A 144179-nucleotide genomic window follows, 5' to 3' on the forward strand; every position below is an offset into this window, starting at 1 on the left:
CTGTTATGAACTGAGGCAGCTCGGGAACATTGTCTCTCAACTGTGTTATAGAGTGTAGTACTACATTTCTGTGAAGTGTAAGGCTTTCCAAAGCTGCCGAACGTGTTTCTTTCTCTATTTCAATGGTATTCTGCCTTGTATAACACACATTTACCACTCTAGTCTCCTTTAAGGAAAGAATATAGGATTCATACAGTGTTTCATGTCATCTTAACTCGAATTAAGGATTTCCCGGATCTTAGCTACCTTTTCTACACTAAGAACTGACTTGGAGAATTTCTTTGAGCTGTTCTAAACAAGTTCTCATCTGTTTACAGTCATTTTCTCTGAATTATCCATGTTTTCATGTAGTTTCCTATATTCTGCCTTCTGGTACAAGTATAAGCTTTGCCCACTTTATCAAACAATTTCCTACACACTGTTATGAACTGAGGCAGCTCGGGAACATTGTCTCTCAACTGTGTTATAGAGTGTAGTACTACATTTCAGTGAAGTGTATGGCTTTCCAAAGCTGCCCAACGTGTTTCTTTCTCTATTTTAATGGTATTCTGCATTGTATAACACACATTTACTACTCTAGTATCCTTTAAGTAAAGAATATAGGATTCATACAGTGTTCCATGTGATCTTAACTCGAATTAAGGATTTCCCAGATCTTAGCTACCTTTTCTACACTAACAACTGAATTGGAGAATCTCTTTCAGCTGTTCTAAACAAGCTCTCATCTGTTTACAGTAATTTTCACTGAATTATTCATGTTTTCATGCAGTTTCCTATATTCTGCCTTCTGGTCCAAGTATAAGCTTTTCCCACTTTATCAAAAAACTTCCTACACACTGTTATGAACTGAGGCAGGTCGGGAACATTGTCTCTCAACTGTGTTATAGAGTGTAGTACTACATTTCTGTGAAGTGTAAGGCTTTCCAAAGCTGCCGAACGTGTTTCTTTCTATATTTCAATGGTATTCTGCCTTGTATAACACACATTTACCACTCTAGTCTCCTTTAAGGAAAGAATATAGGATTCATACAGTGTTTCATGTCATCTTAACTCGAATTAAGGATTTCCCGGATCTTAGCTACCTTTTCTACACTAAGAACTGACTTGGAGAATGTCTTTGAGCTGTTCTAAACAAGTTCTCATCTGTTTACAGTCATTTTCTCTGAATTATCCATGTTTTCATGTAGTTTCCTATATTCTGCCTTCTGGTCCAAGTATAAGCTTTGCCCACTTTATCAAACAACTTCCTACACACTGTTATGAACTGAGGCAGCTTGGGAACATTGTCTCTCAACTGTGTTATAGAGTGTAGTACTACATTTCAGTGAAGTGTAAGGCTTTCCAAAGCTGCCGAACGTGTTTCTTTCTCTATTTCAATGGTATTCTGCCTTGTATAACACACATTTACCACTCTAGTCTCCTTTAAGTAAAGAATATAGGATTCATACAGTGTTTCATGTCATCTTAACTCGAATTAAGGATTTCCCATATCTTAGCTACCTTTTCTACACTAAGAACTGACTTGGAGAATCTCTTTCAGCTGTTCTAAACAAGCTCTCATCTGTTTACAGTCATTTTCACTGAATTATTCATGTTTTCACGTAGTTTTTTATATTCTGCCTTCTGGTCCAAGTATAAGCTTTGCCCACTTTATCAAACAACTTCCTACACACTGTTATGAACTGAGGCAGCTCGGGAACATTGTCTCTCAACTGTGTTATAGAGTGTAGTACTACATTTCAGGGAAGTGTCAGGCTTTCCAAAGCTGCCGAACGTGTTTCTTTCTCTATTTCAATGGTATTCTGCCTTGTATAACACACATTTACCACTCTAGTCTCCTTTAAGGAAAAAATATTGGATTTATACAGTGTTTCATGTCATCTTAACTCGAATTAAGGATTTCCCTGATCTTAGCTACATTTTCTACACTAAGAACTGACTTGGAGAATCTCTTTCAGCTGTTCTAAACAAGCTCTCATCTGTTTACAGTCATTTTCACTGAATTATTCATGTTTTCATGTAGTTTCCTATATTCTGCCTTCTGGTCCAAGTATAAGCTTTGCCCACTTTATCAAACAACTTCCTACACACTGTTATGAACTGAGGCAGCTCGGGAACATTGTCTCTCAACTGTGTTATAGAGTGTAGTACTACATTTCAGTGAAGTGTAAGGCTTTCCAAAGCTGCCGAACGTGTTTCTTTCTCTATTTCAATGGTATTCTGCCTTGTATAACACACATTTACCACTCTAGTCTCCTTTAAGGAAAGAATATAGGAATCATACAGTGTTTCATGTCATCTTAACTCGAATTAAGGATTTCCCGGATCTTAGCTACCTTTTCTACACTAAGAACTGACTTGGAGAATCTCTTTCAGCTGTTCTAAACAAGTTCTCCTCTGTTTAGAGTCATTTTCTCTGAATTATCCATGTTTTCATGTAGTTTCCTATATTCTGCCTTCTGGTCCAAGTATAACCTTTGCCCACTTTATCAAACAACTTCCTACACACTGTTATGAACTGAGGCAGCTCGGGAACATTGTCTCTCAACTGTGTTATAGAGTGTAGTACTACATTTCAGTGAAGTGTAAGGCTTTCCAAAGCTGCCGAACGTGTTTCTTTCTCTATTTCAATGGTATTCTGCCCTCTATAACACACATTTACCACTCTAGTCTCCTTTAAGTAAAGAATATAGGATTCATACAGTGTTTCATGTCATCTTAACTTGAATAAGGATTTCACGTATCTTAGCTATCTTTTCTACAATAAGAACTGACTTGGAGAATCTCTTTGAACAGTTCTAAACAAGTTCTCATCTGTTTACAGTCATTTTCTCTGAGTTATCCATGTTTTCATGTAGTTTCCTATATTCTGCCTTCTGGTACAAGTATAAGCTTTGCCCACTTTATCAAACAATTTCCTACACACTGTTATGAACTGAGGCAGCTCGGGAACATTGTCTCTCAACTGTGTTATAGAGTGTAGTACTACATTTCAGTGAAGTGTATGGCTTTCCAAAGCTGCCGAACGTGTTTCTTTCTCTATTTCAATGGTATTCTGCATTGTATAACACACATTTACTACTCTAGTCTCCTTTAAGTAAAGAATATAGGATTCATACAGTGTTCCATGTGATCTTAACTCGAATTAAGGATTTCCCAGATCTTAGCTACCTTTTCTACACTAACAACTGAATTGGAGAATCTCTTTCAGCTGTTCTAGACAAGCTCTCATCTGTTTACAGTAATTTTCACTGAATTATTCATGTTTTCATGCAGTTTCCTATATTCTGCCTTCTGGTCCAAGTATAAGCTTTGCCACTTTATCAAACAACTTCCTACACACTGTTATGAACTGAGGCAGCTCGGGAACATTGTCTCTCAACTGTGTTATAGAGTGTAGTACTACATTTCAGTGAAGTGTAAGGCTTTCCAAAGCTGCCGAACGTGTTTCTTTCTCTATTTCAATGGTATTCTGCCCTCTATAACACACATTTACCACTCTAGTCTCCTTTAAGGAAAGAATATAGGATTCATACAGTGTTTCATGTCATCTTAACTCGAATTAAGGATTTCCCGGATCTTAGCTACCTTTTCTACACTAAGAACTGACTTGGAGAATGTTTTTGAGCTGTTCTAAACAAGTTCTCATCTGTTTACAGTCATTTTCTCTGAATTATCCATGTTTTCATGTAGTTTCCTATATTCTGCCTTCTGGTCCAAGTATAAGCTTTGCCCACTTTATCAAACAACTTCCTACACACTGTTATGAACTGAGGCAGCTCGGGAACATTGTCTCTCAACTGTGTTATAGAGTGTAGTACTACATTTCAGTGAAGTGTAAGGCTTTCCAAAGCTGCCGAACGTGTTTCTTTCTCTATTTCAATGGTATTCTGCCTTGTATAACACACATTTACCACTCTAGTCTCCTTTAAGGAAAGAATATAGGATTCATACAGTGTTTCATGTCATCTTAACTCAAATTAAGGATTTCCCATATCTTAGCTACCTTTTCTACACTAAGAACTGACTTGGAAAATCTCTTTCAGCTGTTCTAAACAAGCTCTCATCTGTTTACAGTCATTTTCACTGAATTATTCATGTTTTCATGCAGTTTCCTATATTCTGCCTTCTGGTCCAAGTATAAGCTTTTCCCACTTTATCAAACAACTTCCTACACACTGTTATGAACTGAGGCAGCTCGGGAACATTGTCTCTCAACTGTGTTATAGAGTGTAGTACTACATTTCTGTGAAGTGTAAGGCTTTCCAAAGCTGCCGAACGTGTTTCTTTCTCTATTTCAATGGTATTCTGCCTTGTATAACACACATTTACCACTCTAGTCTCCTTTAAGGAAAGAATATAGGATTCATACAGTGTTTCATGTCATCTTAACTCGAATTAAGGATTTCCCTGATCTTAGCTACCTTTTCTACACTAAGAACTGACTTGGAGAATGTCTTTGAGCTGTTCTAATCAAGTTCTCATCTGTTTACAGTCATTTTCACTGAATTATTCATGTTTTCATGTAGTTTCCTATATTCTGCCTTCTGGTCCAAGTATAAGCTTTGCCCACTTTATCAAACAACTTCCTACACACTGTTATGAACTCAGGCAGCTCGGGAACATTGTCTCTCAACTGTGTTATAGAGTGTAGTACTACATTTCAGGGAAGTGTCAGGCTTTCCAAAGCTGCCGAACGTGTTTCTTTCTCTATTTCAATGGTATTCTGCCTTGTATAACACACATTTACCACTCTAGTCTCCTTTAAGTAAAGAATATAGGATTCATACAGTGTTTCATGTCATCTTAACTCGAATTAAGGATTTCCCAGATCTTAGCTACCTTTTCTACACTAAGAACTGACTTGGAGAATCTCTTTTAGCTGTTCTAAACAAGTTCTCATCTGTTTACAGTCATTTTCTCTGAATTATCCATGTTTTCATGTAGTTTCCTATATTCTGCCTTCTGGTACAAGTATAAGCTTTGCCCACTTTATCAAACAATTTCCTACACACTGTTATGAACTGAGGCAGCTCGGGAACATTGTCTCTCAACTGTGTTATAGAGTGTAGTACTACATTTCAGTGAAGTGTATGGCTTTCCAAAGCTGCCCAACGTGTTTCTTTCTCTATTTCAATGGTATTCTGCATTGTATAACACACATTTACTACTCTAGTCTCCTTTAAGTAAAGAATATAGGATTCATACAGTGTTCCATGTGATCTTAACTCGAATTAAGGATTTCCCAGATCTTAGCTACCTTTTCTACACTAACAACTGACTTGGAGAATGTCTTTCAGCTGTTCTAAACAAGCTCTCATCTGTTTACAGTCATTTTCACTGAATTATTCATGTTTTCATGCAGTTTCCTATATTCTGCCTTCTGGTCCAAGTATAAGCTTTTCCCACTTTATCAAACAACTTCCTACACACTGTTATGAACTGAGGCAGCTCGGGAACATTGTCTCTCAACTGTGTTATAGAGTGTAGTACTACATTTCAGTGAAGTGTAAGGCTTTCCAAAGCTGCCGAACGTGTTTCTTTCTCTATTTCAATGGTATTCTGCCTTGTATAACACACATTTACCACTCTAGTCTCCTTTAAGTAAAGAATATAGGATTCATACAGTGTTTCATGTCATCTTAACTCGAATTAAGGATTTCCCATATCTTAGCTACCTTTTCTACACTAAGAACTGACTTGGAGAATCTCTTTCAGCTGTTCTAAACAAGCTCTCATCTGTTTACAGTCATTTTCACTGAATTATTCATGTTTTCATGTAGTTTCCTATATTCTGTCTTCTGGTCCAAGTATAAGCTTTGCCCACTTTATCAAACAACTTCCTACACACTGTTATGAACTGAGGCAGCTCGGGAACATTGTCTCTCAACTGTGTTATTGTGTGTAGTACTACATTTCAGTGAAGTGTAAGGCTTTCCAAAGCTGCCGAACGTGTTTCTTTCTCTATTTCAATGGTATTCTGCCTTGTATAACACACATTTACCACTCTAGTCTCCTTTAAGTAAAGAATATAGGATTCATACAGTGTTTCATGTCATCTTAACTCGAATTAAGGATTTCCCATATCTTAGCTACCTTTTCTACACTAAGAACTGACTTGGAGAATCTCTTTCAGCTGTTCTAAACAAGCTCTAATCTGTTTACAGTAATTTTCACTGAATTATTCATGTTTTCATGTAGTTTCCTATATTCTGCCTTCTGGTCCAAGTATAAGCTTTGCCCACTTTATCAAACAACTTCCTACACACTGTTATGAACTGAGGCAGCTCGGGAACATTGTCTCTCAACTGTGTTATAGAGTGTAGTACTACATTTCTGTGAAGTGTAAGGCTTTCCAAAGCTGCCGAACGTGTTTCTTTCTCTATTTCAATGGTATTCTGCCTTGTATAACACACATTTACCACTCTAGTCTCCTTTAAGGAAAGAATATAGGATTCATACAGTGTTTCATGTCATCTTAACTCGAATTAAGGATTTCCCGGATCTTAGCTACCTTTTCTACACTAAGAACTGACTTGGAGAATGTCTTTGAGCTGTTCTAAACAAGTTCTCATCTGTTTACAGTCATTTTCTCTGAATTATCCATGTTTTCATGTAGTTTCCTATATTCTGCCTTCTGGTCCAAGTATAAGCTTTGCCCACTTTATCAAACAACTTCCTACACACTGTTATGAACTGAGGCATTGTCTCTCAACTGTGTTATAGAGTGTAGTACTACATTTCAGTGAAGTGTAAAGCTTTCCAAAGCTGCCGAACGTGTTTCTTTCTCTATTTCAATGGTATTCTGCCTTGTATAACACACATTTAACACTCTAGTCTCCTTTAAGTAAAGAATATAGGATTCATACAGTGTTTCATGTCATCTTAACTCGAATTAAGGATTTCCCGGATCTTAGCTACCTTTTCTACACTAAGAACTGACTTGGAGAATCTCTTTCAGCTGTTCTAAACAAGTTCTCCTCTGTTTAGAGTCATTTTCTCTGAATTATCCATGTTTTCATGTAGTTTCCTATATTCTGCCTTCTGGTCCAAGTATAAGCTTTGCCCACTTTATCAAACAACTTCCTACACACTGTTATGAACTGAGGCAGCTCGGGAACATTGTCTCTCAACTGTGTTATAGAGTGTAGTACTACATTTCAGTGAAGTGTAAGGCTTTCCAAAGCTGCCGAACGTGTTTCTTTCTCTATTTCAATGGTATTCTGCCTTGTATAACACACATTTACCACTCTAGTCTCCTTTAAGGAAAGAATATAGGATTCATACAGTGTTTCATGTCATCTTAACTCAAATTAAGGATTTCCCATATCTTAGCTACCTTTTCTACACTAAGAACTGACTTGGAAAATCTCTTTCAGCTGTTCTAAACAAGCTCTCATCTGTTTACAGTCATTTTCACTGAATTATTCATGTTTTCATGCAGTTTCCTATATTCTGCCTTCTGGTCCAAGTATAAGCTTTTCCCACTTTATCAAACAACTTCCTACACACTGTTATGAACTGAGGCAGCTCGGGAACATTGTCTCTCAACTGTGTTATAGAGTGTAGTACTACATTTCTGTGAAGTGTAAGGCTTTCCAAAGCTGCCGAACGTGTTTCTTTCTCTATTTCAATGGTATTCTGCCTTGTATAACACACATTTACCACTCTAGTCTCCTTTAAGGAAAGAATATAGGATTCATACAGTGTTTCATGTCATCTTAACTCGAATTAAGGATTTCCCTGATCTTAGCTACCTTTTCTACACTAAGAACTGACTTGGAGAATGTCTTTGAGCTGTTCTAATCAAGTTCTCATCTGTTTACAGTCATTTTCACTGAATTATTCATGTTTTCATGTAGTTTCCTATATTCTGCCTTCTGGTCCAAGTATAAGCTTTGCCCACTTTATCAAACAACTTCCTACACACTGTTATGAACTCAGGCAGCTCGGGAACATTGTCTCTCAACTGTGTTATAGAGTGTAGTACTACATTTCAGGGAAGTGTCAGGCTTTCCAAAGCTGCCGAACGTGTTTCTTTCTCTATTTCAATGGTATTCTGCCTTGTATAACACACATTTACCACTCTAGTCTCCTTTAAGTAAAGAATATAGGATTCATACAGTGTTTCATGTCATCTTAACTCGAATTAAGGATTTCCCAGATCTTAGCTACCTTTTCTACACTAAGAACTGACTTGGAGAATCTCTTTTAGCTGTTCTAAACAAGTTCTCATCTGTTTACAGTCATTTTCTCTGAATTATCCATGTTTTCATGTAGTTTCCTATATTCTGCCTTCTGGTACAAGTATAAGCTTTGCCCACTTTATCAAACAATTTCCTACACACTGTTATGAACTGAGGCAGCTCGGGAACATTGTCTCTCAACTGTGTTATAGAGTGTAGTACTACATTTCTGTGAAGTGTAAGGCTTTCCAAAGCTGCCGAACGTGTTTCTTTCTCTATTTCAATGGTATTCTGCCTTGTATAACACACATTTACCACTCTAGTCTCCTTTAAGGAAAGAATATAGGATTCATACAGTGTTTCATGTCATCTTAACTCGAATTAAGGATTTCCCGGATCTTAGCTACCTTTTCTACACTAAGAACTGACTTGGAGAATGTCTTTGAGCTGTTCTAAACAAGTTCTCATCTGTTTACAGTCATTTTCTCTGAATTATCCATGTTTTCATGTAGTTTCCTATATTCTGCCTTCTGGTCCAAGTATAAGCTTTGCCCACTTTATCAAACAACTTCCTACACACTGTTATGAACTGAGGCATTGTCTCTCAACTGTGTTATAGAGTGTAGTACTACATTTCAGTGAAGTGTAAAGCTTTCCAAAGCTGCCGAACGTGTTTCTTTCTCTATTTCAATGGTATTCTGCCTTGTATAACACACATTTAACACTCTAGTCTCCTTTAAGTAAAGAATATAGGATTCATACAGTGTTTCATGTCATCTTAACTCGAATTAAGGATTTCCCGGATCTTAGCTACCTTTTCTACACTAAGAACTGACTTGGAGAATCTCTTTCAGCTGTTCTAAACAAGTTCTCCTCTGTTTAGAGTCATTTTCTCTGAATTATCCATGTTTTCATGTAGTTTCCTATATTCTGCCTTCTGGTCCAAGTATAAGCTTTGCCCACTTTATCAAACAACTTCCTACACACTGTTATGAACTGAGGCAGCTCGGGAACATTGTCTCTCAACTGTGTTATAGAGTGTAGTACTACATTTCAGTGAAGTGTAAGGCTTTCCAAAGCTGCCGAACGTGTTTCTTTCTCTATTTCAATGGTATTCTGCCTTGTATAACACACATTTACCACTCTAGTCTCCTTTAAGGAAAGAATATAGGATTCATACAGTGTTTCATGTCATCTTAACTCAAATTAAGGATTTCCCATATCTTAGCTACCTTTTCTACACTAAGAACTGACTTGGAAAATCTCTTTCAGCTGTTCTAAACAAGCTCTCATCTGTTTACAGTCATTTTCACTGAATTATTCATGTTTTCATGCAGTTTCCTATATTCTGCCTTCTGGTCCAAGTATAAGCTTTTCCCACTTTATCAAACAACTTCCTACACACTGTTATGAACTGAGGCAGCTCGGGAACATTGTCTCTCAACTGTGTTATAGAGTGTAGTACTACATTTCTGTGAAGTGTAAGGCTTTCCAAAGCTGCCGAACGTGTTTCTTTCTCTATTTCAATGGTATTCTGCCTTGTATAACACACATTTACCACTCTAGTCTCCTTTAAGGAAAGAATATAGGATTCATACAGTGTTTCATGTCATCTTAACTCGAATTAAGGATTTCCCTGATCTTAGCTACCTTTTCTACACTAAGAACTGACTTGGAGAATGTCTTTGAGCTGTTCTAATCAAGTTCTCATCTGTTTACAGTCATTTTCACTGAATTATTCATGTTTTCATGTAGTTTCCTATATTCTGCCTTCTGGTCCAAGTATAAGCTTTGCCCACTTTATCAAACAACTTCCTACACACTGTTATGAACTCAGGCAGCTCGGGAACATTGTCTCTCAACTGTGTTATAGAGTGTAGTACTACATTTCAGGGAAGTGTCAGGCTTTCCAAAGCTGCCGAACGTGTTTCTTTCTCTATTTCAATGGTATTCTGCCTTGTATAACACACATTTACCACTCTAGTCTCCTTTAAGTAAAGAATATAGGATTCATACAGTGTTTCATGTCATCTTAACTCGAATTAAGGATTTCCCAGATCTTAGCTACCTTTTCTACACTAAGAACTGACTTGGAGAATCTCTTTTAGCTGTTCTAAACAAGTTCTCATCTGTTTACAGTCATTTTCTCTGAATTATCCATGTTTTCATGTAGTTTCCTATATTCTGCCTTCTGGTACAAGTATAAGCTTTGCCCACTTTATCAAACAATTTCCTACACACTGTTATGAACTGAGGCAGCTCGGGAACATTGTCTCTCAACTGTGTTATAGAGTGTAGTACTACATTTCAGTGAAGTGTATGGCTTTCCAAAGCTGCCCAACGTGTTTCTTTCTCTATTTCAATGGTATTCTGCATTGTATAACACACATTTACTACTCTAGTCTCCTTTAAGTAAAGAATATAGGATTCATACAGTGTTCCATGTGATCTTAACTCGAATTAAGGATTTCCCAGATCTTAGCTACCTTTTCTACACTAACAACTGACTTGGAGAATGTCTTTCAGCTGTTCTAAACAAGCTCTCATCTGTTTACAGTCATTTTCACTGAATTATTCATGTTTTCATGCAGTTTCCTATATTCTGCCTTCTGGTCCAAGTATAAGCTTTTCCCACTTTATCAAACAACTTCCTACACACTGTTATGAACTGAGGCAGCTCGGGAACATTGTCTCTCAACTGTGTTATAGAGTGTAGTACTACATTTCAGTGAAGTGTAAGGCTTTCCAAAGCTGCCGAACGTGTTTCTTTCTCTATTTCAATGGTATTCTGCCTTGTATAACACACATTTACCACTCTAGTCTCCTTTAAGTAAAGAATATAGGATTCATACAGTGTTTCATGTCATCTTAACTCGAATTAAGGATTTCCCATATCTTAGCTACCTTTTCTACACTAAGAACTGACTTGGAGAATCTCTTTCAGCTGTTCTAAACAAGCTCTCATCTGTTTACAGTCATTTTCACTGAATTATTCATGTTTTCATGTAGTTTCCTATATTCTGTCTTCTGGTCCAAGTATAAGCTTTGCCCACTTTATCAAACAACTTCCTACACACTGTTATGAACTGAGGCAGCTCGGGAACATTGTCTCTCAACTGTGTTATTGTGTGTAGTACTACATTTCAGTGAAGTGTAAGGCTTTCCAAAGCTGCCGAACGTGTTTCTTTCTCTATTTCAATGGTATTCTGCCTTGTATAACACACATTTACCACTCTAGTCTCCTTTAAGTAAAGAATATAGGATTCATACAGTGTTTCATGTCATCTTAACTCGAATTAAGGATTTCCCATATCTTAGCTACCTTTTCTACACTAAGAACTGACTTGGAGAATCTCTTTCAGCTGTTCTAAACAAGCTCTAATCTGTTTACAGTAATTTTCACTGAATTATTCATGTTTTCATGTAGTTTCCTATATTCTGCCTTCTGGTCCAAGTATAAGCTTTGCCCACTTTATCAAACAACTTCCTACACACTGTTATGAACTGAGGCAGCTCGGGAACATTGTCTCTCAACTGTGTTATAGAGTGTAGTACTACATTTCTGTGAAGTGTAAGGCTTTCCAAAGCTGCCGAACGTGTTTCTTTCTCTATTTCAATGGTATTCTGCCTTGTATAACACACATTTACCACTCTAGTCTCCTTTAAGGAAAGAATATAGGATTCATACAGTGTTTCATGTCATCTTAACTCGAATTAAGGATTTCCCGGATCTTAGCTACCTTTTCTACACTAAGAACTGACTTGGAGAATGTCTTTGAGCTGTTCTAAACAAGTTCTCATCTGTTTACAGTCATTTTCTCTGAATTATCCATGTTTTCATGTAGTTTCCTATATTCTGCCTTCTGGTCCAAGTATAAGCTTTGCCCACTTTATCAAACAACTTCCTACACACTGTTATGAACTGAGGCATTGTCTCTCAACTGTGTTATAGAGTGTAGTACTACATTTCAGTGAAGTGTAAAGCTTTCCAAAGCTGCCGAACGTGTTTCTTTCTCTATTTCAATGGTATTCTGCCTTGTATAACACACATTTAACACTCTAGTCTCCTTTAAGTAAAGAATATAGGATTCATACAGTGTTTCATGTCATCTTAACTCGAATTAAGGATTTCCCGGATCTTAGCTACCTTTTCTACACTAAGAACTGACTTGGAGAATCTCTTTCAGCTGTTCTAAACAAGTTCTCCTCTGTTTAGAGTCATTTTCTCTGAATTATCCATGTTTTCATGTAGTTTCCTATATTCTGCCTTCTGGTCCAAGTATAAGCTTTGCCCACTTTATCAAACAACTTCCTACACACTGTTATGAACTGAGGCAGCTCGGGAACATTGTCTCTCAACTGTGTTATAGAGTGTAGTACTATATTTCAGTGAAGTGTAAGGCTTTCCAAAGCTGCCGAACGTGTTTCTTTCTCTCTTTCAATGGTATTCTGCCCTCTATAACACACATTTACCACTCTAGTCTCCTTTAAGTAAAGAATATAGGATTCATACAGTGTTTCATGTCATCTTAACTTGAATAAGGATTTCACGTATCTTAGCTACCTTTTCTACAATAAGAACTGACTTGGAGAATCTCTTTGAGCAGTTCTAAACAAGTTCTCATCTGTTTACAGTCATTTTCTCTGAATTATCCATGTTTTCATGTAGTTTCCTATATTCTGCCTTCTGGTACAAGTATAAGCTTTGCCCACTTTATCAAACAATTTCCTACACACTGTTATGAACTGAGGCAGCTCGGGAACATTGTCTCTCAACTGTGTTATAGAGTGTAGTACTACATTTCAGTGAAGTGTATGGCTTTCCAAAGCTGCCGAACGTGTTTCTTTCTCTATTTCAATGGTATTCTGCCTTGTATAACACACATTTACCACTCTAGTCTCCTTTAAGTAAAGAATATAGGATTCATACAGTGTTTCATGTCATCTTAACTCGAATTAAGGATTTCCCATATCTTAGCTACCTTTTCTACACTAAGAACTGACTTGGAGAATCTCTTTCAGCTGTTCTAAACAAGCTCTCATCTGTTTACAGTCATTTTCACTGAATTATTCATGTTTTCATGTAGTTTCCTATATTCTGTCTTCTGGTCCAAGTATAAGCTTTGCCCACTTTATCAAACAACTTCCTACACACTGTTATGAACTGAGGCAGCTCGGGAACATTGTCTCTCAACTGTGTTATTGTGTGTAGTACTACATTTCAGTGAAGTGTAAGGCTTTCCAAAGCTGCCGAACGTGTTTCTTTCTCTATTTCAATGGTATTCTGCCTTGTATAACACACATTTACCACTCTAGTCTCCTTTAAGTAAAGAATATAGGATTCATACAGTGTTTCATGTCATCTTAACTCGAATTAAGGATTTCCCATATCTTAGCTACCTTTTCTACACTAAGAACTGACTTGGAGAATCTCTTTCAGCTGTTCTAAACAAGCTCTAATCTGTTTACAGTAATTTTCACTGAATTATTCATGTTTTCATGTAGTTTCCTATATTCTGCCTTCTGGTCCAAGTATAAGCTTTGCCCACTTTATCAAACAACTTCCTACACACTGTTATGAACTGAGGCAGCTCGGGAACATTGTCTCTCAACTGTGTTATAGAGTGTAGTACTACATTTCAGGGAAGTGTCAGGCTTTCCAAAGCTGCCGAACGTGTTTCTTTCTCTATTTCAATGGTATTCTGCCTTGTATAACACACATTTACCACTCTAGTCTCCTTTAAGGAAAAAATATTGGATTTATACAGTGTTTCATGTCATCTTAACTCGAATTAAGGATTTCCCTGATCTTAGCTACATTTTCTACACTAAGAACTGACTTGGAGAATCTCTTTCAGCTGTTCTAAACAAGCTCTCATCTGTTTACAGTCATTTTCACTGAATTATTCATGTTTTCATGTAGTTTCCTATATTCTGCCTTCTGGTCCAAGTATAAGCTTTGCCCACTTTATCAAACAACTTCCTACACACTGTTATGAACTGAGGCAGCTCGGGAACATTGTCTCTCAACTGTGTTATAGAGTGTAGTACTACATTTCAGTGAAGTGTAAGGCTTTCCAAAGCTGCCGAACGTGTTTCTTTCTCTATTTCAATGGTATTCTGCCTTGTATAACACACATTTACCACTCTAGTCTCCTTTAAGGAAAGAATATAGGAATCATACAGTGTTTCATGTCATCTTAACTCGAATTAAGGATTTCCCGGATCTTAGCTACCTTTTCTACACTAAGAACTGACTTGGAGAATCTCTTTCAGCTGTTCTAAACAAGTTCTCCTCTGTTTAGAGTCATTTTCTCTGAATTATCCATGTTTTCATGTAGTTTCCTATATTCTGCCTTCTGGTCCAAGTATAACCTTTGCCCACTTTATCAAACAACTTCCTACACACTGTTATGAACTGAGGCAGCTCGGGAACATTGTCTCTCAACTGTGTTATAGAGTGTAGTACTACATTTCAGTGAAGTGTAAGGCTTTCCAAAGCTGCCGAACGTGTTTCTTTCTCTATTTCAATGGTATTCTGCCCTCTATAACACACATTTACCACTCTAGTCTCCTTTAAGTAAAGAATATAGGATTCATACAGTGTTTCATGTCATCTTAACTTGAATAAGGATTTCACGTATCTTAGCTACCTTTTCTACAATAAGAACTGACTTGGAGAATCTCTTTGAACAGTTCTAAACAAGTTCTCATCTGTTTACAGTCATTTTCTCTGAGTTATCCATGTTTTCATGTAGTTTCCTATATTCTGCCTTCTGGTCCAAGTATAAGCTTTGCCCACTTTATCAAACAATTTCCTACACACTGTTATGAACTGAGGCAGCTCGGGAACATTGTCTCTCAACTGTGTTATAGAGTGTAGTACTACATTTCAGTGAAGTGTATGGCTTTCCAAAGCTGCCGAACGTGTTTCTTTCTCTATTTCAATGGTATTCTGCATTGTATAACACACATTTACTACTCTAGTCTCCTTTAAGTAAAGAATATAGGATTCATACAGTGTTCCATGTGATCTTAACTCGAATTAAGGATTTCCCAGATCTTAGCTACCTTTTCTACACTAACAACTGAATTGGAGAATCTCTTTCAGCTGTTCTAAACAAGCTCTCATCTGTTTACAGTAATTTTCACTGAATTATTCATGTTTTCATGCAGTTTCCTATATTCTGCCTTCTGGTCCAAGTATAAGCTTTGCCACTTTATCAAACAACTTCCTACACACTGTTATGAACTGAGGCAGCTCGGGAACATTGTCTCTCAACTGTGTTATAGAGTGTAGTACTACATTTCAGTGAAGTGTAAGGCTTTCCAAAGCTGCCGAACGTGTTTCTTTCTCTATTTCAATGGTATTCTGCCCTCTATAACACACATTTACCACTCTAGTCTCCTTTAAGGAAAGAATATAGGATTCATACAGTGTTTCATGTCATCTTAACTCGAATTAAGGATTTCCCGGATCTTAGCTACCTTTTCTACACTAAGAACTGACTTGGAGAATGTTTTTGAGCTGTTCTAAACAAGTTCTCATCTGTTTACAGTCATTTTCTCTGAATTATCCATGTTTTCATGTAGTTTCCTATATTCTGCCTTCTGGTCCAAGTATAAGCTTTGCCCACTTTATCAAACAACTTCCTACACACTGTTATGAACTGAGGCAGCTCGGGAACATTGTCTCTCAACTGTGTTATAGAGTGTAGTACTACATTTCAGTGAAGTGTAAGGCTTTCCAAAGCTGCCGAACGTGTTTCTTTCTCTATTTCAATGGTATTCTGCCTTGTATAACACACATTTACCACTCTAGTCTCCTTTAAGGAAAGAATATAGGATTCATACAGTGTTTCATGTCATCTTAACTCAAATTAAGGATTTCCCATATCTTAGCTACCTTTTCTACACTAAGAACTGACTTGGAAAATCTCTTTCAGCTGTTCTAAACAAGCTCTCATCTGTTTACAGTCATTTTCACTGAATTATTCATGTTTTCATGCAGTTTCCTATATTCTGCCTTCTGGTCCAAGTATAAGCTTTTCCCACTTTATCAAACAACTTCCTACACACTGTTATGAACTGAGGCAGCTCGGGAACATTGTCTCTCAACTGTGTTATAGAGTGTAGTACTACATTTCTGTGAAGTGTAAGGCTTTCCAAAGCTGCCGAACGTGTTTCTTTCTCTATTTCAATGGTATTCTGCCTTGTATAACACACATTTACCACTCTAGTCTCCTTTAAGGAAAGAATATAGGATTCATACAGTGTTTCATGTCATCTTAACTCGAATTAAGGATTTCCCTGATCTTAGCTACCTTTTCTACACTAAGAACTGACTTGGAGAATGTCTTTGAGCTGTTCTAATCAAGTTCTCATCTGTTTACAGTCATTTTCACTGAATTATTCATGTTTTCATGTAGTTTCCTATATTCTGCCTTCTGGTCCAAGTATAAGCTTTGCCCACTTTATCAAACAACTTCCTACACACTGTTATGAACTCAGGCAGCTCGGGAACATTGTCTCTCAACTGTGTTATAGAGTGTAGTACTACATTTCAGGGAAGTGTCAGGCTTTCCAAAGCTGCCGAACGTGTTTCTTTCTCTATTTCAATGGTATTCTGCCTTGTATAACACACATTTACCACTCTAGTCTCCTTTAAGTAAAGAATATAGGATTCATACAGTGTTTCATGTCATCTTAACTCGAATTAAGGATTTCCCAGATCTTAGCTACCTTTTCTACACTAAGAACTGACTTGGAGAATCTCTTTTAGCTGTTCTAAACAAGTTCTCATCTGTTTACAGTCATTTTCTCTGAATTATCCATGTTTTCATGTAGTTTCCTATATTCTGCCTTCTGGTACAAGTATAAGCTTTGCCCACTTTATCAAACAATTTCCTACACACTGTTATGAACTGAGGCAGCTCGGGAACATTGTCTCTCAACTGTGTTATAGAGTGTAGTACTACATTTCAGTGAAGTGTATGGCTTTCCAAAGCTGCCCAACGTGTTTCTTTCTCTATTTCAATGGTATTCTGCATTGTATAACACACATTTACTACTCTAGTCTCCTTTAAGTAAAGAATATAGGATTCATACAGTGTTCCATGTGATCTTAACTCGAATTAAGGATTTCCCAGATCTTAGCTACCTTTTCTACACTAACAACTGACTTGGAGAATGTCTTTCAGCTGTTCTAAACAAGCTCTCATCTGTTTACAGTCATTTTCACTGAATTATTCATGTTTTCATGCAGTTTCCTATATTCTGCCTTCTGGTCCAAGTATAAGCTTTTCCCACTTTATCAAACAACTTCCTACACACTGTTATGAACTGAGGCAGCTCGGGAACATTGTCTCTCAACTGTGTTATAGAGTGTAGTACTACATTTCAGTGAAGTGTAAGGCTTTCCAAAGCTGCCGAACGTGTTTCTTTCTCTATTTCAATGGTATTCTGCCTTGTATAACACACATTTACCACTCTAGTCTCCTTTAAGTAAAGAATATAGGATTCATACAGTGTTTCATGTCATCTTAACTCGAATTAAGGATTTCCCATATCTTAGCTACCTTTTCTACACTAAGAACTGACTTGGAGAATGTTTTTGAGCTGTTCTAAACAAGTTCTCATCTGTTTACAGTCATTTTCTCTGAATTATCCATGTTTTCATGTAGTTTCCTATATTCTGCCTTCTGGTCCAAGTATAAGCTTTGCCCACTTTATCAAACAACTTCCTACACACTGTTATGAACTGAGGCAGCTCGGGAACATTGTCTCTCAACTGTGTTATAGAGTGTAGTACTACATTTCAGTGAAGTGTAAGGCTTTCCAAAGCTGCCGAACGTGTTTCTTTCTCTATTTCAATGGTATTCTGCCTTGTATAACACACATTTACCACTCTAGTCTCCTTTAAGGAAAGAATATAGGATTCATACAGTGTTTCATGTCATCTTAACTCAAATTAAGGATTTCCCATATCTTAGCTACCTTTTCTACACTAAGAACTGACTTGGAAAATCTCTTTCAGCTGTTCTAAACAAGCTCTCATCTGTTTACAGTCATTTTCACTGAATTATTCATGTTTTCATGCAGTTTCCTATATTCTGCCTTCTGGTCCAAGTATAAGCTTTTCCCACTTTATCAAACAACTTCCTACACACTGTTATGAACTGAGGCAGCTCGGGAACATTGTCTCTCAACTGTGTTATAGAGTGTAGTACTACATTTCTGTGAAGTGTAAGGCTTTCCAAAGCTGCCGAACGTGTTTCTTTCTCTATTTCAATGGTATTCTGCCTTGTATAACACACATTTACCACTCTAGTCTCCTTTAAGGAAAGAATATAGGATTCATACAGTGTTTCATGTCATCTTAACTCGAATTAAGGATTTCCCTGATCTTAGCTACCTTTTCTACACTAAGAACTGACTTGGAGAATGTCTTTGAGCTGTTCTAATCAAGTTCTCATCTGTTTACAGTCATTTTCACTGAATTATTCATGTTTTCATGTAGTTTCCTATATTCTGCCTTCTGGTCCAAGTATAAGCTTTGCCCACTTTATCAAACAACTTCCTACACACTGTTATGAACTCAGGCAGCTCGGGAACATTGTCTCTCAACTGTGTTATAGAGTGTAGTACTACATTTCAGGGAAGTGTCAGGCTTTCCAAAGCTGCCGAACGTGTTTCTTTCTCTATTTCAATGGTATTCTGCCTTGTATAACACACATTTACCACTCTAGTCTCCTTTAAGTAAAGAATATAGGATTCATACAGTGTTTCATGTCATCTTAACTCGAATTAAGGATTTCCCAGATCTTAGCTACCTTTTCTACACTAAGAACTGACTTGGAGAATCTCTTTTAGCTGTTCTAAACAAGTTCTCATCTGTTTACAGTCATTTTCTCTGAATTATCCATGTTTTCATGTAGTTTCCTATATTCTGCCTTCTGGTACAAGTATAAGCTTTGCCCACTTTATCAAACAATTTCCTACACACTGTTATGAACTGAGGCAGCTCGGGAACATTGTCTCTCAACTGTGTTATAGAGTGTAGTACTACATTTCAGTGAAGTGTATGGCTTTCCAAAGCTGCCCAACGTGTTTCTTTCTCTATTTCAATGGTATTCTGCATTGTATAACACACATTTACTACTCTAGTCTCCTTTAAGTAAAGAATATAGGATTCATACAGTGTTCCATGTGATCTTAACTCGAATTAAGGATTTCCCAGATCTTAGCTACCTTTTCTACACTAACAACTGACTTGGAGAATGTCTTTCAGCTGTTCTAAACAAGCTCTCATCTGTTTACAGTCATTTTCACTGAATTATTCATGTTTTCATGCAGTTTCCTATATTCTGCCTTCTGGTCCAAGTATAAGCTTTTCCCACTTTATCAAACAACTTCCTACACACTGTTATGAACTGAGGCAGCTCGGGAACATTGTCTCTCAACTGTGTTATAGAGTGTAGTACTACATTTCAGTGAAGTGTAAGGCTTTCCAAAGCTGCCGAACGTGTTTCTTTCTCTATTTCAATGGTATTCTGCCTTGTATAACACACATTTACCACTCTAGTCTCCTTTAAGTAAAGAATATAGGATTCATACAGTGTTTCATGTCATCTTAACTGGAATTAAGGATTTCCCATATCTTAGCTACCTTTTCTACACTAAGAACTGACTTGGAGAATCTCTTTCAGCTGTTCTAAACAAGCTCTCATCTGTTTACAGTCATTTTCACTGAATTATTCATGTTTTCATGTAGTTTCCTATATTCTGTCTTCTGGTCCAAGTATAAGCTTTGCCCACTTTATCAAACAACTTCCTACACACTGTTATGAACTGAGGCAGCTCGGGAACATTGTCTCTCAACTGTGTTATTGTGTGTAGTACTACATTTCAGTGAAGTGTAAGGCTTTCCAAAGCTGCCGAACGTGTTTCTTTCTCTATTTCAATGGTATTCTGCCTTGTATAACACACATTTACCACTCTAGTCTCCTTTAAGTAAAGAATATAGGATTCATACAGTGTTTCATGTCATCTTAACTCGAATTAAGGATTTCCCATATCTTAGCTACCTTTTCTACACTAAGAACTGACTTGGAGAATCTCTTTCAGCTGTTCTAAACAAGCTCTAATCTGTTTACAGTAATTTTCACTGAATTATTCATGTTTTCATGTAGTTTCCTATATTCTGCCTTCTGGTCCAAGTATAAGCTTTGCCCACTTTATCAAACAACTTCCTACACACTGTTATGAACTGAGGCAGCTCGGGAACATTGTCTCTCAACTGTGTTATAGAGTGTAGTACTATATTTCTGTGAATTGTAAGGCTTTCCAAAGCTGCCGAACGTGTTTCTTTCTCTATTTCAATGGTATTCTGCCTTGTATAACACACATTTACCACTCTAGTCTCCTTTAAGGAAAGAATATAGGATTCATACAGTGTTTCATGTCATCTTAACTCGAATTAAGGATTTCCCGGATCTTAGCTACCTTTTCTACACTAAGAACTGACTTGGAGAATGTCTTTGAGCTGTTCTAAACAAGTTCTCATCTGTTTACAGTCATTTTCTCTGAATTATCCATGTTTTCATGTAGTTTCCTATATTCTGCCTTCTGGTCCAAGTATAAGCTTTGCCCACTTTATCAAACAACTTCCTACACACTGTTATGAACTGAGGCATTGTCTCTCAACTGTGTTATAGAGTGTAGTACTACATTTCAGTGAAGTGTAAAGCTTTCCAAAGCTGCCGAACGTGTTTCTTTCTCTATTTCAATGGTATTCTGCCTTGTATAACACACATTTAACACTCTAGTCTCCTTTAAGTAAAGAATATAGGATTCATACAGTGTTTCATGTCATCTTAACTCGAATTAAGGATTTCCCGGATCTTAGCTACCTTTTCTACACTAAGAACTGACTTGGAGAATCTCTTTCAGCTGTTCTAAACAAGTTCTCCTCTGTTTAGAGTCATTTTCTCTGAATTATCCATGTTTTCATGTAGTTTCCTATATTCTGCCTTCTGGTCCAAGTATAACCTTTGCCCACTTTATCAAACAACTTCCTACACACTGTTATGAACTGAGGCAGCTCGGGAACATTGTCTCTCAACTGTGTTATAGAGTGTAGTACTACATTTCAGTGAAGTGTAAGGCTTTCCAAAGCTGCCGAACGTGTTTCTTTCTCTATTTCAATGGTATTCTGCCCTCTATAACACACATTTACCACTCTAGTCTCCTTTAAGTAAAGAATATAGGATTCATACAGTGTTTCATGTCATCTTAACTTGAATAAGGATTTCACGTATCTTAGCTACCTTTTCTACAATAAGAACTGACTTGGAGAATCTCTTTGAGCAGTTCTAAACAAGTTCTCATCTGTTTACAGTCATTTTCTCTGAATTATCCATGTTTTCATGTAGTTTCCTATATTCTGCCTTCTGGTACAAGTATAAGCTTTGCCCACTTTATCAAACAATTTCCTACACACTGTTATGAACTGAGGCAGCTCGGGAACATTGTCTCTCAACTGTGTTATAGAGTGTAGTACTACATTTCAGTGAAGTGTATGGCTTTCCAAAGCTGCCGAACGTGTTTCTTTCTCTATTTCAATGGTATTCTGCCTTGTATAACACACATTTACCACTCTAGTCTCCTTTAAGTAAAGAATATAGGATTCATACAGTGTTTCATGTCATCTTAACTCGAATTAAGGATTTCCCATATCTTAGCTACCTTTTCTACACTAAGAACTGACTTGGAGAATCTCTTTCAGCTGTTCTAAACAAGCTCTCATCTGTTTACAGTCATTTTCACTGAATTATTCATGTTTTCATGTAGTTTCCTATATTCTGTCTTCTGGTCCAAGTATAAGCTTTGCCCACTTTATCAAACAACTTCCTACACACTGTTATGAACTGAGGCAGCTCGGGAACATTGTCTCTCAACTGTGTTATTGTGTGTAGTACTACATTTCAGTGAAGTGTAAGGCTTTCCAAAGCTGCCGAACGTGTTTCTTTCTCTATTTCAATGGTATTCTGCCTTGTATAACACACATTTACCACTCTAGTCTCCTTTAAGTAAAGAATATAGGATTCATACAGTGTTTCATGTCATCTTAACTCGAATTAAGGATTTCCCATATCTTAGCTACCTTTTCTACACTAAGAACTGACTTGGAGAATCTCTTTCAGCTGTTCTAAACAAGCTCTAATCTGTTTACAGTAATTTTCACTGAATTATTCATGTTTTCATGTAGTTTCCTATATTCTGCCTTCTGGTCCAAGTATAAGCTTTGCCCACTTTATCAAACAACTTCCTACACACTGTTATGAACTGAGGCAGCTCGGGAACATTGTCTCTCAACTGTGTTATAGAGTGTAGTACTATATTTCTGTGAATTGTAAGGCTTTCCAAAGCTGCCGAACGTGTTTCTTTCTCTATTTCAATGGTATTCTGCCTTGTATAACACACATTTACCACTCTTGTCTCCTTTAAGGAAAGAATATAGGATTCATACAGTGTTTCATGTCATCTTAACTCGAATTAAGGATTTCCCGGATCTTAGCTACCTTTTCTACACTAAGAACTGACTTGGAGAATGTCTTTGAGCTGTTCTAAACAAGTTCTCATCTGTTTACAGTCATTTTCTCTGAATTATCCATGTTTTCATGTAGTTTCCTATATTCTGCCTTCTGGTCCAAGTATAAGCTTTGCCCACTTTATCAAACAACTTCCTACACACTGTTATGAACTGAGGCATTGTCTCTCAACTGTGTTATAGAGTGTAGTACTACATTTCAGTGAAGTGTAAAGCTTTCCAAAGCTGCCGAACGTGTTTCTTTCTCTATTTCAATGGTATTCTGCCTTGTATAACACACATTTAACACTCTAGTCTCCTTTAAGTAAAGAATATAGGATTCATACAGTGTTTCATGTCATCTTAACTCGAATTAAGGATTTCCCGGATCTTAGCTACCTTTTCTACACTAAGAACTGACTTGGAGAATCTCTTTCAGCTGTTCTAAACAAGTTCTCCTCTGTTTAGAGTCATTTTCTCTGAATTATCCATGTTTTCATGTAGTTTCCTATATTCTGCCTTCTGGTCCAAGTATAACCTTTGCCCACTTTATCAAACAACTTCCTACACACTGTTATGAACTGAGGCAGCTCGGGAACATTGTCTCTCAACTGTGTTATAGAGTGTAGTACTACATTTCAGTGAAGTGTAAGGCTTTCCAAAGCTGCCGAACGTGTTTCTTTCTCTATTTCAATGGTATTCTGCCCTCTATAACACACATTTACCACTCTAGTCTCCTTTAAGTAAAGAATATAGGATTCATACAGTGTTTCATGTCATCTTAACTTGAATAAGGATTTCACGTATCTTAGCTACCTTTTCTACAATAAGAACTGACTTGGAGAATCTCTTTGAGCAGTTCTAAACAAGTTCTCATCTGTTTACAGTCATTTTCTCTGAATTATCCATGTTTTCATGTAGTTTCCTATATTCTGCCTTCTGGTACAAGTATAAGCTTTGCCCACTTTATCAAACAATTTCCTACACACTGTTATGAACTGAGGCAGCTCGGGAACATTGTCTCTCAACTGTGTTATAGAGTGTAGTACTACATTTCAGTGAAGTGTATGGCTTTCCAAAGCTGCCGAACGTGTTTCTTTCTCTATTTCAATGGTATTCTGCCTTGTATAACACACATTTACCACTCTAGTCTCCTTTAAGTAAAGAATATAGGATTCATACAGTGTTTCATGTCATCTTAACTCGAATTAAGGATTTCCCATATCTTAGCTACCTTTTCTACACTAAGAACTGACTTGGAGAATCTCTTTCAGCTGTTCTAAACAAGCTCTCATCTGTTTACAGTCATTTTCACTGAATTATTCATGTTTTCATGTAGTTTCCTATATTCTGTCTTCTGGTCCAAGTATAAGCTTTGCCCACTTTATCAAACAACTTCCTACACACTGTTATGAACTGAGGCAGCTCGGGAACATTGTCTCTCAACTGTGTTATTGTGTGTAGTACTACATTTCAGTGAAGTGTAAGGCTTTCCAAAGCTGCCGAACGTGTTTCTTTCTCTATTTCAATGGTATTCTGCCTTGTATAACACACATTTACCACTCTAGTCTCCTTTAAGTAAAGAATATAGGATTCATACAGTGTTTCATGTCATCTTAACTCGAATTAAGGATTTCCCATATCTTAGCTACCTTTTCTACACTAAGAACTGACTTGGAGAATCTCTTTCAGCTGTTCTAAACAAGCTCTAATCTGTTTACAGTAATTTTCACTGAATTATTCATGTTTTCATGTAGTTTCCTATATTCTGCCTTCTGGTCCAAGTATAAGCTTTGCCCACTTTATCAAACAACTTCCTACACACTGTTATGAACTGAGGCAGCTCGGGAACATTGTCTCTCAACTGTGTTATAGAGTGTAGTACTACATTTCTGTGAAGTGTAAGGCTTTCCAAAGCTGCCGAACGTGTTTCTTTCTCTATTTCAATGGTATTCTGCCTTGTATAACACACATTTACCACTCTAGTCTCCTTTAAGGAAAGAATATAGGATTCATACAGTGTTTCATGTCATCTTAACTCGAATTAAGGATTTCCCGGATCTTAGCTACCTTTTCTACACTAAGAACTGACTTGGAGAATGTCTTTGAGCTGTTCTAAACAAGTTCTCATCTGTTTACAGTCATTTTCTCTGAATTATCCATGTTTTCATGTAGTTTCCTATATTCTGCCTTCTGGTCCAAGTATAAGCTTTGCCCACTTTATCAAACAACATCCTACACACTGTTATGAACTGAGGCATTGTCTCTCAACTGTGTTATAGAGTGTAGTACTACATTTCAGTGAAGTGTAAAGCTTTCCAAAGCTGCCGAACGTGTTTCTTTCTCTATTTCAATGGTATTCTGCCTTGTATAACACACATTTAAAACTCTAGTCTCCTTTAAGTAAAGAATATAGGATTCATACAGTGTTTCATGTCATCTTAACTCGAATTAAGGATTTCCCGGATCTTAGCTACCTTTTCTACACTAAGAACTGACTTGGAGAATCTCTTTCAGCTGTTCTAAACAAGTTCTCCTCTGTTTAGAGTCATTTTCTCTGAATTATCCATGTTTTCATATAGTTTCCTATATTCTGCCTTCTGGTCCAAGTATAACCTTTGCCCACTTTATCAAACAACTTCCTACACACTGTTATGAACTGAGGCAGCTCGGGAACATTGTCTCTCAACTGTGTTATAGAGTGTAGTACTACATTTCAGTGAAGTGTAAGGCTTTCCAAAGCTGCCGAACGTGTTTCTTTCTCTATTTCAATGGTATTCTGCCCTCTATAACACACATTTACCACTCTAGTCTCCTTTAAGTAAAGAATATAGGATTCATACAGTGTTTCATGTCATCTTAACTTGAATAAGGATTTCACGTATCTTAGCTACCTTTTCTACAATAAGAACTGACTTGGAGAATCTCTTTGAGCAGTTCTAAACAAGTTCTCATCTGTTTAAAGTCATTTTCTCTGAATTATCCATGTTTTCATGTAGTTTCCTATATTCTGCCTTCTGGTACAAGTATAAGCTTTGCCCACTTTATCAAACAATTTCCTACACACTGTTATGAACTGAGGCAGCTCGGGAACATTGTCTCTCAACTGTGTTATAGAGTGTAGTACTACATTTCAGTGAAGTGTATGGCTTTCCAAAGCTGCCGAACGTGTTTCTTTCTCTATTTCAATGGTATTCTGCCTTGTATAACACACATTTACCACTCTAGTCTCCTTTAAGTAAAGAATATAGGATTCATACAGTGTTTCATGTCATCTTAACTCGAATTAAGGATTTCCCATATCTTAGCTACCTTTTCTACACTAAGAACTGACTTGGAGAATCTCTTTCAGCTGTTCTAAACAAGCTCTCATCTGTTTACAGTCATTTTCACTGAATTATTCATGTTTTCATGTAGTTTCCTATATTCTGTCTTCTGGTCCAAGTATAAGCTTTGCCCACTTTATCAAACAACTTCCTACACACTGTTATGAACTGAGGCAGCTCGGGAACATTGTCTCTCAACTGTGTTATAGAGTGTAGTACTACATTTCTGTGAAGTGTAAGGCTTTCCAAAGCTGCCGAACGTGTTTCTTTCTCTATTTCAATGGTATTCTGCCTTGTATAACACACATTTACCACTCTAGTCTCCTTTAAGGAAAGAATATAGGATTCATACAGTGTTTCATGTCATCTTAACTCGAATTAAGGATTTCCCGGATCTTAGCTACCTTTTCTACACTAAGAACTGACTTGGAGAATTTCTTTGAGCTGTTCTAAACAAGTTCTCATCTGTTTACAGTCATTTTCTCTGAATTATCCATGTTTTCATGTAGTTTCCTATATTCTGCCTTCTGGTACAAGTATAAGCTTTGCCCACTTTATCAAACAATTTCCTACACACTGTTATGAACTGAGGCAGCTCGGGAACATTGTCTCTCAACTGTGTTATAGAGTGTAGTACTACATTTCAGTGAAGTGTATGGCTTTCCAAAGCTGCCCAACGTGTTTCTTTCTCTATTTTAATGGTATTCTGCATTGTATAACACACATTTACTACTCTAGTATCCTTTAAGTAAAGAATATAGGATTCATACAGTGTTCCATGTGATCTTAACTCGAATTAAGGATTTCCCAGATCTTAGCTACCTTTTCTACACTAACAACTGAATTGGAGAATCTCTTTCAGCTGTTCTAAACAAGCTCTCATCTGTTTACAGTAATTTTCACTGAATTATTCATGTTTTCATGCAGTTTCCTATATTCTGCCTTCTGGTCCAAGTATAAGCTTTTCCCACTTTATCAAAAAACTTCCTACACACTGTTATGAACTGAGGCAGGTCGGGAACATTGTCTCTCAACTGTGTTATAGAGTGTAGTACTACATTTCTGTGAAGTGTAAGGCTTTCCAAAGCTGCCGAACGTGTTTCTTTCTATATTTCAATGGTATTCTGCCTTGTATAACACACATTTACCACTCTAGTCTCCTTTAAGGAAAGAATATAGGATTCATACAGTGTTTCATGTCATCTTAACTCGAATTAAGGATTTCCCGGATCTTAGCTACCTTTTCTACACTAAGAACTGACTTGGAGAATGTCTTTGAGCTGTTCTAAACAAGTTCTCATCTGTTTACAGTCATTTTCTCTGAATTATCCATGTTTTCATGTAGTTTCCTATATTCTGCCTTCTGGTCCAAGTATAAGCTTTGCCCACTTTATCAAACAACTTCCTACACACTGTTATGAACTGAGGCAGCTTGGGAACATTGTCTCTCAACTGTGTTATAGAGTGTAGTACTACATTTCAGTGAAGTGTAAGGCTTTCCAAAGCTGCCGAACGTGTTTCTTTCTCTATTTCAATGGTATTCTGCCTTGTATAACACACATTTACCACTCTAGTCTCCTTTAAGTAAAGAATATAGGATTCATACAGTGTTTCATGTCATCTTAACTCGAATTAAGGATTTCCCATATCTTAGCTACCTTTTCTACACTAAGAACTGACTTGGAGAATCTCTTTCAGCTGTTCTAAACAAGCTCTCATCTGTTTACAGTCATTTTCACTGAATTATTCATGTTTTCACGTAGTTTTTTATATTCTGCCTTCTGGTCCAAGTATAAGCTTTGCCCACTTTATCAAACAACTTCCTACACACTGTTATGAACTGAGGCAGCTCGGGAACATTGTCTCTCAACTGTGTTATAGAGTGTAGTACTACATTTCAGGGAAGTGTCAGGCTTTCCAAAGCTGCCGAACGTGTTTCTTTCTCTATTTCAATGGTATTCTGCCTTGTATAACACACATTTACCACTCTAGTCTCCTTTAAGGAAAAAATATTGGATTTATACAGTGTTTCATGTCATCTTAACTCGAATTAAGGATTTCCCTGATCTTAGCTACATTTTCTACACTAAGAACTGACTTGGAGAATCTCTTTCAGCTGTTCTAAACAAGCTCTCATCTGTTTACAGTCATTTTCACTGAATTATTCATGTTTTCATGTAGTTTCCTATATTCTGCCTTCTGGTCCAAGTATAAGCTTTGCCCACTTTATCAAACAACTTCCTACACACTGTTATGAACTGAGGCAGCTCGGGAACATTGTCTCTCAACTGTGTTATAGAGTGTAGTACTACATTTCAGTGAAGTGTAAGGCTTTCCAAAGCTGCCGAACGTGTTTCTTTCTCTATTTCAATGGTATTCTGCCTTGTATAACACACATTTACCACTCTAGTCTCCTTTAAGGAAAGAATATAGGAATCATACAGTGTTTCATGTCATCTTAACTCGAATTAAGGATTTCCCGGATCTTAGCTACCTTTTCTACACTAAGAACTGACTTGGAGAATCTCTTTCAGCTGTTCTAAACAAGTTCTCCTCTGTTTAGAGTCATTTTCTCTGAATTATCCATGTTTTCATGTAGTTTCCTATATTCTGCCTTCTGGTCCAAGTATAACCTTTGCCCACTTTATCAAACAACTTCCTACACACTGTTATGAACTGAGGCAGCTCGGGAACATTGTCTCTCAACTGTGTTATAGAGTGTAGTACTACATTTCAGTGAAGTGTAAGGCTTTCCAAAGCTGCCGAACGTGTTTCTTTCTCTATTTCAATGGTATTCTGCCCTCTATAACACACATTTACCACTCTAGTCTCCTTTAAGGAAAGAATATAGGATTCATACAGTGTTTCATGTCATCTTAACTCGAATTAAGGATTTCCCGGATCTTAGCTACCTTTTCTACACTAAGAACTGACTTGGAGAATGTTTTTGAGCTGTTCTAAACAAGTTCTCATCTGTTTACAGTCATTTTCTCTGAATTATCCATGTTTTCATGTAGTTTCCTATATTCTGCCTTCTGGTCCAAGTATAAGCTTTGCCCACTTTATCAAACAACTTCCTACACACTGTTATGAACTGAGGCAGCTCGGGAACATTGTCTCTCAACTGTGTTATAGAGTGTAGTACTACATTTCAGTGAAGTGTAAGGCTTTCCAAAGCTGCCGAACGTGTTTCTTTCTCTATTTCAATGGTATTCTGCCTTGTATAACACACATTTACCACTCTAGTCTCCTTTAAGGAAAGAATATAGGATTCATACAGTGTTTCATGTCATCTTAACTCAAATTAAGGATTTCCCATATCTTAGCTACCTTTTCTACACTAAGAACTGACTTGGAAAATCTCTTTCAGCTGTTCTAAACAAGCTCTCATCTGTTTACAGTCATTTTCACTGAATTATTCATGTTTTCATGCAGTTTCCTATATTCTGCCTTCTGGTCCAAGTATAAGCTTTTCCCACTTTATCAAACAACTTCCTACACACTGTTATGAACTGAGGCAGCTCGGGAACATTGTCTCTCAACTGTGTTATAGAGTGTAGTACTACATTTCTGTGAAGTGTAAGGCTTTCCAAAGCTGCCGAACGTGTTTCTTTCTCTATTTCAATGGTATTCTGCCTTGTATAACACACATTTACCACTCTAGTCTCCTTTAAGGAAAGAATATAGGATTCATACAGTGTTTCATGTCATCTTAACTCAAATTAAGGATTTCCCATATCTTAGCTACCTTTTCTACACTAAGAACTGACTTGGAAAATCTCTTTCAGCTGTTCTAAACAAGCTCTCATCTGTTTACAGTCATTTTCACTGAATTATTCATGTTTTCATGCAGTTTCCTATATTCTGCCTTCTGGTCCAAGTATAAGCTTTTCCCACTTTATCAAACAACTTCCTACACACTGTTATGAACTGAGGCAGCTCGGGAACATTGTCTCTCAACTGTGTTATAGAGTGTAGTACTACATTTCTGTGAAGTGTAAGGCTTTCCAAAGCTGCCGAACGTGTTTCTTTCTCTATTTCAATGGTATTCTGCCTTGTATAACACACATTTACCACTCTAGTCTCCTTTAAGGAAAGAATATAGGATTCATACAGTGTTTCATGTCATCTTAACTCGAATTAAGGATTTCCCGGATCTTAGCTACCTTTTCTACACTAAGAACTGACTTGGAGAATTTCTTTGAGCTGTTCTAAACAAGTTCTCATCTGTTTACAGTCATTTTCTCTGAATTATCCATGTTTTCATGTAGTTTCCTATATTCTGCCTTCTGGTACAAGTATAAGCTTTGCCCACTTTATCAAACAATTTCCTACACACTGTTATGAACTGAGGCAGCTCGGGAACATTGTCTCTCAACTGTGTTATAGAGTGTAGTACTACATTTCAGTGAAGTGTATGGCTTTCCAAAGCTGCCCAACGTGTTTCTTTCTCTATTTTAATGGTATTCTGCATTGTATAACACACATTTACTACTCTAGTATCCTTTAAGTAAAGAATATAGGATTCATACAGTGTTCCATGTGATCTTAACTCGAATTAAGGATTTCCCAGATCTTAGCTACCTTTTCTACACTAACAACTGAATTGGAGAATCTCTTTCAGCTGTTCTAAACAAGCTCTCATCTGTTTACAGTAATTTTCACTGAATTATTCATGTTTTCATGCAGTTTCCTATATTCTGCCTTCTGGTCCAAGTATAAGCTTTTCCCACTTTATCAAAAAACTTCCTACACACTGTTATGAACTGAGGCAGGTCGGGAACATTGTCTCTCAACTGTGTTATAGAGTGTAGTACTACATTTCTGTGAAGTGTAAGGCTTTCCAAAGCTGCCGAACGTGTTTCTTTCTATATTTCAATGGTATTCTGCCTTGTATAACACACATTTACCACTCTAGTCTCCTTTAAGGAAAGAATATAGGATTCATACAGTGTTTCATGTCATCTTAACTCGAATTAAGGATTTCCCGGATCTTAGCTACCTTTTCTACACTAAGAACTGACTTGGAGAATGTCTTTGAGCTGTTCTAAACAAGTTCTCATCTGTTTACAGTCATTTTCTCTGAATTATCCATGTTTTCATGTAGTTTCCTATATTCTGCCTTCTGGTCCAAGTATAAGCTTTGCCCACTTTATCAAACAACTTCCTACACACTGTTATGAACTGAGGCAGCTTGGGAACATTGTCTCTCAACTGTGTTATAGAGTTTAGTACTACATTTCAGTGAAGTGTAAGGCTTTCCAAAGCTGCCGAACGTGTTTCTTTCTCTATTTCAATGGTATTCTGCCTTGTATAACACACATTTACCACTCTAGTCTCCTTTAAGTAAAGAATATAGGATTCATACAGTGTTTCATGTCATCTTAACTCGAATTAAGGATTTCCCATATCTTAGCTACCTTTTCTACACTAAGAACTGACTTGGAGAATCTCTTTCAGCTGTTCTAAACAAGCTCTCATCTGTTTACAGTCATTTTCACTGAATTATTCATGTTTTCACGTAGTTTTTTATATTCTGCCTTCTGGTCCAAGTATAAGCTTTGCCCACTTTATCAAACAACTTCCTACACACTGTTATGAACTGAGGCAGCTCGGGAACATTGTCTCTCAACTGTGTTATAGAGTGTAGTACTACATTTCAGGGAAGTGTCAGGCTTTCCAAAGCTGCCGAACGTGTTTCTTTCTCTATTTCAATGGTATTCTGCCTTGTATAACACACATTTACCACTCTAGTCTCCTTTAAGGAAAAAATATTGGATTTATACAGTGTTTCATGTCATCTTAACTCGAATTAAGGATTTCCCTGATCTTAGCTACATTTTCTACACTAAGAACTGACTTGGAGAATCTCTTTCAGCTGTTCTAAACAAGCTCTCATCTGTTTACAGTCATTTTCACTGAATTATTCATGTTTTCATGTAGTTTCCTATATTCTGCCTTCTGGTCCAAGTATAAGCTTTGCCCACTTTATCAAACAACTTCCTACACACTGTTATGAACTGAGGCAGCTCGGGAACATTGTCTCTCAACTGTGTTATAGAGTGTAGTACTACATTTCAGTGAAGTGTAAGGCTTTCCAAAGCTGCCGAACGTGTTTCTTTCTCTATTTCAATGGTATTCTGCCTTGTATAACACACATTTACCACTCTAGTCTCCTTTAAGGAAAGAATATAGGAATCATACAGTGTTTCATGTCATCTTAACTCGAATTAAGGATTTCCCGGATCTTAGCTACCTTTTCTACACTAAGAACTGACTTGGAGAATCTCTTTCAGCTGTTCTAAACAAGTTCTCCTCTGTTTAGAGTCATTTTCTCTGAATTATCCATGTTTTCATGTAGTTTCCTATATTCTGCCTTCTGGTCCAAGTATAACCTTTGCCCACTTTATCAAACAACTTCCTACACACTGTTATGAACTGAGGCAGCTCGGGAACATTGTCTCTCAACTGTGTTATAGAGTGTAGTACTACATTTCAGTGAAGTGTAAGGCTTTCCAAAGCTGCCGAACGTGTTTCTTTCTCTATTTCAATGGTATTCTGCCCTCTATAACACACATTTACCACTCTAGTCTCCTTTAAGTAAAGAATATAGGATTCATACAGTGTTTCATGTCATCTTAACTTGAATAAGGATTTCACGTATCTTAGCTACCTTTTCTACAATAAGAACTGACTTGGAGAATCTCTTTGAACAGTTCTAAACAAGTTCTCATCTGTTTACAGTCATTTTCTCTGAGTTATCCATGTTTTCATGTAGTTTCCTATATTCTGCCTTCTGGTACAAGTATAAGCTTTGCCCACTTTATCAAACAATTTCCTACACACTGTTATGAACTGAGGCAGCTCGGGAACATTGTCTCTCAACTGTGTTATAGAGTGTAGTACTACATTTCAGTGAAGTGTATGGCTTTCCAAAGCTGCCGAACGTGTTTCTTTCTCTATTTCAATGGTATTCTGCATTGTATAACACACATTTACTACTCTAGTCTCCTTTAAGTAAAGAATATAGGATTCATACAGTGTTCCATGTGATCTTAACTCGAATTAAGGATTTCCCAGATCTTAGCTACCTTTTCTACACTAACAACTGAATTGGAGAATCTCTTTCAGCTGTTCTAAACAAGCTCTCATCTGTTTACAGTAATTTTCACTGAATTATTCATGTTTTCATGCAGTTTCCTATATTCTGCCTTCTGGTCCAAGTATAAGCTTTTCCCACTTTATCAAAAAACTTCCTACACACTGTTATGAACTGAGGCAGGTCGGGAACATTGTCTCTCAACTGTGTTATAGAGTGTAGTACTACATTTCTGTGAAGTGTAAGGCTTTCCAAAGCTGCCGAACGTGTTTCTTTCTATATTTCAATGGTATTCTGCCTTGTATAACACACATTTACCACTCTAGTCTCCTTTAAGGAAAGAATATAGGATTCATACAGTGTTTCATGTCATCTTAACTCGAATTAAGGATTTCCCGGATCTTAGCTACCTTTTCTACACTAAGAACTGACTTGGAGAATGTCTTTGAGCTGTTCTAAACAAGTTCTCATCTGTTTACAGTCATTTTCTCTGAATTATCCATGTTTTCATGTAGTTTCCTATATTCTGCCTTCTGGTCCAAGTATAAGCTTTGCCCACTTTATCAAACAACTTCCTACACACTGTTATGAACTGAGGCAGCTTGGGAACATTGTCTCTCAACTGTGTTATAGAGTTTAGTACTACATTTCAGTGAAGTGTAAGGCTTTCCAAAGCTGCCGAACGTGTTTCTTTCTCTATTTCAATGGTATTCTGCCTTGTATAACACACATTTACCACTCTAGTCTCCTTTAAGTAAAGAATATAGGATTCATACAGTGTTTCATGTCATCTTAACTCGAATTAAGGATTTCCCATATCTTAGCTACCTTTTCTACACTAAGAACTGACTTGGAGAATCTCTTTCAGCTGTTCTAAACAAGCTCTCATCTGTTTACAGTCATTTTCACTGAATTATTCATGTTTTCACGTAGTTTTTTATATTCTGCCTTCTGGTCCAAGTATAAGCTTTGCCCACTTTATCAAACAACTTCCTACACACTGTTATGAACTGAGGCAGCTCGGGAACATTGTCTCTCAACTGTGTTATAGAGTGTAGTACTACATTTCAGGGAAGTGTCAGGCTTTCCAAAGCTGCCGAACGTGTTTCTTTCTCTATTTCAATGGTATTCTGCCTTGTATAACACACATTTACCACTCTAGTCTCCTTTAAGGAAAAAATATTGGATTTATACAGTGTTTCATGTCATCTTAACTCGAATTAAGGATTTCCCTGATCTTAGCTACATTTTCTACACTAAGAACTGACTTGGAGAATCTCTTTCAGCTGTTCTAAACAAGCTCTCATCTGTTTACAGTCATTTTCACTGAATTATTCATGTTTTCATGTAGTTTCCTATATTCTGCCTTCTGGTCCAAGTATAAGCTTTGCCCACTTTATCAAACAACTTCCTACACACTGTTATGAACTGAGGCAGCTCGGGAACATTGTCTCTCAACTGTGTTATAGAGTGTAGTACTACATTTCAGTGAAGTGTAAGGCTTTCCAAAGCTGCCGAACGTGTTTCTTTCTCTATTTCAATGGTATTCTGCCTTGTATAACACACATTTACCACTCTAGTCTCCTTTAAGGAAAGAATATAGGAATCATACAGTGTTTCATGTCATCTTAACTCGAATTAAGGATTTCCCGGATCTTAGCTACCTTTTCTACACTAAGAACTGACTTGGAGAATCTCTTTCAGCTGTTCTAAACAAGTTCTCCTCTGTTTAGAGTCATTTTCTCTGAATTATCCATGTTTTCATGTAGTTTCCTATATTCTGCCTTCTGGTCCAAGTATAACCTTTGCCCACTTTATCAAACAACTTCCTACACACTGTTATGAACTGAGGCAGCTCGGGAACATTGTCTCTCAACTGTGTTATAGAGTGTAGTACTACATTTCAGTGAAGTGTAAGGCTTTCCAAAGCTGCCGAACGTGTTTCTTTCTCTATTTCAATGGTATTCTGCCCTCTATAACACACATTTACCACTCTAGTCTCCTTTAAGTAAAGAATATAGGATTCATACAGTGTTTCATGTCATCTTAACTTGAATAAGGATTTCACGTATCTTAGCTACCTTTTCTACAATAAGAACTGACTTGGAGAATCTCTTTGAACAGTTCTAAACAAGTTCTCATCTGTTTACAGTCATTTTCTCTGAGTTATCCATGTTTTCATGTAGTTTCCTATATTCTGCCTTCTGGTACAAGTATAAGCTTTGCCCACTTTATCAAACAATTTCCTACACACTGTTATGAACTGAGGCAGCTCGGGAACATTGTCTCTCAACTGTGTTATAGAGTGTAGTACTACATTTCAGTGAAGTGTATGGCTTTCCAAAGCTGCCGAACGTGTTTCTTTCTCTATTTCAATGGTATTCTGCATTGTATAACACACATTTACTACTCTAGTCTCCTTTAAGTAAAGAATATAGGATTCATACAGTGTTCCATGTGATCTTAACTCGAATTAAGGATTTCCCAGATCTTAGCTACCTTTTCTACACTAACAACTGAATTGGAGAATCTCTTTCAGCTGTTCTAAACAAGCTCTCATCTGTTTACAGTAATTTTCACTGAATTATTCATGTTTTCATGCAGTTTCCTATATTCTGCCTTCTGGTCCAAGTATAAGCTTTGCCACTTTATCAAACAACTTCCTACACACTGTTATGAACTGAGGCAGCTCGGGAACATTGTCTCTCAACTGTGTTATAGAGTGTAGTACTACATTTCAGTGAAGTGTAAGGCTTTCCAAAGCTGCCGAACGTGTTTCTTTCTCTATTTCAATGGTATTCTGCCCTCTATAACACACATTTACCACTCTAGTCTCCTTTAAGGAAAGAATATAGGATTCATACAGTGTTTCATGTCATCTTAACTCGAATTAAGGATTTGCCGGATCTTAGCTACCTTTTCTACACTAAGAACTGACTTGGAGAATGTTTTTGAGCTGTTCTAAACAAGTTCTCATCTGTTTACAGTCATTTTCTCTGAATTATCCATGTTTTCATGTAGTTTCCTATATTCTGCCTTCTGGTCCAAGTATAAGCTTTGCCCACTTTATCAAACAACTTCCTACACACTGTTATGAACTGAGGCAGCTCGGGAACATTGTCTCTCAACTGTGTTATAGAGTGTAGTACTACATTTCAGTGAAGTGTAAGGCTTTCCAAAGCTGCCGAACGTGTTTCTTTCTCTATTTCAATGGTATTCTGCCTTGTATAACACACATTTACCACTCTAGTCTCCTTTAAGGAAAGAATATAGGATTCATACAGTGTTTCATGTCATCTTAACTCAAATTAAGGATTTCCCATATCTTAGCTACCTTTTCTACACTAAGAACTGACTTGGAAAATCTCTTTCAGCTGTTCTAAACAAGCTCTCATCTGTTTACAGTCATTTTCACTGAATTATTCATGTTTTCATGCAGTTTCCTATATTCTGCCTTCTGGTCCAAGTATAAGCTTTTCCCACTTTATCAAACAACTTCCTACACACTGTTATGAACTGAGGCAGCTCGGGAACATTGTCTCTCAACTGTGTTATAGAGTGTAGTACTACATTTCTGTGAAGTGTAAGGCTTTCCAAAGCTGCCGAACGTGTTTCTTTCTCTATTTCAATGGTATTCTGCCTTGTATAACACACATTTACCACTCTAGTCTCCTTTAAGGAAAGAATATAGGATTCATACAGTGTTTCATGTCATCTTAACTCGAATTAAGGATTTCCCTGATCTTAGCTACCTTTTCTACACTAAGAACTGACTTGGAGAATGTCTTTGAGCTGTTCTAATCAAGTTCTCATCTGTTTACAGTCATTTTCACTGAATTATTCATGTTTTCATGTAGTTTCCTATATTCTGCCTTCTGGTCCAAGTATAAGCTTTGCCCACTTTATCAAACAACTTCCTACACACTGTTATGAACTCAGGCAGCTCGGGAACATTGTCTCTCAACTGTGTTATAGAGTGTAGTACTACATTTCAGGGAAGTGTCAGGCTTTCCAAAGCAGCCGAACGTGTTTCTTTCTCTATTTCAATGGTATTCTGCCTTGTATAACACACATTTACCACTCTAGTCTCCTTTAAGTAAAGAATATAGGATTCATACAGTGTTTCATGTCATCTTAACTCGAATTAAGGATTTCCCAGATCTTAGCTACCTTTTCTACACTAAGAACTGACTTGGAGAATCTCTTTTAGCTGTTCTAAACAAGTTCTCATCTGTTTACAGTCATTTTCTCTGAATTATCCATGTTTTCATGTAGTTTCCTATATTCTGCCTTCTGGTACAAGTATAAGCTTTGCCCACTTTATCAAACAATTTCCTACACACTGTTATGAACTGAGGCAGCTCGGGAACATTGTCTCTCAACTGTGTTATAGAGTGTAGTACTACATTTCAGTGAAGTGTATGGCTTTCCAAAGCTGCCCAACGTGTTTCTTTCTCTATTTCAATGGTATTCTGCATTGTATAACACACATTTACTACTCTAGTCTCCTTTAAGTAAAGAATATAGGATTCATACAGTGTTCCATGTGATCTTAACTCGAATTAAGGATTTCCCAGATCTTAGCTACCTTTTCTACACTAACAACTGACTTGGAGAATGTCTTTCAGCTGTTCTAAACAAGCTCTCATCTGTTTACAGTCATTTTCACTGAATTATTCATGTTTTCATGCAGTTTCCTATATTCTGCCTTCTGGTCCAAGTATAAGCTTTTCCCACTTTATCAAACAACTTCCTACACACTGTTATGAACTGAGGCAGCTCGGGAACATTGTCTCTCAACTGTGTTATAGAGTGTAGTACTACATTTCAGTGAAGTGTAAGGCTTTCCAAAGCTGCCGAACGTGTTTCTTTCTCTATTTCAATGGTATTCTGCCTTGTATAACACACATTTACCACTCTAGTCTCCTTTAAGTAAAGAATATAGGATTCATACAGTGTTTCATGTCATCTTAACTCGAATTAAGGATTTCCCATATCTTAGCTACCTTTTCTACACTAAGAACTGACTTGGAGAATCTCTTTCAGCTGTTCTAAACAAGCTCTCATCTGTTTACAGTCATTTTCACTGAATTATTCATGTTTTCATGTAGTTTCCTATATTCTGTCTTCTGGTCCAAGTATAAGCTTTGCCCACTTTATCAAACAACTTCCTACACACTGTTATGAACTGAGGCAGCTCGGGAACATTGTCTCTCAACTGTGTTATTGTGTGTAGTACTACATTTCAGTGAAGTGTAAGGCTTTCCAAAGCTGCCGAACGTGTTTCTTTCTCTATTTCAATGGTATTCTGCCTTGTATAACACACATTTACCACTCTAGTCTCCTTTAAGTAAAGAATATAGGATTCATACAGTGTTTCATGTCATCTTAACTCGAATTAAGGATTTCCCATATCTTAGCTACCTTTTCTACACTAAGAACTGACTTGGAGAATCTCTTTCAGCTGTTCTAAACAAGCTCTAATCTGTTTACAGTAATTTTCACTGAATTATTCATGTTTTCATGTAGTTTCCTATATTCTGCCTTCTGGTCCAAGTATAAGCTTTGCCCACTTTATCAAACAACTTCCTACACACTGTTATGAACTGAGGCAGCTCGGGAACATTGTCTCTCAACTGTGTTATAGAGTGTAGTACTACATTTCTGTGAAGTGTAAGGCTTTCCAAAGCTGCCGAACGTGTTTCTTTCTCTATTTCAATGGTATTCTGCCTTGTATAACACACATTTACCACTCTAGTCTCCTTTAAGGAAAGAATATAGGATTCATACAGTGTTTCATGTCATCTTAACTCGAATTAAGGATTTCCCGGATCTTAGCTACCTTTTCTACACTAAGAACTGACTTGGAGAATGTCTTTGAGCTGTTCTAAACAAGTTCTCATCTGTTTACAGTCATTTTCTCTGAATTATCCATGTTTTCATGTAGTTTCCTATATTCTGCCTTCTGGTCCAAGTATAAGCTTTGCCCACTTTATCAAACAACTTCCTACACACTGTTATGAACTGAGGCATTGTCTCTCAACTGTGTTATAGAGTGTAGTACTACATTTCAGTGAAGTGTAAAGCTTTCCAAAGCTGCCGAACGTGTTTCTTTCTCTATTTCAATGGTATTCTGCCTTGTATAACACACATTTAACACTCTAGTCTCCTTTAAGTAAAGAATATAGGATTCATACAGTGTTTCATGTCATCTTAACTCGAATTAAGGATTTCCCGGATCTTAGCTACCTTTTCTACACTAAGAACTGACTTGGAGAATCTCTTTCAGCTGTTCTAAACAAGTTCTCCTCTGTTTAGAGTCATTTTCTCTGAATTATCCATGTTTTCATGTAGTTTCCTATATTCTGCCTTCTGGTCCAAGTATAACCTTTGCCCACTTTATCAAACAACTTCCTACACACTGTTATGAACTGAGGCAGCTCGGGAACATTGTCTCTCAACTGTGTTATAGAGTGTAGTACTACATTTCAGTGAAGTGTAAGGCTTTCCAAAGCTGCCGAACGTGTTTCTTTCTCTCTTTCAATGGTATTCTGCCCTCTATAACACACATTTACCACTCTAGTCTCCTTTAAGTAAAGAATATAGGATTCATACAGTGTTTCATGTCATCTTAACTTGAATAAGGATTTCACGTATCTTAGCTACCTTTTCTACAATAAGAACTGACTTGGAGAATCTCTTTGAGCAGTTCTAAACAAGTTCTCATCTGTTTACAGTCATTTTCTCTGAATTATCCATGTTTTCATGTAGTTTCCTATATTCTGCCTTCTGGTACAAGTATAAGCTTTGCCCACTTTATCAAACAATTTCCTACACACTGTTATGAACTGAGGCAGCTCGGGAACATTGTCTCTCAACTGTGTTATAGAGTGTAGTACTACATTTCAGGGAAGTGTCAGGCTTTCCAAAGCTGCCGAACGTGTTTCTTTCTCTATTTCAATGGTATTCTGCCTTGTATAACACACATTTACCACTCTAGTCTCCTTTAAGGAAAAAATATTGGATTTATACAGTGTTTCATGTCATCTTAACTCGAATTAAGGATTTCCCTGATCTTAGCTACATTTTCTACACTAAGAACTGACTTGGAGAATCTCTTTCAGCTGTTCTAAACAAGCTCTCATCTGTTTACAGTCATTTTCACTGAATTATTCATGTTTTCATGTAGTTTCCTATATTCTGCCTTCTGGTCCAAGTATAAGCTTTGCCCACTTTATCAAACAACTTCCTACACACTGTTATGAACTGAGGCAGCTCGGGAACATTGTCTCTCAACTGTGTTATAGAGTGTAGTACTACATTTCAGTGAAGTGTAAGGCTTTCCAAAGCTGCCGAACGTGTTTCTTTCTCTATTTCAATGGTATTCTGCCTTGTATAACACACATTTACCACTCTAGTCTCCTTTAAGGAAAGAATATAGGAATCATACAGTGTTTCATGTCATCTTAACTCGAATTAAGGATTTCCCGGATCTTAGCTACCTTTTCTACACTAAGAACTGACTTGGAGAATCTCTTTCAGCTGTTCTAAACAAGTTCTCCTCTGTTTAGAGTCATTTTCTCTGAATTATCCATGTTTTCATGTAGTTTCCTATATTCTGCCTTCTGGTCCAAGTATAACCTTTGCCCACTTTATCAAACAACTTCCTACACACTGTTATGAACTGAGGCAGCTCGGGAACATTGTCTCTCAACTGTGTTATAGAGTGTAGTACTACATTTCAGTGAAGTGTAAGGCTTTCCAAAGCTGCCGAACGTGTTTCTTTCTCTATTTCAATGGTATTCTGCCCTCTATAACACACATTTACCACTCTAGTCTCCTTTAAGTAAAGAATATAGGATTCATACAGTGTTTCATGTCATCTTAACTTGAATAAGGATTTCACGTATCTTAGCTACCTTTTCTACAATAAGAACTGACTTGGAGAATCTCTTTGAACAGTTCTAAACAAGTTCTCATCTGTTTACAGTCATTTTCTCTGAGTTATCCATGTTTTCATGTAGTTTCCTATATTCTGCCTTCTGGTACAAGTATAAGCTTTGCCCACTTTATCAAACAATTTCCTACACACTGTTATGAACTGAGGCAGCTCGGGAACATTGTCTCTCAACTGTGTTATAGAGTGTAGTACTACATTTCAGTGAAGTGTATGGCTTTCCAAAGCTGCCGAACGTGTTTCTTTCTCTATTTCAATGGTATTCTGCATTGTATAACACACATTTACTACTCTAGTCTCCTTTAAGTAAAGAATATAGGATTCATACAGTGTTCCATGTGATCTTAACTCGAATTAAGGATTTCCCAGATCTTAGCTACCTTTTCTACACTAACAACTGAATTGGAGAATCTCTTTCAGCTGTTCTAAACAAGCTCTCATCTGTTTACAGTAATTTTCACTGAATTATTCATGTTTTCATGCAGTTTCCTATATTCTGCCTTCTGGTCCAAGTATAAGCTTTGCCACTTTATCAAACAACTTCCTACACACTGTTATGAACTGAGGCAGCTCGGGAACATTGTCTCTCAACTGTGTTATAGAGTGTAGTACTACATTTCAGTGAAGTGTAAGGCTTTCCAAAGCTGCCGAACGTGTTTCTTTCTCTATTTCAATGGTATTCTGCCCTCTATAACACACATTTACCACTCTAGTCTCCTTTAAGGAAAGAATATAGGATTCATACAGTGTTTCATGTCATCTTAACTCGAATTAAGGATTTCCCGGATCTTAGCTACCTTTTCTACACTAAGAACTGACTTGGAGAATGTTTTTGAGCTGTTCTAAACAAGTTCTCATCTGTTTACAGTCATTTTCTCTGAATTATCCATGTTTTCATGTAGTTTCCTATATTCTGCCTTCTGGTCCAAGTATAAGCTTTGCCCACTTTATCAAACAACTTCCTACACACTGTTATGAACTGAGGCAGCTCGGGAACATTGTCTCTCAACTGTGTTATAGAGTGTAGTACTACATTTCAGTGAAGTGTAAGGCTTTCCAAAGCTGCCGAACGTGTTTCTTTCTCTATTTCAATGGTATTCTGCCTTGTATAACACACGTTTACCACTCTAGTCTCCTTTAAGGAAAGAATATAGGATTCATACAGTGTTTCATGTCATCTTAACTCAAATTAAGGATTTCCCATATCTTAGCTACCTTTTCTACACTAAGAACTGACTTGGAAAATCTCTTTCAGCTGTTCTAAACAAGCTCTCATCTGTTTACAGTCATTTTCACTGAATTATTCATGTTTTCATGCAGTTTCCTATATTCTGCCTTCTGGTCCAAGTATAAGCTTTTCCCACTTTATCAAACAACTTCCTACACACTGTTATGAACTGAGGCAGCTCGGGAACATTGTCTCTCAACTGTGTTATAGAGTGTAGTACTACATTTCTGTGAAGTGTAAGGCTTTCCAAAGCTGCCGAACGTGTTTCTTTCTCTATTTCAATGGTATTCTGCCTTGTATAACACACATTTACCACTCTAGTCTCCTTTAAGGAAAGAATATAGGATTCATACAGTGTTTCATGTCATCTTAACTCGAATTAAGGATTTCCCTGATCTTAGCTACCTTTTCTACACTAAGAACTGACTTGGAGAATCTCTTTTAGCTGTTCTAAACAAGTTCTCATCTGTTTACAGTCATTTTCTCTGAATTATCCATGTTTTCATGTAGTTTCCTATATTCTGCCTTCTGGTACAAGTATAAGCTTTGCCCACTTTATCAAACAATTTCCTACACACTGTTATGAACTGAGGCAGCTCGGGAACATTGTCTCTCAACTGTGTTATAGAGTGTAGTACTACATTTCAGTGAAGTGTATGGCTTTCCAAAGCTGCCCAACGTGTTTCTTTCTCTATTTCAATGGTATTCTGCATTGTATAACACACATTTACTACTCTAGTCTCCTTTAAGTAAAGAATATAGGATTCATACAGTGTTCCATGTGATCTTAACTCGAATTAAGGATTTCCCAGATCTTAGCTACCTTTTCTACACTAACAACTGACTTGGAGAATGTCTTTCAGCTGTTCTAAACAAGCTCTCATCTGTTTACAGTCATTTTCACTGAATTATTCATGTTTTCATGCAGTTTCCTATATTCTGCCTTCTGGTCCAAGTATAAGCTTTTCCCACTTTATCAAACAACTTCCTACACACTGTTATGAACTGAGGCAGCTCGGGAACATTGTCTCTCAACTGTGTTATAGAGTGTAGTACTACATTTCTGTGAAGTGTAAGGCTTTCCAAAGCTGCCGAACGTGTTTCTTTCTCTATTTCAATGGTATTCTGCCTTGTATAACACACATTTACCACTCTAGTCTCCTTTAAGGAAAGAATATAGGATTCATACAGTGTTTCATGTCATCTTAACTCGAATTAAGGATTTCCCTGATCTTAGCTACCTTTTCTACACTAAGAACTGACTTGGAGAATGTCTTTGAGCTGTTCTAATCAACTTCTCATCTGTTTACAGTCATTTTCACTGAATTATTCATGTTTTCATGTAGTTTCCTATATTCTGCCTTCTGGTCCAAGTATAAGCTTTGCCCACTTTATCAAACAACTTCCTACACACTGTTATGAACTCAGGCAGCTCGGGAACATTGTCTCTCAACTGTGTTATAGAGTGTAGTACTACATTTCAGGGAAGTGTCAGGCTTTCCAAAGCTGCCGAACGTGTTTCTTTCTCTATTTCAATGGTATTCTGCCTTGTATAACACACATTTACCACTCTAGTCTCCTTTAAGTAAAGAATATAGGATTCATACAGTGTTTCATGTCATCTTAACTCGAATTAAGGATTTCCCAGATCTTAGCTACCTTTTCTACACTAAGAACTGACTTGGAGAATCTCTTTTAGCTGTTCTAAACAAGTTCTCATCTGTTTACAGTCATTTTCTCTGAATTATCCATGTTTTCATGTAGTTTCCTATATTCTGCCTTCTGGTACAAGTATAAGCTTTGCCCACTTTATCAAACAATTTCCTACACACTGTTATGAACTGAGGCAGCTCGGGAACATTGTCTCTCAACTGTGTTATAGAGTGTAGTACTACATTTCAGTGAAGTGTATGGCTTTCCAAAGCTGCCCAACGTGTTTCTTTCTCTATTTCAATGGTATTCTGCATTGTATAACACACATTTACTACTCTAGTCTCCTTTAAGTAAAGAATATAGGATTCATACAGTGTTCCATGTGATCTTAACTCGAATTAAGGATTTCCCAGATCTTAGCTACCTTTTCTACACTAACAACTGACTTGGAGAATGTCTTTCAGCTGTTCTAAACAAGCTCTCATCTGTTTACAGTCATTTTCACTGAATTATTCATGTTTTCATGCAGTTTCCTATATTCTGCCTTCTGGTCCAAGTATAAGCTTTTCCCACTTTATCAAACAACTTCCTACACACTGTTATGAACTGAGGCAGCTCGGGAACATTGTCTCTCAACTGTGTTATAGAGTGTAGTACTACATTTCAGTGAAGTGTAAGGCTTTCCAAAGCTGCCGAACGTGTTTCTTTCTCTATTTCAATGGTATTCTGCCTTGTATAACACACATTTACCACTCTAGTCTCCTTTAAGTAAAGAATATAGGATTCATACAGTGTTTCATGTCATCTTAACTGGAATTAAGGATTTCCCATATCTTAGCTACCTTTTCTACACTAAGAACTGACTTGGAGAATCTCTTTCAGCTGTTCTAAACAAGCTCTCATCTGTTTACAGTCATTTTCACTGAATTATTCATGTTTTCATGTAGTTTCCTATATTCTGTCTTCTGGTCCAAGTATAAGCTTTGCCCACTTTATCAAACAACTTCCTACACACTGTTATGAACTGAGGCAGCTCGGGAACATTGTCTCTCAACTGTGTTATTGTGTGTAGTACTACATTTCAGTGAAGTGTAAGGCTTTCCAAAGCTGCCGAACGTGTTTCTTTCTCTATTTCAATGGTATTCTGCCTTGTATAACACACATTTACCACTCTAGTCTCCTTTAAGTAAAGAATATAGGATTCATACAGTGTTTCATGTCATCTTAACTCGAATTAAGGATTTCCCATATCTTAGCTACCTTTTCTACACTAAGAACTGACTTGGAGAATCTCTTTCAGCTGTTCTAAACAAGCTCTAATCTGTTTACAGTAATTTTCACTGAATTATTCATGTTTTCATGTAGTTTCCTATATTCTGCCTTCTGGTCCAAGTATAAGCTTTGCCCACTTTATCAAACAACTTCCTACACACTGTTATGAACTGAGGCAGCTCGGGAACATTGTCTCTCAACTGTGTTATAGAGTGTAGTACTATATTTCTGTGAAGTGTAAGGCTTTCCAAAGCTGCCGAACGTGTTTCTTTCTCTATTTCAATGGTATTCTGCCTTGTATAACACACATTTACCACTCTAGTCTCCTTTAAGGAAAGAATATAGGATTCATACAGTGTTTCATGTCATCTTAACTCGAATTAAGGATTTCCCGGATCTTAGCTACCTTTTCTACACTAAGAACTGACTTGGAGAATGTCTTTGAGCTGTTCTAAACAAGTTCTCATCTGTTTACAGTCATTTTCTCTGAATTATCCATGTTTTCATGTAGTTTCCTATATTCTGCCTTCTGGTCCAAGTATAAGCTTTGCCCACTTTATCAAACAACTTCCTACACACTGTTATGAACTGAGGCATTGTCTCTCAACTGTGTTATAGAGTGTAGTACTACATTTCAGTGAAGTGTAAAGCTTTCCAAAGCTGCCGAACGTGTTTCTTTCTCTATTTCAATGGTATTCTGCCTTGTATAACACACATTTAACACTCTAGTCTCCTTTAAGTAAAGAATATAGGATTCATACAGTGTTTCATGTCATCTTAACTCGAATTAAGGATTTCCCGGATCTTAGCTACCTTTTCTACACTAAGAACTGACTTGGAGAATCTCTTTCAGCTGTTCTAAACAAGTTCTCCTCTGTTTAGAGTCATTTTCTCTGAATTATCCATGTTTTCATGTAGTTTCCTATATTCTGCCTTCTGGTCCAAGTATAACCTTTGCCCACTTTATCAAACAACTTCCTACACACTGTTATGAACTGAGGCAGCTCGGGAACATTGTCTCTCAACTGTGTTATAGAGTGTAGTACTACATTTCAGTGAAGTGTAAGGCTTTCCAAAGCTGCCGAACGTGTTTCTTTCTCTATTTCAATGGTATTCTGCCCTCTATAACACACATTTACCACTCTAGTCTCCTTTAAGTAAAGAATATAGGATTCATACAGTGTTTCATGTCATCTTAACTTGAATAAGGATTTCACGTATCTTAGCTACCTTTTCTACAATAAGAACTGACTTGGAGAATCTCTTTGAGCAGTTCTAAACAAGTTCTCATCTGTTTACAGTCATTTTCTCTGAATTATCCATGTTTTCATGTAGTTTCCTATATTCTGCCTTCTGGTACAAGTATAAGCTTTGCCCACTTTATCAAACAATTTCCTACACACTGTTATGAACTGAGGCAGCTCGGGAACATTGTCTCTCAACTGTGTTATAGAGTGTAGTACTACATTTCAGTGAAGTGTATGGCTTTCCAAAGCTGCCGAACGTGTTTCTTTCTCTATTTCAATGGTATTCTGCCTTGTATAACACACATTTACCACTCTAGTCTCCTTTAAGTAAAGAATATAGGATTCATACAGTGTTTCATGTCATCTTAACTCGAATTAAGGATTTCCCATATCTTAGCTACCTTTTCTACACTAAGAACTGACTTGGAGAATCTCTTTCAGCTGTTCTAAACAAGCTCTCATCTGTTTACAGTCATTTTCACTGAATTATTCATGTTTTCATGTAGTTTCCTATATTCTGTCTTCTGGTCCAAGTATAAGCTTTGCCCACTTTATCAAACAACTTCCTACACACTGTTATGAACTGAGGCAGCTCGGGAACATTGTCTCTCAACTGTGTTATTGTGTGTAGTACTACATTTCAGTGAAGTGTAAGGCTTTCCAAAGCTGCCGAACGTGTTTCTTTCTCTATTTCAATGGTATTCTGCCTTGTATAACACACATTTACCACTCTAGTCTCCTTTAAGTAAAGAATATAGGATTCATACAGTGTTTCATGTCATCTTAACTCGAATTAAGGATTTCCCATATCTTAGCTACCTTTTCTACACTAAGAACTGACTTGGAGAATCTCTTTCAGCTGTTCTAAACAAGCTCTAATCTGTTTACAGTAATTTTCACTGAATTATTCATGTTTTCATGTAGTTTCCTATATTCTGCCTTCTGGTCCAAGTATAAGCTTTGCCCACTTTATCAAACAACTTCCTACACACTGTTATGAACTGAGGCAGCTCGGGAACATTGTCTCTCAACTGTGTTATAGAGTGTAGTACTACATTTCTGTGAAGTGTAAGGCTTTCCAAAGCTGCCGAACGTGTTTCTTTCTCTATTTCAATGGTATTCTGCCTTGTATAACACACATTTACCACTCTAGTCTCCTTTAAGGAAAGAATATAGGATTCATACAGTGTTTCATGTCATCTTAACTCGAATTAAGGATTTCCCGGATCTTAGCTACCTTTTCTACACTAAGAACTGACTTGGAGAATGTCTTTGAGCTGTTCTAAACAAGTTCTCATCTGTTTACAGTCATTTTCTCTGAATTATCCATGTTTTCATGTAGTTTCCTATATTCTGCCTTCTGGTCCAAGTATAAGCTTTGCCCACTTTATCAAACAACATCCTACACACTGTTATGAACTGAGGCATTGTCTCTCAACTGTGTTATAGAGTGTAGTACTACATTTCAGTGAAGTGTAAAACTTTCCAAAGCTGCCGAACGTGTTTCTTTCTCTATTTCAATGGTATTCTGCCTTGTATAACACACATTTAAAACTCTAGTCTCCTTTAAGTAAAGAATATAGGATTCATACAGTGTTTCATGTCATCTTAACTCGAATTAAGGATTTCCCGGATCTTAGCTACCTTTTCTACACTAAGAACTGACTTGGAGAATCTCTTTCAGCTGTTCTAAACAAGTTCTCCTCTGTTTAGAGTCATTTTCTCTGAATTATCCATGTTTTCATGTAGTTTCCTATATTCTGCCTTCTGGTCCAAGTATAACCTTTGCCCACTTTATCAAACAACTTCCTACACACTGTTATGAACTGAGGCAGCTCGGGAACATTGTCTCTCAACTGTGTTATAGAGTGTAGTACTACATTTCAGTGAAGTGTAAGGCTTTCCAAAGCTGCCGAACGTGTTTCTTTCTCTATTTCAATGGTATTCTGCCCTCTATAACACACATTTACCACTCTAGTCTCCTTTAAGTAAAGAATATAGGATTCATACAGTGTTTCATGTCATCTTAACTTGAATAAGGATTTCACGTATCTTAGCTACCTTTTCTACAATAAGAACTGACTTGGAGAATCTCTTTGAGCAGTTCTAAACAAGTTCTCATCTGTTTAAAGTCATTTTCTCTGAATTATCCATGTTTTCATGTAGTTTCCTATATTCTGCCTTCTGGTACAAGTATAAGCTTTGCCCACTTTATCAAACAATTTCCTACACACTGTTATGAACTGAGGCAGCTCGGGAACATTGTCTCTCAACTGTGTTATAGAGTGTAGTACTACATTTCAGTGAAGTGTATGGCTTTCCAAAGCTGCCGAACGTGTTTCTTTCTCTATTTCAATGGTATTCTGCCTTGTATAACACACATTTACCACTCTAGTCTCCTTTAAGTAAAGAATATAGGATTCATACAGTGTTTCATGTCATCTTAACTCGAATTAAGGATTTCCCATATCTTAGCTACCTTTTCTACACTAAGAACTGACTTGGAGAATCTCTTTCAGCTGTTCTAAACAAGCTCTCATCTGTTTACAGTCATTTTCACTGAATTATTCATGTTTTCATGTAGTTTCCTATATTCTGTCTTCTGGTCCAAGTATAAGCTTTGCCCACTTTATCAAACAACTTCCTACACACTGTTATGAACTGAGGCAGCTCGGGAACATTGTCTCTCAACTGTGTTATTGTGTGTAGTACTACATTTCAGTGAAGTGTAAGGCTTTCCAAAGCTGCCGAACGTGTTTCTTTCTCTATTTCAATGGTATTCTGCCTTGTATAACACACATTTACCACTCTAGTCTCCTTTAAGGAAAGAATATAGGATTCATACAGTGTTTCATGTCATCTTAACTCGAATTAAGGATTTCCCGGATCTTAGCTACCTTTTCTACACTAAGAACTGACTTGGAGAATGTCTTTGAGCTGTTCTAAACAAGTTCTCATCTGTTTACAGTCATTTTCTCTGAATTATCCATGTTTTCATGTAGTTTCCTATATTCTGCCTTCTGGTCCAAGTATAAGCTTTGCCCACTTTATCAAACAACTTCCTACACACTGTTATGAACTGAGGCATTGTCTCTCAACTGTGTTATAGAGTGTAGTACTACATTTCAGTGAAGTGTAAAGCTTTCCAAAGCTGCCGAACGTGTTTCTTTCTCTATTTCAATGGTATTCTGCCTTGTATAACACACATTTAACACTCTAGTCTCCTTTAAGTAAAGAATATAGGATTCATACAGTGTTTCATGTCATCTTAACTCGAATTAAGGATTTCCCGGATCTTAGCTACCTTTTCTACACTAAGAACTGACTTGGAGAATCTCTTTCAGCTGTTCTAAACAAGTTCTCCTCTGTTTAGAGTCATTTTCTCTGAATTATCCATGTTTTCATGTAGTTTCCTATATTCTGCCTTCTGGTCCAAGTATAACCTTTGCCCACTTTATCAAACAACTTCCTACACACTGTTATGAACTGAGGCAGCTCGGGAACATTGTCTCTCAACTGTGTTATAGAGTGTAGTACTACATTTCAGTGAAGTGTAAGGCTTTCCAAAGCTGCCGAACGTGTTTCTTTCTCTATTTCAATGGTATTCTGCCCTCTATAACACACATTTACCACTCTAGTCTCCTTTAAGTAAAGAATATAGGATTCATACAGTGTTTCATGTCATCTTAACTTGAATAAGGATTTCACGTATCTTAGCTACCTTTTCTACAATAAGAACTGACTTGGAGAATCTCTTTGAGCAGTTCTAAACAAGTTCTCATCTGTTTACAGTCATTTTCTCTGAATTATCCATGTTTTCATGTAGTTTCCTATATTCTGCCTTCTGGTACAAGTATAAGCTTTGCCCACTTTATCAAACAATTTCCTACACACTGTTATGAACTGAGGCAGCTCGGGAACATTGTCTCTCAACTGTGTTATAGAGTGTAGTACTACATTTCAGTGAAGTGTATGGCTTTCCAAAGCTGCCGAACGTGTTTCTTTCTCTATTTCAATGGTATTCTGCATTGTATAACACACATTTACTACTCTAGTCTCCTTTAAGTAAAGAATATAGGATTCATACAGTGTTCCATGTGATCTTAACTCGAATTAAGGATTTCCCAGATCTTAGCTACCTTTTCTACACTAACAACTGAATTGGAGAATCTCTTTCAGCTGTTCTAAACAAGCTCTCATCTGTTAACAGTAATTTTCACTGAATTATTCATGTTTTCATGCAGTTTCCTATATTCTGCCTTCTGGTCCAAGTATAAGCTTTGCCCACTTTATCAAACAACTTCCTACACACTGTTATGAACTGAGGCAGCTTGGGAACATTGTCTCTCAACTGTGTTATAGAGTGTAGTACTACATTTCAGTGAAGTGTAAGGCTTTCCAAAGCTGCCGAACGTGTTTCTTTCTCTATTTCAATGGTATTCTGCCTTGTATAACACACATTTACCACTCTAATCTCCTTTAAGGAAAGAATATAGGATTCATACAGTGTTTCATGTCATCTTAACTCGAATTAAGGATTTCCCGGATCTTAGCTACATTTTCTACACTAAGAACTGACTTGGAGAATCTCTTTCAGCTGTTCTAAACAAGCTCTCATCTGTTTACAGTCATTTTCACTGAATTATTCATGTTTTCATGTAGTTTCCTATATTCTGCCTTCTGGTCCAAGTATAAGCTTTGCACACTTTATCAAACAACTTCCTACACACTGTTATGAACTGAGGCAGCTCGGGAACATTGTCTCTCAACTGTGTTATAGAGTGTAGTACTACATTTCAGTGAAGTGTAAGGCTTTCCAAAGCTGCCGAACGTGTTTCTTTCTCTATTTCAATGGTATTCTGCCTTGTATAACACACATTTACCACTCTAATCTCCTTTAAGGAAAGAATATAGGATTCATACAGTGTTTCATGTCATCTTAACTCGAATTAAGGATTTCCCGGATCTTAGCTACATTTTCTACACTAAGAACTGACTTGGAGAATCTCTTTCAGCTGTTCTAAACAAGCTCTCATTTGTTTACAGTCATTTTCACTGAATTATTCATGTTTTCATGTAGTTTCCTATATTCTGCCTTCTGGTCCAAGTATAAGCTTTGCCCACTTTATCAAACAACTTCCTACACACTGTTATGAACTGAGGCAGCTCGGGAACATTGTCTCTCAACTGTGTTATAGAGTGTAGTACTACATTTCAGTGAAGTGTAAGGCTTTCCAAAGCTGCCGAACGTGTTTCTTTGTCTATTTCAATGGTATTCTGCCTTGTATAACACACATTTACCACTCTAGTCTCCTTTAAGGAAAGAATATAGGATTCATAAAGTGTTTCATGTCATCTTAAGTCGAATTAAGGATTTCCCGGATCTTAGCTACCTTTTCTACACTAAGAACTGACTTGGAGAATCTCTTTCAGCTGTTCTAAACAAGTTCTCCTCTGTTTAGAGTCATTTTCTCTGAATTATCCATGTTTTAATGTAGTTTCCTATATTCTGCCTTCAGGTCCAAGTATAACCTTTGCCCACTTTATCAAACAACTTCCTACACACTGTTATGAACTGAGGCAGCTCGGGAACATTGTCTCTCAACTGTGTTATAGAGTGTAGTACTACATTTCAGTGAAGTGTAAGGCTTTCCAAAGCTGCCGATCGTGTTTCTTTCTATATTTCAATGGTATTCTGCCTTGTATAACACACATTTACCACTCTAGTCTCCTTTAAGGAAAGAATATAGGATTCATACAGTGTTTCATGTCATCTTAACTCGAATTAAGGATTTCCCGGATCTTAGCTACCTTTTCTACACTAAGAACTGACTTGAAGAATGTCTTTGAGCTGTTCTAAACAAGTTCTCATCTGTTTACAGTCATTTTCTCTGAATTATCCATGTTTTCATGTAGTTTCCTATATTCTGCCTTCTGGTCCAAGTATAAGCTTTGCCCACTTTATCAAACAACTTCCTACACACTGTTATGAACTGAGGCAGCTCGGGAACATTGTCTCTCAACTGTGTTATAGAGTGTAGTACTACATTTCAGTGAAGTGTAAGGCTTTCCAAAGCTGCCGAACGTGTTCCTTTCTCTATTTCAATGGTATTCTGCCTTGTATAACACACATTTACCACTCTAGTCTCCTTTAAGTAAAGAATATAGGATTCATACAGTGTTTCATGTCATCTTAACTCGAATTAAGGATTTCCCATATCTTAGCTACCTTTTCTACACTAAGAACTGACTTGGAGAATCTCTTTCAGCTGTTCTAAACAAGTTCTCATCTGTTTACAGTCATTTTCTCTGAATTATCCATGTTTTCATGTAGTTTCCTATATTCTGCCTTCTGGTCCAAGTATAAGCTTTGCCCACTTTATCAAACAACTTCCTACACACTGTTATGAACTGAGGCAGCTTGGGAACATTGTCTCTCAACTGTGTTATAGAGTGTAGTACTACATTTCAGTGAAGTGTAAGGCTTTCCAAAGCTGCCGAACGTGTTCCTTTCTCTATTTCAATGGTATTCTGCCTTGTATAACACACATTTACCACTCTAGTCTCCTTTAAGTAAAGAATATAGGATTCATACAGTGTTTCATGTCATCTTAACTCGAATTAAGGATTTCCCATATCTTAGCTACCTTTTCTACACTAACAACTGAATTGGAGAATCTCTTTCAGCTGTTCTAAACAAGCTCTCATCTGTTTACAGTCATTTTCACTGAATTATTCATGTTTTCATGTAGTTTTCTATATTCTGCCTTCTGGTCTAAGTATAAGCTTTTCCCACTTTATCAAACAACTTCCTACACACTGTTATGAACTGAGGCAGCTCGGGAACATTGTCTCTCAACTGTGTTATAGAGTGTAGTACTACATTTCAGTGAAGTGTAAGGCTTTCCAAAGCTGCCGAACGTGTTTCTTTCTCTATTTCAATGGTATTCTGCCTTGTATAACACACATTTACCACTCTAATCTCCTTTAAGGAAAGAATATAGGATTCATACAGTGTTTCATGTCATCTTAACTCGAATTAAGGATTTCCCGGATCTTAGCTACCTTTTCTACAATAAGAACTGACTTGGAGAATCTCTTTGAGCAGTTCTAAACAAGTTCTCATCTGTTTACAGTCATTTTCTCTGAATTATCCATGTTTTCATGTAGTTTCCTATATTCTGCCTTCTGGTACAAGTATAAGCTTTGCCCACTTTATCAAACAATTTCCTACACACTGTTATGAACTGAGGCAGCTCGGGAACATTGTCTCTCAACTGTGTTATAGAGTGTAGTACTACATTTCAGTGAAGTGTATGGCTTTCCAAAGCTGCCGAACGTGTTTCTTTCTCTATTTCAATGGTATTCTGCATTGTATAACACACATTTACTACTCTAGTCTCCTTTAAGTAAAGAATATAGGATTCATACAGTGTTCCATGTGATCTTAACTCGAATTAAGGATTTCCCAGATCTTAGCTACCTTTTCTACACTAACAACTGAATTGGAGAATCTCTTTCAGCTGTTCTAAACAAGCTCTCATCTGTTAACAGTAATTTTCACTGAATTATTCATGTTTTCATGCAGTTTCCTATATTCTGCCTTCTGGTCCAAGTATAAGCTTTGCCACTTTATCAAACAACTTCCTACACACTGTTATGAACTGAGGCAGCTCGGGAACATTGTCTCTCAACTGTGTTATAGAGTGTAGTACTACATTTCTGTGAAGTGTAAGGCTTTCCAAAGCTGCCGAACGTGTTTCTTTCTATATTTCAATGGTATTCTGCCTTGTATAACACACATTTACCACTCTAGTCTCCTTTAAGGAAAGAATATAGGATTCATACAGTGTTTCATGTCATCTTAACTCGAATTAAGGATTTCCCGGATCTTAGCTATGTTTTCTACACTAAGAACTGACTTGAAGAATGTCTTTGAGCTGTTCTAAACAAGTTCTCATCTGTTTACAGTCATTTTCTCTGAATTATCCATGTTTTCATGTAGTTTCCTATATTCTGCCTTCTGGTCCAAGTATAAGCTTTGCCCACTTTATCAAACAACTTCCTACACACTGTTATGAACTGAGGCAGCTTGGGAACATTGTCTCTCAACTGTGTTATAGAGTGTAGTACTACATTTCAGTGAAGTGTAAGGCTTTCCAAAGCTGCCGAACGTGTTCCTTTCTCTATTTCAATGGTATTCTGCCTTGTATAACACACATTTACCACTCTAGTCTCCTTTAAGTAAAGAATATAGGATTCATACAGTGTTTCATGTCATCTTAACTCGAATTAAGGATTTCCCATATCTTAGCTACCTTTTCTACACTAAGAACTGACTTGGAGAATCTCTTTCAGCTGTTCTAAACAAGCTCTCATCTGTTTACAGTCATTTTCACTGAATTATTCATGTTTTCATGTAGTTTCCTATATTCTGCCTTCTGGTCCAAGTATAAGCTTTGCCCACTTTATCAAACAACTTCCTACACACTGTTATGAACTGAGGCAGCTCGGGAACATTGTCTCTCAACTGTGTTATAGAGTGTAGTACTACATTTCAGTGAAGTGTAAGGCTTTCCAAAGCTGTCGAACGTGTTTCTTTCTCTATTTCAATGGTATTCTGCCTTGTATAACACACATTTACCACACTAATCTCCTTTAAGGAAAGAATATAGGATTCATACAGTGTTTCATGTCATCTTAACTCGAATTAAGGATTTCCCGGATCTTAGCTACATTTTCTACACTAAGAACTGACTTGGAGAATCTCTTTCAGCTGTTCTAAACAAGCTCTCATCTGTTTACAGTCATTTTCACTGAATTATTCATGTTTTCATGTAGTTTCCTATATTCTGCCTTCTGGTCCAAGTATAAGCTTTGCACACTTTATCAAACAACTTCCTACACACTGTTATGAACTGAGGCAGCTCGGGAACATTGTCTCTCAACTGTGTTATAGAGTGTAGTACTACATTTCAGTGAAGTGTAAGGCTTTCCAAAGCTGCCGAACGTGTTTCTTTCTCTATTTCAATGGTATTCTGCCTTGTATAACACACATTTACCACTCTAATCTCCTTTAAGGAAAGAATATAGGATTCATACAGTGTTTCATGTCATCTTAACTCGAATTAAGGATTTCCCGGATCTTAGCTACATTTTCTACACTAAGAACTGACTTGGAGAATCTCTTTCAGCTGTTCTAAACAAGCTCTCATCTGTTTACAGTCATTTTCACTGAATTATTCATGTTTTCATGTAGTTTCCTATATTCTGCCTTCTGGTCCAAGTATAAGCTTTGCCCACTTTATCAAACAACTTCCTACACACTGTTATGAACTGAGGCAGCTCGGGAACATTGTCTCTCAACTGTGTTATAGAGTGTAGTACTACATTTCTGTGAAGTGTAAGGCTTTCCAAAGCTGCCGAACGTGTTTCTTTCTATATTTCAATGGTATTCTGCCTTGTATAACACACATTTACCACTCTAGTCTCCTTTAAGGAAAGAATATAGGATTCATACAGTGTTTCATGTCATCTTAACTCGAATTAAGGATTTCCCGGATCTTAGCTATGTTTTCTACACTAAGAACTGACTTGAAGAATGTCTTTGAGCTGTTCTAAACAAGTTCTCATCTGTTTACAGTCATTTTCTCTGAATTATCCATGTTTTCATGTAGTTTCCTATATTCTGCCTTCTGGTCCAAGTATAAGCTTTGCCCACTTTATCAAACAACTTCCTACACACTGTTATGAACTGAGGCAGCTTGGGAACATTGTCTCTCAACTGTGTTATAGAGTGTAGTACTACATTTCAGTGAAGTGTAAGGCTTTCCAAAGCTGCCGAACGTGTTCCTTTCTCTATTTCAATGGTATTCTGCCTTGTATAACACACATTTACCACTCTAGTCTCCTTTAAGTAAAGAATATAGGATTCATACAGTGTTTCATGTCATCTTAACTCGAATTAAGGATTTCCCATATCTTAGCTACCTTTTCTACACTAAGAACTGACTTGGAGAATCTCTTTCAGCTGTTCTAAACAAGCTCTCATCTGTTTACAGTCATTTTCACTGAATTATTCATGTTTTCATGTAGTTTCCTATATTCTGCCTTCTGGTCCAAGTATAAGCTTTGCCCACTTTATCAAACAACTTCCTACACACTGTTATGAACTGAGGCAGCTCGGGAACATTGTCTCTCAACTGTGTTATAGAGTGTAGTACTACATTTCAGTGAAGTGTAAGGCTTTCCAAAGCTGTCGAACGTGTTTCTTTCTCTATTTCAATGGTATTCTGCCTTGTATAACACACATTTACCACACTAATCTCCTTTAAGGAAAGAATATAGGATTCATACAGTGTTTCATGTCATCTTAACTCGAATTAAGGATTTCCCGGATCTTAGCTACATTTTCTACACTAAGAACTGACTTGGAGAATCTCTTTCAGCTGTTCTAAACAAGCTCTCATCTGTTTACAGTCATTTTCACTGAATTATTCATGTTTTCATGTAGTTTCCTATATTCTGCCTTCTGGTCCAAGTATAAGCTTTGCACACTTTATCAAACAACTTCCTACACACTGTTATGAACTGAGGCAGCTCGGGAACATTGTCTCTCAACTGTGTTATAGAGTGTAGTACTACATTTCAGTGAAGTGTAAGGCTTTCCAAAGCTGCCGAACGTGTTTCTTTCTCTATTTCAATGGTATTCTGCCTTGTATAACACACATTTACCACTCTAATCTCCTTTAAGGAAAGAATATAGGATTCATACAGTGTTTCATGTCATCTTAACTCGAATTAAGGATTTCCCGGATCTTAGCTACATTTTCTACACTAAGAACTGACTTGGAGAATCTCTTTCAGCTGTTCTAAACAAGCTCTCATCTGTTTACAGTCATTTTCACTGAATTATTCATGTTTTCATGTAGTTTCCTATATTCTGCCTTCTGGTCCAAGTATAAGCTTTGCCCACTTTATCAAACAACTTCCTACACACTGTTATGAACTGAGGCAGCTCGGGAACATTGTCTCTCAACTGTGTTATAGAGTGTAGTACTACATTTCAGTGAAGTGTAAGGCTTTCCAAAGCTGCCGAACGTGTTTCTTTCTCTATTTCAATGGTATTCTGCCTTGTATAACACACATTTACCACTCTAGTCTCCTTTAAGGAAAGAATATAGGATTCATACAGTGTTTCATGTCATCTTAAGTCGAATTAAGGATTTCCCGGATCTTAGCTACCTTTTCTACACTAAGAACTGACTTGGAGAATCTCTTTCAGCTGTTCTAAACAAGTTCTCCTCTGTTTAGAGTCATTTTCTCTGAATTATCCATGTTTTCATGTAGTTTCCTATATTCTGCCTTCTGGTCCAAGTATAACCTTTGCCCACTTTATCAAACAACTTCCTACACACTGTTATGAACTGAGGCAGCTCGGGAACATTGTCTCTCAACTGTGTTATAGAGTGTAGTACTACATTTCAGTGAAGTGTATGGCTTTCCAAAGCTGCCGAACGTGTTTCTTTCTCTATTTCAATGGTATTCTGCATTGTATAACACACATTTACTACTCTAGTCTCCTTTAAGTAAAGAATATAGGATTCATACAGTGTTCCATGTCATCTTAACTCGAATTAAGGATTTCCCAGATCTTAGCTACCTTTTCTACACTAACAACTGAATTGGAGAATCTCTTTCAGCTGTTCTAAACAAGCTCTCATCTGTTAACAGTAATTTTCACTGAATTATTCATGTTTTCATGCAGTTTCCTATATTCTGCCTTCTGGTCCAAGTATAAGCTTTGCACACTTTATCAAACAACTTCCTACACACTGTTATGAACTGAGGCAGCTCGGGAACATTGTCTCTCAACTGTGTTATAGAGTGTAGTACTACATTTCAGGGAATTGTCAGGCTTTCCAAAACTGCCGAACGTGTTTCTTTCTCTATTTCAATGGTATTCTGCCCTCTATAACTCACATTTACCACTCTAGTCTCCTTTAAGTAAAGAATATAGGATTCATACAGTGTTTCATGTCATCTTAACTCGAATAAGGATTTCACGTATCTTAGCTACCTTTTCTACAATAAGAACTGACTTGGAGAATGTCTTTGAGCTGTTCTAAACAAGTTCTCATCTGTTTACAGTCATTTTCTCTGAATTATCCATGTTTTCATGTAGTTTCCTATATTCTGCCTTCTGGTCCAAGTATAAGCTTTGCCCACTTTATCAAACAACTTCCTACACACTGTTATGAACTGAGGCAGCTCGGGAACATTGTCTCTCAACTGTGTTATAGAGTGTAGTACTACATTTCAGTGAAGTGTAAGGCTTTCCAAAGCTGCCGAACGTGTTTCTTTCTCTATTTCAATGGTATTCTGCCTTGTATAACACACATTTACCACTCTAGTCTCCTTTAAGTAAAGAATATAGGATTCATACAGTGTTTCATGTCATCTTAACTCGAATTAAGGATTTCCCATATCTTAGCTACCTTTTCTACACTAAGAACTGACTTGGAGAATCTCTTTCAGCTGTTCTAAAGAAGCTCTCATCTGTTTACAGTCATTTTCACTGAATTATTCATGTTTTCATGTAGTTTCCTATATTCTGCCTTCTGGTCCAAGTATAAGCTGTGCCCACTTTATCAAACAACTTCCTACACACTGTTATGAACTGAGGCAGCTCGGGAACATTGTCTCTCAACTGTGTTATAGAGTGTAGTACTACATTTCAGTGAAGTGTATGGCTTTCCAAAGCTGCCCAACGTGTTTCTTTCTCTATTTCAATGGTATTCTGCATTGTATAACACACATTTACTACTCTAGTCTCCTTTAAGTAAAGAATATAGGATTCATACAGTGTTCCATGTGATCTTAACTCGAATTAAGGATTTCCCAGATCTTAGCTACCTTTTCTACACTAAAAACTGAATTGGAGAATTTCTTTCAGCTGTTCTAAACAAGCTCTCATCTGTTTACAGTAATTTTCACTGAATTATTCATGTTTTCATGCAGTTTCCTATATTCTGCCTTCTGGTCCAAGTATAAGCTTTTCCCACTTTATAAAACAACTTCCTACACACTGTTATGAACTGAGGCAGCTCGGGAACATTGTCTCACAACTGTGTTATTGTGTGTAGTACTATATTTCAGTGAAGTGTAAGGCTTTCCAAAGCTGCCGAACGTGTTTCTTTCTCTATTTCAATGGTATTCTGCCTTGTATAACACACATTTACCACTCTAGTCTCCTTTAAGTAAAGAATATAGGATTCATACAGTGTTTCATGTCATCTTAACTCGAATAAGGATTTCACGTATCTTAGCTACCTTTTCTACAATAAGAACTGACTTGGAGAATGTCTTTGAGCTGTTCTAAACAAGTTCTCATCTGTTTACAGTCATTTTCTCTGAATTATCCATGTTTTCATGTAGTTTCCTATATTCTGCCTTCTGGTCCAAGTATAAGCTTTGCCCACTTTATCAAACAACTTCCTACACACTGTTATGAACTGAGGCAGCTTGGGAACATTGTCTCTCAACTGTGTTATAGAGTGTAGTACTACATTTCAGTGAAGTGTAAGGCTTTCCAAAGCTGCCGAACGTGTTCCTTTCTCTATTTCAATGGTATTCTGCCTTGTATAACACACATTTACCACTCTAGTCTCCTTTAAGTAAAGAATATAGGATTCATACAGTGTTTCATGTCATCTTAACTCGAATTAAGGATTTCCCATATCTTAGCTACCTTTTCTACACTAAGAACTGACTTGGAGAATCTCTTTCAGCTGTTCTAAACAAGCTCTCATCTGTTTACAGTCATTTTCACTGAATTATTCATGTTTTCATGTAGTTTCCTATATTCTGCCTTCTGGTCCAAGTATAAGCTTTGCCCACTTTATCAAACAACTTCCTACACACTGTTATGAACTGAGGCAGCTCGGGAACATTGTCTCTCAACTGTGTTATAGAGTGTAGTACTACATTTCAGTGAAGTGTAAGGCTTTCCAAAGCTGTCGAACGTGTTTCTTTCTCTATTTCAATGGTATTCTGCCTTGTATAACACACATTTACCACACTAATCTCCTTTAAGGAAAGAATATAGGATTCATACAGTGTTTCATGTCATCTTAACTCGAATTAAGGATTTCCCGGATCTTAGCTACATTTTCTACACTAAGAACTGACTTGGAGAATCTCTTTCAGCTGTTCTAAACAAGCTCTCATCTGTTTACAGTCATTTTCACTGAATTATTCATGTTTTCATGTAGTTTCCTATATTCTGCCTTCTGGTCCAAGTATAAGCTTTGCACACTTTATCAAACAACTTCCTACACACTGTTATGAACTGAGGCAGCTCGGGAACATTGTCTCTCAACTGTGTTATAGAGTGTAGTACTACATTTCAGTGAAGTGTAAGGCTTTCCAAAGCTGCCGAACGTGTTTCTTTCTCTATTTCAATGGTATTCTGCCTTGTATAACACACATTTACCACTCTAATCTCCTTTAAGGAAAGAATATAGGATTCATACAGTGTTTCATGTCATCTTAACTCGAATTAAGGATTTCCCGGATCTTAGCTACATTTTCTACACTAAGAACTGACTTGGAGAATCTCTTTCAGCTGTTCTAAACAAGCTCTCATCTGTTTACAGTCATTTTCACTGAATTATTCATGTTTTCATGTAGTTTCCTATATTCTGCCTTCTGGTCCAAGTATAAGCTTTGCCCACTTTATCAAACAACTTCCTACACACTGTTATGAACTGAGGCAGCTCGGGAACATTGTCTCTCAACTGTGTTATAGAGTGTAGTACTACATTTCAGTGAAGTGTAAGGCTTTCCAAAGCTGCCGAACGTGTTTCTTTCTCTATTTCAATGGTATTCTGCCTTGTATAACACACATTTACCACTCTAGTCTCCTTTAAGGAAAGAATATAGGATTCATACAGTGTTTCATGTCATCTTAAGTCGAATTAAGGATTTCCCGGATCTTAGCTACCTTTTCTACACTAAGAACTGACTTGGAGAATCTCTTTCAGCTGTTCTAAACAAGTTCTCCTCTGTTTAGAGTCATTTTCTCTGAATTATCCATGTTTTCATGTAGTTTCCTATATTCTGCCTTCTGGTCCAAGTATAACCTTTGCCCACTTTATCAAACAACTTCCTACACACTGTTATGAACTGAGGCAGCTCGGGAACATTGTCTCTCAACTGTGTTATAGAGTGTAGTACTACATTTCAGTGAAGTGTATGGCTTTCCAAAGCTGCCGAACGTGTTTCTTTCTCTATTTCAATGGTATTCTGCATTGTATAACACACATTTACTACTCTAGTCTCCTTTAAGTAAAGAATATAGGATTCATACAGTGTTCCATGTCATCTTAACTCGAATTAAGGATTTCCCAGATCTTAGCTACCTTTTCTACACTAACAACTGAATTGGAGAATCTCTTTCAGCTGTTCTAAACAAGCTCTCATCTGTTAACAGTAATTTTCACTGAATTATTCATGTTTTCATGCAGTTTCCTATATTCTGCCTTCTGGTCCAAGTATAAGCTTTGCCACTTTATCAAACAACTTCCTACACACTGTTATGAACTGAGGCAGCTCGGGAACATTGTCTCTCAACTGTGTTATAGAGTGTAGTACTACATTTCTGTGAAGTGTAAGGCTTTCCAAAGCTGCCGAACGTGTTTCTTTCTATATTTCAATGGTATTCTGCCTTGTATAACACACATTTACCACTCTAGTCTCCTTTAAGGAAAGAATATAGGATTCATACAGTGTTTCATGTCATCTTAACTCGAATTAAGGATTTCCCGGATCTTAGCTACGTTTTCTACCCTAAGAACTGACTTGAAGAATGTCTTTGAGCTGTTCTAAACAAGTTCTCATCTGTTTACAGTCATTTTCTCTGAATTATCCATGTTTTCATGTAGTTTCCTATATTCTGCCTTCTGGTCCAAGTATAAGCTTTGCCCACTTTATCAAACAACTTCCTACACACTGTTATGAACTGAGGCAGCTTGGGAACATTGTCTCTCAACTGTGTTATAGAGTGTAGTACTACATTTCAGTGAAGTGTAAGGCTTTCCAAAGCTGCCGAACGTGTTCCTTTCTCTATTTCAATGGTATTCTGCCTTGAATAACACACATTTACCACTCTAGTCTCCTTTAAGTAAAGAATATAGGATTCATACAGTGTTTCATGTCATCTTAACTCGAATTAAGGATTTCCCATATCTTAGCTACCTTTTCTACACTAAGAACTGACTTGGAGAATCTCTTTCAGCTGTTCTAAACAAGCTCTCATCTGTTTACAGTCATTTTCACTGAATTATTCATGTTTTCATGTAGTTTCCTATATTCTGCCTTCTGGTCCAAGTATAAGCTTTGCCCACTTTATCAAACAACTTCCTACACACTGTTATGAACTGAGGCAGCTCGGGAACATTGTCTCTCAACTGTGTTATAGAGTGTAGTACTACATTTCAGTGAAGTGTAAGGCTTTCCAAAGCTGCCGAACGTGTTTCTTTCTCTATTTCAATGGTATTCTGCCTTGTATAACACACATTTACCACACTAATCTCCTTTAAGGAAAGAATATAGGATTCATACAGTGTTTCATGTCATCTTAACTCGAATTAAGGATTTCCCGGATCTTAGCTACATTTTCTACACTAAGAACTGACTTGGAGAATCTCTTTCAGCTGTTCTAAACAAGCTCTCATCTGTTTACAGTCATTTTCACTGAATTATTCATGTTTTCATGTAGTTTCCTATATTCTGCCTTCTGGTCCAAGTATAAGCTTTGCACACTTTATCAAACAACTTCCTACACACTGTTATGAACTGAGGCAGCTCGGGAACATTGTCTCTCAACTGTGTTATAGAGTGTAGTACTACATTTCAGGGAAGTGTCAGGCTTTCCAAAACTGCCGAACGTGTTTATTTCTCTATTTCAATGGTATTCTGCCCTCTATAACTCACATTTACCACTCTAGTCTCCTTTAAGTAAAGAATATAGGATTCATACAGTGTTTCATGTCATCTTAACTCGAATAAGGATTTCACGTATCTTAGCTACCTTTTCTACAATAAGAACTGACTTGGAGAATGTCTTTGAGCTGTTCTAAACAAGTTCTCATCTGTTTACAGTCATTTTCTCTGAATTATCCATGTTTTCATGTAGTTTCCTATATTCTGCCTTCTGGTCCAAGTATAAGCTTTGCCCACTTTATCAAACAACTTCCTACACACTGTTATGAACTGAGGCAGCTCGGGAACATTGTCTCTCAACTGTGTTATAGAGTGTAGTACTACATTTCAGTGAAGTGTAAGGCTTTCCAAAGCTGCCGAACGTGTTTCTTTCTCTATTTCAATGGTATTCTGCCTTGTATAACACACATTTACCACTCTAGTCTCCTTTAAGTAAAGAATATAGGATTCATACAGTGTTCCATGTCATCTTAACTCGAATTAAGGATTTCCCAGATCTTAGCTACCTTTTCTACACTAACAACTGAATTGGAGAATCTCTTTCAGCTGTTCTAAACAAGCTCTCATCTGTTAACAGTAATTTTCACTGAATTATTCATGTTTTCATGCAGTTTCCTATATTCTGCCTTCTGGTCCAAGTATAAGCTTTGCCACTTTATCAAACAACTTCCTACACACTGTTATGAACTGAGGCAGCTCGGGAACATTGTCTCTCAACTGTGTTATAGAGTGTAGTACTACATTTCTGTGAAGTGTAAGGCTTTCCAAAGCTGCCGAACGTTTTTCTTTCTATATTTCAATGGTATTCTGCCTTGTATAACACACATTTACCACTCTAGTCTCCTTTAAGGAAAGAATATAGGATTCATACAGTGTTTCATGTCATCTTAACTCGAATTAAGGATTTCCCGGATCTTAGCTACGTTTTCTACACTAAGAACTGACTTGAAGAATGTCTTTGAGCTGTTCTAAACAAGTTCTCATCTGTTTACAGTCATTTTCTCTGAATTATCCATGTTTTCATGTAGTTTCCTATATTCTGCCTTCTGGTCCAAGTATAAGCTTTGCCCACTTTATCAAACAACTTCCTACACACTGTTATGAACTGAGGCAGCTTGGGAACATTGTCTCTCAACTGTGTTATAGAGTGTAGTACTACATTTCAGTGAAGTGTAAGGCTTTCCAAAGCTGCCGAACGTGTTCCTTTCTCTATTTCAATGGTATTCTGCCTTGAATAACACACATTTACCACTCTAGTCTCCTTTAAGTAAAGAATATAGGATTCATACAGTGTTTCATGTCATCTTAACTCGAATTAAGGATTTCCCATATCTTAGCTACCTTTTCTACACTAAGAACTGACTTGGAGAATCTCTTTCAGCTGTTCTAAACAAGCTCTCATCTGTTTACAGTCATTTTCACTGAATTATTCATGTTTTCATGTAGTTTCCTATATTCTGCCTTCTGGTCCAAGTATAAGCTTTGCCCACTTTATCAAACAACTTCCTACACACTGTTATGAACTGAGGCAGCTCGGGAACATTGTCTCTCAACTGTGTTATAGAGTGTAGTACTACATTTCAGTGAAGTGTAAGGCTTTCCAAAGCTGCCGAACGTGTTTCTTTCTCTATTTCAATGGTATTCTGCCTTGTATAACACACATTTACCACACTAATCTCCTTTAAGGAAAGAATATAGGATTCATACAGTGTTTCATGTCATCTTAACTCGAATTAAGGATTTCCCGGATCTTAGCTACATTTTCTACACTAAGAACTGACTTGGAGAATCTCTTTCAGCTGTTCTAAACAAGCTCTCATCTGTTTACAGTCATTTTCACTGAATTATTCATGTTTTCATGTAGTTTCCTATATTCTGCCTTCTGGTCCAAGTATAAGCTTTGCACACTTTATCAAACAACTTCCTACACACTGTTATGAACTGAGGCAGCTCGGGAACATTGTCTCTCAACTGTGTTATAGAGTGTAGTACTACATTTCAGGGAAGTGTCAGGCTTTCCAAAACTGCCGAACGTGTTTCTTTCTCTATTTCAATGGTATTCTGCCCTCTATAACTCACATTTACCACTCTAGTCTCCTTTAAGTAAAGAATATAGGATTCATACAGTGTTTCATGTCATCTTAACTCGAATAAGGATTTCACGTATCTTAGCTACCTTTTCTACAATAAGAACTGACTTGGAGAATGTCTTTGAGCTGTTCTAAACAAGTTCTCATCTGTTTACAGTCATTTTCTCTGAATTATCCATGTTTTCATGTAGTTTCCTATATTCTGCCTTCTGGTCCAAGTATAAGCTTTGCCCACTTTATCAAACAACTTCCTACACACTGTTATGAACTGAGGCAGCTCGGGAACATTGTCTCTCAACTGTGTTATAGAGTGTAGTACTACATTTCAGTGAAGTGTAAGGCTTTCCAAAGCTGCCGAACGTGTTTCTTTCTCTATTTCAATGGTATTCTGCCTTGTATAACACACATTTACCACTCTAGTCTCCTTTAAGTAAAGAATATAGGATTCATACAGTGTTTCATGTCATCTTAACTCGAATTAAGGATTTCCCGGATCTTAGCTACATTTTCTACACTAAGAACTGACTTGGAGAATCTCTTTCAGCTGTTCTAAACAAGCTCTCATCTGTTTACAGTCATTTTCACTGAATTATTCATGTTTTCATGTAGTTTCCTATATTCTGCCTTCTGGTCCAAGTATAAGCTTTGCACACTTTATCAAACAACTTCCTACACACTGTTATGAACTGAGGCAGCTCGGGAACATTGTCTCTCAACTGTGTTATAGAGTGTAGTACTACATTTCAGGGAAGTGTCAGGCTTTCCAAAACTGCCGAACGTGTTTATTTCTCTATTTCAATGGTATTCTGCCCTCTATAACTCACATTTACCACTCTAGTCTCCTTTAAGTAAAGAATATAGGATTCATACAGTGTTTCATGTCATCTTAACTCGAATAAGGATTTCACGTATCTTAGCTACCTTTTCTACAATAAGAACTGACTTGGAGAATGTCTTTGAGCTGTTCTAAACAAGTTCTCATCTGTTTACAGTCATTTTCTCTGAATTATCCATGTTTTCATGTAGTTTCCTATATTCTGCCTTCTGGTCCAAGTATAAGCTTTGCCCACTTTATCAAACAACTTCCTACACACTGTTATGAACTGAGGCAGCTCGGGAACATTGTCTCTCAACTGTGTTATAGAGTGTAGTACTACATTTCAGTGAAGTGTAAGGCTTTCCAAAGCTGCCGAACGTGTTTCTTTCTCTATTTCAATGGTATTCTGCCTTGTATAACACACATTTACCACTCTAGTCTCCTTTAAGTAAAGAATATAGGATTCATACAGTGTTCCATGTCATCTTAACTCGAATTAAGGATTTCCCAGATCTTAGCTACCTTTTCTACACTAACAACTGAATTGGAGAATCTCTTTCAGCTGTTCTAAACAAGCTCTCATCTGTTAACAGTAATTTTCACTGAATTATTCATGTTTTCATGCAGTTTCCTATATTCTGCCTTCTGGTCCAAGTATAAGCTTTGCCACTTTATCAAACAACTTCCTACACACTGTTATGAACTGAGGCAGCTCGGGAACATTGTCTCTCAACTGTGTTATAGAGTGTAGTACTACATTTCTGTGAAGTGTAAGGCTTTCCAAAGCTGCCGAACGTTTTTCTTTCTATATTTCAATGGTATTCTGCCTTGTATAACACACATTTACCACTCTAGTCTCCTTTAAGGAAAGAATATAGGATTCATACAGTGTTTCATGTCATCTTAACTCGAATTAAGGATTTCCCGGATCTTAGCTACGTTTTCTACACTAAGAACTGACTTGAAGAATGTCTTTGAGCTGTTCTAAACAAGTTCTCATCTGTTTACAGTCATTTTCTCTGAATTATCCATGTTTTCATGTAGTTTCCTATATTCTGCCTTCTGGTCCAAGTATAAGCTTTGCCCACTTTATCAAACAACTTCCTACACACTGTTATGAACTGAGGCAGCTTGGGAACATTGTCTCTCAACTGTGTTATAGAGTGTAGTACTACATTTCAGTGAAGTGTAAGGCTTTCCAAAGCTGCCGAACGTGTTCCTTTCTCTATTTCAATGGTATTCTGCCTTGAATAACACACATTTACCACTCTAGTCTCCTTTAAGTAAAGAATATAGGATTCATACAGTGTTTCATGTCATCTTAACTCGAATTAAGGATTTCCCATATCTTAGCTACCTTTTCTACACTAAGAACTGACTTGGAGAATCTCTTTCAGCTGTTCTAAACAAGCTCTCATCTGTTTACAGTCATTTTCACTGAATTATTCATGTTTTCATGTAGTTTCCTATATTCTGCCTTCTGGTCCAAGTATAAGCTTTGCCCACTTTATCAAACAACTTCCTACACACTGTTATGAACTGAGGCAGCTCGGGAACATTGTCTCTCAACTGTGTTATAGAGTGTAGTACTACATTTCAGTGAAGTGTAAGGCTTTCCAAAGCTGCCGAACGTGTTTCTTTCTCTATTTCAATGGTATTCTGCCTTGTATAACACACATTTACCACACTAATCTCCTTTAAGGAAAGAATATAGGATTCATACAGTGTTTCATGTCATCTTAACTCGAATTAAGGATTTCCCGGATCTTAGCTACATTTTCTACACTAAGAACTGACTTGGAGAATCTCTTTCAGCTGTTCTAAACAAGCTCTCATCTGTTTACAGTCATTTTCACTGAATTATTCATGTTTTCATGTAGTTTCCTATATTCTGCCTTCTGGTCCAAGTATAAGCTTTGCACACTTTATCAAACAACTTCCTACACACTGTTATGAACTGAGGCAGCTCGGGAACATTGTCTCTCAACTGTGTTATAGAGTGTAGTACTACATTTCAGGGAAGTGTCAGGCTTTCCAAAACTGCCGAACGTGTTTCTTTCTCTATTTCAATGGTATTCTGCCCTCTATAACTCACATTTACCACTCTAGTCTCCTTTAAGTAAAGAATATAGGATTCATACAGTGTTTCATGTCATCTTAACTCGAATAAGGATTTCACGTATCTTAGCTACCTTTTCTACAATAAGAACTGACTTGGAGAATGTCTTTGAGCTGTTCTAAACAAGTTCTCATCTGTTTACAGTCATTTTCTCTGAATTATCCATGTTTTCATGTAGTTTCCTATATTCTGCCTTCTGGTCCAAGTATAAGCTTTGCCCACTTTATCAAACAACTTCCTACACACTGTTATGAACTGAGGCAGCTCGGGAACATTGTCTCTCAACTGTGTTATAGAGTGTAGTACTACATTTCAGTGAAGTGTAAGGCTTTCCAAAGCTGCCGAACGTGTTTCTTTCTCTATTTCAATGGTATTCTGCCTTGTATAACACACATTTACCACTCTAGTCTCCTTTAAGTAAAGAATATAGGATTCATACAGTGTTTCATGTCATCTTAACTCGAATTAAGGATTTCCCATATCTTAGCTACCTTTTCTACACTAAGAACTGACTTGGAGAATCTCTTTCAGCTGTTCTAAAGAAGCTCTCATCTGTTTACAGTCATTTTCACTGAATTATTCATGTTTTCATGTAGTTTCCTATATTCTGCCTTCTGGTCCAAGTATAAGCTGTGCCCACTTTATCAAACAACTTCCTACACACTGTTATGAACTGAGGCAGCTCGGGAACATTGTCTCTCAACTGTGTTATAGAGTGTAGTACTACATTTCAGTGAAGTGTATGGCTTTCCAAAGCTGCCCAACGTGTTTCTTTCTCTATTTCAATGGTATTCTGCATTGTATAACACACATTTACTACTCTAGTCTCCTTTAAGTAAAGAATATAGGATTCATACAGTGTTCCATGTGATCTTAACTCGAATTAAGGATTTCCCAGATCTTAGCTACCTTTTCTACACTAAAAACTGAATTGGAGAATTTCTTTCAGCTGTTCTAAACAAGCTCTCATCTGTTTACAGTAATTTTCACTGAATTATTCATGTTTTCATGCAGTTTCCTATATTCTGCCTTCTGGTCCAAGTATAAGCTTTTCCCACTTTATAAAACAACTTCCTACACACTGTTATGAACTGAGGCAGCTCGGGAACATTGTCTCACAACTGTGTTATTGTGTGTAGTACTATATTTCAGTGAAGTGTAAGGCTTTCCAAAGCTGCCGAACGTGTTTCTTTCTCTATTTCAATGGTATTCTGCCTTGTATAACACACATTTACCACTCTAGTCTCCTTTAAGTAAAGAATATAGGATTCATACAGTGTTTCATGTCATCTTAACTCGAATAAGGATTTCACGTATCTTAGCTACCTTTTCTACAATAAGAACTGACTTGGAGAATGTCTTTGAGCTGTTCTAAACAAGTTCTCATCTGTTTACAGTCATTTTCTCTGAATTATCCATGTTTTCATGTAGTTTCCTATATTCTGCCTTCTGGTCCAAGTATAAGCTTTGCCCACTTTATCAAACAACTTCCTACACACTGTTATGAACTGAGGCAGCTCGGGAACATTGTCTCTCAACTGTGTTATAGAGTGTAGTACTACATTTCAGTGAAGTGTAAGGCTTTCCAAAGCTGCCGAACGTGTTTCTTTCTTTATTTCAATGGTATTCTGCCCTCTATAACACACATTTACCACTCTAGTCTCCTTTAAGTAAAGAATATAGGATTCATACAGTGTTTCATGTCATCTTAACTCGAATAAGGATTTCACGTATCTTAGCTACCTTTTCTACAATAAGAACTGACTTGGAGAATCTCTTTGAGCTGTTCTAAACAAGTTCTCATCTGTTTACAGTCATTTTCTCTGAATTATACATGTTTTCATGTAGTTTCCTATATTCTGCCTTCTGGTACAAGTATAAGCTTTGCCCACTTTATCAAACAATTTCCTACACACTGTTATGAACTGAGGCAGCTCGGGAACATTGTCTCTCAACTGTGTTATAGAGTGTAGTACTACATTTCAGTGAAGTGTATGGCTTTCCAAAGCTGCCCAACGTGTTTCTTTCTCTATTTCAATGGTATTCTGCATTGTATAACACACATTTACTACTCTAGTCTCCTTTAAGTAAACAATATAGGATTCATACAGTGTTCCATGTGATCTTAACTCGAATTAAGGATTTCCCAGATCTTAGCTACCTTTTCTACACTAACAACTGAATTGGAGAATCTCTTTCAGCTGTTCTAAACAAGCTCTCATCTGTTTATAGTAATTTTCACTGAATTATTCATGTTTTCATGCAGTTTCCTATATTCTGCCTTCTGGTCCAAGTATAAGCTTTTCCCACTTTATCAAACAACTTCCTACACACTGTTATGAACTGAGGCAGCTCGGGAACATTGTCTCTCAACTGTGTTATAGAGTGTAGTACTACATTTCTGTGAAGTGTAAGGCTTTCCAAAGCTGCCGAACGTGTTTCTTTCTCTATTTCAATGGTATTCTGCCTTGTATAACACACATTTACCACTCTAGTCTCCTTTAAGGAAAGAATATAGGATTCATACAGTGTTTCATGTCATCTTAACTCGAATTAAGGATTTCCCATATCTTAGCTACCTTTTCTACACTAAGAACTGACTTGGAGAATCTCTTTCAGCTGTTCTAAACAAGCTCTCATCTGTTTACAGTCATTTTCACTGAATTATTCATGTTTTCATGTAGTTTCCTATATTCTGCCTTCTGGTCCAAGTATAAGCTTTGCCCACTTTATCAAACAACTTCCTACACACTGTTATGAACTGAGGCAGCTCGGGAACATTGTCTCTCAACTGTGTTATAGAGTGTAGTACTACATTTCAGTGAAGTGTAAGGCTTTCCAAAGCTGCCGAACGTGTTTCTTTCTCTATTTCAATGGTATTCTGCCTTGTATAACACACATTTACCACTCTAGTCTCCTTTAAGTAAAGAATATAGGATTCATACAGTGTTTCATGTCATCTTAACTCGAATTAAGGATTTCCCGGATCTTAGCTACCTTTTCTACACTAAGAACTGACTTGGAGAATCTCTTTGAGCTGTTCTAAACAAGTTCTCATCTGTTTACAGTCATTTTCTCTGAATTATCCATGTTTTCATGTAGTTTCCTATATTCTGCCTTCTGGTACAAGTATAAGCTTTGCCCACTTTATCAAACAATTTCCTACACACTGTTATGAACTGAGGTAGCTCGGGAACATTGTCTCTCAACTGTGTTATAGAGTGTAGTACTACATTTCAGTGAAGTGTATGGCTTTCCAAAGCTGCCCAACGTGTTTCTTTCTCTATTTCAATGGTATTCTGCATTGTATAACACACATTTACTACTCTAGTCTCCTTTAAGTAAAGAATATAGGATTCATACAGTGTTCCATGTGATCTTAACTCGAATTAAGGATTTCCCAGATCTTAGCTACCTTTTCTACACTAACAACTGAATTGGAGAATCTCTTTCAGCTGTTCTAAACAAGCTCTCATCTGTTTACAGTAATTTTCACTGAATTATTCATGTTTTCATGCAGTTTCCTATATTCTGCCTTCTGGTCCAAGTATAAGCTTTTCCCACTTTATCAAACAACTTCCTACACACTGTTATGAACTGAGGCAGCTCGGGAACATTGTCTCTCAACTGTGTTATAGAGTGTAGTACTACATTTCTGTGAAGTGTAAGGCTTTCCAAAGCTGCCGAACGTATTTCTTTCTATATTTCAATGGTATTCTGCCTTGTATAACACACATTTACCACTCTAGTCTCCTTTAAGGAAAGAATATAGGATTCATACAGTGTTTCATGTCATCTTAACTCGAATTAAGGATTTCCCGGATCTTAGCTACCTTTTCTACACTAAGAACTGACTTGGAGAATGTCTTTGAGCTGTTCTAAACAAGTTCTCATCTGTTTACAGTCATTTTCTCTGAATTATCCATGTTTTCATGTAGTTTCCTATATTCTGCCTTCTGGTACAAGTATAAGCTTTGCCCACTTTATCAAACAATTTCCTACACACTGTTATGAACTGAGGCAGCTCGGGAACATTGTCTCTCAACTGTGTTATAGAGTGTAGTACTACATTTCAGTGAAGTGTATGGCTTTCCAAAGCTGCCGAACGTGTTTCTTTCTCTATTTCAATGGTATTCTGCATTGTATAACACACATTTACTACTCTAGTCTCCTTTAAGTAAAGAATATAGGATTCATACAGTGTTCCATGTGATCTTAACTCGAATTAAGGATTTCCCAGATCTTAGCTACCTTTTCTACACTAACAACTGAATTGGAGAATCTCTTTCAGCTGTTCTAAACAAGCTCTCATCTGTTAACAGTAATTTTCACTGAATTATTCATGTTTTCATGCAGTTTCCTATATTCTGCCTTCTGGTCCAAGTATAAGCTTTGCCACTTTATCAAACAACTTCCTACACACTGTTATGAACTGAGGCAGCTCGGGAACATTGTCTCTCAACTGTGTTATAGAGTGTAGTACTACATTTCTGTGAAGTGTAAGGCTTTCCAAAGCTGCCGAACGTGTTTCTTTCTATATTTCAATGGTATTCTGCCTTGTATAACACACATTTACCACTCTAGTCTCCTTTAAGTAAAGAATATAGGATTCATACAGTGTTTCATGTCATCTTAACTCGAATTAAGGATTTCCCATATCTTAGCTACCTTTTCTACACTAAGAACTGACTTGGAGAATCTCTTTCAGCTGTTCTAAACAAGCTCTCATCTGTTTACAGTCATTTTCACTGAATTATTCATGTTTTCACGTAGTTTTTTATATTCTGCCTTCTGGTCCAAGTATAAGCTTTGCCCACTTTATCAAACAACTTCCTACACACTGTTATGAACTGAGGCAGCTCGGGAACATTGTCTCTCAACTGTGTTATAGAGTGTAGTACTACATTTCAGGGAAGTGTCAGGCTTTCCAAAGCTGCCGAACGTGTTTCTTTCTCTATTTCAATGGTATTCTGCCTTGTATAACACACATTTACCACTCTAGTCTCCTTTAAGGAAAAAATATTGGATTTATACAGTGTTTCATGTCATCTTAACTCGAATTAAGGATTTCCCTGATCTTAGCTACATTTTCTACACTAAGAACTGACTTGGAGAATCTCTTTCAGCTGTTCTAAACAAGCTCTCATCTGTTTACAGTCATTTTCACTGAATTATTCATGTTTTCATGTAGTTTCCTATATTCTGCCTTCTGGTCCAAGTATAAGCTTTGCCCACTTTATCAAACAACTTCCTACACACTGTTATGAACTGATGCAGCTCGGGAACATTGTCTCTCAACTGTGTTATAGAGTGTAGTACTACATTTCAGTTAAGTGTAAGGATTTCCAAAGCTGCCGAACGTGTTTCTTTCTCTATTTCAATGGTATTCTGCCTTGTATAACACACATTTACCACTCTAGTCTCCTTTAAGGAAAGAATATAGGATTCATACAGTGTTTCATGTCATCTTAACTCGAATTAAGGATTTCCCGGATCTTAGCTACCTTTTCTACACTAAGAACTGACTTGGAGAATCTCTTTCAGCTGTTCTAAACAAGTTCTCCTCTGTTTAGAGTCATTTTCTCTGAATTATCCATGTTTTCATGTAGTTTCCTATATTCTGCCTTCTGGTCTAAGTATAAGCTTTGCCCACTTTATCAAACAACTTCCTACACACTGTTATGAACTGAGGTAGCTCGGGAACATTGTCTCTCAACTGTGTTATAGAGTGTAGTACTACATTTCAGTGAAGTGTATGGCTTTCCAAAGCTGCCCAACGTGTTTCTTTCTCTATTTCAATGGTATTCTGCATTGTATAACACACATTTACTACTCTAGTCTCCTTTAAGTAAAGAATATAGGATTCATACAGTGTTCCATGTGATCTTAACTCGAATTAAGGATTTCCCAGATCTTAGCTACCTTTTCTACACTAACAACTGAATTGGAGAATCTCTTTCAGCTGTTCTAAACAAGCTCTCATCTGTTTACAGTAATTTTCACTGAATTATTCATGTTTTCATGCAGTTTCCTATATTCTGCCTTCTGGTCCAAGTATAAGCTTTTCCCACTTTATCAAACAACTTCCTACACACTGTTATGAACTGAGGCAGCTCGGGAACATTGTCTCTCAACTGTGTTATAGAGTGTAGTACTACATTTCTGTGAAGTGTAAGGCTTTCCAAAGCTGCCGAACGTATTTCTTTCTATATTTCAATGGTATTCTGCCTTGTATAACACACATTTACCACTCTAGTCTCCTTTAAGGAAAGAATATAGGATTCATACAGTGTTTCATGTCATCTTAACTCGAATTAAGGATTTCCCGGATCTTAGCTACCTTTTCTACACTAAGAACTGACTTGGAGAATGTCTTTGAGCTGTTCTAAACAAGTTCTCATCTGTTTACAGTCATTTTCTCTGAATTATCCATGTTTTCATGTAGTTTCCTATATTCTGCCTTCTGGTACAAGTATAAGCTTTGCCCACTTTATCAAACAATTTCCTACACACTGTTATGAACTGAGGCAGCTCGGGAACATTGTCTCTCAACTGTGTTATAGAGTGTAGTACTACATTTCAGTGAAGTGTATGGCTTTCCAAAGCTGCCGAACGTGTTTCTTTCTCTATTTCAATGGTATTCTGCATTGTATAACACACATTTACTACTCTAGTCTCCTTTAAGTAAAGAATATAGGATTCATACAGTGTTCCATGTGATCTTAACTCGAATTAAGGATTTCCCAGATCTTAGCTACCTTTTCTACACTAACAACTGAATTGGAGAATCTCTTTCAGCTGTTCTAAACAAGCTCTCATCTGTTAACAGTAATTTTCACTGAATTATTCATGTTTTCATGCAGTTTCCTATATTCTGCCTTCTGGTCCAAGTATAAGCTTTGCCACTTTATCAAACAACTTCCTACACACTGTTATGAACTGAGGCAGCTCGGGAACATTGTCTCTCAACTGTGTTATAGAGTGTAGTACTACATTTCTGTGAAGTGTAAGGCTTTCCAAAGCTGCCGAACGTGTTTCTTTCTATATTTCAATGGTATTCTGCCTTGTATAACACACATTTACCACTCTAGTCTCCTTTAAGTAAAGAATATAGGATTCATACAGTGTTTCATGTCATCTTAACTCGAATTAAGGATTTCCCATATCTTAGCTACCTTTTCTACACTAAGAACTGACTTGGAGAATCTCTTTCAGCTGTTCTAAACAAGCTCTCATCTGTTTACAGTCATTTTCACTGAATTATTCATGTTTTCACGTAGTTTTTTATATTCTGCCTTCTGGTCCAAGTATAAGCTTTGCCCACTTTATCAAACAACTTCCTACACACTGTTATGAACTGAGGCAGCTCGGGAACATTGTCTCTCAACTGTGTTATAGAGTGTAGTACTACATTTCAGGGAAGTGTCAGGCTTTCCAAAGCTGCCGAACGTGTTTCTTTCTCTATTTCAATGGTATTCTGCCTTGTATAACACACATTTACCACTCTAGTCTCCTTTAAGGAAAAAATATTGGATTTATACAGTGTTTCATGTCATCTTAACTCGAATTAAGGATTTCCCTGATCTTAGCTACATTTTCTACACTAAGAACTGACTTGGAGAATCTCTTTCAGCTGTTCTAAACAAGCTCTCATCTGTTTACAGTCATTTTCACTGAATTATTCATGTTTTCATGTAGTTTCCTATATTCTGCCTTCTGGTCCAAGTATAAGCTTTGCCCACTTTATCAAACAACTTCCTACACACTGTTATGAACTGATGCAGCTCGGGAACATTGTCTCTCAACTGTGTTATAGAGTGTAGTACTACATTTCAGTTAAGTGTAAGGATTTCCAAAGCTGCCGAACGTGTTTCTTTCTCTATTTCAATGGTATTCTGCCTTGTATAACACACATTTACCACTCTAGTCTCCTTTAAGGAAAGAATATAGGATTCATACAGTGTTTCATGTCATCTTAACTCGAATTAAGGATTTCCCGGATCTTAGCTACCTTTTCTACACTAAGAACTGACTTGGAGAATCTCTTTCAGCTGTTCTAAACAAGTTCTCCTCTGTTTAGAGTCATTTTCTCTGAATTATCCATGTTTTCATGTAGTTTCCTATATTCTGCCTTCTGGTCTAAGTATAAGCTTTGCCCACTTTATCAAACAACTTCCTACACACTGTTATGAACTGAGGCAGCTCGGGAACATTGTCTCTCAACTGTGTTATAGAGTGTAGTACTACATTTCAGTGAAGTGTAAGGCTTTCCAAAGCTGCCGAACGTGTTTCTTTCTCTATTTCAATGGTATTCTGCCTTGTATAACACACATTTACCACTCTAGTCTCCTTTAAGGAAAGAATATAGGAATCATACAGTGTTTCATGTCATCTTAACTCGTATTAAGGATTTCCCGGATCTTAGCTACCTTTTCTACACTAAGAACTGACTTGGAGAATCTCTTTCAGCTGTTCTAAACAAGTTCTCCTCTGTTTAGAGTCATTTTCTCTGAATTATCCATGTTTTCATGTAGTTTCCTATATTCTGCCTTCTGGTCCAAGTATAACCTTTGCCCACCTTATCAAACAACTTCCTACACACTGTTATGAACTGAGGCAGCTCGGGAACATTGTCTCCCAACTGTGTTATAGAGTGTAGTACTACATTTCAGTGAAGTGTAAGGCTTTCCAAAGCTGCCGAACGTGTTTCTTTCTCTATTTCAATGGTATTCTGCCCTCTATAACACACATTTACCACTCTAGTCTCCTTTAAGTAAAGAATATAGGATTCATACAGTGTTTCATGTCATCTTAACTTGAATAAGGATTTCACGTATCTTAGCTACCTTTTCTACAATAAGAACTGACTTGGAGAATCTCTTTGAGCAGTTCTAAACAAGTTCTCATCTGTTTACAGTCATTTTCTCTGAATTATCCATGTTTTCATGTAGTTTCCTATATTCTGCCTTCTGGTACAAGTATAAGCTTTGCCCACTTTATCAAACAATTTCCTACACACTGTTATGAACTGAGGCAGCTCGGGAACATTGTCTCTCAACTGTGTTATAGAGTGTAGTACTACATTTCAGTGAAGTGTATGGCTTTCCAAAGCTGCCGAACGTGTTTCTTTCTCTATTTCAATGGTATTCTGCATTGTATAACACACATTTACTACTCTAGTCTCCTTTAAGTAAAGAATATAGGATTCATACAGTGTTCCATGTGATCTTAACTCGAATTAAGGATTTCCCAGATCTTAGCTACCTTTTCTACACTAACAACTGAATTGGAGAATCTCTTTCAGCTGTTCTAAACAAGCTCTCATCTGTTAACAGTAATTTTCACTGAATTATTCATGTTTTCATGCAGTTTCCTATATTCTGCCTTCTGGTCCAAGTATAAGCTTTGCCACTTTATCAAACAACTTCCTACACACTGTTATGAACTGAGGCAGCTCGGGAACATTGTCTCTCAACTGTGTTATAGAGTGTAGTACTACATTTCTGTGAAGTGTAAGGCTTTCCAAAGCTGCCGAACGTGTTTCTTTCTATATTTCAATGGTATTCTGCCTTGTATAACACACATTTACCACTCTAGTCTCCTTTAAGGAAAGAATATAGGATTCATACTGTGTTTCATGTCATCTTAACTCGAATTAAGGATTTCCCGGATATTAGCTACCTTTTCTACACTAAGAACTGACTTGAAGAATGTCTTTGAGCTGTTCTAAACAAGTTCTCATCTGTTTACAGTCATTTTCTCTGAATTATCCATGTTTTCATGTAGTTTCCTATATTCTGCCTTCTGGTCCAAGTATAAGCTTTGCCCACTTTATCAAACAACTTCCTACACACTGTTATGAACTGAGGCAGCTTGGGAACATTGTCTCTCAACTGTGTTATAGAGTGTAGTACTACATTTCAGTGAAGTGTAAGGCTTTCCAAAGCTGCCGAACGTGTTTCTTTCTCTATTTCTATGGTATTCTGCCTTGTATAACACACATTTACCACTCTAGTCTCCTTTAAGTAAAGAATATAGGATTCATACAGTGTTTCATGTCATCTTAACCCGAATAAGGATTTCACGTATCTTAGGTACCTTTTCTACAATAAGAACTGACTTGGAGAATCTCTTTGAGCTGTTCTAAACAAGTTCTCATCTGTTTACAGTCATTTTCTCTGAATTATCCATGTTTTCATGTAGTTTCCTATATTCTGCCTTCTGGTACAAGTATAAGCTTTGCCCACTTTATCAAACAATTTCCTACACAGTTATGAACTGAGGCAGGTCGGGAACATTGTCTCTCAACTGTGTAATAGAGTGTAGTACTACATTTCAGTGAAGTGTATGGCTTTCCAAAGCTGCCGAACGTGTTTCTTTCTCTATTTCAATGGTATTCTGCATTGTATAACACACATTTACTACTCTAGTCTCCTTTAAGTAAAGAATATAGGATTCATACAGTGTTCCATGTGATCTTAACTCGAATTAAGGATTTCCCAGATCTTAGCAACCTTTTCTACACTAACAACTGACTTGGAGAATCTCTTTCAGCTGTTCTAAACAAGCTCTCATCTGTTTACAGTAATTTTCACTGAATTATTCATGTTTTCATGTAGTTTCCTATATTCTGCCTTCTGGTCCAAGTATAAGCTTTGCCCACTTTATCAAACAACTTCCTACACACTGTTATGAACTGAGGCAGCTCGGGAACATTGTCTCTCACCTGTGTTATTGTGTGTAGTACTATATTTCAGTGAAGTGTAAGGCTTTCCAAAGCTGCCGAACGTGTTTCTTTCTCTATTTCAATGGTATTCTGCCTTGTATAACACACATTTACCACTCTAGTCTCCTTTAAGTAAAGAATATAGGATTCATACAGTGTTTCATGTCATCTTAACTCGAATTAAGGATTTCCCATATCTTAGCTACCTTTTCTACACTAAGAACTGACTTGGAGAATCTCTTTCAGCTGTTCTAAACAAGCTCTTATCTGTTTACAGTCATTTTCACTGAATTATTCATGTTTTCACGTAGTTTTTTATATTCTGCCTTCTGGTCCAAGTATAAGCTTTGCCCACTTTATCAAACAACTTCCTACACACTGTTATGAACTTAGGCAGCTCGGGAACATTGTCTCTCAACTGTGTTATAGAGTGTAGTACTACATTTCAGTGAAGTGTAAGGCTTTCCAAAGCTGCCGAACGTGTTTCTTTCTCTATTTCAATGGTATTCTGCATTGTATAACACACATTTACTACTCTAGTCTCCTTTAAGTAAAGAATATAGGATTCATACAGTGTTCCATGTGATCTTAACTCGAATTAAGGATTTCCCAGATCTTAGCTACCTTTTCTACACTAACAACTGACTTGGAGAATGTCTTTGAGCTGTTCTAAACAAGTTCTCATCTGTTTACAGTCATTTCCTCTGAATTATCCATGTTTTCATGTAGTTTCCTATATTCTGCATTCTGGTCCAAGTATAAGCTTTGCCCACTTTATCAAACAACTTCCTACACACTGTTATGAACTGAGGCAGCTCGGGAACATTGTCTCTCAACTGTGTTATAGAGTGTAGTACTACATTTCAGTGAAGTGTAAGGCTTTCCAAAGCTGCCGAACGTGTTTCTTTCTCTATTTCAATGGTATTCTGCATTGTATAACACACATTTACTACTCTAGTCTCCTTTAAGTAAAGAATATAGGATTCATACAGTGTTTCATGTCATCTTAACTCGAATTAAGGATTTCCCTGATCTTAGCTACATTTCCTACACTAACAACTGACTTGGAGAATCTCTTTCAGCTGTTCTAAACAAGTTCTCATCTGTTTACAGTCATTTTCTCTGAATTATCCATGTTTTCATGTAGTTTCCTATATTCTGCCTTCTGGTCCAAGAATAAGCTTTGCCTACTTTATCAAACAACTTCCTACACACTGTTATGAACTGAGGCAGCTCGGGAACATTGTCTCTCAACTGTGTTATTGTGTGTAGTACTATATTTCAGTGAAGTGTAAGGCTTTCCAAAGCTGCCGAACGTGTTTCTTTCTCTATTTCAATGGTATTCTGCCTTGTATAACACACATTTACCACTCTAGTCTCCTTTAAGTAAAGAATATAGGATTCATACAGTGTTTCATGTCATCTTAACTCGAATTAAGGATTTCCCATATCTTAGCTACCTTTTCTACACTAAGAACTGACTTGGAGAATCTCTTTCAGCTGTTCTAAACAAGCTCTCATCTGTTTACAGTCATTTTCACTGAATTATTCATGTTTTCACGTAGTTTTTTATATTCTGCCTTCTGGTCCAAGTATAAGCTTTGCCCACTTTATCAAACAACTTCCTACACACTGTTATGAACTTAGGCAGCTCGGGAACATTGTCTCTCAACTGTGTTATAGAGTGTAGTACTACATTTCAGGGAAGTGTCAGGCTTTCCAAAGCTGCAGAACGTGTGTCTTTCTCTATTTCAATGGTATTCTGCCTTGTATAACACACATTTACCACTCTAGTCTCCTTTAAGGAAAAAATATTGGATTTATACAGTGTTTCATGTCATCTTAACTCGAATTAAGGATTTCCCTGATCTTAGCTACATTTTCTACACTAACAACTGACTTGGAGAATCTCTTTCAGCTGTTCTAAACAAGTTCACATCTGTTTACAGTCATTTTCTCTGAATTATCCATGTTTTCATGTAGTTTCCTATATTCTGCCTTCTGGTCTAAGTATAAGCTTTGCCTACTTTATCAAACAACTTCCTACACACTGTTATGAACTGAGGCAGCTCGGGAACATTGTCTCTCAACTGTGTTATTGTGTGTAGTACTATATTTCAGTGAAGTGTAAGGCTTTCCAAAGCTGCCGAACGTGTTTCTTTCTCTATTTCAATGGTATTCTGCCTTGTATAACACACATTTACCACTCTAGTCTCCTTTAAGTAAAGAATATAGGATTCATACAGTGTTTCATGTCATCTTAACTCGAATTAAGGATTTCCCATATCTTAGCTACCTTTTCTACACTAAGAACTGACTTGGAGAATCTCTTTCAGCTGTTCTAAACAAGCTCTCATCTGTTTACAGTCATTTTCACTGAATTATTCATGTTTTCACGTAGTTTTTTATATTCTGCCTTCTGGTCCAAGTATAAGCTTTGCCCACTTTATCAAACAACTTCCTACACACTGTTATGAACTTAGGCAGCTCGGGAACATTGTCTCTCAACTGTGTTATAGAGTGTAGTACTACATTTCAGGGAAGTGTCAGGCTTTCCAAAGCTGCAGAACGTGTGTCTTTCTCTATTTCAATGGTATTCTGCCTTGTATAACACACATTTACCACTCTAGTCTCCTTTAAGGAAAAAATATTGGATTTATACAGTGTTTCATGTCATCTTAACTCGAATTAAGGATTTCCCTGATCTTAGCTACCTTTTCTACACTAAGAACTGACTTGGAGAATGTCTTTGAGCTGTTCTAAACAAGTTCTCATCTGTTTACAGTCATTTTCTCTGAATTATCCATGTTTTCATGTAGTTTCCTATATTCTGCCTTCTGGTCCAAGTATAACCTTTGCCCACTTTATCAATCAACTTCCTAGACACTGTTATGAACTGAGGCAGCTCGGGAACATTGTCTCTCAACTGTGTTATTGTGTGTAGTACTATATTTCAGTGAAGTGTAAGGCTTTCCAAAGCTGCCGAACGTGTTTCTTTCTCTATTTCAATGGTATTCTGCCTTGTATAACACACATTTACCACTCTAGTCTCCTTTAAGTAAAGAATATAGGATTCATACAGTGTTTCATGTCATCTTAACTCGAATTAAGGATTTCCCATATCTTAGCTACCTTTTGTACACTAAGAACTGACTTGGAGAATCTCTTTCAGCTGTTCTAAACAAGCTCTCATCTGTTTACAGTCATTTTCACTGAATTATTCATGTTTTCACGTAGTTTTTTATATTCTGCCTTCTGGTCAAAGTATAAGCTTTGCCCACTTTATCAAACAACTTCCTACACACTGTTATGAACTGAGGCAGCTCGGGAATATTGTCTCTCAACTGTGTTATAGAGTGTAGTACTACATTTCAGTGAAGTGTAAGGCTTTCCAAAGCTGCCGAACGTGTTTCTTTCTCTATTTCAATGGTATTCTGCATTGTATAACACACATTTACTACTCTAGTCTCCTTTAAGTAAAGAATATAGGATTCATACAGTGTTCCATGTGATCTTAACTAGAATTAAGGATTTCCCAGATCTTAGCTACCTTTTCTACACTAACAACTGACTTGGAGAATGTCTTTGAGCTGTTCTAAACAAGTTCTCATCTGTTTACAGTCATTTCCTCTGAATTATCCATGTTTTCATGTAGTTTCCTATATTCTGCCTTCTGGTCCAAGTATAAGCTTTGCCCACTTTATCAAACAACTTCCTACACACTGTTATGAACTGAGGCAGCTTGGGAACATTGTCTCTCAACTGTGTTATAGAGTGTAGTACTACATTTCAGTGAAGTGTAAGGCTTTCCAAAGCTGCCGAACGTGTTTCTTTCTCTATTTCAATGGTATTCTGCCTTGTATAACACACATTTACCACTCTAGTCTCCTTTAAGTAAAGAATATAGGATTCATACAGTGTTTCATGTCATCTTAACTCGAATTAAGGATTTCCCAGATCTTAGCTACCTTTTCTACACTAAGAAGTGACTTGGAGAATCTCTTTCAGCTGTTCTAAACAAGCTCTCATCTGTTTACAGTCTTTTTCACTGAATTATTCATGATTTCATGTAGTTTCCTATATTCTGCCTTCTGGTCCAAGTATAAGCTTTGCCCACTTTATCAAACAACTTCCTACACACTGTTATGAACTGAGGCAGCTCGGGAACATTGTCTCTCAACTGTGTTATAGAGTGTAGTACTACATTTCAGGGAAGTGTCAGGCTTTCCAAAGCTGCCGAACGTGTTTCTTTCTCTATTTCAATGGTATTCTGCCTTGTATAACACACATTTACCACTCTAGTCTCCTTTAAGGAAAAAATATTGGATTTATACAGTGTTTCATGTCATCTTAACTCGAATTAAGGATTTCCCTGATCTTAGCTACATTTTCTACACTAACAACTGACTTGGAGAATCTCTTTCAGCTGTTCTAAACAAGTTCTCATCTGTTTACAGTCATTTTCTCTGAATTATCCATGTTTTCATGTAGTTTCCTATATTCTGCCTTCTGGTCCAAGTATAAGCTTTGCCCACTTTATCAAACAACTTCCTACACACTGTTATGAACTGAGGCAGCTCGGGAACATTGTCTCTCAACTGTGTTATAGAGTGTAGTACTACATTTCAGTGAAGTGTAAGGCTTTCCAAAGCTGCCGAACGTGTTTCTTTCTCTATTTCAATGGTATTCTGCATTGTATAACACACATTTACCACTCTAGTCTCCTTTAAGTAAAGAATATAGGATTCATACAGTGTTCCATGTGATCTTAACTCGAATTAAGGATTTCCCCGATCTTAGCAACCTTTTCTACACTAACAACTGACTTGGAGAATCTCTTTCAGCTGTTCTAAACAAGCTCTCATCTGTTTACAGTAATTTTCACTGAATTATTCATGTTTTCATGTAGTTTCCTATATTCTGCCTTCTGGTCCAAGTATAAGCTTTGCCCACTTTATCAAACAACTTCCTACACACTGTTATGAACTGAGGCAGCTCGGGAACATTGTCTCTCAACTGTGTTATTGTGTGTAGTACTATATTTCAGTGAAGTGTAAGGCTTTCCAAAGCTGCCGAACGTGTTTCTTTCTCTATTTCAATGGTATTCTGCCTTGTATAACACACATTTACCACTCTAGTCTCCTTTAAGTAAAGAATATAGGATTCATACAGTGTTTCATGTCATCTTAACTCGAATTAAGGATTTCCCATATCTTAGCTACCTTTTGTACACTAAGAACTGACTTGGAGAATCTCTTTCAGCTGTTCTAAACAAGCTCTCATCTGTTTACAGTCATTTTCACTGAATTATTCATGTTTTCACGTAGTTTTTTATATTCTGCCTTCTGGTCAAAGTATAAGCTTTGCCCACTTTATCAAACAACTTCCTACACACTGTTATGAACTGAGGCAGCTCGGGAATATTGTCTCTCAACTGTGTTATAGAGTGTAGTACTACATTTCAGTGAAGTGTAAGGCTTTCCAAAGCTGCCGAACGTGTTTCTTTCTCTATTTCAATGGTATTCTGCATTGTATAACACACATTTACTACTCTAGTCTCCTTTAAGTAAAGAATATAGGATTCATACAGTGTTTCATGTCATCTTAACTCGAATTAAGGATTTCCCAGATCTTAGCTACCTTTTCTACACTAAGAAGTGACTTGGAGAATCTCTTTCAGCTGTTCTAAACAAGCTCTCATCTGTTTACAGTCTTTTTCACTGAATTATTCATGATTTCATGTAGTTTCCAATATTCTGCCTTCTGGTCCAAGTATAAGCTTTGCCCACTTTATCAAACAACTTCCTACACACTGTTATGAACTGAGGCAGCTCGGGAACATTGTCTCTCAACTGTGTTATAGAGTGTAGTACTACATTTCAGGGAAGTGTCAGGCTTTCCAAAGCTGCCGACCGTGTTTCTTTCTCTATTTCAATGGTATTCTGCCTTGTATAACACACATTTACCACTCTAGTCTCCTTTAAGGAAAAAATATTGGATTTATACAGTGTTTCATGTCATCTTAACTCGAATTAAGGATTTCCCTGATCTTAGCTACATTTTCTACACTAACAACTGACTTGGAGAATCTCTTTCAGCTGTTCTAAACAAGTTCTCATCTGTTTACAGTCATTTTCTCTGAATTATCCATGTTTTCATGTAGTTTCCTATATTCTGCCTTCTGGTCCAAGTATAAGCTTTGCCTACTTTATCAAACAACTTCCTACACACTGTTATGAACTGAGGCAGCTCGGGAACATTATCTCTCAACTGTGTTATTGTGTGTAGTACTATATTTCAGTGAAGTGTAAGGCTTTCCAAAGCTGCCGAACGTGTTTCTTTCTCTATTTCAATGGTATTCTGCCTTGTATAACACACATTTACCACTCTAGTCTCCTTTAAGTAAAGAATATAGGATTCATACAGTGTTTCATGTCATCTTAACTCGAATTAAGGATTTCCCATATCTTAGCTACCTTTTCTACACTAAGAACTGACTTGGAGAATCTCTTTCAGCTGTTCTAAACAAGCTCTCATCTGTTTACAGTCATTTTCACTGAATTATTCATGTTTTCACGTAGTTTTTTATATTCTGCCTTCTGGTCCAAGTATAAGCTTTGCCCACTTTATCAAACAACTTCCTACACACTGTTATGAACTGAGGCAGCTCGGGAACATTGTCTCTCAACTGTGTTATAGAGTGTAGTACTACATTTCAGTGAAGTGTAAGGCTTTCCAAAGCTGCCGAACGTGTTTCTTTCTCTATTTCAATGGTATTCTGCATTGTATAACACACATTTACCACTCTAGTCTCCTTTAAGTAAAGAATATAGGATTCATACAGTGTTCCATGTGATCTTAACTCGAATTAAGGATTTCCCAGATCTTAGCAACCTTTTCTACACTAACAACTGACTTGGAGAATCTCTTTCAGCTGTTCTAAACAAGCTCTCATCTGTTTACAGTAATTTTCACTGAATTATTCATGTTTTCATGTAGTTTCCTATATTCTGCCTTCTGGTCCAAGTATAAGCTTTGCCCACTTTATCAAACAACTTCCTACACACTGTTATGAACTGAGGCAGCTCGGGAACATTGTCTCTCAACTGTGTTATTGTGTGTAGTACTATATTTCAGTGAAGTGTAAGGCTTTCCAAAGCTGCCGAACGTGTTTCTTTCTCTATTTCAATGGTATTCTGCCTTGTATAACACACATTTACCACTCTAGTCTCCTTTAAGTAAAGAATATAGGATTCATACAGTGTTTCATGTCATCTTAACTCGAATTAAGGATTTCCCATATCTTAGCTACCTTTTGTACACTAAGAACTGACTTGGAGAATCTCTTTCAGCTGTTCTAAACAAGCTCTCATCTGTTTACAGTCATTTTCACTGAATTATTCATGTTTTCACGTAGTTTTTTATATTCTGCCTTCTGGTAAAAGTATAAGCTTTGCCCACTTTATCAAACAACTTCCTACACACTGTTATGAACTGAGGCAGCTCGGGAATATTGTCTCTCAACTGTGTTATAGAGTGTAGTACTACATTTCAGTGAAGTGTAAGGCTTTCCAAAGCTGCCGAACTTGTTTCTTTCTCTATTTCAATGGTATTCTGCATTGTATAACACACATTTACTACTCTAGTCTCCTTTAAGTAAAGAATATAGGATTCATACAGTGTTCCATGTGATCTTAACTCGAATTAAGGATTTCCCAGATCTTAGCTACCTTTTCTACACTAACAACTGACTTGGAGAATGTCTTTGAGCTGTTCTAAACAAGTTCTCATCTGTTTACAGTCATTTCCTCTGAATTATCCATGTTTTCATGTAGTTTCCTATATTCTGCCTTCTGGTCCAAGTATAAGCTTTGCCCACTTTATCAAACAACTTCCTACACACTGTTATGAACTGAGGCAGCTTGGGAACATTGTCTCTCAACTGTGTTATAGAGTGTAGTACTACATTTCAGTGAAGTGTAAGGCTTTCCAAAGCTGCCGAACGTGTTTCTTTCTCTATTTCAATGGTATTCTGCCTTGTATAACACACATTTACCACTCTAGTCTCCTTTAAGTAAAGAATATAGGATTCATACAGTGTTTCATGTCATCTTAACTCGAATTAAGGATTTCCCAGATCTTAGCTACCTTTTCTACACTAAGAAGTGACTTGGAGAATCTCTTTCAGCTGTTCTAAACAAGCTCTCATCTGTTTACAGTCTTTTTCACTGAATTATTCATGATTTCATGTAGTTTCCTATATTCTGCCTTCTGGTCCAAGTATAAGCTTTGCCCACTTTATCAAACAACTTCCTACACACTGTTATGAACTGAGGCAGCTCGGGAACATTGTCTCTCAACTGTGTTATAGAGTGTAGTACTACATTTCAGGGAAGTGTCAGGCTTTCCAAAGCTGCCGAACGTGTTTCTTTCTCTATTTCAATGGTATTCTGCCTTGTATAACACACATTTACCACTCTAGTCTCCTTTAAGGAAAAAATATTGGATTTATACAGTGTTTCATGTCATCTTAACTCGAATTAAGGATTTCCCTGATCTTAGCTACATTTTCTACACTAACAACTGACTTGGAGAATATCTTTCAGCTGTTCTAAACAAGTTCTCATCTGTTTACAGTCATTTTCTCTGAATTATCCATGTTTTCATGTAGTTTCCTATATTCTGCCTTCTGGTCCAAGTATAAGCTTTGCCTACTTTATCAAACAACTTCCTACACACTGTTATGAACTGAGGCAGCTCGGGAACATTATCTCTCAACTGTGTTATTGTGTGTAGTACTATATTTCAGTGAAGTGTAAGGCTTTCCAAAGCTGCCGAACGTGTTTCTTTCTCTATTTCAATGGTATTCTGCCTTGTATAACACACATTTACCACTCTAGTCTCCTTTAAGTAAAGAATATAGGATTCATACAGTGTTTCATGTCATCTTAACTCGAATTAAGGATTTCCCATATCTTAGCTACCTTTTCTACACTAAGAACTGACTTGGAGAATCTCTTTCAGCTGTTCTAAACAAGCTCTCATCTGTTTACAGTCATTTTCACTGAATTATTCATGTTTTCACGTAGTTTTTTATATTCTGCCTTCTGGTCCAAGTATAATCTTTGCCCACTTTATCAAACAACTTCCTACACACTGTTATGAACTTAGGCAGCTCGGGAACATTGTCTCTCAACTGTGTTATAGAGTGTAGTACTACATTTCAGTGAAGTGTAAGGCTTTCCAAAGCTGCCGAACGTGTTTCTTTCTCTATTTCAATGGTATTCTGCTTTGTATAACACACATTTACCACTCTAGTCTCCTTTAAGTAAAGAATATAGGATTCATACAGTGTTTCATGTCATCTTAACTCGAATTAAGTATTTTCCATATCTTAGCTACCTTTTGTACACTAAGAACTGACTTGGAGAATCTCTTTCAGCTGTTCTAAACAAGCTCTCATCTGTTTATAGTCATTTTCACTGAATTATTCATGTTTTCACGTAGTTTTTTATATTCTGCCTTCTGGTCAAAGTATAAGCTTTGCCCACTTTATCAAACAACTTCCTACACACTGTTATGAACTGAGGCAGCTCGGGAATATTGTCTCTCAACTGTGTTATAGAGTGTAGTACTACATTTCAGTGAAGTGTAAGGCTTTCCAAAGCTGCCGAACGTGTTTCTTTCTCTATTTCAATGGTATTCTGCATTGTATAACACACATTTACTACTCTAGTCTCCTTTAAGTAAAGAATATAGGATTCATACAGTGTTCCATGTGATCTTAACTCGAATTAAGGATTTCCCAGATCTTAGCTACCTTTTCTACACTAACAACTGACTTGGAGAATGTCTTTGAGCTGTTCTAAACAAGTTCTCATCTGTTTACAGTCATTTCCTCTGAATTATCCATGTTTTCATGTAGTTTCCTATATTCTGCATTCTGGTCCAAGTATAAGCTTTGCCCACTTTATCAAACAACTTCCTACACACTGTTATGAACTGAGGCAGCTCGGGAACATTGTCTCTCAACTGTGTTATAGAGTGTAGTACTACATTTCAGTGAAGTGTAAGGCTTTCCAAAGCTGCCGAACGTGTTTCTTTCTCTATTTCAATGGTATTCTGCATTGTATAACACACATTTACTACTCTAGTCTCCTTTAAGTAAAGAATATAGGATTCATACAGTGTTTCATGTCATCTTAACTCGAATTAAGGATTTCCCTGATCTTAGCTACATTTCCTACACTAACAACTGACTTGGAGAATCTCTTTCAGCTGTTCTAAACAAGTTCTCATCTGTTTACAGTCATTTTCTCTGAATTATCCATGTTTTCATGTAGTTTCCTATATTCTGCCTTCTGGTCCAAGAATAAGCTTTGCCTACTTTATCAAACAACTTCCTACACACTGTTATGAACTGAGGCAGCTCGGGAACATTGTCTCTCAACTGTGTTATTGTGTGTAGTACTATATTTCAGTGAAGTGTAAGGCTTTCCAAAGCTGCCGAACGTGTTTCTTTCTCTATTTCAATGGTATTCTGCCTTGTATAACACACATTTACCACTCTAGTCTCCTTTAAGTAAAGAATATAGGATTCATACAGTGTTTCATGTCATCTTAACTCGAATTAAGGATTTCCCATATCTTAGCTACCTTTTCTACACTAAGAACTGACTTGGAGAATCTCTTTCAGCTGTTCTAAACAAGCTCTCATCTGTTTACAGTCATTTTCACTGAATTATTCATGTTTTCACGTAGTTTTTTATATTCTGCCTTCTGGTCCAAGTATAAGCTTTGCCCACTTTATCAAACAACTTCCTACACACTGTTATGAACTTAGGCAGCTCGGGAACATTGTCTCTCAACTGTGTTATAGAGTGTAGTACTACATTTCAGGGAAGTGTCAGGCTTTCCAAAGCTGCCGAACGTGTGTCTTTCTCTATTTCAATGGTATTCTGCCTTGTATAACACACATTTACCACTCTAGTCTCCTTTAAGGAAAAAATATTGGATTTATACAGTGTTTCATGTCATCTTAACTCGAATTAAGGATTTCCCTGATCTTAGCTACATTTTCTACACTAACAACTGACTTGGAGAATCTCTTTCAGCTGTTCTAAACAAGTTCACATCTGTTTACAGTCATTTTCTCTGAATTATCCATGTTTTCATGTAGTTTCCTATATTCTGCCTTCTGGTCTAAGTATAAGCTTTGCCTACTTTATCAAACAACTTCCTACACACTGTTATGAACTGAGGCAGCTCGGGAACATTGTCTCTCAACTGTGTTATAGAGTGTAGTACTACATTTCAGTGAAGTGTAAGGCTTTCCAAAGCTGCCGAACGTGTTTCTTTCTCTATTTCAATGGTATTCTGCCTTGTATAACACACATTTACCACTCTAGTCTCCTTTAAGTAAAGAATATAGGGTTCATACAGTGTTTCATGTCATCTTAACTCGAATTAAGGATTTCCCGGATCTTAGCTACCTTTTCTACACTAAGAACTGACTTGGAGAATGTCTTTGAGCTGTTCTAAACAAGTTCTCATCTGTTTACAGTCATTTTCTCTGAATTATCCATGTTTTCATGTAGTTTCCTATATTCTGCCTTCTGGTCCAAGTATAACCTTTGCCCACTTTATCAATCAACTTCCTACACACTGTTATGAACTGAGGCAGCTCGGGAACATTGTCTCTCAACTGTGTTATAGAGTGTAGTACTACATTTCAGTGAAGTGTAAGGCTTTCCAAAGCTGCCGAACGTGTTTCTTTCTCTATTTCAATGGTATTCTGCCCTCTATAACACACATTTACCACTCTAGTCTCCTTTAAGTAAAGAATATAGGATTCATCCAGTGTTTCATGTCATCTTAACTCGAATAAGGATTTCACGTATCTTAGCTACCTTTTCTACAATAAGAACTGACTTGGAGAATGTCTTTGAGCTGTTTTAAACAAGTTCTCATCTGTTTACAGTCATTTTCTCTGAATTATCCATGTTTTCATGTAGTTTCCTATATTCTGCCTTCTGGTCCAAGTATAAGCTTTGCCCACTTTATCAAACAACTTCCTACACACTGTTATGAACTGAGGCAGCTCGGGAACATTGTCTCTCAACTGTGTTATAGAGTGTAGTACTACATTTCAGTGAAGTGTAAGGCTTTCCAAAGCTGCCGAACGTGTTTCTTTCTCTATTTCAATGGTATTCTGCATTGTATAACACACATTTACTACTCTAGTCTCCTTTAAGTAAAGAATATAGGATTCATACAGTGTTCCATGTGATCTTAACTCGAATTAAGGATTTCCCAGATCTTAGCAACCTTTTCTACACTAACAACTGACTTGGAGAATCTCTTTCAGCTGTTCTAAACAAGCTCTCATCTGTTTACAGTAATTTTCACTGAATTATTCATGTTTTCATGTAGTTTCCTATATTCTGTCTTCTGGTCCAAGTATAAGCTTTGCCCACTTTATCAAACAACTTCCTACACACTGTTATGAACTGAGGCAGCTCGGGAACATTGTCTCTCAACTGTGTTATTGTGTGTAGTACTATATTTCAGTGAATTGTAAGGCTTTCCAAAGCTGCCGAACGTGTTTCTTTCTCTATTTCAATGGTATTCTGCCTTGTATAACACACATTTACCACTCTAGTCTCCTTTAAGTAAAGAATATAGGATTCATACAGTGTTTCATGTCATCTTAACTCGAATTAAGGATTTCCCATATCTTAGCTACCTTTTGTACACTAAGAACTGACTTGGAGAATCTCTTTCAGCTGTTCTAAACAAGCTCTCATCTGTTTACAGTCATTTTCACTGAATTATTCATGTTTTCACGTAGTTTTTTATATTCTGCCTTCTGGTCAAAGTATAAGCTTTGCCCACTTTATCAAACAACTTCCTACACACTGTTATGAACTGAGGCAGCTCGGGAATATTGTCTCTCAACTGTGTTATAGAGTGTAGTACTACATTTCAGTGAAGTGTAAGGCTTTCCAAAGCTGCCGAACGTGTTTCTTTCTCTATTTCAATGGTATTCTGCATTGTATAACACACATTTACTACTCTAGTCTCCTTTAAGTAAAGAATATAGGATTCATACAGTGTTCCATGTGATCTTAACTAGAATTAAGGATTTCCCAGATCTTAGCTACCTTTTCTACACTAACAACTGACTTGGAGAATGTCTTTGAGCTGTTCTAAACAAGTTCTCATCTGTTTACAGTCATTTCCTCTGAATTATCCATGTTTTCATGTAGTTTCCTATATTCTGCCTTCTGGTCCAAGTATAAGCTTTGCCCACTTTATCAAACAACTTCCTACACACTGTTATGAACTGAGGCAGCTTGGGAACATTGTCTCTCAACTGTGTTATAGAGTGTAGTACTACATTTCAGTGAAGTGTAAGGCTTTCCAAAGCTGCGGAACGTGTTTCTTTCTCTATTTCAATGGTATTCTGCCTTGTATAACACACATTTACCACTCTAGTCTCCTTTAAGTAAAGAATATAGGATTCATACAGTGTTTCATGTCATCTTAACTCGAATTAAGGATTTCCCAGATCTTAGCTACCTTTTCTACACTAAGAAGTGACTTGGAGAATCTCTTTCAGCTGTTCTAAACAAGCTCTCATCTGTTTACAGTCTTTTTCACTGAATTATTCATGATTTCATGTAGTTTCCTATATTCTGCCTTCTGGTCCAAGTATAAGCTTTGCCCACTTTATCAAACAACTTCCTACACACTGTTATGAACTGAGGCAGCTCGGGAACATTGTCTCTCAACTGTGTTATAGAGTGTAGTACTACATTTCAGGGAAGTGTCAGGCTTTCCAAAGCTGCCGAACGTGTTTCTTTCTCTATTTCAATGGTATTCTGCCTTGTATAACACACATTTACCACTCTAGTCTCCTTTAAGGAAAAAATATTGGATTTATACAGTGTTTCATGTCATCTTAACTCGAATTAAGGATTTCCCTGATCTTAGCTACATTTTCTACACTAACAACTGACTTGGAGAATCTCTTTCAGCTGTTCTAAACAAGTTCTCATCTGTTTACAGTCATTTTCTCTGAATTATCCATGTTTTCATGTAGTTTCCTATATTCTGCCTTCTGGTCTAAGTATAAGCTTTGCCTACTTTATCAAACAACTTCCTACACACTGTTATGAACTGAGGCAGCTCGGGAACATTGTCTCTCAACTGTGTTATTGTGTGTAGTACTATATTTCAGTGAAGTGTAAGGCTTTCCAAAGCTGCCGAACGTGTTTCTTTCTCTATTTCAATGGTATTCTGCCTTGTATAACACACATTTACCACTCTAGTCTCCTTTAAGTAAAGAATATAGGATTCATACAGTGTTTCATGTCATCTTAACTCGAATTAAGGATTTCCCGGATCTTAGCTACCTTTTCTACACTAAGAACTGACTTGGAGAATGTCTTTGAGCTGTTCTAAACAAGTTCTCATCTGTTTACAGTCATTTTCTCTGAATTATCTATGTTTTCATGTAGTTTCCTATATTCTGCCTTCTGGTCCAAGTATAACCTTTGCCCACTTTATCAAACAACTTCCTACACACTGTTATGAACTGAGGCATTTCGGGAACATTGTCTCTCAACTGTGTTATAGAGTGTAGTACTACATTTCAGTGAAGTGTAAGGCTTTCCAAAGCTGCCGAACGTGTTTCTTTCTCTATTTCAATGGTATTCTGCCCTCTATAACACACATTTACCACTCTAGTCTCCTTTAAGTAAAGAATATAGGATTCATACACTGTTTCATGTCATCTTAACTCGAATAAGGATTTCACGTATCTTAGCTACCTTTTCTACACTAAGAACTGACTTGGAGAATCTCTTTCAGCTGTTCTAAACAAGTTCTCAACTGTTTACAGTCATTTTCTCTGAATTATCCATGTTTTCATGTAGTTTCCTATATTCTGCCTTCTGGTCCAAGTATAAGCTTTGCCCACTTTATCAAACAACTTCCTACACACTGTTATGAACTGAGGCAGCTTGGGAACATTGTCTCTCAACTGTGTTATAGAGTGTAGTACTACATTTCAGTGAAGTGTAAGGCTTTCCAAAGCTGCCGAACGTGTTTCTTTCTCTATTTCAATGGTATTCTGCCTTGTATAACACACATTTACCACTCTAGTCTCCTTTAAGTAAAGAATATAGGATTCATACAGTGTTTCATGTCATCTTAACTCGAATTAAGGATTTCCCAGATCTTAGCTACCTTTTCTACACTAAGAAGTGACTTGGAGAATCTCTTTCAGCTGTTCTAAACAAGCTCTCATCTGTTTACAGTCTTTTTCACTGAATTATTCATGATTTCATGTAGTTTCCTATATTCTGCCTTCTGGTCCAAGTATAAGCTTTGCCCACTTTATCAAACAACTTCCTACACACTGTTACGAACTGAGGCAGCTCGGGAACATTGTCTCTCAACTGTGTTATAGAGTGTAGTACTACATTTCAGGGAAGTGTCAGGCTTTCCAAAGCTGCCGAACGTGTTTCTTTCTCTATTTCAATGGTATTCTGCCTTGTATAACACACATTTACCACTCTAGTCTCCTTTAAGTAAAGAATATAGGATTCATACAGTGTTTCATGTCATCTTAACCCGAATAAGGATTTCACGTATCTTAGCTACCTTTTCTACAATAAGAACTGACTTGGAGAATCTCTTTGAGCTGTTCTAAACAAGTTCTCATCTGTTTACAGTCATTTTCTCTGAATTATCCATGTTTTCATGTAGTTTCCTATATTCTGCCTTCTGGTCTAAGTATAAGCTTTGCCTACTTTATCAAACAACTTCCTACACACTGTTATGAACTGAGGCAGCTCGGGAACATTGTCTCTCAACTGTGTTATAGAGTGTAGTACTACATTTCAGTGAAGTGTAAGGCTTTCCAAAGCTGCCGAACGTGTTTCTTTCTCTATTTCAATGGTATTCTGCCTTGTATAACACACATTTACCACTCTAGTCTCCTTTAAGTAAAGAATATAGGGTTCATACAGTGTTTCATGTCATCTTAACTCGAATTAAGGATTTCCCGGATCTTAGCTACCTTTTCTACACTAAGAACTGACTTGGAGAATGTCTTTGAGCTGTTCTAAACAAGTTCTCATCTGTTTACAGTCATTTTCTCTGAATTATCCATGTTTTCATGTAGTTTCCTATATTCTGCCTTCTGGTCCAAGTATAACCTTTGCCCACTTTATCAATCAACTTCCTACACACTGTTATGAACTGAGGCAGCTCGGGAACATTGTCTCTCAACTGTGTTATAGAGTGTAGTACTACATTTCAGTGAAGTGTAAGGCTTTCCAAAGCTGCCGAACGTGTTTCTTTCTCTATTTCAATGGTATTCTGCCCTCTATAACACACATTTACCACTCTAGTCTCCTTTAAGTAAAGAATATAGGATTCATCCAGTGTTTCATGTCATCTTAACTCGAATAAGGATTTCACGTATCTTAGCTACCTTTTCTACAATAAGAACTGACTTGGAGAATGTCTTTGAGCTGTTTTAAACAAGTTCTCATCTGTTTACAGTCATTTTCTCTGAATTATCCATGTTTTCATGTAGTTTCCTATATTCTGCCTTCTGGTCCAAGTATAAGCTTTGCCCACTTTATCAAACAACTTCCTACACACTGTTATGAACTGAGGCAGCTCGGGAACATTGTCTCTCAACTGTGTTATAGAGTGTAGTACTACATTTCAGTGAAGTGTAAGGCTTTCCAAAGCTGCCGAACGTGTTTCTTTCTCTATTTCAATGGTATTCTGCATTGTATAACACACATTTACTACTCTAGTCTCCTTTAAGTAAAGAATATAGGATTCATACAGTGTTCCATGTGATCTTAACTAGAATTAAGGATTTCCCAGATCTTAGCTACCTTTTCTACACTAACAACTGACTTGGAGAATGTCTTTGAGCTGTTCTAAACAAGTTCTCATCTGTTTACAGTCATTTCCTCTGAATTATCCATGTTTTCATGTAGTTTCCTATATTCTGCCTTCTGGTCCAAGTATAAGCTTTGCCCACTTTATCAAACAACTTCCTACACACTGTTATGAACTGAGGCAGCTTGGGAACATTGTCTCTCAACTGTGTTATAGAGTGTAGTACTACATTTCAGTGAAGTGTAAGGCTTTCCAAAGCTGCGGAACGTGTTTCTTTCTCTATTTCAATGGTATTCTGCCTTGTATAACACACATTTACCACTCTAGTCTCCTTTAAGTAAAGAATATAGGATTCATACAGTGTTTCATGTCATCTTAACTCGAATTAAGGATTTCCCAGATCTTAGCTACCTTTTCTACACTAAGAAGTGACTTGGAGAATCTCTTTCAGCTGTTCTAAACAAGCTCTCATCTGTTTACAGTCTTTTTCACTGAATTATTCATGATTTCATGTAGTTTCCTATATTCTGCCTTCTGGTCCAAGTATAAGCTTTGCCCACTTTATCAAACAACTTCCTACACACTGTTATGAACTGAGGCAGCTCGGGAACATTGTCTCTCAACTGTGTTATAGAGTGTAGTACTACATTTCAGGGAAGTGTCAGGCTTTCCAAAGCTGCCGAACGTGTTTCTTTCTCTATTTCAATGGTATTCTGCCTTGTATAACACACATTTACCACTCTAGTCTCCTTTAAGGAAAAAATATTGGATTTATACAGTGTTTCATGTCATCTTAACTCGAATTAAGGATTTCCCTGATCTTAGCTACATTTTCTACACTAACAACTGACTTGGAGAATCTCTTTCAGCTGTTCTAAACAAGTTCTCATCTGTTTACAGTCATTTTCTCTGAATTATCCATGTTTTCATGTAGTTTCCTATATTCTGCCTTCTGGTCTAAGTATAAGCTTTGCCTACTTTATCAAACAACTTCCTACACACTGTTATGAACTGAGGCAGCTCGGGAACATTGTCTCTCAACTGTGTTATTGTGTGTAGTACTATATTTCAGTGAAGTGTAAGGCTTTCCAAAGCTGCCGAACGTGTTTCTTTCTCTATTTCAATGGTATTCTGCCTTGTATAACACACATTTACCACTCTAGTCTCCTTTAAGTAAAGAATATAGGATTCATACAGTGTTTCATGTCATCTTAACTCGAATTAAGGATTTCCCGGATCTTAGCTACCTTTTCTACACTAAGAACTGACTTGGAGAATGTCTTTGAGCTGTTCTAAACAAGTTCTCATCTGTTTACAGTCATTTTCTCTGAATTATCTATGTTTTCATGTAGTTTCCTATATTCTGCCTTCTGGTCCAAGTATAACCTTTGCCCACTTTATCAAACAACTTCCTACACACTGTTATGAACTGAGGCATTTCGGGAACATTGTCTCTCAACTGTGTTATAGAGTGTAGTACTACATTTCAGTGAAGTGTAAGGCTTTCCAAAGCTGCCGAACGTGTTTCTTTCTCTATTTCAATGGTATTCTGCCCTCTATAACACACATTTACCACTCTAGTCTCCTTTAAGTAAAGAATATAGGATTCATACACTGTTTCATGTCATCTTAACTCGAATAAGGATTTCACGTATCTTAGCTACCTTTTCTACACTAAGAACTGACTTGGAGAATCTCTTTCAGCTGTTCTAAACAAGTTCTCAACTGTTTACAGTCATTTTCTCTGAATTATCCATGTTTTCATGTAGTTTCCTATATTCTGCCTTCTGGTCCAAGTATAAGCTTTGCCCACTTTATCAAACAACTTCCTACACACTGTTATGAACTGAGGCAGCTTGGGAACATTGTCTCTCAACTGTGTTATAGAGTGTAGTACTACATTTCAGTGAAGTGTAAGGCTTTCCAAAGCTGCCGAACGTGTTTCTTTCTCTATTTCAATGGTATTCTGCCTTGTATAACACACATTTACCACTCTAGTCTCCTTTAAGTAAAGAATATAGGATTCATACAGTGTTTCATGTCATCTTAACTCGAATTAAGGATTTCCCAGATCTTAGCTACCTTTTCTACACTAAGAAGTGACTTGGAGAATCTCTTTCAGCTGTTCTAAACAAGCTCTCATCTGTTTACAGTCTTTTTCACTGAATTATTCATGATTTCATGTAGTTTCCTATATTCTGCCTTCTGGTCCAAGTATAAGCTTTGCCCACTTTATCAAACAACTTCCTACACACTGTTACGAACTGAGGCAGCTCGGGAACATTGTCTCTCAACTGTGTTATAGAGTGTAGTACTACATTTCAGGGAAGTGTCAGGCTTTCCAAAGCTGCCGAACGTGTTTCTTTCTCTATTTCAATGGTATTCTGCCTTGTATAACACACATTTACCACTCTAGTCTCCTTTAAGTAAAGAATATAGGATTCATACAGTGTTTCATGTCATCTTAACCCGAATAAGGATTTCACGTATCTTAGCTACCTTTTCTACAATAAGAACTGACTTGGAGAATCTCTTTGAGCTGTTCTAAACAAGTTCTCATCTGTTTACAGTCATTTTCTCTGAATTATCCATGTTTTCATGTAGTTTCCTATATTCTGCCTTCTGGTACAAGTATAAGCTTTGCCCACTTTATCAAACAATTTCCTACACACTGTTATGAACTGAGGCAGGTCGGGAACATTGTCTCTCAACTGTGTAATAGAGTGTAGTACTACATTTCAGTGAAGTGTATGGCTTTCCAAAGCTGCCGAACGTGTTTCTTTCTCTATTTCAATGGTATTCTGCCTTTTATAACACACATTTACCACTCTAGTCTCCTTTAAGTAAAGAATATAGGATTCATACAGTGTTTCATGTCATCTTAACTCGAATTAAGGATTTCCCGGATCTTAGCTACCTTTTCTACACTAAGAACTGACTTGGAGAATGTCTTTGAGCTGTTCTAAACAAGTTCTCATCTGTTTACAGTCATTTTCTCTGAATTATCTATGTTTTCATGTAGTTTCCTATATTCTGCCTTCTGGTCCAAGTATAACCTTTGCCCACTTTATCAAACAACTTCCTACACACTGTTATGAACTGAGGCATTTCGGGAACATTGTCTCTCAACTGTGTTATAGAGTGTAGTACTACATTTCAGTGAAGTGTAAGGCTTTCCAAAGCTGCCGAACGTGTTTCTTTCTCTATTTCAATGGTATTCTGCCCTCTATAACACACATTTACCACTCTAGTCTCCTTTAAGTAAAGAATATAGGATTCATACACTGTTTCATGTCATCTTAACTCGAATAAGGATTTCACGTATCTTAGCTACCTTTTCTACACTAAGAACTGACTTGGAGAATCTCTTTCAGCTGTTCTAAACAAGTTCTCAACTGTTTACAGTCATTTTCTCTGAATTATCCATGTTTTCATGTAGTTTCCTATATTCTGCCTTCTGGTCCAAGTATAAGCTTTGCCCACTTTATCAAACAACTTCCTACACACTGTTATGAACTGAGGCAGCTTGGGAACATTGTCTCTCAACTGTGTTATAGAGTGTAGTACTACATTTCAGTGAAGTGTAAGGCTTTCCAAAGCTGCCGAACGTGTTTCTTTCTCTATTTCAATGGTATTCTGCCTTGTATAACACACATTTACCACTCTAGTCTCCTTTAAGTAAAGAATATAGGATTCATACAGTGTTTCATGTCATCTTAACTCGAATTAAGGATTTCCCAGATCTTAGCTACCTTTTCTACACTAAGAAGTGACTTGGAGAATCTCTTTCAGCTGTTCTAAACAAGCTCTCATCTGTTTACAGTCTTTTTCACTGAATTATTCATGATTTCATGTAGTTTCCTATATTCTGCCTTCTGGTCCAAGTATAAGCTTTGCCCACTTTATCAAACAACTTCCTACACACTGTTACGAACTGAGGCAGCTCGGGAACATTGTCTCTCAACTGTGTTATAGAGTGTAGTACTACATTTCAGGGAAGTGTCAGGCTTTCCAAAGCTGCCGAACGTGTTTCTTTCTCTATTTCAATGGTATTCTGCCTTGTATAACACACATTTACCACTCTAGTCTCCTTTAAGTAAAGAATATAGGATTCATACAGTGTTTCATGTCATCTTAACCCGAATAAGGATTTCACGTATCTTAGCTACCTTTTCTACAATAAGAACTGACTTGGAGAATCTCTTTGAGCTGTTCTAAACAAGTTCTCATCTGTTTACAGTCATTTTCTCTGAATTATCCATGTTTTCATGTAGTTTCCTATATTCTGCCTTCTGGTACAAGTATAAGCTTTGCCCACTTTATCAAACAATTTCCTACACACTGTTATGAACTGAGGCAGGTCGGGAACATTGTCTCTCAACTGTGTAATAGAGTGTAGTACTACATTTCAGTGAAGTGTATGGCTTTCCAAAGCTGCCGAACGTGTTTCTTTCTCTATTTCAATGGTATTCTGCATTGTATAACACACATTTACTACTCTAGTCTCCTTTAAGTAAAGAATATAGGATTCATACAGTGTTCCATGTGATCTTAACTCGAATTAAGGATTTCCCAGATCTTAGCTAACTTTTCTACACTAACAACTGACTTGGAGAATCTCTTTCAGCTGTTCTAAACAAGCTCTCATCTGTTTACAGTAATTTTCACTTAATTATTCATGTTTTCATGTAGTTTCCTATATTCTGCCTTCTGGTCCAAATATAAGCTTTGCCCACTTTATCAAACAACTTCCTACACACTGTTATGAACTGAGGCAGCTCGGGAACATTGTCTCTAAACTGTGTTATAGAGTGTAGTACTACATTTCAGGGAAGTGTCAGGCTTTCCAAAGCTGCCGAACGTGTTTCTTTCTCTATTTCAATGGTATTCTGCCTTGTATAACACACATTTACCACTCTAGTCTTCTTTAAGGAAAATATATTGGATTTATACAGTGTTTCATGTCATCTTAACTCGAATTAAGGATTTCCCTGATCTTAGCTACATTTTCTACACTAACAACTGACTTGGAGAATCTCTTTCAGCTGTTCTAAACAAGCTCTCATCTGTTTACAGTCATTTTCTCTGAATTATCCATGTTTTCATGTAGTTTCCTATATTGTGCCTTCTGGTCTAAGTATAAGCTTTGCCTACTTTATCAAACAACTTCCTACACACTGTTATGAACTGAGGCAGCTCGGGAACATTGTCTCTCAACTGTGTTATTGTGTGTAGTACTATATTTCAGTGAAGTGTAAGGCTTTCCAAAGCTGCCGAACGTGTTTCTTTCTCTATTTCAATGGTATTCTGCCTTGTATAACACACATTTACCACTCTAGTCTCCTTTAAGTAAAGAATATAGGATTCATACAGTGTTTCATGTCATCTTAACTCGAATTAAGGATTTCCCAGATCTTAGCTACCTTTTCTACACTAAGAAGTGACTTGGAGAATCTCTTTCAGCTGTTCTAAACAAGCTCTCATCTGTTTACAGTCTTTTTCACTGAATTATTCATGATTTCATGTAGTTTCCTATATTCTGCCTTCTGGTCCAAGTATAAGCTTTGCCCACTTTATCAAACAACTTCCTACACACTGTTACGAACTGAGGCAGCTCGGGAACATTGTCTCTCAACTGTGTTATAGAGTGTAGTACTACATTTCAGGGAAGTGTCAGGCTTTCCAAAGCTGCCGAACGTGTTTCTTTCTCTATTTCAATGGTATTCTGCCTTGTATAACACACATTTACCACTCTAGTCTCCTTTAAGGAAAAAATATTGGATTTATACAGTGTTTCATGTCATCTTAACTCGAATTAAGGATTTCCCTGATCTTAGCTACATTTTCTACACTAACAACTGACTTGGAGAATCTCTTTCAGCTGTTCTAAACAAGTTCTCTTCTGTTTACAGTCATTTTCTCTGAATTATCCATGTTTTCATGTAGTTTCCTATATTCTGCCTTCTGGTCCAAGTATAAGCTTTGCCTACTTTATCGAACAACTTCCTACACACTGTTATGAACTGAGGCAGCTCGGGAACATTATCTCTCAACTGTGTTATTGTGTGTAGTACTATATTTCAGTGAAGTGTAAGGCTTTCCAAAGATGCCGAACGTGTTTCTTTCTCTATTTCAATGGTATTCTGCCTTGTATAACACACATTTACCACTCTAGTCTCCTTTAAGGAAAGAATATAGGATTCATACAGTGTTTCATGTCATCTTAACTCGAATTAAGGATTTCCCGGATCTTAGCTACCTTTTCTACACTAAGAACTGACTTGGAGAATGTCTTTGAGCTGTTCTAAACAAGTTCTCATCTGTTTACAGTCATTTTCTCTGAATTATCCATGTTTTCATGTAGTTTCCTATATTCTGCCTTCTGGTCCAAGTATAAGCTTTGCCCACTTTATCAAACAACTTCCTACACACTGTTATGAACTGAGGCAGCTTGGGAACATTGTCTCTCAACTGTGTTATAGAGTGTAGTACTACATTTCAGTGAAGTGTAAGGCTTTCCAAAGCTGCCGAACGTGTTTCTTTCTCTATTTCAATGGTATTCTGCCTTGTATAACACACATTTACCACTCTAGTCTTCTTTAAGTAAAGAATATAGGATTCATACAGTGTTTCATGTAATCTTAACTCGAATTAAGGATTTCCCGGATCTTAGCTACCTTTTCTACACTAAGAACTGACTTGGAGAATCTCTTTCAGCTGTTCTAAAGAAGTTCTCATCTGTTTACAGTAATTTTCTCTGAATTATCCATGTTTTCATGTAGTTTCCTATATTCTGCCTTCTGGTCCAAGTATAAGCTTTGCCCACTTTATCAAACAACTTCCTACACACTGTTATGAACTGAGGCAGCTCGGGAACATTGTCTCTCAACTGTGTTATAGAGTGTAGTACTACATTTCAGTGAAGTGTATGGCTTTCCAAAGCTGCCCAACGTGTTTCTTTCTCTATTTCAATGGTATTCTGCATTGTATAACACACATTTACTACTCTAGTCTCCTTTAAGTAAAGAATATAGGATTCATACAGTGTTCCATGTGATCTTAACTCGAATTAAGGATTTCCCAGATCTTAGCTACCTTTTCTACACTAACAACTGACTTGGAGAATCTCTTTCAGCTGTTCTAAACAAGCTCTCATCTGTTTACAGTAATTTTCACTGAATTATTCATGTTTTCATGTTGTTTCCTATATTCTGCCTTCTGGTCCAAGTATAAGCTTTGCCCACTTTATCAAACAACTTCCTACACACTGTTATGAACTGAGGCAGCTCGGGAACATTGTCTCTCAACTGTGTTATAGAGTGTAGTACTACGTTTCAGTGAAGTGTAAGGCTTTCCAAAGCTGCCGAACGTGTTTCTTTCTCTATTTCAATGGTATTCTGCCTTGTATAACACACATTTACCACTCTACTCTCCTTTAAGTAAAGAATATAGGATTCATACAGTGTTCCATGTGATCTTAACTCGAATTAAGGATTTCCCAGATCTTAGCTACCTTTTCTACACTAACAACTGACTTGGAGAATCTCTTTCAGCTGTTCTAAACAAGCTCTCATCTGTTTACAGTAATTTTCACTGAATTATTCATGTTTTCATGTTGTTTCCTATATTCTGCCTTCTGGTCCAAGTATAAGCTTTGCCCACTTTATCAAACAACTTCCTACACACTGTTATGAACTGAGGCAGCTTGGGAACATTGTCTCTCAACTGTGTTATAGAGTGTAGTACTACGTTTCAGTGAAGTGTAAGGCTTTCCAAAGCTGCCGAACGTGTTTCTTTCTATATTTCAATGGTATTCTGCCTTGTATAACACACATTTACCACTCTAGTCTCCTTTAAGGAAAGAATATAGGATTCATACAGTGTTTCATGTCATCTTAACTCGAATTAAGGATTTCCCATATCTTAGCTACCTTTTCTACACTAAGAACTGACTTGGAGAATGTCTTTGAGCTGTTCTAAACAATTCTCATCTGTTTACAGTCATTTCCTCTGAATTATCCATGTTTTCATGTAGTTTCCTATATTCTGCCTTCTGGTCCAAGTATAAGCTTTGCCCACTTTATCAAACAACTTCCTACACACTGTTATGAACTGAGGCAGCTCGGGAACATTGTCTCTCAACTGTGTTATAGAGTGTAGTACTACATTTCAGTGAAGTGTAAGGCTTTCCAAAGCTGCCGAACGTGTTTCTTTCTCTATTTCAATGGTATTCTGCCCTCTATAACACACATTTACCACTCTAGTCTCCTTTAAGTAAAGAATATAGGATTCATACAGTGTTTCATGTCATCTTAACTCGAATAAGGATTTCACGTATCTTAGCTACCTTTTCTACAATAAGAACTGACTTGGAGAATGTCTTTGAGCTGTTTTAAACAAGTTCTCATCTGTTTACAGTCATTTTCTCTGAATTATCCATATTTTCATGTAGTTTCCTATATTCTGCCTTCTGGTCCAAGTATAAGCTTTGCCCACTTTATCAAACAACTTCCTACACACTGTTATGAACTGAGGCAGCTCGGGAACATTGTCTCTCAACTGTGTTATAGAGTGTAGTACTACATTTCAGTGAAGTGTAAGGCTTTCCAAAGCTGCCGAACGTGTTTCTTTCTCTATTTCAATGGTATTCTGCATTGTATAACACACATTTACTACTCTAGTCTCCTTTAAGTAAAGAATATAGGATTCATACAGTGTTCCATGTGATCTTAACTCGAATTAAGGATTTCCCAGATCTTAGCTACCTTTTCTACACTAACAACTGACTTGGAGAATCTCTTTCAGCTGTTCTAAACAAGCTCTCATCTGTTTTCAGTAATTTTCACTGAATTATTCATGTTTTCATGTAGTTTCCTATATTCTGCCTTCTGGTCCAAGTATAAGCTTTGCCCACTTTATCAAACAACTTCCTACACACTGTAATGATCTGAGGCAGCTCGGGAACATTTTCTCTCAACTGTGTTATTGTGTGTAGTACTATATTTCAGTGAAGTGTAAGGCTTTCCAAAGCTGCCGAACGTGTTTCTTTCTCTATTTCAATGGTATTCTGCCTTGTATAACACACATTTACCACTCTAGTCTCCTTTAAGTAAAGAATGTAGGATTCATACAGTGTTTCATGTCATCTTAACTCGAATTAAGAATTTCCCGGATCTTAGCTACCTTTTCTACACTAAGAACTGACTTGGAGAATGTCTTTGAGCTGTTCTAAACAAGTTCTCATCTGTTTACAGTCATTTCCTCTGAATTATCCATGTTTTCATGTAGTTTCCTATATTCTGCCTTCTGGTCCAAGTATAAGCTTTGCCCACTTTATCAAACAACTTCCTACACACTGTTATGAACTGAGGCAGCTCGGGAACATTGTCTCTCAACTGTGTTATAGAGTGTAGTACTACATTTCAGTGAAGTGTAAGGCTTTCCAAAGCTGCCGAACGTGTTTCTTTCTCTATTTCAATGGTATTCTGCCCTCTATAACACACATTTACCACTCTAGTCTCCTTTAAGTAAAGAATATAGGATTCATACAGTGTTTCATGTCATCTTAACTCGAATAAGGATTTCACGTATCTTAGCTACCTTTTCTACAATAAGAACTGACTTGGAGAATGTCTTTGAGCTGTTTTAAACAAGTTCTCATCTGTTTACAGTCATTTTCTCTGAATTATCCATGTTTTCATGTAGTTTCCTATATTCTGCCTTCTGGTCCAAGTATAAGCTTTGCCCACTTTATCAAACAACTTCCTACACACTGTTATGAACTGAGGCAGCTCGGGAACATTGTCTCTCAACTGTGTTATAGAGTGTAGTACTACATTTCAGTGAAGTGTAAGGCTTTCCAAAGCTGCCGAACGTGTTTCTTTCTCTATTTCAATGGTATTCTGCATTGTATAACACACATTTACTACTCTAGTCTCCTTTAAGTAAAGAATATAGGATTCATACAGTGTTCCATGTGATCTTAACTCGAATTAAGGATTTCCCAGATCTTAGCTACCTTTTCTACACTAACAACTGACTTGGAGAATCTCTTTCAGCTGTTCTAAACAAGCTCTCATCTGTTTACAGTAATTTTCACTGAATTATTCATGTTTTCATGTAGTTTCCTATATTCTGCCTTCTGGTCCAAGTATAAGCTTTGCCCACTTTATCAAACAACTTCCTACACACTGTTATGAACTGAGGCAGCTCGGGAACATTGTCTCTCAACTGTGTTATTGTGTGTAGTACTATATTTCAGTGAAGTGTAAGGCTTTCCAAAGCTGCCGAACGTGTTTCTTTCTCTATTTCAATGGTATTCTGCCTTGTATAACACACATTTACCACTCTAGTCTCCTTTAAGTAAAGAATATAGGATTCATACAGTGTTTCATGTCATCTTAACTCGAATTAAGAATTTCCCGGATCTTAGCTACCTTTTCTACACTAAGAACTGACTTGGAGAATGTCTTTGAGCTGTTCTAAACAAGTTCTCATCTGTTTACAGTCATTTTCTCTGAATTATCTATGTTTTCATGTAGTTTCCTATATTCTGCCTTCTGGTCCAAGTATAAGCTTTGCCCACTTTATCAAACAACTTCCTACACACTGTTATGAACTGAGGCAGCTTGGGAACATTGTCTCTCAACTGTGTTATAGAGTGTAGTACTACATTTCAGTGAAGAGTAAGGCTTTCCAAAGCTGCCGAACGTGTTTCTTTCTCTATTTCAATGGTATTCTGCTTTGTATAACACACATTTACCACTCTAGTCTCCTTTAAGTAAAGAATATAGGATTCATACAGTGTTTCATGTCATCTTAACTCGAATTAAGGATTTCCCATATCTTAGCTACCTTTTGTACACTAAGAACTGACTTGGAGAATCTCTTTCAGCTGTTCTAAACAAGCTCTCATCTGTTTACAGTCATTTTCACTGAATTATTCATGTTTTCACGTAGTTTTTTATATTCTGCCTTCTGGTCAAAGTATAAGCTTTGCCCACTTTATCAAACAAATTCCTACACACTGTTATGAACTGAGGCAGCTCGGGAATATTGTCTCTCAACTGTGTTATAGAGTGTAGTACTACATTTCAGTGAAGTGTAAGGCTTTCCAAAGCTGCCGAACGGGTTTCTTTCTCTATTTCAATGGTATTCTGCATTGTATAACACACATTTACTACTCTAGTCTCCTTTAAGTAAAGAATATAGGATTCATACAGTGTTCCATGTGATCTTAACTCGAATTAAGGATTTCCCAGATCTTAGCTACCTTTTCTACACTAACAACTGACTTGGAGAATGTCTTTGAGCTGTTCTAAACAAGTTCTCATCTGTTTACAGTCATTTCCTCTGAATTATCCATGTTTTCATGTAGTTTCCTATATTCTGCCTTCTGGTCCAAGTATAAGCTTTGCCCACTTTATCAAACAACTTCCTACACACTGTTATGAACTGAGGCAGCTTGGGAACATTGTCTCTCAACTGTGTTATAGAGTGTAGTACTACATTTCAGTGAAGTGTAAGGCTTTCCAAAGCTGCCGAACGTGTTTCTTTCTCTATTTCAATGGTATTCTGCCTTGTATAACACACATTTACTACTCTAGTCTCCTTTAAGTAAAGAATATAGGATTCATACAGTGTTTCATGTCATCTTAACTCGAATTAAGGATTTCCCTGATCTTAGCTACATTTTCTACACTAACAACTGACTTGGAGAATCTCTTTCAGCTGTTCTAAACAAGTTCTCATCTGTTTACAGTCATTTTCTCTGAATTATCCATGTTTTCATGTAGTTTCCTATATTCTGCCTTCTGGTCCAAGAATAAGCTTTGCCTACTTTATCAAACAACTTCCTACACACTGTTATGAACTGAGGCAGCTCGGGAACATTGTCTCTCAACTGTGTTATTGTGTGTAGTACTATATTTCAGTGAAGTGTAAGGCTTTCCAAAGCTGCCGAACGTGTTTCTTTCTCTATTTCAATGGTATTCTTCCTTGTATAACACACATTTACCACTCTAGTCTCCTTTAAGTAAAGAATATAGGGTTCATACAGTGTTTCATGTCATCTTAACTCGAATTAAGGATTTCCAGGATCTTAGCTACCTTTTCTACACTAAAAACTGACTTGGAGAATGTCTTTGAGCTGTTCTAAACAAGTTCTCATCTGTTTACAGTCATTTTCTCTGAATTATCTATGTTTTCATGTAGTTTCCTATATTCTGCCTTCTGGTCCAAGTATAAGCTTTGCCCACTTTATCAAACAACTTCCTACACACTGTTATGAACTGAGGCAGCTTGGGAACATTGTCTCTCAACTGTGTTATAGAGTGTAGTACTACATTTCAGTGAAGTGTAAGGCTTTCCAAAGCTGCCGAACGTGTTTCTTTCTCTATTTCAATGGTATTCTGCCTTGTATAACACACATTTACCACTCTAGTCTCCTTTAAGGAAAAAATATTGGATTTATACAGTGTTCCATGTGATCTTAACTCGAATTAAGGATTTCCCAGATCTTAGCTACCTTTTCTACACTAACAACTGACTTGGAGAATGTCTTTGAGCTGTTCTAAACAAGTTCTCATCTGTGTACAGTCATTTCCTCTGAATTATCCATGTTTTCATGTAGTTTCCTATATTCTGCCTTCTGGTCCAAGTATAAGCTTTGCCCACTTTATCAAACAACTTCCTACACACTGTTATGAACTGAGGCAGCTTGGGAACATTGTCTCTCAACTGTGTTATAGAGTGTAGTACTACATTTCAGTGAAGTGTAAGGCTTTCCAAAGCTGCCGAACGTGTTTCTTTCTCTATTTCAATGGTATTCTGCTTTGTATAACACACATTTACCACTCTAGTCTCCTTTAAGTAAAGAATATAGGATTCATACAGTGTTTCATGTCATCTTAACTCGAATTAAGGATTTCCCGGATCTTAGCTACCTTTTCTACACTAAGAACTTACTTGGAGAATGTCTTTGAGCTGTTCTAAACAAGTTCTCATCTGTTTACAGTCATTTTCTCTGAATTATCCATGTTTTCATGTAGTTTCCTATATTCTGCCTTCTGGTCCAAGTATAACCTTTGCCCACTTTATCAAACAACTTCCTACACACTGTTATGAACTGAGGCAGCTCGGGAACATTGTCTCTCAACTGTGTTATTGTGTGTAGTACTATATTTCAGTGAAGTGTAAGGCTTTCCAAAGCTGCCGAACGTGTTTCTTTCTCTATTTCAAAGGTATTCTGCCTTGTATAACACACATTTACCACTCTAGTCTCCTTTAAGGAAAGAATATAGGATTCATACAGTGTTTCATGTCATCTTAACTCGAATTAAGGATTTCCCGGATCTTAGCTACCTTTTCTACACTAAGAACTGACTTGGAGAATCTCTTTCAGCTGTTCTAAACAAGCTCTCATCTGTTTACAGTCATTTTCACTGAATTATTCATGTTTTCACGTAGTTTTTTATATTCTGCCTTCTGGTCCAAGTATAAGCTTTGCCCACTTTATCAAACAACTTCCTACACACTGTTATGAACTGAGGCAGCTCGGGAACATTGTCTCTCAACTGTGTTATAGAGTGTAGTACTACATTTCAGGGAAGTGTCAGGCTTTCCAAAGCTGCCGAACGTGTGTCTTTCTCTATTTCAATGGTATTCTGCCTTGTATAACACACATTTACCACTCTAGTCTCCTTTAAGGAAAAAATATTGGATTTATACAGTGTTTCATGTCATCTTAACTCGAATTAAAGATTTCCCTGATCTTAGCTACATTTTCTACACTAACAACTGACTTGGAGAATCTCTTTCAGCTGTTCTAAACAAGTTCTCATCTGTTTACAGTCATTTTCTCTGAATTATCCATGTTTTCATGTAGTTTCCTATATTCTGCCTTCTGGTCTAAGTATAAGCTTTGCCTACTTTATCAAACAACTTCCTACACACTGTTATGAACTGAGGCAGCTCGGGAACATTGTCTCTCAACTGTGTTATTGTGTGTAGTACTATATTTCAGTGAAGTGTAAGGCTTTCCAAAGCTGCCGAACGTGTTTCTTTCTCTATTTCAATGGTATTCTGCCTTGTATAACACACATTTACCACTCTAGTCTCCTTTAAGTAAAGAATATAGGATTCATACAGTGTTTCATGTCATCTTAACTCGAATTAAGGATTTCCCATATCTTAGCTACCTTTTCTACACTAAGAACTGACTTGGAGAATCTCTTTCAGCTGTTCTAAACAAGCTCTCATCTGTTTACAGTCATTTTCACTGAATTATTCATGTTTTCACGTAGTTTTTTATATTCTGACTTCTGGTCCAAGTATAAGCTTTGCCCACTTTATCAAACAACTTCCTACACACTGTTATGAACTGAGGCAGCTCGGGAACATTGTCTCTCAACTGTGTTATAGAGTGTAGTACTACATTTCAGGGAAGTGTCAGGCTTTCCAAAGCTGCCGAACGTGCGTCTTTCTCTATTTCAATGGTATTCTGCCTTGTATAACACACATTTACCACTCTAGTCTCCTTTAAGGAAAAAATATTGGATTTATACAGTGTTTCATGTCATCTTAACTCGAATTAAGGATTTCCCTGATCTTAGCTACATTTTCTACACTAACAACTGACTTGGAGAATCTCTTTCAGCTGTTCTAAACAAGTTCTCATCTGTTTACAGTCATTTTCTCTGAATTATCCATGTTTTCATGTAGTTTCCTATATTCTGCCTTCTGGTCTAAGTATAAGCTTTGCCTACTTTATCAAACAACTTCCTACACACTATTATGAACTGAGGCAGCTCGGGAACATTGTCTCTCAACTGTGTTATTGTGTGTAGTACTATATTTCAGTGAAGTGTAAGGCTTTCCAAAGCTGCCGAACGTGTTTCTTTCTCTATTTCAATGGTATTCTGCCTTGTATAACACACATTTACCACTCTAGTCTCCTTTAAGTAAAGAATATAGGATTCATACAGTGTTTCATGTCATCTTAACTCGAATTAAGAATTTCCCGGATCTTAGCTACCTTTTCTACACTAAGAACTGACTTGGAGAATGTCTTTGAGCTGTTCTAAACAAGTTCTCATCTGTTTACAGTCATTTTCTCTGAATTATCTATGTTTTCATGTAGTTTCCTATATTCTGCCTTCTGGTCCAAGTATAAGCTTTGCCCACTTTATCAAACAACTTCCTACACACTGTTATGAACTGAGGCAGCTTGGGAACATTGTCTCTCAACTGTGTTATAGAGTGTAGTACTACATTTCAGTGAAGAGTAAGGCTTTCCAAAGCTGCCGAACGTGTTTCTTTCTCTATTTCAATGGTATTCTGCTTTGTATAACACACATTTACCACTCTAGTCTCCTTTAAGTAAAGAATATAGGATTCATACAGTGTTTCATGTCATCTTAACTCGAATTAAGGATTTCCCATATCTTAGCTACCTTTTGTACACTAAGAACTGACTTGGAGAATCTCTTTCAGCTGTTCTAAACAAGCTCTCATCTGTTTACAGTCATTTTCACTGAATTATTCATGTTTTCACGTAGTTTTTTATATTCTGCCTTCTGGTCAAAGTATAAGCTTTGCCCACTTTATCAAACAACTTCCTACACACTGTTATGAACTGAGGCAGCTCGGGAATATTGTCTCTCAACTGTGTTATAGAGTGTAGTACTACATTTCAGTGAAGTGTAAGGCTTTCCAAAGCTGCCGAACGGGTTTCTTTCTCTATTTCAATGGTATTCTGCATTGTATAACACACATTTACTACTCTAGTCTCCTTTAAGTAAAGAATATAGGATTCATACAGTGTTCCATGTGATCTTAACTCGAATTAAGGATTTCCCAGATCTTAGCTACCTTTTCTACACTAACAACTGACTTGGAGAATGTCTTTGAGCTGTTCTAAACAAGTTCTCATCTGTTTACAGTCATTTTCTCTGAATTATCTATGTTTTCATGTAGTTTCCTATATTCTGCCTTCTGGTCCAAGTATAAGCTTTGCCCACTTTATCAAACAACTTCCTACACACTGTTATGAACTGAGGCAGCTTGGGAACATTGTCTCTCAACTGTGTTATAGAGTGTAGTACTACATTTCAGTGAAGAGTAAGGCTTTCCAAAGCTGCCGAACGTGTTTCTTTCTCTATTTCAATGGTATTCTGCTTTGTATAACACACATTTACCACTCTAGTCTCCTTTAAGTAAAGAATATAGGATTCATACAGTGTTTCATGTCATCTTAACTCGAATTAAGGATTTCCCATATCTTAGCTACCTTTTGTACACTAAGAACTGACTTGGAGAATCTCTTTCAGCTGTTCTAAACAAGCTCTCATCTGTTTACAGTCATTTTCACTGAATTATTCATGTTTTCACGTAGTTTTTTATATTCTGCCTTCTGGTCAAAGTATAAGCTTTGCCCACTTTATCAAACAACTTCCTACACACTGTTATGAACTGAGGCAGCTCGGGAATATTGTCTCTCAACTGTGTTATAGAGTGTAGTACTACATTTCAGTGAAGTGTAAGGCTTTCCAAAGCTGCCGAACGGGTTTCTTTCTCTATTTCAATGGTATTCTGCATTGTATAACACACATTTACTACTCTAGTCTCCTTTAAGTAAAGAATATAGGATTCATACAGTGTTCCATGTGATCTTAACTCGAATTAAGGATTTCCCAGATCTTAGCTACCTTTTCTACACTAACAACTGACTTGGAGAATGTCTTTGAGCTGTTCTAAACAAGTTCTCATCTGTTTACAGTCATTTCCTCTGAATTATCCATGTTTTCATGTAGTTTCCTATATTCTGCCTTCTGGTCCAAGTATAAGCTTTGCCCACTTTATCAAACAACTTCCTACACACTGTTATGAACTGAGGCAGCTTGGGAACATTGTCTCTCAACTGTGTTATAGAGTGTAGTACTACATTTCAGTGAAGTGTAAGGCTTTCCAAAGCTGCCGAACGTGTTTCTTTCTCTATTTCAATGGTATTCTGCCTTGTATAACACACATTTACCACTCTAGTCTCCTTTAAGTAAAGAATATAGGATTCATACAGTGTTCCATGTGATCTTAACTCGAATTAAGGATTTCCCAGATCTTAGCTACCTTTTCTACACTAAGAACTGACTTGGAGAATCTCTTTCAGCTGTTCTAAACAAGCTCTCATCTGTTTACAGTCATTTTCACTGAATTATTCATGTTTTCACGTAGTTTTTTATATTCTGCCTTCTGGTCCAAGTATAAGCTTTGCCCACTTTATCAAACAACTTCCTACACACTGTTATGAACTGAGGCAGCTCGGGAACATTGTCTCTCAACTGTGTTATAGAGTGTAGTACTACATTTCAGGGAAGTGTCAGGCTTTCCAAAGCTGCCGAACGTGTGTCTTTCTCTATTTCAATGGTATTCTGCCTTGTATAACACACATTTACCACTCTAGTCCCCTTTAAGGAAAAAATATTGGATTTATACAGTGTTTCATGTCATCTTAACTCGAATTAAGGATTTCCCTGATCTTAGCTACATTTTCTACACTAACAACTGACTTGGAGAATCTCTTTCAGCTGTTCTAAACAAGTTCTCATCTGTTTACCGTCATTTTCTCTGAATTATCCATGTTTTCATGTAGTTTCCTATATTCTGGCTTCTGGTCTAAGTATAAGCTTTGCCTACTTTATCAAACAACTTCCTACACACTGTTATGAACTGAGGCAGCTCGGGAACATTGTCTCTCAACTGTGTTATTGTGTGTAGTACTATATTTCAGTGAAGTGTAAGGCTTTCCAAAGCTGCCGAACGTGTTTCGTTCTCTATTTCAATGGTATTCTGCCTTGTATAACACACATTTACCACTCTAGTCTCCTTTAAGGAAAGAATATAGGATTCATACAGTGTTTCATGTCATCTTAACTCGAATTAAGGATTTCCCGGATCTTAGCTACCTTTTCTACACTAAGAACTGACTTGGAGAATGTCTTTGAGCTGTTCTAAACAAGTTCTCATCTGTTTACAGTCATTTCCTCTGAATTATCCATGTTTTCATGTAGTTTCCTATATTCTGCCTTCTGGTCCAAGTATAAGCTTTGCCCACTTTATCAAACAACTTCCTACACACTGTTATGAACTGAGGCAGCTTGGGAACATTGTCTCTCAACTGTGTTATAGAGTGTAGTACTACATTTCAGTGAAGTGTAAGGCTTTCCAAAGCTGCCGAACGTGTTTCTTTCTCTATTTCAATGGTATTCTGCCTTGTATAACACACATTTACCACTCTAGTCTCCTTTAAGGAAAAAATATTGGATTTATACAGTGTTCCATGTGATCTTAACTCGAATTAAGGATTTCCCAGATCTTAGCTACCTTTTCTACACTAACAACTGACTTGGAGAATGTCTTTGAGCTGTTCTAAACAAGTTCTCATCTGTGTACAGTCATTTCCTCTGAATTATCCATGTTTTCATGTAGTTTCCTATATTCTGCCTTCTGGTCCAAGTATAAGCTTTGCCCACTTTATCAAACAACTTCCTACACACTGTTATGAACTGAGGCAGCTTGGGAACATTGTCTCTCAACTGTGTTATAGAGTGTAGTACTACATTTCAGTGAAGTGTAAGGCTTTCCAAAGCTGCCGAACGTGTTTCTTTCTCTATTTCAATGGTATTCTGCCTTGTATAACACACATTTACCACTCTAGTCTCCTTTAAGTAAAGAATATAGGATTCATACAGTGTTTCATGTCATCTTAACTCGAATTAAGGATTTCCCTGATCTTAGCTACATTTTCTACACTAACAACTGACTTGGAGAATCTCTTTCATCTGTTCTAAACAAGTTCTCATCTGTTTACAGTCATTTTCTCTGAATTATCCATGTTTTCATGTAGTTTCCTATATTCTGCCTTCTGGTCCAAGAATAAGCTTTGCCTACTTTATCAAACAACTTCCTACACACTGTTATGAACTGAGGCAGCTCGGGAACATTGTCTCTCAACTGTGTTATTGTGTGTAGTACTATATTTCAGTGAAGTGTAAGGCTTTCCAAAGCTGCCGAACGTGTTTCTTTCTCTATTTCAATGGTATTCTTCCTTGTATAACACACATTTACCACTCTAGTCTCCTTTAAGTAAAGAATATAGGATTCATACAGTGTTTCATGTCATCTTAACTCGAATTAAGGAATTCCCATATCTTAGCTACCTTTTCTACACTAAGAACTGACTTGGAGAATCTCTTTCAGCTGTTCTAAACAAGCTCTCATCTGTTTACAGTCATTTTCACTGAATTATTCATGTTTTCACGTAGTTTTTTATATTCTGACTTCTGGTCCAAGTATAAGCTTTGCCCACTTTATCAAACAACTTCCTACACACTGTTATGAACTGAGGCAGCTCGGGAACATTGTCTCTCAACTGTGTTATAGAGTGTAGTACTACATTTCAGGGAAGTGTCAGGCTTTCCAAAGCTGCCGAACGTGTGTCTTTCTCTATTTCAATGGTATTCTGCCTTGTATAACACACATTTACCACTCTAGTCTCCTTTAAGGAAAAAATATTGGATTTATACAGTGTTTCATGTCATCTTAACTCGAATTAAAGATTTCCCTGATCTTAGCTACATTTTCTACACTAACAACTGACTTGGAGAATCTCTTTCAGCTGTTCTAAACAAGTTCTCATCTGTTTACAGTCATTTTCTCTGAATTATCCATGTTTTCATGTAGTTTCCTATATTCTGCCTTCTGGTCTAAGTATAAGCTTTGCCTACTTTATCAAACAACTTCCTACACACTGTTATGAACTGAGGCAGCTCGGGAACATTGTCTCTCAACTGTGTTATTGTGTGTACTACTATATTTCAGTGAAGTGTAAGGCTTTCCAAAGCTGCCGAACGTGTTTCTTTCTCTATTTCAATGGTATTCTGCCTTGTATAACACACATTTACCACTCTAGTCTCCTTTAAGTAAAGAATATAGGATTCATACAGTGTTTCATGTCATCTTAACTCGAATTAAGGATTTCCCGGATCTTAGCTACCTTTACTAGGCTAAGAACTGACTGGAGAATCTCTTTGAGCTGTTCTAAACAAGTTCTCATCTGTTTACAGTCATTTTCTCTGAATTATCCATGTTTTCATGTAGTTTCCTATATTCTGCCTTCTGGTCCAAGTATAAGCTTTGCCCACTTTATCAAACAACTTCCTACACACTGTTATGAACTGAGGCAGCTTGGGAACATTGTCTCTCAACTGTGTTATAGAGTGTAGTACTACATTTCAGTGAAGTGTAAGGCTTTCCAAAGCTGCCGAACGTGTTTCTTTCTCTATTTCAATGGTATTCTGCCTTGTATAACACACATTTACCACTCTAGTCTCCTTTAAGTAAAGAATACAGGATTCATACAGTGTTTCATGTCATCTTAACCCGAATAAGGATTTCACGTATCTTAGCTACCTTTTCTACAATAAGAACTGACTTGGAGAATCTCTTTGAGCTGTTCTAAACAAGTTCTCATCTGTTTACAGTCATTTTCTCTGAATTATACATGTTTTCATGTAGTTTCCTATATTCTGCCTTCTGGTACAAGTATAAGCTTTGCCCACTTTATCAAAGAATTTCCTACACACTGTTATGAACTGAGGCAGCTCGGGAACATTGTCTCTCAACTGTGTTATTGTGTGTAGTACTATATTTCAGTGAAGTGTAAGGCTTTCCAAAGCTGCCGAACGTGTTTCGTTCTCTATTTCAATGGTATTCTGCCTTGTATAACACACATTTACCACTCTAGTCTCCTTTAAGGAAAGAATATAGGATTCATACAGTGTTTCATGTCATCTTAACTCGAATTAAGGATTTCCCGGATCTTAGCTACCTTTTCTACACTAAGAACTGACTTGGAGAATGTCTTTGAGCTGTTCTAAACAAGTTCTCATCTGTTTACAGTCATTTCCTCTGAATTATCCATGTTTTCATGTAGTTTCCTATATTCTGCCTTCTGGTCCAAGTATAAGCTTTGCCCACTTTATCAAACAACTTCCTACACACTGTTATGAACTGAGGCAGCTTGGGAACATTGTCTCTCAACTGTGTTATAGAGTGTAGTACTACATTTCAGTGAAGTGTAAGGCTTTCCAAAGCTGCCGAACGTGTTTCTTTCTCTATTTCAATGGTATTCTGCCTTGTATAACACACATTTACCACTCTAGTCTCCTTTAAGGAAAAAATATTGGATTTATACAGTGTTCCATGTGATCTTAACTCGAATTAAGGATTTCCCAGATCTTAGCTACCTTTTCTACACTAACAACTGACTTGGAGAATGTCTTTGAGCTGTTCTAAACAAGTTCTCATCTGTGTACAGTCATTTCCTCTGAATTATCCATGTTTTCATGTAGTTTCCTATATTCTGCCTTCTGGTCCAAGTATAAGCTTTGCCCACTTTATCAAACAACTTCCTACACACTGTTATGAACTGAGGCAGCTTGGGAACATTGTCTCTCAACTGTGTTATAGAGTGTAGTACTACATTTCAGTGAAGTGTAAGGCTTTCCAAAGCTGCCGAACGTGTTTCTTTCTCTATTTCAATGGTATTCTGCCTTGTATAACACACATTTACCACTCTAGTCTCCTTTAAGTAAAGAATATAGGATTCATACAGTGTTTCATGTCATCTTAACTCGAATTAAGGATTTCCCTGATCTTAGCTACATTTTCTACACTAACAACTGACTTGGAGAATCTCTTTCATCTGTTCTAAACAAGTTCTCATCTGTTTAGAGTCATTTTCTCTGAATTATCCATGTTTTCATGTAGTTTCCTATATTCTGCCTTCTGGTCCAAGAATAAGCTTTGCCTACTTTATCAAACAACTTCCTACACACTGTTATGAACTGAGGCAGCTCGGGAACATTGTCTCTCAACTGTGTTATTGTGTGTAGTACTATATTTCAGTGAAGTGTAAGGCTTTCCAAAGCTGCCGAACGTGTTTCTTTCTCTATTTCAATGGTATTCTTCCTTGTATAACACACATTTACCACTCTAGTCTCCTTTAAGTAAAGAATATAGGATTCATACAGTGTTTCATGTCATCTTAACTCGAATTAAGGAATTCCCATATCTTAGCTACCTTTTCTACACTAAGAACTGACTTGGAGAATCTCTTTCAGCTGTTCTAAACAAGCTCTCATCTGTTTACAGTCATTTTCACTGAATTATTCATGTTTTCACGTAGTTTTTTATATTCTGACTTCTGGTCCAAGTATAAGCTTTGCCCACTTTATCAAACAACTTCCTACACACTGTTATGAACTGAGGCAGCTCGGGAACATTGTCTCTCAACTGTGTTATAGAGTGTAGTACTACATTTCAGGGAAGTGTCAGGCTTTCCAAAGCTGCCGAACGTGTGTCTTTCTCTATTTCAATGGTATTCTGCCTTGTATAACACACATTTACCACTCTAGTCTCCTTTAAGGAAAAAATATTGGATTTATACAGTGTTTCATGTCATCTTAACTCGAATTAAAGATTTCCCTGATCTTAGCTACATTTTCTACACTAACAACTGACTTGGAGAATCTCTTTCAGCTGTTCTAAACAAGTTCTCATCTGTTTACAGTCATTTTCTCTGAATTATCCATGTTTTCATGTAGTTTCCTATATTCTGCCTTCTGGTCTAAGTATAAGCTTTGCCTACTTTATCAAACAACTTCCTACACACTGTTATGAACTGAGGCAGCTCGGGAACATTGTCTCTCAACTGTGTTATTGTGTGTACTACTATATTTCAGTGAAGTGTAAGGCTTTCCAAAGCTGCCGAACGTGTTTCTTTCTCTATTTCAATGGTATTCTGCCTTGTATAACACACATTTACCACTCTAGTCTCCTTTAAGTAAAGAATATAGGATTCATACAGTGTTTCATGTCATCTTAACTCGAATTAAGGATTTCCCGGATCTTAGCTACCTTTACTAGGCTAAGAACTGACTGGAGAATCTCTTTGAGCTGTTCTAAACAAGTTCTCATCTGTTTACAGTCATTTTCTCTGAATTATCCATGTTTTCATGTAGTTTCCTATATTCTGCCTTCTGGTCCAAGTATAAGCTTTGCCCACTTTATCAAACAACTTCCTACACACTGTTATGAACTGAGGCAGCTTGGGAACATTGTCTCTCAACTGTGTTATAGAGTGTAGTACTACATTTCAGTGAAGTGTAAGGCTTTCCAAAGCTGCCGAACGTGTTTCTTTCTCTATTTCAATGGTATTCTGCCTTGTATAACACACATTTACCACTCTAGTCTCCTTTAAGTAAAGAATACAGGATTCATACAGTGTTTCATGTCATCTTAACCCGAATAAGGATTTCACGTATCTTAGCTACCTTTTCTACAATAAGAACTGACTTGGAGAATCTCTTTGAGCTGTTCTAAACAAGTTCTCATCTGTTTACAGTCATTTTCTCTGAATTATACATGTTTTCATGTAGTTTCCTATATTCTGCCTTCTGGTACAAGTATAAGCTTTGCCCACTTTATCAAAGAATTTCCTACACACTGTTATGAACTGAGGCAGCTCGGGAACATTGTCTCTCAACTGTGTAATAGAGTGTAGTACTACATTTCAGTGAAGTGTATGGCTTTCCAAAGCTGCCGAACGTGTTTCTTTCTCTATTTCAATGGTATTCTGCATTGTATAACACACATTTACTACTCTAGTCTCCTTTAAGTAAAGAATATAGGATTCATACAGTGTTCCATGTGATCTTAACTCGAATTAAGGATTTCCCAGATCTTAGCTAACTTTTCTACACTAACAACTGACTTGGAGAATCTCTTTCAGCTGTTCTAAACAAGCTCTCATCTGTTTACAGTAATTTTCACTTAATTATTCATGTTTTCATGTAGTTTCCTATATTCTGCCTTCTGGTCCAAGTATAAGCTTTCCCCACTTTATCAAACAACTTCCTACACACTGTTATGAACTGAGGCAGCTCGGGAACATTGTCTCTAAACTGTGTTATAGAGTGTAGTACTACATTTCAGGGAAGTGTCAGGCTTTCCAAAGCTGCCGAACGTGTTTCTTTCTCTATTTCAATGGTATTCTGCCTTGTATAACACACATTTACCACTCTAGTCTCCTTTAAGGAAAAAATATTGGATTTATACAGTGTTTCATGTCATCTTAACTCGAATTAAGGATTTCCCTGATCTTAGCTACATTTTCTACACTAACAACTGACTTGGAGAATCTCTTTCAGCTGTTCTAAACAAGCTCTCATCTGTTTACAGTCATTTTCTCTGAATTATCCATGTTTTCATGTAGTTTCCTATATTCTGCCTTCTGGTCTAAGTATAAGCTTTGCCTACTTTATCAAACAACTTCCTACACACTGTTATGAACTGAGGCACCTCGGGAACATTGTCTCTCAACTGTGTTATTGTGTGTAGTACTATATTTCAGTGAAGTGTAAGGCTTTCCAAAGCTGCCGAACGTGTTTCTTTCTCTATTTCAATGGTATTCTGCCTTGTATAACACACATTTACCACTCTAGTCTCCTTTAAGTAAAGAATATAGGATTCATACAGTGTTTCATGTCATCTTAACTCGAATTAAGGATTTCCCTGATCTTAGCTACATTTTCTACACTAACAACTGACTTGGAGAATCTCTTTCATCTGTTCTAAACAAGTTCTCATCTGTTTACAGTCATTTTCTCTGAATTATCCATGTTTTAATGTAGTTTCCTATATTCTGCCTTCTGGTCCAAGAATAAGCTTTGCCTACTTTATCAAACAACTTCCTACACACTGTTATGAACTGAGGCAGCTCGGGAACATTGTCTCTCAACTGTGTTATTGTGTGTAGTACTATATTTCAGTGAAGTGTAAGGCTTTCCAAAGCTGCCGAACGTGTTTCTTTCTCTATTTCAATGGTATTCTTCCTTGTATAACACACATTTACCACTCTAGTCTCCTTTAAGTAAAGAATATAGGATTCATACAGTGTTTCATGTCATCTTAACTCGAATTAAGGAATTCCCATATCTTAGCTACCTTTTCTACACTAAGAACTGACTTGGAGAATCTCTTTCAGCTGTTCTAAACAAGCTCTCATCTGTTTACAGTCATTTTCACTGAATTATTCATGTTTTCACGTAGTTTTTTATATTCTGACTTCTGGTCCAAGTATAAGCTTTGCCCACTTTATCAAACAACTTCCTACACACTGTTATGAACTGAGGCAGCTCGGGAACATTGTCTCTCAACTGTGTTATAGAGTGTAGTACTACATTTCAGGGAAGTGTCAGGCTTTCCAAAGCTGCCGAACGTGTGTCTTTCTCTATTTCAATGGTATTCTGCCTTGTATAACACACATTTACCACTCTAGTCTCCTTTAAGGAAAAAATATTGGATTTATACAGTGTTTCATGTCATCTTAACTCGAATTAAAGATTTCCCTGATCTTAGCTACATTTTCTACACTAACAACTGACTTGGAGAATCTCTTTCAGCTGTTCTAAACAAGTTCTCATCTGTTTACAGTCATTTTCTCTGAATTATCCATGTTTTCATGTAGTTTCCTATATTCTGCCTTCTGGTCTAAGTATAAGCTTTGCCTACTTTATCAAACAACTTCCTACACACTGTTATGAACTGAGGCAGCTCGGGAACATTGTCTCTCAACTGTGTTATTGTGTGTACTACTATATTTCAGTGAAGTGTAAGGCTTTCCAAAGCTGCCGAACGTGTTTCTTTCTCTATTTCAATGGTATTCTGCCTTGTATAACACACATTTACCACTCTAGTCTCCTTTAAGTAAAGAATATAGGATTCATACAGTGTTTCATGTCATCTTAACTCGAATTAAGGATTTCCCGGATCTTAGCTACCTTTACTAGGCTAAGAACTGACTGGAGAATCTCTTTGAGCTGTTCTAAACAAGTTCTCATCTGTTTACAGTCATTTTCTCTGAATTATCCATGTTTTCATGTAGTTTCCTATATTCTGCCTTCTGGTCCAAGTATAAGCTTTGCCCACTTTATCAAACAACTTCCTACACACTGTTATGAACTGAGGCAGCTTGGGAACATTGTCTCTCAACTGTGTTATAGAGTGTAGTACTACATTTCAGTGAAGTGTAAGGCTTTCCAAAGCTGCCGAACGTGTTTCTTTCTCTATTTCAATGGTATTCTGCCTTGTATAACACACATTTACCACTCTAGTCTCCTTTAAGTAAAGAATACAGGATTCATACAGTGTTTCATGTCATCTTAACCCGAATAAGGATTTCACGTATCTTAGCTACCTTTTCTACAATAAGAACTGACTTGGAGAATCTCTTTGAGCTGTTCTAAACAAGTTCTCATCTGTTTACAGTCATTTTCTCTGAATTATACATGTTTTCATGTAGTTTCCTATATTCTGCCTTCTGGTACAAGTATAAGCTTTGCCCACTTTATCAAAGAATTTCCTACACACTGTTATGAACTGAGGCAGCTCGGGAACATTGTCTCTCAACTGTGTAATAGAGTGTAGTACTACATTTCAGTGAAGTGTATGGCTTTCCAAAGCTGCCGAACGTGTTTCTTTCTCTATTTCAATGGTATTCTGCATTGTATAACACACATTTACTACTCTAGTCTCCTTTAAGTAAAGAATATAGGATTCATACAGTGTTCCATGTGATCTTAACTCGAATTAAGGATTTCCCAGATCTTAGCTAACTTTTCTACACTAACAACTGACTTGGAGAATCTCTTTCAGCTGTTCTAAACAAGCTCTCATCTGTTTACAGTAATTTTCACTTAATTATTCATGTTTTCATGTAGTTTCCTATATTCTGCCTTCTGGTCCAAGTATAAGCTTTGCCCACTTTATCAAACAACTTCCTACACACTGTTATGAACTGAGGCAGCTCGGGAACATTGTCTCTAAACTGTGTTATAGAGTGTAGTACTACATTTCAGGGAAGTGTCAGGCTTTCCAAAGCTGCCGAACGTGTTTCTTTCTCTATTTCAATGGTATTCTGCCTTGTATAACACACATTTACCACTCTAGTCTCCTTTAAGGAAAAAATATTGGATTTATACAGTGTTTCATGTCATCTTAACTCGAATTAAGGATTTCCCTGATCTTAGCTACATTTTCTACACTAACAACTGACTTGGAGAATCTCTTTCAGCTGTTCTAAACAAGCTCTCATCTGTTTACAGTCATTTTCTCTGAATTATCCATGTTTTCATGTAGTTTCCTATATTCTGCCTTCTGGTCTAAGTATAAGCTTTGCCTACTTTATCAAACAACTTCCTACACACTGTTATGAACTGAGGCAGCTCGGGAACATTGTCTCTCAACTGTGTTATTGTGTGTAGTACTATATTTCAGTGAAGTGTAAGGCTTTCCAAAGCTGCCGAACGTGTTTCTTTATCTATTTCAATGGTATTCTGCCTTGTATAACACACATTTACCACTCTAGTCTCCTTTAAGTAGAGAATATAGGATTCATACAGTGTTTCATGTCATCTTAACTCGAATTAAGGATTTCCCGGACCTTAGCTACCTTTTCTACACTAAGAACTGACTTGGAGAATGTCTTTGAGCTGTTCTAAACAAGTTCTCATCTGTTTACAGTCATTTTCTCTGAATTATCTATGTTTTCATGTAGTTTCCTATATTCTGCCTTCTGGTCCAAGTATAACCTTTGCCCACTTTATCAAACAACTTCCTACACACTGTTATGAACTGAGGCATTTCGGGAACATTGTCTCTCAACTGTGTTATAGAGTGTAGTACTACATTTCAGTGAAGTGTATGGCTTTCCAAAGCTGCCGAACGTGTTTCTTTCTCTATTTCAATGGTATTCTGCATTGTATAACACACATTTACTACTCTAGTCTCCTTTAAGTAAAGAATATAGGATTCATACAGTGTTCCATGTGATCTTAACTCGAATTAAGGATTTCCCAGATCTTAGCTAACTTTTCTACACTAACAACTGACTTGGAGAATCTCTTTCAGCTGTTCTAAACAAGCTCTCATCTGTTTACAGTAATTTTCACTTAATTATTCATGTTTTCATGTAGTTTCCTATATTCTGCCTTCTGGTCCAAGTATAAGCTTTGCCCACTTTATCAAACAACTTCCTACACACTGTTTTGAACTGAGGCAGCTCGGGAACATTGTCTCTAAACTGTGTTATAGAGTGTAGTACTACATTTCAGGGAAGTGTCAGGCTTTCCAAAGCTGCCGAACGTGTTTCTTTCTCTATTTCAATGGTATTCTGCCTTGTATAACACACATTTACCACTCTAGTCTCCTTTAAGGAAAAAATATTGGATTTATACAGTGTTTCATGTCATCTTAACTCGAATTAAGGATTTCCCTGATCTTAGCTACATTTTCTACACTAACAACTGACTTGGAGAATCTCTTTCAGCTGTTCTAAACAAGTTCTCATCTGTTTACAGTCATTTTCTCTGAATTATCCATGTTTTCATGTAGTTTCCTATATTCTGCCTTCTGGTCTAAGTATAAGCTTTGCCTACTTTATCAAACAACTTCCTACACACTTTTATGAACTGAGGCAGCTCGGGAACATTGTCTCTCAACTGTGTTATTGTGTGTAGTACTATATTTCAGTGAAGTGTATGGCTTTCCAAAGCTGCCGAACGTGTTTCTTTCTCTATTTCAATGGTATTCTGCATTGTATAACACACATTTACTACTCTAGTCTCCTTTAAGTAAAGAATATAGGATTCATACAGTGTTCCATGTGATCTTAACTCGAATTAAGGATTTCCCAGATCTTAGCTAACTTTTCTACACTAACAACTGACTTGGAGAATCTCTTTCAGCTGTTCTAAACAAGCTCTCATCTGTTTACAGTAATTTTCACTGAATTATTCATGTTTTCATGTAGTTTCCTATATTCTGCCTTCAGGTCCAAGTATAAGCTTTGCCCACTTTATCAAACAACTTCCTACACACTGTTATGAACTGAGGCAGCTCGGGAACATTGTCTCTCAACTGTGTTATTGTGTGTAGTACTATATTTCAGTGAAGTGTAAGGCTTTCCAAAGCTGCCGAACGTGTTTCTTTCTCTATTTCAATGGTATTCAGCCCTCTATAACACACATTTACCACTCTAGTCTCCTTTAAGTAAAGAATATAGGATTCATACAGTGTTTCATGTCATCTTAACTCGAATAAGGATTTCACGTATCTTAGCTACCTTTTCTACAATAAGAACTGACTTGGAGAATGTCTTTGAGCTGTTCTAAACAAGTTCTCATCTGTTTACAGTCATTTTCTCTGAATTATCCATGTTTTCATGTAGTTTCCTATATTCTGCCTTCTGGTCCAAGTATAACCTTTGCCCACTTTATCAAACAACTTCCTACACACTGTTATGAACTGAGGCAGCTCGGGAACATTGTCTCTCAACTGTGTTATAGAGAGTAGTACTACATTTCAGTGAAGTGTAAGGCTTTCCAAAGCTGCCGAACGTGTTTCTTTCTCTATTTCAATGGTATTCTGCCCTCTATAACACACATTTACCACTCTAGTCTCCTTTAAATAAAGAATATAGGATTCATACAGTGTTTCATGTCATCTTAACTCGAATAAGGATTTCACGTATCTTAGCTACCTTTTCTACAATAAGAACTGACTTGTAGAATCTCTTTGAGCTGTTCTAAACAAGTTCTCATCTGTTTACAGTCATTTTCTCTGAATTATCCATGTTTTCATGTAGTTTCCTATATTCTGCCTTCTGGTCCAAGTATAAGCTTTGCCCACTTTATCAAACAATTTCCTACACACTGTTATGAACTGAGGCAGCTCGGGAACATTGTCTCTCAACTGTGTTATAGAGTGTAGTACTACATTTCAGTGAAGTGTATGGCTTTCCAAAGCTGCCGAACGTGTTTCTTTCTCTATTTCAATGGTATTCTGCCTTGTATAACACACATTTACCACTCTAGTCTTCTTTAAGTAAAGAATATAGGATTCATACAGTGTTTCATGTCATCTTAACTCGAATTAAGGATTTCCCGGATCTTAGCTACCTTTTCTACACTAAGAACTGACTTGGAGAATCTCTTTCAGCTGTTCTAAAGAAGTTCTCATCTGTTTACAGTCATTTTCTCTGAATTATCCATGTTTTCATGTAGTTTCCTATATTCTGCCTTCTGGTCCAAGTATAAGCTTTGCCTACTTTATCAAACAACTTCCTACACACTGTTATGAACTGAGGCAGCTCGGGAACATTGTCTCTCAACTGTGTTATTGTGTGTAGTACTATATTTCAGTGAAGTGTAAGGCTTTCCAAAGCTGCCGAACGTGTTTCTTTCTCTATTTCAATGGTATTCTTCCTTGTATAACACACATTTACCACTCTAGTCTCCTTTAAGTAAAGAATATAGGATTCATACAGTGTTTCATGTCATCTTAACTCGAATTAAGGAATTCCCATATCTTAGCTACCTTTTCTACACTAAGAACTGACTTGGAGAATCTCTTTCAGCTGTTCTAAACAAGCTCTCATCTGTTTACAGTCATTTTCACTGAATTATTCATGTTTTCACGTAGTTTTTTATATTCTGACTTCTGGTCCAAGTATAAGCTTTGCCCACTTTATCAAACAACTTCCTACACACTGTTATGAACTGAGGCAGCTCGGGAACATTGTCTCTCAACTGTGTTATAGAGTGTAGTACTACATTTCAGGGAAGTGTCAGGCTTTCCAAAGCTGCCGAACGTGTGTCTTTCTCTATTTCAATGGTATTCTGCCTTGTATAACACACATTTACCACTCTAGTCTCCTTTAAGGAAAAAATATTGGATTTATACAGTGTTTCATGTCATCTTAACTCGAATTAAAGATTTCCCTGATCTTAGCTACATTTTCTACACTAACAACTGACTTGGAGAATCTCTTTCAGCTGTTCTAAACAAGTTCTCATCTGTTTACAGTCATTTTCTCTGAATTATCCATGTTTTCATGTAGTTTCCTATATTCTGCCTTCTGGTCTAAGTATAAGCTTTGCCTACTTTATCAAACAACTTCCTACACACTGTTATGAACTGAGGCAGCTCGGGAACATTGTCTCTCAACTGTGTTATTGTGTGTACTACTATATTTCAGTGAAGTGTAAGGCTTTCCAAAGCTGCCGAACGTGTTTCTTTCTCTATTTCAATGGTATTCTGCCTTGTATAACACACATTTACCACTCTAGTCTCCTTTAAGTAAAGAATATAGGATTCATACAGTGTTTCATGTCATCTTAACTCGAATTAAGGATTTCCCGGATCTTAGCTACCTTTACTAGGCTAAGAACTGACTGGAGAATCTCTTTGAGCTGTTCTAAACAAGTTCTCATCTGTTTACAGTCATTTTCTCTGAATTATCCATGTTTTCATGTAGTTTCCTATATTCTGCCTTCTGGTCCAAGTATAAGCTTTGCCCACTTTATCAAACAACTTCCTACACACTGTTATGAACTGAGGCAGCTTGGGAACATTGTCTCTCAACTGTGTTATAGAGTGTAGTACTACATTTCAGTGAAGTGTAAGGCTTTCCAAAGCTGCCGAACGTGTTTCTTTCTCTATTTCAATGGTATTCTGCCTTGTATAACACACATTTACCACTCTAGTCTCCTTTAAGTAAAGAATACAGGATTCATACAGTGTTTCATGTCATCTTAACCCGAATAAGGATTTCACGTATCTTAGCTACCTTTTCTACAATAAGAACTGACTTGGAGAATCTCTTTGAGCTGTTCTAAACAAGTTCTCATCTGTTTACAGTCATTTTCTCTGAATTATACATGTTTTCATGTAGTTTCCTATATTCTGCCTTCTGGTACAAGTATAAGCTTTGCCCACTTTATCAAAGAATTTCCTACACACTGTTATGAACTGAGGCAGCTCGGGAACATTGTCTCTCAACTGTGTAATAGAGTGTAGTACTACATTTCAGTGAAGTGTATGGCTTTCCAAAGCTGCCGAACGTGTTTCTTTCTCTATTTCAATGGTATTCTGCATTGTATAACACACATTTACTACTCTAGTCTCCTTTAAGTAAAGAATATAGGATTCATACAGTGTTCCATGTGATCTTAACTCGAATTAAGGATTTCCCAGATCTTAGCTAACTTTTCTACACTAACAACTGACTTGGAGAATCTCTTTCAGCTGTTCTAAACAAGCTCTCATCTGTTTACAGTAATTTTCACTTAATTATTCATGTTTTCATGTAGTTTCCTATATTCTGCCTTCTGGTCCAAGTATAAGCTTTCCCCACTTTATCAAACAACTTCCTACACACTGTTATGAACTGAGGCAGCTCGGGAACATTGTCTCTAAACTGTGTTATAGAGTGTAGTACTACATTTCAGGGAAGTGTCAGGCTTTCCAAAGCTGCCGAACGTGTTTCTTTCTCTATTTCAATGGTATTCTGCCTTGTATAACACACATTTACCACTCTAGTCTCCTTTAAGGAAAAAATATTGGATTTATACAGTGTTTCATGTCATCTTAACTCGAATTAAGGATTTCCCTGATCTTAGCTACATTTTCTACACTAACAACTGACTTGGAGAATCTCTTTCAGCTGTTCTAAACAAGCTCTCATCTGTTTACAGTCATTTTCTCTGAATTATCCATGTTTTCATGTAGTTTCCTATATTCTGCCTTCTGGTCTAAGTATAAGCTTTGCCTACTTTATCAAACAACTTCCTACACACTGTTATGAACTGAGGCACCTCGGGAACATTGTCTCTCAACTGTGTTATTGTGTGTAGTACTATATTTCAGTGAAGTGTAAGGCTTTCCAAAGCTGCCGAACGTGTTTCTTTCTCTATTTCAATGGTATTCTGCCTTGTATAACACACATTTACCACTCTAGTCTCCTTTAAGTAAAGAATATAGGATTCATACAGTGTTTCATGTCATCTTAACTCGAATTAAGGATTTCCCTGATCTTAGCTACATTTTCTACACTAACAACTGACTTGGAGAATCTCTTTCATCTGTTCTAAACAAGTTCTCATCTGTTTACAGTCATTTTCTCTGAATTATCCATGTTTTAATGTAGTTTCCTATATTCTGCCTTCTGGTCCAAGAATAAGCTTTGCCTACTTTATCAAACAACTTCCTACACACTGTTATGAACTGAGGCAGCTCGGGAACATTGTCTCTCAACTGTGTTATTGTGTGTAGTACTATATTTCAGTGAAGTGTAAGGCTTTCCAAAGCTGCCGAACGTGTTTCTTTCTCTATTTCAATGGTATTCTTCCTTGTATAACACACATTTACCACTCTAGTCTCCTTTAAGTAAAGAATATAGGATTCATACAGTGTTTCATGTCATCTTAACTCGAATTAAGGAATTCCCATATCTTAGCTACCTTTTCTACACTAAGAACTGACTTGGAGAATCTCTTTCAGCTGTTCTAAACAAGCTCTCATCTGTTTACAGTCATTTTCACTGAATTATTCATGTTTTCACGTAGTTTTTTATATTCTGACTTCTGGTCCAAGTATAAGCTTTGCCCACTTTATCAAACAACTTCCTACACACTGTTATGAACTGAGGCAGCTCGGGAACATTGTCTCTCAACTGTGTTATAGAGTGTAGTACTACATTTCAGGGAAGTGTCAGGCTTTCCAAAGCTGCCGAACGTGTTTCTTTCTCTATTTCAATGGTATTCTGCCTTGTATAACACACATTTACCACTCTAGTCTCCTTTAAGGAAAAAATATTGGATTTATACAGTGTTTCATGTCATCTTAACTCGAATTAAGGATTTCCCTGATCTTAGCTACATTTTCTACACTAACAACTGACTTGGAGAATCTCTTTCAGCTGTTCTAAACAAGCTCTCATCTGTTTACAGTCATTTTCTCTGAATTATCCATGTTTTCATGTAGTTTCCTATATTCTGCCTTCTGGTCTAAGTATAAGCTTTGCCTACTTTATCAAACAACTTCCTACACACTGTTATGAACTGAGGCACCTCGGGAACATTGTCTCTCAACTGTGTTATTGTGTGTAGTACTATATTTCAGTGAAGTGTAAGGCTTTCCAAAGCTGCCGAACGTGTTTCTTTCTCTATTTCAATGGTATTCTGCCTTGTATAACACACATTTACCACTCTAGTCTCCTTTAAGTAGAGAATATAGGATTCATACAGTGTTTCATGTCATCTTAACTCGAATTAAGGATTTCCCGGACCTTAGCTACCTTTTCTACACTAAGAACTGACTTGGAGAATGTCTTTGAGCTGTTCTAAACAAGTTCTCATCTGTTTACAGTCATTTTCTCTGAATTATCTATGTTTTCATGTAGTTTCCTATATTCTGCCTTCTGGTCCAAGTATAACCTTTGCCCACTTTATCAAACAACTTCCTACACACTGTTATGAACTGAGGCATTTCGGGAACATTGTCTCTCAACTGTGTTATAGAGTGTAGTACTACATTTCAGTGAAGTGTATGGCTTTCCAAAGCTGCCGAACGTGTTTCTTTCTCTATTTCAATGGTATTCTGCATTGTATAACACACATTTACTACTCTAGTCTCCTTTAAGTAAAGAATATAGGATTCATACAGTGTTCCATGTGATCTTAACTCGAATTAAGGATTTCCCAGATCTTAGCTAACTTTTCTACACTAACAACTGACTTGGAGAATCTCTTTCAGCTGTTCTAAACAAGCTCTCATCTGTTTACAGTAATTTTCACTTAATTATTCATGTTTTCATGTAGTTTCCTATATTCTGCCTTCTGGTCCAAGTATAAGCTTTGCCCACTTTATCAAACAACTTCCTACACACTGTTTTGAACTGAGGCAGCTCGGGAACATTGTCTCTAAACTGTGTTATAGAGTGTAGTACTACATTTCAGGGAAGTGTCAGGCTTTCCAAAGCTGCCGAACGTGTTTCTTTCTCTATTTCAATGGTATTCTGCCTTGTATAACACACATTTACCACTCTAGTCTCCTTTAAGGAAAAAATATTGGATTTATACAGTGTTTCATGTCATCTTAACTCGAATTAAGGATTTCCCTGATCTTAGCTACATTTTCTACACTAACAACTGACTTGGAGAATCTCTTTCAGCTGTTCTAAACAAGTTCTCATCTGTTTACAGTCATTTTCTCTGAATTATCCATGTTTTCATGTAGTTTCCTATATTCTGCCTTCTGGTCTAAGTATAAGCTTTGCCTACTTTATCAAACAACTTCCTACACACTTTTATGAACTGAGGCAGCTCGGGAACATTGTCTCTCAACTGTGTTATTGTGTGTAGTACTATATTTCAGTGAAGTGTATGGCTTTCCAAAGCTGCCGAACGTGTTTCTTTCTCTATTTCAATGGTATTCTGCATTGTATAACACACATTTACTACTCTAGTCTCCTTTAAGTAAAGAATATAGGATTCATACAGTGTTCCATGTGATCTTAACTCGAATTAAGGATTTCCCAGATCTTAGCTAACTTTTCTACACTAACAACTGACTTGGAGAATCTCTTTCAGCTGTTCTAAACAAGCTCTCATCTGTTTACAGTAATTTTCACTGAATTATTCATGTTTTCATGTAGTTTCCTATATTCTGCCTTCAGGTCCAAGTATAAGCTTTGCCCACTTTATCAAACAACTTCCTACACACTGTTATGAACTGAGGCAGCTCGGGAACATTGTCTCTCAACTGTGTTATTGTGTGTAGTACTATATTTCAGTGAAGTGTAAGGCTTTCCAAAGCTGCCGAACGTGTTTCTTTCTCTATTTCAATGGTATTCAGCCCTCTATAACACACATTTACCACTCTAGTCTCCTTTAAGTAAAGAATATAGGATTCATACAGTGTTTCATGTCATCTTAACTCGAATAAGGATTTCACGTATCTTAGCTACCTTTTCTACAATAAGAACTGACTTGGAGAATGTCTTTGAGCTGTTCTAAACAAGTTCTCATCTGTTTACAGTCATTTTCTCTGAATTATCCATGTTTTCATGTAGTTTCCTATATTCTGCCTTCTGGTCCAAGTATAACCTTTGCCCACTTTATCAAACAACTTCCTACACACTGTTATGAACTGAGGCAGCTCGGGAACATTGTCTCTCAACTGTGTTATAGAGAGTAGTACTACATTTCAGTGAAGTGTAAGGCTTTCCAAAGCTGCCGAACGTGTTTCTTTCTCTATTTCAATGGTATTCTGCCCTCTATAACACACATTTACCACTCTAGTCTCCTTTAAATAAAGAATATAGGATTCATACAGTGTTTCATGTCATCTTAACTCGAATAAGGATTTCACGTATCTTAGCTACCTTTTCTACAATAAGAACTGACTTGTAGAATCTCTTTGAGCTGTTCTAAACAAGTTCTCATCTGTTTACAGTCATTTTCTCTGAATTATCCATGTTTTCATGTAGTTTCCTATATTCTGCCTTCTGGTCCAAGTATAAGCTTTGCCCACTTTATCAAACAATTTCCTACACACTGTTATGAACTGAGGCAGCTCGGGAACATTGTCTCTCAACTGTGTTATAGAGTGTAGTACTACATTTCAGTGAAGTGTATGGCTTTCCAAAGCTGCCGAACGTGTTTCTTTCTCTATTTCAATGGTATTCTGCCTTGTATAACACACATTTACCACTCTAGTCTTCTTTAAGTAAAGAATATAGGATTCATACAGTGTTTCATGTCATCTTAACTCGAATTAAGGATTTCCCGGATCTTAGCTACCTTTTCTACACTAAGAACTGACTTGGAGAATCTCTTTCAGCTGTTCTAAAGAAGTTCTCATCTGTTTACAGTCATTTTCTCTGAATTATCCATGTTTTCATGTAGTTTCCTATATTCTGCCTTCTGGTCCAAGTATAAGCTTTGCCTACTTTATCAAACAACTTCCTACACACTGTTATGAACTGAGGCAGCTCGGGAACATTGTCTCTCAACTGTGTTATTGTGTGTAGTACTATATTTCAGTGAAGTGTAAGGCTTTCCAAAGCTGCCGAACGTGTTTCTTTCTCTATTTCAATGGTATTCTTCCTTGTATAACACACATTTACCACTCTAGTCTCCTTTAAGTAAAGAATATAGGATTCATACAGTGTTTCATGTCATCTTAACTCGAATTAAGGAATTCCCATATCTTAGCTACCTTTTCTACACTAAGAACTGACTTGGAGAATCTCTTTCAGCTGTTCTAAACAAGCTCTCATCTGTTTACAGTCATTTTCACTGAATTATTCATGTTTTCACGTAGTTTTTTATATTCTGACTTCTGGTCCAAGTATAAGCTTTGCCCACTTTATCAAACAACTTCCTACACACTGTTATGAACTGAGGCAGCTCGGGAACATTGTCTCTCAACTGTGTTATAGAGTGTAGTACTACATTTCAGGGAAGTGTCAGGCTTTCCAAAGCTGCCGAACGTGTGTCTTTCTCTATTTCAATGGTATTCTGCCTTGTATAACACACATTTACCACTCTAGTCTCCTTTAAGGAAAAAATATTGGATTTATACAGTGTTTCATGTCATCTTAACTCGAATTAAAGATTTCCCTGATCTTAGCTACATTTTCTACACTAACAACTGACTTGGAGAATCTCTTTCAGCTGTTCTAAACAAGTTCTCATCTGTTTACAGTCATTTTCTCTGAATTATCCATGTTTTCATGTAGTTTCCTATATTCTGCCTTCTGGTCTAAGTATAAGCTTTGCCTACTTTATCAAACAACTTCCTACACACTGTTATGAACTGAGGCAGCTCGGGAACATTGTCTCTCAACTGTGTTATTGTGTGTACTACTATATTTCAGTGAAGTGTAAGGCTTTCCAAAGCTGCCGAACGTGTTTCTTTCTCTATTTCAATGGTATTCTGCCTTGTATAACACACATTTACCACTCTAGTCTCCTTTAAGTAAAGAATATAGGATTCATACAGTGTTTCATGTCATCTTAACTCGAATTAAGGATTTCCCGGATCTTAGCTACCTTTACTAGGCTAAGAACTGACTGGAGAATCTCTTTGAGCTGTTCTAAACAAGTTCTCATCTGTTTACAGTCATTTTCTCTGAATTATCCATGTTTTCATGTAGTTTCCTATATTCTGCCTTCTGGTCCAAGTATAAGCTTTGCCCACTTTATCAAACAACTTCCTACACACTGTTATGAACTGAGGCAGCTTGGGAACATTGTCTCTCAACTGTGTTATAGAGTGTAGTACTACATTTCAGTGAAGTGTAAGGCTTTCCAAAGCTGCCGAACGTGTTTCTTTCTCTATTTCAATGGTATTCTGCCTTGTATAACACACATTTACCACTCTAGTCTCCTTTAAGTAAAGAATACAGGATTCATACAGTGTTTCATGTCATCTTAACCCGAATAAGGATTTCACGTATCTTAGCTACCTTTTCTACAATAAGAACTGACTTGGAGAATCTCTTTGAGCTGTTCTAAACAAGTTCTCATCTGTTTACAGTCATTTTCTCTGAATTATACATGTTTTCATGTAGTTTCCTATATTCTGCCTTCTGGTACAAGTATAAGCTTTGCCCACTTTATCAAAGAATTTCCTACACACTGTTATGAACTGAGGCAGCTCGGGAACATTGTCTCTCAACTGTGTAATAGAGTGTAGTACTACATTTCAGTGAAGTGTATGGCTTTCCAAAGCTGCCGAACGTGTTTCTTTCTCTATTTCAATGGTATTCTGCATTGTATAACACACATTTACTACTCTAGTCTCCTTTAAGTAAAGAATATAGGATTCATACAGTGTTCCATGTGATCTTAACTCGAATTAAGGATTTCCCAGATCTTAGCTAACTTTTCTACACTAACAACTGACTTGGAGAATCTCTTTCAGCTGTTCTAAACAAGCTCTCATCTGTTTACAGTAATTTTCACTTAATTATTCATGTTTTCATGTAGTTTCCTATATTCTGCCTTCTGGTCCAAGTATAAGCTTTCCCCACTTTATCAAACAACTTCCTACACACTGTTATGAACTGAGGCAGCTCGGGAACATTGTCTCTAAACTGTGTTATAGAGTGTAGTACTACATTTCAGGGAAGTGTCAGGCTTTCCAAAGCTGCCGAACGTGTTTCTTTCTCTATTTCAATGGTATTCTGCCTTGTATAACACACATTTACCACTCTAGTCTCCTTTAAGGAAAAAATATTGGATTTATACAGTGTTTCATGTCATCTTAACTCGAATTAAGGATTTCCCTGATCTTAGCTACATTTTCTACACTAACAACTGACTTGGAGAATCTCTTTCAGCTGTTCTAAACAAGCTCTCATCTGTTTACAGTCATTTTCTCTGAATTATCCATGTTTTCATGTAGTTTCCTATATTCTGCCTTCTGGTCTAAGTATAAGCTTTGCCTACTTTATCAAACAACTTCCTACACACTGTTATGAACTGAGGCACCTCGGGAACATTGTCTCTCAACTGTGTTATTGTGTGTAGTACTATATTTCAGTGAAGTGTAAGGCTTTCCAAAGCTGCCGAACGTGTTTCTTTCTCTATTTCAATGGTATTCTGCCTTGTATAACACACATTTACCACTCTAGTCTCCTTTAAGTAAAGAATATAGGATTCATACAGTGTTTCATGTCATCTTAACTCGAATTAAGGATTTCCCTGATCTTAGCTACATTTTCTACACTAACAACTGACTTGGAGAATCTCTTTCATCTGTTCTAAACAAGTTCTCATCTGTTTACAGTCATTTTCTCTGAATTATCCATGTTTTAATGTAGTTTCCTATATTCTGCCTTCTGGTCCAAGAATAAGCTTTGCCTACTTTATCAAACAACTTCCTACACACTGTTATGAACTGAGGCAGCTCGGGAACATTGTCTCTCAACTGTGTTATTGTGTGTAGTACTATATTTCAGTGAAGTGTAAGGCTTTCCAAAGCTGCCGAACGTGTTTCTTTCTCTATTTCAATGGTATTCTTCCTTGTATAACACACATTTACCACTCTAGTCTCCTTTAAGTAAAGAATATAGGATTCATACAGTGTTTCATGTCATCTTAACTCGAATTAAGGAATTCCCATATCTTAGCTACCTTTTCTACACTAAGAACTGACTTGGAGAATCTCTTTCAGCTGTTCTAAACAAGCTCTCATCTGTTTACAGTCATTTTCACTGAATTATTCATGTTTTCACGTAGTTTTTTATATTCTGACTTCTGGTCCAAGTATAAGCTTTGCCCACTTTATCAAACAACTTCCTACACACTGTTATGAACTGAGGCAGCTCGGGAACATTGTCTCTCAACTGTGTTATAGAGTGTAGTACTACATTTCAGGGAAGTGTCAGGCTTTCCAAAGCTGCCGAACGTGTGTCTTTCTCTATTTCAATGGTATTCTGCCTTGTATAACACACATTTACCACTCTAGTCTCCTTTAAGGAAAAAATATTGGATTTATACAGTGTTTCATGTCATCTTAACTCGAATTAAAGATTTCCCTGATCTTAGCTACATTTTCTACACTAACAACTGACTTGGAGAATCTCTTTCAGCTGTTCTAAACAAGTTCTCATCTGTTTACAGTCATTTTCTCTGAATTATCCATGTTTTCATGTAGTTTCCTATATTCTGCCTTCTGGTCTAAGTATAAGCTTTGCCTACTTTATCAAACAACTTCCTACACACTGTTATGAACTGAGGCAGCTCGGGAACATTGTCTCTCAACTGTGTTATTGTGTGTACTACTATATTTCAGTGAAGTGTAAGGCTTTCCAAAGCTGCCGAACGTGTTTCTTTCTCTATTTCAATGGTATTCTGCCTTGTATAACACACATTTACCACTCTAGTCTCCTTTAAGTAAAGAATATAGGATTCATACAGTGTTTCATGTCATCTTAACTCGAATTAAGGATTTCCCGGATCTTAGCTACCTTTACTAGGCTAAGAACTGACTGGAGAATCTCTTTGAGCTGTTCTAAACAAGTTCTCATCTGTTTACAGTCATTTTCTCTGAATTATCCATGTTTTCATGTAGTTTCCTATATTCTGCCTTCTGGTCCAAGTATAAGCTTTGCCCACTTTATCAAACAACTTCCTACACACTGTTATGAACTGAGGCAGCTTGGGAACATTGTCTCTCAACTGTGTTATAGAGTGTAGTACTACATTTCAGTGAAGTGTAAGGCTTTCCAAAGCTGCCGAACGTGTTTCTTTCTCTATTTCAATGGTATTCTGCCTTGTATAACACACATTTACCACTCTAGTCTCCTTTAAGTAAAGAATACAGGATTCATACAGTGTTTCATGTCATCTTAACCCGAATAAGGATTTCACGTATCTTAGCTACCTTTTCTACAATAAGAACTGACTTGGAGAATCTCTTTGAGCTGTTCTAAACAAGTTCTCATCTGTTTACAGTCATTTTCTCTGAATTATACATGTTTTCATGTAGTTTCCTATATTCTGCCTTCTGGTACAAGTATAAGCTTTGCCCACTTTATCAAAGAATTTCCTACACACTGTTATGAACTGAGGCAGCTCGGGAACATTGTCTCTCAACTGTGTAATAGAGTGTAGTACTACATTTCAGTGAAGTGTATGGCTTTCCAAAGCTGCCGAACGTGTTTCTTTCTCTATTTCAATGGTATTCTGCATTGTATAACACACATTTACTACTCTAGTCTCCTTTAAGTAAAGAATATAGGATTCATACAGTGTTCCATGTGATCTTAACTCGAATTAAGGATTTCCCAGATCTTAGCTAACTTTTCTACACTAACAACTGACTTGGAGAATCTCTTTCAGCTGTTCTAAACAAGCTCTCATCTGTTTACAGTAATTTTCACTTAATTATTCATGTTTTCATGTAGTTTCCTATATTCTGCCTTCTGGTCCAAGTATAAGCTTTGCCCACTTTATCAAACAACTTCCTACACACTGTTATGAACTGAGGCAGCTCGGGAACATTGTCTCTAAACTGTGTTATAGAGTGTAGTACTACATTTCAGGGAAGTGTCAGGCTTTCCAAAGCTGCCGAACGTGTTTCTTTCTCTATTTCAATGGTATTCTGCCTTGTATAACACACATTTACCACTCTAGTCTCCTTTAAGGAAAAAATATTGGATTTATACAGTGTTTCATGTCATCTTAACTCGAATTAAGGATTTCCCTGATCTTAGCTACATTTTCTACACTAACAACTGACTTGGAGAATCTCTTTCAGCTGTTCTAAACAAGCTCTCATCTGTTTACAGTCATTTTCTCTGAATTATCCATGTTTTCATGTAGTTTCCTATATTCTGCCTTCTGGTCTAAGTATAAGCTTTGCCTACTTTATCAAACAACTTCCTACACACTGTTATGAACTGAGGCAGCTCGGGAACATTGTCTCTCAACTGTGTTATTGTGTGTAGTACTATATTTCAGTGAAGTGTAAGGCTTTCCAAAGCTGCCGAACGTGTTTCTTTATCTATTTCAATGGTATTCTGCCTTGTATAACACACATTTACCACTCTAGTCTCCTTTAAGTAGAGAATATAGGATTCATACAGTGTTTCATGTCATCTTAACTCGAATTAAGGATTTCCCGGACCTTAGCTACCTTTTCTACACTAAGAACTGACTTGGAGAATGTCTTTGAGCTGTTCTAAACAAGTTCTCATCTGTTTACAGTCATTTTCTCTGAATTATCTATGTTTTCATGTAGTTTCCTATATTCTGCCTTCTGGTCCAAGTATAACCTTTGCCCACTTTATCAAACAACTTCCTACACACTGTTATGAACTGAGGCATTTCGGGAACATTGTCTCTCAACTGTGTTATAGAGTGTAGTACTACATTTCAGTGAAGTGTATGGCTTTCCAAAGCTGCCGAACGTGTTTCTTTCTCTATTTCAATGGTATTCTGCATTGTATAACACACATTTACTACTCTAGTCTCCTTTAAGTAAAGAATATAGGATTCATACAGTGTTCCATGTGATCTTAACTCGAATTAAGGATTTCCCAGATCTTAGCTAACTTTTCTACACTAACAACTGACTTGGAGAATCTCTTTCAGCTGTTCTAAACAAGCTCTCATCTGTTTACAGTAATTTTCACTTAATTATTCATGTTTTCATGTAGTTTCCTATATTCTGCCTTCTGGTCCAAGTATAAGCTTTGCCCACTTTATCAAACAACTTCCTACACACTGTTTTGAACTGAGGCAGCTCGGGAACATTGTCTCTAAACTGTGTTATAGAGTGTAGTACTACATTTCAGGGAAGTGTCAGGCTTTCCAAAGCTGCCGAACGTGTTTCTTTCTCTATTTCAATGGTATTCTGCCTTGTATAACACACATTTACCACTCTAGTCTCCTTTAAGGAAAAAATATTGGATTTATACAGTGTTTCATGTCATCTTAACTCGAATTAAGGATTTCCCTGATCTTAGCTACATTTTCTACACTAACAACTGACTTGGAGAATCTCTTTCAGCTGTTCTAAACAAGTTCTCATCTGTTTACAGTCATTTTCTCTGAATTATCCATGTTTTCATGTAGTTTCCTATATTCTGCCTTCTGGTCTAAGTATAAGCTTTGCCTACTTTATCAAACAACTTCCTACACACTTTTATGAACTGAGGCAGCTCGGGAACATTGTCTCTCAACTGTGTTATTGTGTGTAGTACTATATTTCAGTGAAGTGTATGGCTTTCCAAAGCTGCCGAACGTGTTTCTTTCTCTATTTCAATGGTATTCTGCATTGTATAACACACATTTACTACTCTAGTCTCCTTTAAGTAAAGAATATAGGATTCATACAGTGTTCCATGTGATCTTAACTCGAATTAAGGATTTCCCAGATCTTAGCTAACTTTTCTACACTAACAACTGACTTGGAGAATCTCTTTCAGCTGTTCTAAACAAGCTCTCATCTGTTTACAGTAATTTTCACTGAATTATTCATGTTTTCATGTAGTTTCCTATATTCTGCCTTCAGGTCCAAGTATAAGCTTTGCCCACTTTATCAAACAACTTCCTACACACTGTTATGAACTGAGGCAGCTCGGGAACATTGTCTCTCAACTGTGTTATTGTGTGTAGTACTATATTTCAGTGAAGTGTAAGGCTTTCCAAAGCTGCCGAACGTGTTTCTTTCTCTATTTCAATGGTATTCAGCCCTCTATAACACACATTTACCACTCTAGTCTCCTTTAAGTAAAGAATATAGGATTCATACAGTGTTTCATGTCATCTTAACTCGAATAAGGATTTCACGTATCTTAGCTACCTTTTCTACAATAAGAACTGACTTGGAGAATGTCTTTGAGCTGTTCTAAACAAGTTCTCATCTGTTTACAGTCATTTTCTCTGAATTATCCATGTTTTCATGTAGTTTCCTATATTCTGCCTTCTGGTCCAAGTATAACCTTTGCCCACTTTATCAAACAACTTCCTACACACTGTTATGAACTGAGGCAGCTCGGGAACATTGTCTCTCAACTGTGTTATAGAGAGTAGTACTACATTTCAGTGAAGTGTAAGGCTTTCCAAAGCTGCCGAACGTGTTTCTTTCTCTATTTCAATGGTATTCTGCCCTCTATAACACACATTTACCACTCTAGTCTCCTTTAAATAAAGAATATAGGATTCATACAGTGTTTCATGTCATCTTAACTCGAATAAGGATTTCACGTATCTTAGCTACCTTTTCTACAATAAGAACTGACTTGTAGAATCTCTTTGAGCTGTTCTAAACAAGTTCTCATCTGTTTACAGTCATTTTCTCTGAATTATCCATGTTTTCATGTAGTTTCCTATATTCTGCCTTCTGGTCCAAGTATAAGCTTTGCCCACTTTATCAAACAATTTCCTACACACTGTTATGAACTGAGGCAGCTCGGGAACATTGTCTCTCAACTGTGTTATAGAGTGTAGTACTACATTTCAGTGAAGTGTATGGCTTTCCAAAGCTGCCGAACGTGTTTCTTTCTCTATTTCAATGGTATTCTGCCTTGTATAACACACATTTACCACTCTAGTCTTCTTTAAGTAAAGAATATAGGATTCATACAGTGTTTCATGTCATCTTAACTCGAATTAAGGATTTCCCGGATCTTAGCTACCTTTTCTACACTAAGAACTGACTTGGAGAATCTCTTTCAGCTGTTCTAAAGAAGTTCTCATCTGTTTACAGTCATTTTCTCTGAATTATCCATGTTTTCATGTAGTTTCCTATATTCTGCCTTCTGGTCCAAGTATAAGCTTTGCCCACTTTATCAAACAACTTCCTACACACTGTTATGAACTGAGGCAGCTTGGGAACATTGTCTCTCAACTGTGTTATAGAGTGTAGTACTACATTTCAGTGAAGTGTAAGGCTTTCCAAAACTGCCGAACGTGTTTCTTTCTCTATTTCAATGGTATTCTGCCTTGTATAATACACATTTACCGCTCTAGTCTCCTTTAAGTAAAGAATATAGGATTCATACAGTGTTTCATGTCATCTTATTTCGAATTAAGGATAACCCGGATCTTAGCTACCTTTTCTACACTAAGAACTGACTTGGAGAATCTCTTTCAGCTGTTCTAAACAAGTTCTCAACTGTTTACAGTCATTTTCTCTGAATTATCCATGTTTTCATGTAGTTTCCTATACTCTGCCTTCTGGTCCAAGTATAAGCTTTGCCCACTTTATCAAACAACTTCCTACACACTGTTATGAACTGAGGCAGCTTGGAAACATTGTCTCTCAACTGTGTTATAGAGTGTAGTACTACATTTCAGTGAAGTGTAAGGCTTTCCAAAGCTGCCGAACGTGTTTCTTTCTCTATTTCAATGGTATTCTGCCTTGTATAACACACATTTACCACTCTAGTCTCCTTTAAGTAAAGAATATAGGATTCATACAGTGTTTCATGTCATCTTAACTCGAATAAGGATTTCACGTATCTTAGCTACCTTTTCTACAATAAGAACTGACTTGGAGAATCTCTTTGAGCTGTTCTAAACAAGTTCTCATCTGTTTACAGTCATTTTCTCTGAATTATCCATGTTTTCATGTAGTTTCCTATATTCTGCCTTCTGGTACAAGTATAAGCTTTGCCCACTTTATCAAACAATTTCCTACACACTGTTATGAACTGAGGCAGCTCGGGAACATTGTCTCTCAACTGTGTTATAGAGTGTAGTACTACATTTCAGTGAAGTGTATGGCTTTCCAAAGCTGCCGAACGTGTTTCTTTCTCTATTTCAATGGTATTCTGCATTGTATAACACACATTTACTACTCTAGTCTCCTTTAAGTAAAGAATATAGGATTCATACAGTGTTCCATGTGATCTTAACTCGAATTAAGGATTTCCCAGATCTTAGCTAACTTTTCTACACTAACAACTGACTTGGAGAATCTCTTTCAGCTGTTCTAAACAAGCTCTCATCTGTTTACAGTAATTTTCACTGAATTATTCATGTTTTCATGTAGTTTCCTATATTCTGCCTTCTGGTCCAAGTATAAGCTTTGCCCACTTTATCAAACAACTTCCTACACACTGTTATGAACTGAGGCAGCTCGGGAACATTGTCTCTCAACTGTGTTATTGTGTGTAGTACTATATTTCAGTGAAGTGTAAGGCTTTCCAAAGCTGCCGAACGTGTTTCTTTCTCTATTTCAATGGTATTCTGCCCTCTATAACACACATTTACCACTCTAGTCTCCTTTAAGTAAAGAATATAGGATTCATACAGTGTTTCATGTCATCTTAACTCGAATAAGGATTTCACGTATCTTAGCTACCTTTTCTACAATAAGAACTGACTTGGAGAATGTCTTTGAGCTGTTCTAAACAAGTTCTCATCTGTTTACAGTCATTTTCTCTGAATTATCCATGTTTTCATGTAGTTTCCTATATTCTGCCTTCTGGTCCAAGTATAACCTTTGCCCACTTTATCAAACAACTTCCTACACACTGTTATGAACTGAGGCAGCTCGGGAACATTGTCTCTCAACTGTGTTATAGAGTGTAGTACTACATTTCAGTGAAGTGTAAGGCTTTCCAAAGCTGCCGAACGTGTTTCTTTCTCTATTTCAATGGTATTCTGCCCTCTATAACACACATTTACCACTCTAGTCTCCTTTAAATAAAGAATATAGGATTCATACAGTGTTTCATGTCATCTTAACTCGAATAAGGATTTCACGTATCTTAGCTACCTTTTCTACAATAAGAACTGACTTGGAGAATCTCTTTGAGCTGTTCTAAACAAGTTCTCATCTGTTTACAGTCATTTTCTCTGAATTATCCATGTTTTCATGTAGTTTCCTATATTCTGCCTTCTGGTCCAAGTATAAGCTTTGCCCACTTTATCAAACAATTTCCTACACACTGTTATGAACTGAGGCAGCTCGGGAACATTGTCTCTCAACTGTGTTATAGAGTGTAGTACTATATTTCAGTGAAGTGTATGGCTTTCCAAAGCTGCCGAACGTGTTTCTTTCTCTATTTCAATGGTATTCTGCCTTGTATAACACACATTTACCACTCTAGTCTTCTTTAAGTAAAGAATATAGGATTCATACAGTGTTTCATGTCATCTTAACTCGAATTAAGGATTTCCCGGATCTTAGCTACCTTTTCTACACTAAGAACTGACTTGGAGAATCTCTTTCAGCTGTTCTAAAGAAGTTCTCATCTGTTTACAGTCATTTTCTCTGAATTATCCATGTTTTCATGTAGTTTCCTATATTCTGCCTTCTGGTACAAGTATAAGCTTTGCCCACTTTATCAAACAATTTCCTACACACTGTTATGAACTGAGGCAGCTCGGGAACATTGTCTCTCAACTGTGTTATAGAGTGTAGTACTACATTTCAGTGAAGTGTATGGCTTTCCAAAGCTGCCGAACGTGTTTCTTTCTCTATTTCAATGGTATTCTGCATTGTATAACACA

This window comes from Pipistrellus hanaki (genome assembly GCF_964339955.1).
Source record: "Pipistrellus hanaki genome assembly, chromosome: 1".
Taxonomy (NCBI): Eukaryota; Metazoa; Chordata; class Mammalia; order Chiroptera; family Vespertilionidae; genus Pipistrellus; species Pipistrellus hanaki.